Below are 144,179 nucleotides of genomic sequence, written 5' to 3'. Positions count from 1 at the left end.
AAATGATCGTGGTGGTTTTTTTAACATAAAAGCTTTAAAAAGGTTTTTTTTTCGCAAAATGATGCTTTTAAAAGGTTTTTTTAAACAAATTTTTCTAAAATTTACGAGTATAACTTGATTTAGGCCCTATTCTGTTCACCTTAAAAAATAATATTAAGTAAAAATAATTTCAGTTCAGTAAAAATAAGTTCAATGCAGTAAAATTAATTTCAGTTCAGAAAAAATAATGTCAGTTCATTAAAAATAAGTTCAGTAAAATTAATTTCAGTTCAGCAAAAATAATTTCAGTTCAGTGAAAATAACTTAAGTTCAGCAAAAATAATTTCAGTTCAGGAAAAAAATAATTTCAGCAAAATTAAGTAGGATTTTTTTAAAGTAGGATTTTTTATGTAAATTAAATTTTCCATATATTGCAAAATATTGTCATACAAATTTTTTTTATATACTTCACACACACACACATATATATAAAATATATATATATATTTGTCTACACTATTACCATTAATTAGGGAATGAAGACCGCAAGCGATGTATAATTATATTGTACGAGTAGTTTGATACGGAGTAGCATTGTACAAGCATATATATGAAAAAGTTTTTCATATGTAGGTATGTTTTTCGTATTTCATATTGACGTCATTTATTTTATCATCAAATTGGGGAGTATAATAGTCTTCAGGAATCTGTATACCCCTTGACTTCAACCAAAGAAATTTCTGATGATTAGTAGAAAATGCCATGAAAAATTCCCCATTGTGATCTTGAGTTAAGTACTCCAAAACATGGATATAAAAATCATCAGTGTAATCTTTCATTTGAGGAATGTCTTTAAGAGTTGCGGCAAGGAGATTGAATTTTTCTTGTACTGGATTGCTTTGTACCTTTGATGACTGAGCCTGAATAGTTGATTTCACAACCTCCATATACACTTATCAATGTCATTCATCCTCTTTTTATTAATTTTACTAGTTTCCCCCAAACTCTTACGCTTTCCTAGAAGAGGTGATATTGTAGAAGGCTCCTTCTCAAGATTTATATGGTTATCCTCGGGGGTTAAGTTTAAATTTAAATGATTATCTTGCTCATCATCATTGTCTCCTGTGGGTTCTTGATCTTCATAATCAGAAAATAGTGATGCATTTTTTTGCCATTGAGGGGGTGATAGCCAATTTACTGGTTGCAAATGTACCCTGGAAATAAGCATGCAACAGATCTTCATTAGCTAATGGCCTCTTCAAGAATTGTATGGGTCTTTCTTTATGTTACTGTATAACAAAATAATTCCATTAACTAAAATTACTACCATACATCATTAACATAATTTGAATAATAGATGATAAGAAACAAAGTTTAATACCTTAACAAGCGCGGCCCATCTATCATCTTGTTTGATGAAAGGGCAGCCAATCATTGCATCAAAAGCAAGACCTGTCCAAGTCTTCAATTCATACCAAGCTATATATTTTCTTTTCAAATTTGCAAAATGATTTTGCAGTGGTTTCTTAGCAAAATTTTGTCTAGTTTGCGCATTCAAATTACGCACAATTTTTCCCAATCTAGCTTTGAGTTTCCATCGATTTTGTGTTGGAGAAGAATCTCCAAAAAATTTCTAGTAGTGTCATTGGTGAATTTGGTTCTTGAACCCATGATGTTTTGAAGGCTGCGAGCTCAACTTGGATGAACTAGAGTTATGAAAAAGAGGTTTTTATAGGAAGTATAGAATACTTTGACATATAATTTATGATCTTTATTTTTCCAAAAAAAAAATACAATATTGTGAAATCATACACACAATATTCTTACCACATATATATATATATATATATATATATATATATATATATATATATATATATATATATACACACTCATTTATTTCATCATCCATATTAAGGAACAAAATATTAACATTTCTAAATACAAGTACAACTTTGTTATTTTTTGTAAACACTATTTTCTTCTGGTATATACTTTGTCATTCATGTAATTTTACCATATATGTATTTGATGAAAACGTTATATAAGCAAATTTTACAATATATATAACCAAGGTAAATATATTACCCTCATTTTTTTGTTTGTCAATCACATGACTCAAACTCGATTCAACATGCATGGATGGAAGAATGAAGGTTGTGATATGGATAAAGCATGTAGAGAATGGAAAGATAATGTAGATGGTGAGATAAAAAAAATTAGGAATAGAATGTACCCCCAACTCAAATGACCGAAAAAACCGACTCATGCATGAACCTAAGACATGGTCATGGTGACATATATATTATTGGGTGCTTTATTGTGAGTGCAAGTTACATGTTAAGACTCGTGTCATGACCATGTGGCTAGACTATGTGACTAGACTCAAGCAAAAACTAAATTAAGACTTCATGTATATGCATTAAATTGGATAGGCTGTGGTATTTTAGTCATAACTTTTGATCTGTGAGTCTGATTGGGATGAAACCAACGCTAAATTAAAGATACAACTCGGGTCTACCGATCCATAGGTTATAAGACTCGTAGTTCTTCCTAGAAATCCGTATATGTCCAAAACAAGTTAACGTTTGTGCAGTATACGGGAATAAAAATCCGGGTTGACTTAAAGGGACTATGACTCGATTTTAGACATATTTATTAGCTCAAATCAATTAATTAATTAATTAAACAAAGTCCTTTAGTCATTAATCAGTTTATTTAGTCTTAACACAAGTCAAACAAACGGTTAGGAAAAACACATAGAGTATGCACTACCAATAATGCACAATTAGTCAAGTAGGCACGATATGATGCAATGAGTTTGCAACCTAACCATGGCTCTAGTTCTCTAAAGTTCATGATATGGGTTAGTCAATAGAGGGTCCATGGTTAATTGTCCGGATGCACCGCGCGGAAGCCTAACCGTGAAGGGTTGGCGCGAGTGGATGGGACACCGCGAGTTAAGAAAAACTCGCTTCCATGGTTTGGTGAATTCAACATTCTCGGATGTACCCTTTGTTGCTCAGAGCGTTCAATCAGGTAGATGGAGCATGAATTCCCAGGGGGTTATGTCCATATGTAGAACACATATGAGTTTCAGAAAAGTGAGAAAAACTTAATCAGGAAGTAGGATCGAGCAAACAGTGCTAAAAATTGGTCAAAATTAGAACGCATATTTCTGGCTCAGTATTGGAAGAACTTGGCGCCGTCAAACAGAGGCCAGTGCCACAATTTGGCTTTAGCGCCTGGCGACAGTAGTTGTCGCTTGGCGCTAAAGTCAAATAATTAGCGCTAGACTTTGTTCCCTGACGCTAGTTCCTACATGCCTCAGCAGCTTTCTGTGCTCAATAAAATTTTCCAGTTTCGCGTGTTATTATTTTGATCCTAGTTGTGAAAGATATTCCTCAAATTTCCTACGTGTAAAAATCCTATGTTTTAACTCATTACGGATGTTCTTTCCAATGAGATCTTTTTTATGCATATGACAATAATGTTAATCAAAATTACGCACATGAAATACTTAGAACTTTTCGAGTCTCATCCACTCATTCTAAATCATTGCCGAAATAAATTTCAGGAATTAAAATAGAAATCCTCCCCAGTGGAGTCGCCAAAAACTATAGGGAATATTTCAAGCATTATCCCAAACTTGAACCCCACTGTGATCATACACTAAAGTACGGTGGCGTCCAAAGGGAAAGAAGATAGAGCATAAGAGTCGCCAACAAGTTTTAGGAACTTGTAAACCGTTCACGAGGTGAAGGTTACACCCCTTAACGATCCAGGATATTGTCAACTCCAATAGGTCTAGAACCATGACTGGTAGTTTGGGGATGAAGGTACAAATCCAACCTAAAAAAGATTGAACCTGCCCTAATAATATGTCTCTACTTTATTCTGATCGTATTCATGTGCGCTTTCTGACTAACATGCAATCAATAGGTTTACCCTAAACCTGTTTAATCTATGTTGGTTGAATATTAATGCACAACAAAACTATTATTGGCGATCTCTTGAATTAAAATCAAATTAACCCTAAACAATATTATTAATTATTTTATTAAGCGTGATTACAAGTACCAATTCTCTTTAAACATGCATAAAAGGTGTGATCAAGCAATAACAATAAATATATATCAAGCAACATAATAATAAGCATGACAATTATAATAATCATAATAATTATTATAACAATTATAAAAATAATCATAATCATGTTAAAGCATAATAATAGCTAAATCCTAGGCATGATACTAACAAGATTAATAACAAACCCTAATATGTCACTAAACAATAAAAATCAAAGCTTTAACCCTAACATGATACTAACATGCTATGAGGAAAGAAAATAGGAAGCATCATAAAAATCATAATTGATATAAGCAAATCACCCTAAATATCATACTAAAGAAAGCATCCTAACATGATACTAGGAACATCCTTAACATGATACTAGGAATCAATAAAACATCCTAACATGATACTAGGAATCAAAAAAATAACCTCAGCATGATTTCTATATCAAAATATCAATAAAACAATTAAAACACTTACTTGGATGCCTCGTATCTCTTTCTAATAACAAAATATACACGTTAGTAACTTCAAGGAAAATAAAAAATCATACAATTAAATTAAATAATTGAAATAAATATTTGGAACCAAACCCTCATAAATCAAAACTTTTCACGTCTAGGGCGAAGGCAACTTCGAATTAGGCTAGGTGTGTCTAGTGCTAAAGTATGAGGAATTGTGTTTGTAAAAGGCTAGGCTTAGAAAAGAGGGAGAGAGAATCAAGAAATTCTTGATGAGAGTTGATGAGAAGAAAGAATTACTTCCTCCGTTACGCATTATGTGCAACAATTGCCATTTTAGGATTTTACAAGTTATGTGCAACAAAATTAAAGTTTCCTTATATAGTAAATTTTTTTGAGTAAATTTACTAAAAAACCCTTACTTCAATCCAATTAACACATTAACTACATGTTATTAACTTAACTTAATTAACCCTTAATAAAAACACTATAACACATTCTCTCTCCTCCCTCACAATCAGAACCACCACCCACACCACCATATTTTCTCTCTCCTCACCTTCACCTCCACTCTCTTTTCTGTTTTCTTTAACAACCACCACTCCACCACCACCTTATTTTCTCTCTCCTCTATTTCAAGCCACCCTCACCACCAATCTTCTCTCTCTTCTCTCACAACCACCATACCACCACCACCATAGGATCGGGAATAATTCTCTCTTTAAACCTGTGAGGACCTTGAACAATATTCAAGAGAATTACTGGCATGCTACCGCCACGTGTTCAAACGTTAAGGCTTTATCAGAAAATAGCAACGGAAAACCTAACTCAATAATAAATAAGTTTCAAAACCAATAACCAAAACCAAATTAAATGATACAAGCTGGAACCATTAAGGCCCTTTTTCAAATTCCAACAAAAGTAGTAAATAAATAAAACCAGAGTTTAAATAAGATTCAAACTTATGAAAAGAAATAAACTGCGAATAATAACCAACTCTCCACTCAGAATCCCACAACCCTGATGCGAATGCTGCGTGTGTAAGAACCTGTGGTTAATCTGCTCCCCAATATTACAAGTGTAAAAATTGGATCGTCACAGGGTCATTGAAAGGCGAAGGCCATGACCAAAGAAAGACACACAAAGCACGCAATTAGCAAAGCTGAGTACATACAAGCTACAAAACATAAAAGAAATCCCTAACATGCTACTAATAGTCAATCATCATGCATCATTAAATTATAAACTCAACACACGACTCAACTATTTATATTACTAAGACTCCATTAATTAATAATAGGTAAATCATTATTTTTATTCATTGGATTACGCAATAGACAAGGTTGTCCAACCCATGCTCCATTTGGAATATCATTAAAGGAAAACCCCATGCCTCCTTTCGGAAACATCAATAAACATCCAACGACCATGGGCGCGACTCCGTGACCGTAGTTAGTATGAGATCTCACCTAACTCCTAGTTTTAAAAAAATATTTGAAATAGGAGACTCGTAGATCAGACGGCCTCGATAAAAGTACACGGCTAATACCCAGTGTACCCCAACCCCTGATTTTCATTACTCCAAAAGTGCACCAATCCAGAGTTTTATTGCGCATCCATCTTGCATTTTACGTGATTTACAGGTTTAGACTTGGTGATGACTCATATGCAAACAATACGATCAATCCAATATCAATTCAATAATGTAAAACAACTTTCCAATTTCAATTCTTGATTTATTAGTGAAAAGAAACATTTATTATTTATTCCTTTAACTACCTCGGTGTATAAACACCTTGAGTGCATAAGGCACCCCAAAACCTTAACCTCGTCTTATAAGACTTAAATTCTTCCTTTACTCATCCCGCTTGCATAATCATGAATGAGTTATAAATTAATCATTACACCAATCATATACCTTTGCCTCTAAGCGCACCTTGCATAATTAGAGCACAAAAAATACTTGCAATATAAAATAGTTCACGTCATACGAAATTCACAATGTATAACTAAACAATTTAACTCAGTCATTGACAGGATAAAGTCGTATCCCCTAATCAAAAGTAATTACCGAAGTCCTCTAACTAAAGTAGATAGGGAAGTAGGGTCGAATCCACAGGAAAACAAGTCTTTCTACTCCTAATTAATTATTATAATCTAAATTATCAAGGTAACCAATTTTGTTGTAAATAAAGTCTATACTACGAAGAATAAGATCGGAGGAAATAAAGTAGGGAGAAATTAAATATTAAAAGACCTAGGGCATAGGTTCACTAATAAACAATAATCCAGGGCAAATCATAATAAGCAATCATCAAGCATTGATTAATCAGATTATGAAGGGCTTTCGCTACGTATTATAATCACATAGTTAATTTACCTGTATTAAATCTCATCTGTCGAATCTAGACTTAACCATTTATAAATTAGTCCGTCTATTGAAACTAAGCCTAAACATCAATTCTCATCTGTGGAATCTCGAATTAATATTTCTAAACTCGTACAATTAAATCTGGCCAAACCTAATTGCATAGCATTAAATCAATCAATAGGAAATTAACCAAGTATTGATAATCAACAATCACAAATTTACCCCTTCATAATATTTATTAGCCCCATAAACCCTAGAAATAAAACTACTCAAGTAAACATGGGCACGGGCCGTGGCGGTACGGGCCCGGCACGACTCCGGCACGGCACGGTCGCCGGCACGGCGGCCCACTTGTGGGCCGTGGGCCGTGCCGTGAACAATTTTTTGGAAAACGGCACGGGCACGGCACGTGGGCCGGCACGCTGGCACGACCCGTCGGCATGACACAGCAGGACACGAGCCCGCCAGGCACGGCCCGACATGGCTCGGCATGGCACGACCCGTGCCAAATGACCGTTGGAAACTAGCCGTTTTTGGCCGTTTTCCAACAGCTATAAACGGCTAGTTTCCCACCCCATTTCCCACCCAAATTCCCTATAAATACCTCATTTTTTCCTCCAAAATTTTCACAATTCAACAACTCATCTCTTCTCTCTTATTCTCTAATTTTCTTACTCTCTAATTCTCAATTCTCAAATTCCTACAAATCCTACAATCTTGCTCTCTTTTGTGAAAAGAAAAAAAAAATTCTACTCTCTTATAAATTTTACATTTTTACTATTATTACTTTTATTAGTCTACTACCAAAAAAAAATATATTGTTATATTTACATTCGGTAAATTATAAATTCGGGAAATTATAAGTTCGGGATATTATAAATTTGGGAAAGCATTGAAGCGTCATTGTAAGATCTAACTCAACTTTATTTTAATTTGTTATTGTTATTGTTATTGTTAGTTGTTATTGTTATTGTTGTTATTATTATTATTATTATTATTATTATTATTATCTCAAAAACAAAAGTCATACAACCTACAATAAATTAGTGGGAAGTCAAGATACAATCTGGGCCCCCACTCCTCCAGCTATTGCAAATCCTACCCTAGTGAAGATATGAGCTGCAGCACGAGCCCCAATGTCTTGCGTCGTCGAGAACCTCTGAATCCGCTTCAGTAACGCAACAACCTCTTTCTCTGATTCCCCAAGCGAAGAAAAGGAGAAGGGAATGAAACCATATCCAATCGCCTGACATTGAGCTTCATACTTAACCCGCTTCCGATGAGCTGCATCAGCCACAACCCGCCCAGGAATGAAGTCAGATAGCCCTGACCGTGTCAAAGGAGAAGACCCTGTCAAATCAACACAGACATCACGACCACGATCCCATGAATAAAGTAACACATCCGCGGGTCTAAGGGCCTCGTCGTTCCCTCCGGCCAACCCAATGTCAACCTCTTTTCTCGCTGAAATCCCAGAACGATAGCAAACATCAACAAGGGTATCCCGAACAACATTATGCCGATGTTTAATACCCACAATACCAGCACAAGACACCGCGTGATCACCGAAAATATCTCCAGCAAAAACCCTCGAACAAGCAGAGCACAACGTCGAGATAGAGAACAATGGAACACCCAACCGATAGGACAACACACAGCGATAAGTCTTGACGTTCATCGTCTGACCCAACCCTGAAATAGGAGCCGCCCGAAGCCAAGTAGAGGTGTGATCACCCTGCTGTGATTTCCATAATGCTGATTGTCGAGGAGTTAAAGAATAAGCAGATTCTGCAGAAGCGATAACCTTTGTGAAATATATATCTGTCAATTTCTTCATGAGTTTAGGGGCACCGAACTCACTAGGATTAGTCAAAATGTCAGACTCCACTGTTCCATTAAACAGACTCAACGCATCCTCAAAGGCTCGTCCAAGACCAACAATGCCAGCATGCCGAAGAAGTTGTGTCTGCAACCCAGCTGACTGTAACCGAGAAGCAAGAAAATCATAGTGACGAACATCACCTGCAGAATAAACACCAAGCCCTCCAAACGCAAATGGTAAGGTGGCAAGTCACCACTGCCAATCACCAAACCCAGGCCCCGAAGCAATAACAATACGCTCCAAGAAAAATCGAAGAGCAGTATCAAAAGTGCTCTGAGCCACCTCAAAAGTACTAGGAGGAAAAGTACGTAATGCAAAGTAGAGTTTTGAAACTCCAGTACATGCCCTAAGTAACAACAGCTCACACTGAGGATCATCGAGCATAACGACCTTATCCATAAGGGCAATGGTCTTGGTCACCCTCTACATCACAAGCTCACCACCAAAACCAGAATCGGAACTAGCGGGACCTCCAAGCAACCTTACACCACGCAAAGGTCGAGCAATATTAGGTGGAAAGACACCCACCAGCCTGCTTCGAGGGTCTTCTGTGGGCCAAAAAACTTCAGTTTTTTTCCACATTAAAATTATTATTATTATTATTATTATTATTATTATTATTATTATTATTATTATTATTATTATTATTATTATTATTATTATTATTATTATTATTATTATTATTATTATTATTATTATTATTATTATTATTATTATTGTATTCTTGGAACTACTTAATTATATGAAAACTACTTTCTATTTTAATTGTGGGTTATTTGGATTGTTGAAATCTGTCTAAGGCGGGACCTGGGCTCTGGACAACGTCGCTTATAACCTCTCCTACCTGGGATCTCATTGATCCAAGTAATCTACTATTATTATAATTATTTTTAAAAATTTAATTTATATAAAAACTACTTACTAATTCTTATTGTTATTGTTATTATTATTGTTGTTAATTGTTATTATTATTGTTATTGTTACTTTGTTATTGTCATTTGTATTATTATTATTATTGTTATTGTTACTTTTATTGTTATTATTATTAATATTAATCATGGCATCAAACCCGAACTCTTCCTCCTCCTCTAGAAAACAAGTCAAAACGTAGGGAATCACCAAACCCAAACACATCAATGCTTATGCCCCCCTAACATGCCCTTTCCTTCCCCTAACATGCCCTTTCCAAACACTTCCACCCCTTTCTTTCATCCCCAAAACACAGGAGGGCAAGAACAAATGGATGATATGGCTCCTTGGACCCAATTTCAACAAACCCAATTTCAACAACATGAATTTCCTTTTCCTCCTCCTTCCCAAGGTAGCCAAACACAAGCCTCCGGGTCGAGTGAACCATCCACCCAAATGCCCAACACCCAAAATCCTAACATATTAGAGTGGTGTATCGAAGAGGATTTTGCTCAAACCAAACGAAAGAGTGAAGTTTGGTCACATTATCAATTAAGTAAAAATGGACAAAAAGCCAAGTGTCGGACTTGTGGTAAAATTTTCTCGGCCGATACCAAGGGAGGGACGAGACACCTTAGTAGACATTCAAAAAAATGTGGTGGACCATCTAGTGATCCAACCCAACCTAAAATTTCTCAATTCCATCCACAAGGCTTCATTTACAATTACAAGAGAGATAAGGATGAACTTGGGAGAATGATTGTACATGCCGAACAACCTTTTATTTTCGCCGAAAATGATGACTTCAACAATTATATTAACCGAGCACTACAACCAAAACACAAAAAAATCTCCCGAAAAATCGTTCGATCTGCTGCCATGGAGACTTATCTAGAGTACAAATTGAAATTAGTAAATGAATTAGCTAATCTTCCTAGTAGAGTTTCTTTAACCGCCGATGCATGGGATGGTGGATACGGACTTCACTATTTATATGTTACTTGTCATTGGTTAGATAATGAGTGGTTGTTACAAAAACGCATCATTCATTTCAAAATGCTTGAATACCCTCATACCGGTCTTAACATTTCACATCATTTAATGGAAGCCATTGATGCATATAGTCTTAGGGATAAAATCATGTCTATGACTTTCGATAATGCAACTTCTATGACATATAGTGCGAATTTGGTCAAATCCCAATTGACCAATGTTATATTAGACGGAGATGCACTTCATGTTAGATGCATTTGTCATGTTCTTAACTTGTGTGTGAAGGATGGAACACAAGCAATTGGTCCATTTTATCACAAAATAAGGAATGCTATTATGTCTATTAATATCTCTAACTTGAGATATCAAGAATGGAAAGGTTTTTGCAGGCAACAACGGATAAAAACCATAAAAATAGCACCGGATTGTCCAACTAGGTGGAACTTCACCTATGAAATGTTGAGTCGGGCAATCGAGTACAAGGTTCATTTAACACTTTTTTATAATATGAAATTTCCACAATGTGCTTTACTAGAAGATCATTGGGTTAATTGTGAAAAATATATGCAGTTTTTACAATTACTATATGGTATGACACATTGTTTTTCTTCTGTATATAATCCTTGTTCTCATTCTTTTCTTAGCAATGCATGTTTACTTGCACAACTTTTTGCGAAACACCGATCACAACATGTTTATCGTGGATATCTTCCATCCATGGAGGAAAAATGGCGTAAATATTACACCGATATTCCTATATATGATTTATATTTTTGCTTCTATTTTAGATCCTAGGCAAAAATTTGATGACACCTTTTTATTAATTGATATTTATTATAGTAACATGAATTTTGAAGATGATGTTGAAACTTTTAAAAATAAGGTGACTAATGAGTTTTTTTCTTTATATAGAGTTTATGAAAGTAATACGGAACCGTGTCTCGATTTGCCCCTTCTCAAACATCCAAAAATGTAAGTAAACGGGCCAAAGGTTTATTTGCACAAGCTGCTAACATGATGTCCAAGTTTTCAGGTACGGAATCATCATCAAGTAAGAGAACACAAAGCGATGTTTCGGAGTTGCAAATGTACTTAAGTTACGACTTCATGAAAGGCATGGACGATGAAGAGAAGTTTGGCCTCAACATCCTTGATTGGTGGAAATCACAAACCGTGAAACATCCAATTTTGTCGGCAATGGCTCGTGATATTTTTGCTATCCAAGTCTCCTTCGTTGCCTCCGAAAGAGCTTTTAGTGCGTCGGGACGAGTTTTAGACGATAGAAGAACAAGACTAAAACCCGAAACACTTGAAATGTGTGTTTGCTTCAAGGATTGGTTGGATGTCGAAACTCGTTCTCAAGATTACTTATGCACAAAACGACGACGACGATGAAGGAACGTCGACTTCTTTTAGTTCTCATACTTCTCAATCAACTTAATTGGCGGATGAACTTGAACCTCTAGGAGACGAAGACGAAGATGAAGACGAAGCGAAGACGAAGACGACCAATAATAATTTCATGATTACATATTTACATTATACACTATTGTATAATTTTGTATTATCGAACTTCGTATTCCGTATAATAAATGAAGTTATTCAATATTCATACACTATTGTATGATTTTTAATTATCATTACTTATTTTGTATTATTGAATTATCGTACATTCGTACTGGCTACCGTCATATAATAAAATAAGTTATTATTCAATTTTTTGTGTTTTCGGATTATCGCACTCGTATTTTTTTTTATTATATGCATTGTTGTTTTTTGCTAAATTAATAAAATTGTTTTTTGCATTGTTGTTTTTTGCTATAAAAAAAATTAAAAAGGGTGGCACGGTTTGGCCCGCGGCCCGGCACGGCACGGCCCGCAAGGCACGTGGGCCGTGCCGTGGGCTGGGGTCTGCCAATTTCAGGCACGACACGGCACGACACGGCCCCCACCACGACACGACCAAGCACGGCCCGCGGCGGCACGGCACGACACGTTGCCCATGTTTATACTCAAGCATCATCATAACTAAACTAATCAAATAAATAAAGCAAGACATATTCAAAGAAGTAAATAAAATAACTAAAATTAAAAGAGAAGAAATTGTTACCAAAAGAAATCTGGATTAATAAAGTAATTAAGAACAAAGTTGAGAGAGAATTTAAGAGAGAGAAAATATCCTAAGTAGAGAGAGAAAATCTAAAAAAAAAGAAGGTAATCCCAATTTACGTACATAATTCGTACTTAAACCCTCCTAAAACAAAAACTAAAACAAAACTAATCAGCTACTAAGAAAAACACGCGCCCGATCGGGCGAAGGGCCGCCCGATCGGGCCCGCCTTTTTACTCTGCCCTTGCTTGGTATGTTGCGCCCGATCGAGCCTACGCTCACCCGATCGGGCGCGCTTCTTCCTTGAGGTTGCTTTTGCGCGCACCCGCCCGATCGGGTGTATGCTTGTACGATCGGGCCCGGCTTCTTCTTCGAGGCTTGGATTTTGATTGGGCTCGATTCCTCGGCCCAATCTGGATTTCCTCATCGGGTCTTGATTAATTGATCCAATAGCCCCTATATCACATACCGAGCCCTTAATCACCGGCTCTCACCGATCCTGGGCTTCAAGAGTGGTCGTGTCCTTCTAGCTTCCATCGTTGATCCATGAAAACCCGGGAAAACGCTCCAAAAGTGCAATTTCCTGTAAAACTCAACTAAAACTACGAAAACACTAGAAAACACAAATTAGTAACAAAAGTGGCCCTAAAGAGCCAAAAACACTACTAATTATGACCATGGGACGGGGGTAAAACACTATATAAATTAGATATATCAAACTCCCCCAAGCCAAACCTTTGCTTGTCCCTAAGCAAAGAGCTCATCAATGAACATATAAAACATACCTCATCCCAATAAACAAAATCAAGCGCAAACGATTCAAGATAAATCTAATGAACATGCTTCAATGTCAATCAATCTCATTCATCTAATTATCCTTCATCCCCAACAATTGTCAAGTAAAGCAAACCACATGAGCATATAGAATTCAAGACTAGTGCTCACACACTCAACTCTCATTTATGTGGCGAGTAAAAGATGTACTCGATCGCTCTCCAACCAACCCCTTTATTTGTACAATGCCCTCCCATCTTACACTCTAGTGTGTTTAAAACAATGAACGCTCAACCTACTAGTCGACTCGAAATATGTCAAATCATAACTTGCATTGATAAACAACACTTTCACATTCATACAACTCTATGAACAAAAATCGGAAGGTATTTAAAGCTTGTAATGTAAGGCTAGGGTAAAGGGTAGGATAAATTTAGGAAAATTTGAGAGTAAGGCCATGCTTAAGGGAGCCATATCCTAATAAAACCCAAGGTCACAACAAGTGATGACCAAAACATCTCCAATCACAACTCAACTCCACAAAAGTTCACCAAACAATCATATATACAACACAATCCCAATACTTACATATTCACTCACAAAATATGATAATATAAAATAGAGTGAATTAAAACAAACTTTGAACCACTTATTCTTTTTCTTTCTTTTTTTTTTCAAACTTGAACTCTTTTTTTCTTTTGAATTTTTTTCTTTTTTTTTCCTTGAACAACCTTTAAATAGAACATTTAACCATATGAAACAACTTTTTTTTCCTTTGCTCTTTTTTTTTCTTTTTACCTCATATTGGAAATTTTAAAATTTGTAACACAAAACATCAATATTTTCCAATCATAATATCAAAGAACAATCACTCTTCTTTTATTCCCACATTGTGCAAATGATATGCACACCACAACTCCCTCACCTCACCAACTAAAAGCTCCCCCAAGCCAAGCTTGGGACTAGTAACCAATGCGGCTCATATAGGCTTGTAATGTGGTTAAATAAACAATAAAAGGACATAAGCAACAACATGGGTAACAAGAAGGGAACAAATGTATCTAATATCGTCTGAAGGCTTCCTAAGAGAACAAATGCCTTCGTCCTCCTCAATGCGCATAATATTGAGCTATATAAACGTTACTAATAGTTGCAAACCAATACTCAAATTCATTGACATACCAGGAACTAACACACATTCCTAACCAAATCAACTAGTCAAGCACTATATTCACAAATAGTTGGCAAAATTGACGCATGTTTAGGAATCCAAACAATTAAACTTCAAATCATGATCAACAAATTCACAAAGCTCATTATCATATACCAAGAATCAAAATAATATTTTCTAAGTATGGGACACAGGGAAGCATGATTTACAATCCATTGGAACGTATTTTTGATCTTTTTTGTTTTTCAAATTTTTTTGTATTTTTTTCATAAGGAAAAGCAATAAAACTACACTAGGAGAGCAATAAATAGAGAAGAGAGAAAGAAAGTTACCATATATACAAGAAATCTTCCCCCAAGCCAAATCAAGCAATGCCCTCATTAACTTGGGAAGGTAGCTAGGAGAAGCTATTCCTCATCATCATCCATCCTCTCGTACCCTCCTCCATAGCTCGAGACGGCACCACCCTGGCTCGTTCCAGCACCACCATAACCCGAACCACCTGCAAAGTAGTTAGGGTTCACATTTCCCCCCATACCCCCAAAAGGAGCGTCACCCCCATATCCATGGACTGAAGAGTAGTCCACATAAGTACCAAATGCTTCGGGAGTGGAATACCCTCCTTGGGGGGTATTGGAATAAGTCGGGAACTAATGCCTCGGGGGGAATAGCCCCTCGGCGTGCATAGTCATCATACATGGGGTATAGACCTCTCCCAAGGTTCCTCTCTATGTGACCTACCCGACTATCCAAAGTGCTTAACCTAGAATCTAGGTTTTGCACCATGCCCTATACTCTCCCTTACCCCATCTCTATACGGTCCAGTTGGCTCCTAAAAGCCGAAAAGTCATAAGGGGCATTGGGGTCGACATTATAATCGACCGAGGAGGTGGGTATGCCATAGGTGAAGGGAGGAGGTGGTGGGTAGTGTGGTGAATGGTGTTGGGGGGAATGGTCTTGGGGAGATTGGTGGGGTTGTGGTGAAAGGTAAGGTTCTTGAACCTTGCTTTGACCGTTAATCTCAAATGTGTAAGAAGGCTTCCCCTTCTCAAATTTGGTCAAGGCGGGGTTGGGTAAGGTAAAGGCTTGGTCTCTCCTACCCGATTGTCGGTGGACTATCCACCAAGTGTCACCTCCCACGGGTTGCACCCAGTTTAGGCTCCCTAAATAAGCTAGGTCCATGAGGTTTGAGCCCGCTACTTTCCTATGCCCATCCGGGTTCCAACTTAGGTGTTTGATGGCAATATGGGTCACTAACCCCCCAAAATAGATTGGTGCCCTAAACCTACCTGTTTCGGCCGCATTGGCCGCCCTTTGGAAGTGATTGGCAATCCTATGGGGTATGTTTAATTTTTCAGCATTAGGGATTACATAGGATGCCAACAATTCTAATTCATCCCTCCTCACATTTGCCGGTTCATGCCTCCCAAAAATAGTGAGGCCGGCAAACCTTTGCCAAAACTTTGGGACGAGATGTTGAATCCACGTCCCTTTGGCGTGTTGGAGGTTAGCCAAACCCTCCCCAGTGAGTCTCTTGTAGACCACGGCAGTGTGGTCTTGGGAGGGTTCGATAGGTTTATCCGATTTCAATTCAAACAAGTTCCCAAATTCTTTCAGAGTTAATCGCACATCGTTGTTCAATAATCAGAATTGCACATGAGTGATTATAGCATTCATTTTAATAACATTAAAACTAGAGATAAATTCTAATGTTAAATAATCATAAGTATCATGATGCATTTGGAAGAAACCACTCATGCCTATACCCTTAAACAATTTTTTTACATATTTATCAAGACCTAATCTAGATAACGTAGAATGATGAACAAAACGGGTTGTGATTACCTTTCTCTCGATGAGGTTGAGCATCCTTGTCCGTTGTTCCGCCGAGGTGATAACAACCTCCTCCCATCCCGGTATTTGGAGCTCCGGGTCGACCATTGGTTGTTGTTGCCTCGAACTTTCGCCCCTTTGTTGTCTAGAACGTTTTGAAGCCATATGTTGGTGGAAAATTGGGTATTGAAGCTTTCTCTCTCTAAGGGTTAGAAGAAATTATGAGAGAAAGTGGGTGGAAAATGTAGAGGAAGTTGTGAGGATTAAGAATATGTAAAAATTTTAAGGTTTTGATGGGTGAATTTGAGAAGATCTTGGAAAGAAAGTGAATTTGAAGGTTTGAAAATGGAGGTTTTAGAGAGAGAAAGTGTGAAAGAGAAATAAGAAGTAAGAAAGAAAAGAGAAAGGGAGAAGGAGGTTTAAAACCTCCGGATAAATAGGCGCGCCCGATCGGGCAAGTCTCGCCCGATCGGGCAAAGGTAGTTCATGTTGAATTGTAAAGTGCGCGCTTGATCGGGCGACCTCCGCCCGATTGGGCGAGCTTCGCCCGATATTTCTTTTTGTGGCACTCGATTTCTCTAAAATTCCACCCGATCGGGCGGCCTCACCCGATCGGGCGAAGTTTCCCTTTATTTCTTTCCTCACTTGCGCTCCCGATCCTGGAGAGCCTCGCCCGATCGGGCCCGTACCCAATCCTGGAGCTTTTCTTCTTTGCCTTTTTTTTCTCTTGAAACCTCTGTACTTTGTGATCTAAAACCTGTACAAAACACTCATGAAAGTTAAAATTTTACTCTCCTCACCTCTCTAAGAAAAAGTAAAAATAAAAATGACGAAAAATATTAGTCTAGAAAGCAAGAAATACGAGTTGCCTCCCGCAAAGCGCTGGTTTATCTAGGTCCCGCACGACCCTCTTACCACATTGAAAGTCAAAGTGAATCGGAACCGCTTAGGTGAAGTAATTCAACTGCACCAATCGTAGCCCCCTCATGATATAGCTTGAGTCTTTGGCCATTAACCTTGAACTCGTTACCATGTTCATAAAAATCCTCCACAGAACCGAATTTATTGGCCCTTTTTACAATAAAAGGACCCGACCACCTTGACCTTAACTTTCCTGGGAATAGTTTAAGTCGAGAGTTGAACAGTAACACTTTATCGCCCTCCTTGAATTCTCTCGGAAGGATCATCTTGTCGTGCCACCTCTTTGTCTTCTCCTTGCAAACTCGAGCATTATCATAGGCCGTCAACCTGAACTCATTGAGTTGGTTAAGTTGAAGTAACCTCTTTTCTCCCGCTAGTTTGGCATCCAAATTGAGCTCCTTAATAGCCCAATATGCCTTATATTCCAATTCGACCGGGAGATGACATGATTTACCGTACACGAGTCTATACGGAGTAGTACCTGGCCTATAAGGGTCTTAAATGAAGTTCTGTACGCCCAAAGGGTGTCATCCATCTTGTCGCTCCAATCTTTCCTTGACTTTGCCACCACCTTCTCTAGAATGGCCTTGATCTCACGGTTAGAAACTTCAACTTGGCCACTAGTTTGGGGGTGGTAGGCTAAACTTGTCCTATGGTAGACACCATACTTTTTGAGGAGGGTGTCTAACTTCCGTTCATGAAAGTGAGATCCTCCGTCACTTATTATTGCTCTAGGCACGCCAAATCTTAGAAAGATGGTCTTCTTGAAAAGTTTGTGGACCACCTTGGCATCATTGGTAGGAGTGGCGATGGCCTCAACCTACTTGGATACATAGTCGACGGCGACAAGAATATAGCGGTTCCCTTTTGAAGAAGGGAATGGTCCCATGTAATCAACACACCAAACGTCGAAAATTTCAACTTCTAAAATTCCGGTTTGAGGCATCTCATGCCGCCGCGAGATGTTGCCAGTCCTCTGGCAAGAGTCACAAGCCTGCACAAAAATGTTAGCATCTTTAAACATTGTAGGCCAATAAAAACCCGACTCATTAATCTTGGCCACCGTTTTAGTGGGGCCATGATGTCCTCCATATGGTGAGGTGTGGCAACTAGTAAGCACACCGTGGACTTCCCATTTGGGAACACACCTGCAAAACAATCCATCTGCATACTCACGAAACAAAAAAGGATCATCCAAAAAATAATGTTTAACATCAGAAAGGAATTTCTTTTTTTGTTGGTAGGACAAGTCAGGAGGTAGAGTACCACCCACTAAATAATTAGCAAAATCGGCATACCATGGGTGTTGCTCTACAACTGCATATAAGTTGTCATTAAGGAAGGAATCATCTATAGGAAGAGAATCCTTACCCTCATCATACCTGATACGTGACAAGTGGTCTGCCACTACGTTCTCTGCTCCCTTTTTATCTTTTATTTCGATGTTGAAATCTTGGAGCAAGAGAACCCATCGGAGTAGCCTTGGCTTTGATTCCACCTTAGCTATCAAGTACTTCAACGCTGCATGGTCAGTAAAAACAATGACTTTAGAACCAACAAGATATGATCTAAATTTTTCTAAAGCATATATAACAGCAAGAAACTCCTTCTCCGTAGTGGCATAGTTGACTTGGGACTCATATAAAGTTTTTCTTGCATAATAAATAGCATGCAAAACCTTGTTCTTTCTTTGTCCGAGCACGACTCCTAGCGCAAAGTCACTTGCATCACACATGATCTCGAAAGGAAGATTCCAATCGGGAGCACATATGATGGGTGCCGATATCAAAGCCTGCTTAATCCTGTTGAAAGCCTCAAGACACTCATCAGTAAAAATAAAAGGAGCATCCTTGAGCAAAAGCTGAGTCAGTGGTTTAGCAATTTTAGAAAAATCTTTGATAAAGCGGCGATAAAACCCCGCATGACTGAAGAAACTTCTAACTCCCTTTACATTAACTGGGGGAGGTAATTTCTCAATCACTGAAGTCTTAGCTTTGTCTACTTGTATGCACTTATCGGATACAATGTGACCTAGAACTACTCCCTCTGTCACCATAAAGTGACATTTCTCCCAGTTTAGAACTAAATTGCATTCTTCACATCGTTTTAAAATTTTAGCGAGATTAATTAAACATGAATCAAATGAAGAATTAAAATCATCCATAAAGACTTCCATAATAGACTCTATGAAATCAGAAAAGATGCTCATCATACAACGTCGAAAGGTAACGGGTGCATTACATAAACCAAAAGGCATTCTACGATATGCAAAAGTGCCATAAGGGCATGTAAAAGTTGTCTTTTCCTGATCTTCAGGGTGAATCGGAATTTGGAAAAATCCCGAATACCCATCCAAATAGCAAAAGAATTTATGGTTAGCTAACCTCTCAAGCATTTGATCTATAAAGGGAAGTGGGAAGTGGTCCTTTTTAGTGGCGATATTTAGTCTACGATAATCAATACACATACGCCACCCTGCTACAGTTCTAGTGGGAATTAATTCATTTTTTTCATTAGTTATCACAGTCATCACAGGACTTACCCATTTGGAGTAAAAAATAGGATAGATAATACCTGCATCAAGTAGTTTCATAACCTCTTTCTTGACTACTTCCTGCATGTTGGGATTTAATCTTCTTTGGGGTTAAATGCAGGGCTTATAGTTGTCCTCTAGATATATCCTGTGCATACAAAAATCAGGGCTAATACCCTTGAGATCATCAATGCTGTACCCAATAGCTTTCTTATGTGTTTGAAGAACCCCTAGAAGTTGGGAAGTTTGTAGGTCATTAAGTGCAGTACTGATGATCACGGGGCATAGTTCCTGTTCATCTAGAAAAATATATTTTAAATGAGAAGGGAGAGGTTTTAGCTCAGGTTTCTTGACCTTTGCAAGTTTCGATTCCTGAACTAGATTTACTACCTTCATTGTTTCCTTGGGGCTTAACTCTTTTAAGGAAAGAGCTTTTTCAATATCTTGTACCTCATTACCACAAACGCTTGCATTGTCTTTAGATAAATTCCTGCAGAGAACTTTCTCTAGGGGATCCCTTGCAAGAACCTGTGGCAAGCTATCATCACAAATATCATCCATTATATCAATTACATCAATATAACAACAATTTTCCTCTAGCATAGGTCCTTTCAAAACTTTCCCTAGATTAAAAGTAACATTATCGTCACCTACAGAAAGGGTTAGTTTGCCATTTTTAACATCAATAATTGCTCCTGCAGTATGGAGAAAAGGCCTACCTAATATAATGGGTATTTGCGTATCCACTACCATGTCTAACACAACAAAGTCAACAGGAATAAAAAATTTACCAACTCTGACAAGGACGTCCTCTAAAATACCTAAGGGGTATTTTACAGAACGATCTTCCATTTGCAAAGTTATATTAGTAACTTTTAATTCTCCTATATTAATTTTATCACAGACAGACAATGGCATGACACAGAAACTAGCACCCAAATCTCACAAAGCTTTATCAATAAAAACATTCCCTATATGACAAGGGATAGAAAAACTACCGGGATCCTTTAATTTAGGAGGGGATTTGTTTTGCAATAAAGCGCTACACTCCTCTGTGAAAGCTACATTTTCTACTTCATTAAAGGCCCTTTTTCTAGTCAGAATGTCTTTCATAAATTTAGCATAAGCAGGAACTTGAGTGATTAAATCAGTGAAGGGAACTATTACCTGCAGGTTTTTCACCACCTCTAAGAACTTACCAAATTGTTTATCAAACTTACTCTTCATTTGTCTATTAGGGAATGGTAGTTTGATAACCGGGCTCTGCACATCTCCTCCTTTATCCTGAGATTTACCCTGCACAGAAACATTAGTAGAGTTAGTATCTATTTGAAGCCCTGCAGGGTTAGCAGGATTAGCGTTTGGTATAGAGGAATCTAGATCAGGAACTGGTCTATCTTCCTTTGGCATAAGAGGTCCATCATAATGTGAATCACTCCTTAGAGTGATTGCATTGGCATGATCTGTAGGATGGATGGTTTGTGATGGTAGAGCTCCCTGTTGACGGGATTGTAGGGTAGATGAAAGTTGTGCAATTTGATTATCCATGATTTTATTATGGGCTAAAATAGAATCAATTTGCGCATCCCTACTCTCCATATACTTTTGCATATTGGCAAGCATTGCTCTAATTTCTGTCATGGTAGGGTCAGAAGATGAAGAGGGTGATGCTTGGCTTTTCTGGCCGGAATTTGGGTGGTAATATTTTTGTTGTGGTGGGGTTTGCTGCTGTGGTTGTTGTGGAGGTGGAGGGTTTTGTACATTGGTACTCCGGTACGAAAGATATGGATGGTTACGATAACCGGCATTGTAAGAGTTGGAATATGGGTTATTCTGCCTATAGGTTTGAAAGGCATTAACTTGTTCCATAGAGCTCCTACAATCTCGCTCCCAATGCCTTAAAATTCCACAATTTTCACAAAAAGCTTCATTGTTAGCAACAGCAGAAACATTAGCTACAGAGTTAGGAGTAGCAGTATTATTATCTAATTTTTTGCCAAATAGACGTTAATTGAGCTTGCAAAAAGGATACGGAATTGACATTATGTTTTCCTTTATTTGCAAACCCTATTGGATTCCCATATTGGGAATTGTGTATTGCCATGTCTTCGATAACTTGTCCTGCATCGTCCACATTTAAATTCATGAACCTCCCACTGGCTGCAGAATCTAGAACTGATCTAGAAGAATTTCCAAGTCCATTGTAGAATGCTTGGATCAATTGCCATTGTGCAAGATTGTGGTGGGGGCATTCTCTCTGTAGATCCTTGAACCTCTCCCAAGCCTCATATAGCGTTTCGTCGGCCTCTTGAGTGAAGTTCTGAATAGCACTTCTTAATACCGCTGTTCTCTTTGCAGGATAATATTTATTATAGAAATTCAAAGCAAGAGTTTCCCAGTCAGTAATACCAAGTGCAGTTCTATTCAAACCATTAAACCATAATTTAGCTTTGCCACATAATGAAAAAGGAAAAAGAATCTCCCTGATTTGGTCTTGTGTGACCCCGGCTTGTCTAATGGTTTTATAATACTGGCAGAAATCTGCGATGTGAAGATTAGGATCTTCACCCTTATCTCCACTGAATTGATTCCTCTCTATCATAGTGATAAATTGGGGCTTGATTTTAAACTGAACTCCATCTAGCACCGAAGTGGGAGTAAAGTGCGGGAAATCTGTGAGCTTCGGCTGCGAGTAGTCACTGAGTTTCTTCTGGGCCGTCATCTCTGATTCTTAATCTGAAGGAATTTCTGTGTCACTAGAATCAGAGGGAGGATCTCTTCGACTGTTGTCCTACTTTGAACCCGCCAAAATTTGTCTATAGATTTTCCTTTGCCTATGAAAAGAGCGCTCGATCTCAGGATTGAATGGGATGTAACCTGATCTGGAACACCTGGGCATAAACAAGGAACTAAAAGACAAATATGAGAATTGCCTCAAAGAACTAACTTTCTCTGAGACAAAAAGGGATAATCTTGACTACAAAAAATAATCAGAAAATAAAAATAAAATCGTTTCCCCGGCAACGACGCCAAATTTTGACAGGGTAAAGTCGTATCCCCTAATCAAAAGTAATTACCTAAGTCCTCTAACTAAAGTAGATAGGGAAGTAGGGTCGAATCCACAGGAAAACAAGTCTTTCTACTCCTAATTAATTATTATAATCTAAATTATCAAGGTAACCAATTTTGTTGTAAATAAAGTCTATACTACGAAGAATAAGATCGAAGGAAATAAAGTAGGGAGAAATTAAATATTAAAATACCTAGGGCATAGGTTCACTAATAAACAATAATCCAGGGCAAATCATTATAAGCAATCATCAAGCATTGATTAAACAGATTATATAGGGCTTTCGCTATGTATTATAATCACAGAGTTAATTTACCGGTATTAAATCTCATCTGTCGAATCTTGACTTTACCATTTATAAATTAGTCTGCCTATTGAAACTAAGCCTAAACATCAACTCTCATCTGTCGAATCTCGAATTAATATTGCTAAACTCATACAATTAAATCTGGCCAAACCTAATTGCATAGCATTAAATCAATCAATAGGAAATTAACCAAGTATTGATAATCAACAATCACAAATTTACCCCTTCATAATATTTATTAGATCCCCATAAACCCTAGAAATAAAACTACTCAAGAATCATCGTAACTAAACTAATCAGATAAATAAAGCAAGATATAATCAAAGAAGTAAATAAAATAACTAAAATTAAAAGAGAAGAAATTGTTACCAAAAGAAATCTGGATTAATGAAAGTAATTAAGAACAAAGTTGAGAGAGAATTTAAGAGAGAGAAAATATCCTAAGTAGAGAGATAAAATCTAAAAAAAAAGAAGGTAATCCCAATTTACGTACATAATTTGTACTTAAACCCTCCTAAAACAAAAACTAAAACAAAACTAATCAGCTACTAAGAAAAACACGTGCCCGATCGGGCGAAGGGCCGCCCGATTGGGCCCGCCTTTTTACTCTGCCCTTGCTTGGTATGCTGTGCCTGATCGAGCCTACGCTCACTCGATCGGGCGCGCTTCTTCCTTAAGGTTGCTTTTGCGTGCACCCGCCCGATCGGGCGTATGCTTGCCCGATCGAGCCCGACTTCTTCTTCGAGGCTTGGATTTCGATTGGGCTCGATTCCTTGGCCCAATCTGGATTTCCTCTTCGGGTATTGATTAATTGATCTAATAGCCCCGGTATCACATACGAGCCCTTAATCATCGACTCTCACCGATCCTGGGCTTCAAGAGTGGTCGTGTCCTTCTAGCTTCCATAGTTGATCCATGAAAACCCGGGAAAATGCTCTAAAAGTGTAATTTCCTGTAAAACTCAACTAAAACTACGAAAACACTAGAAAAACAAATTAGTAACAAAAGTGGCCCTAAAGAGCCATAATCACTACTAATTATGACCATGGGACGGGGGTAAAACACTATATAAATTAGACATATCAGTCATCCCTTTACATGATACTAAGTTCTTGATCCGTCCTTAAACATGTACCTAAAAGCAAGGTTTCGTAACTCGTACGTACCTTGAGCAAACAAATTGGTATGCCACTTTACTAACAAGAAATCACCTTCAATAAACTCCTCTCCTAAACCAAATAATAACATCTCAATCAATACCCAATCAATCAAATTGACAGCAATACTAACTTACTTTAAAACCTTCAAAATCCAAATCAAACAACACTTTAAAATCTTCCCTTTAGTTAAAATTAAAGGCTTATATATAGTTCTTTAAATTTTCTTCATAAAAACCTTAAAATACACTCTTATACATGAAATTACAGCAAGTTTAAAGTTTAATAAAAATCTTAAAATTATTTTGAAACCCCTAATAATCTCCTTTTTTAATGGGTGATTAAACCCTTTTTATAAAACATCAAAAGTAGTACTTAGAAACTATTTTCAGCACTTAAAACTTCAATAAAAACATATATTTATGCTTAATTAACTTTAAACATAATTAATTTTAGGATTTTTTGTAAATTACCACCCCAAAATGTACCATGTGTTTAAATAACCACCCATATTTTACAAAACCAGTAGGTTTTACCACCCGACTTATATTCCGGCCAGTTTTCCGAGTATGGACCCCACAATATTATTTTCCCGCCTTATTTCTTTTATTCTTGCACGAATTTCCCCCTTATTTAGCACGAGTATTATGTCAGTTCACATTCAATTTCTTCTTCCTCCTCCAAATTAAATCCTTCTACCTTCGTATCATTTATGCACTTACTTCTCTAACTTTCCCCTCTTTTACTCTAGCCCTAAATTACTTAGGTTTCAAAGTCTGTCAGTGTACCATATTCATAAAAAATTTACCTCTTTTTGGAGAAGAAAAGCAAGGAAATCTCGCAAATTTCGTCACATTCAACAGAGGGGACCATTTGTTGGGTTTGAAGCTGACATTGGTGGTGCTCTTAATTAGTGAAAGGTACGAATGTGTTTTAAATATTGTTGGTTGATGTTACTTTTGCAATTTTGTTGACTAGTGGGGTTAATTTGATAATTGTGCATAACCCTAATTTATTTTTAATTGATTAATTCACCTTGATTACAGTTAATTAGTGAATTAGTGTTAGTAATTGTTTATTATTATGTCACTGAAATAGAGATTTGCTAATTTTGTCATTGTTTCTAGCAAATTAGAGTAAATTGGTGAAGGATAAATTGGGGTTTGGTTAATTGTGTGTACTGGTTAAACAATAAACAATTGATTATTGTATAATTATTCTTAAAATTTGAAGTATGCTTGTCCTTTGTTAATAACATATGGTTGTTGATTCTGAGTGAGTTGCTGGTGAAAAAATTAATATTAAAGTAAGGATTGGGGGTAGGTTAATACCAATAAAACGTAACAATCAAACATATTACACTTATGATGGTGGATGGATATACTGGAGGAATGATTGTAAAGTGTCTGAGTTTGATGTCCACTTTTTAAGAGAAGCATGCATATTGGGTTTTGTAAAATTGGATTTACATGTGCCTTTATCTTTTACCATATGGTATAAAGAAAAAGGAAAAGGGTGGTCAAGTGGTAAAAGAGAAATAGTCAATGAGGATGAGGTGAGTGGCTTTTTAGAGACAGTGAACAGTGATGGGTATGTTAAATTGTTTTGTACTAGTCTGCAACCCATTAAAGATCTTGATGAACAGATACCCCCACTACCAAGCCAATCCAGTTAGAACATTGCTAAGAATCCCACTGAAGCCTTACCTAGAAGGAGCCCTAGGGTGAAACAAGTTGCTCAAAAGGGAAAGGGGTTGACAGTAAGTAGCAAAGGCAAAGATAAGGAGGTTGAAGGTGCTTATGAAGCACCTTTTGTCAGGGATACAGTGAAGAAGTGTTGTACAAATGTGAAGAGTAAAGGAAAATTAGGTGAAGGGGAAGGTACATCTACAACTATTGTGAAAGGAAAATGGAAGTAAAAGAAAGCTTGAATTAGAGTCTGATTCTGGATCTGGTTCTGATTTTGAGTCATCAGATTTTAGTGACTTGGACATACATTGGGAGTTCGGAGAAGAAGATGAGGCTGTTGATGATGATGATTTTTTTACGGATGACCAAGCTAAACAAATCTTTCAAGAAGTAACTAGTGACCTGAAAGAGGGGCAAGATACAAATGATAATGAGGATGATGTTGAAAGGGGTTTAACAAAGTGGTCAGGGGATCTTGTAGCTACTGAAGTAAGAGTAATTGAAGAGGGAGATGATGACTCTGATGATCTTTGGAGTTTCCGCAGTTCAGATGAAGATGAGGACAGCTCACCATGGTTTAACGCTGAGACAGATTTCAAGAAACCCATTCAGTTTTTAATTAGGCAGAAGTTCATCAATAGCACTGTACTTAGGAAGGCGTTAAGGGTTCATGCAGTAGAAAACAGGTATGAGTTTTATTTTCTGCACAATGATACTATAAAGATATTTGTACATTGTAAAAGAAGGTGTGGGTGTGTTTGGAATTCAAAAAAAAGTAGGCTTAGGATGTGCACATGTGCTAAGGGTATAAAGTGTCAGTTTAAGGTGAATTGTAGGAGGTTGGGGAATGAAGAAGGGTGGCAAATAAAAAGTTTGGATTTGAAACATAAATGTATGAGGGTGAGGAAAAATTCTATGCTCAAATCTGAATATCTAGCTGAGAGGTATTTAGAAGAATTTAAGCATGATCTATCATGGAATATTAGGAGTTTAAGGCAAAGAGTTTTAGCAGATTTTGGGATTGGTGTTGGTTATTCTAAAGCTTGGATGGAAAGATCTAGGGCTAAGCTTGAGATTTTTGGAGTTGCAGCTGAACAATATGCCAAAGTATGGGATTATGCAAAAGCCATCATTAAACACAATCCAGGTTTAGGTTGTTGTGTAGTTGTTGATGGGATTGAACAACCTGAACCACCAAGGTTTATGAGGATGTATACATGTTTGGTTTCCATTTGAAAGGAGCATACCCAGGACAGATCTTGGTGGCAGTAGGTAAGGATGGTAATAACAACATCTATCCTATATCTTGGGCCACATTTGAGATTGAGAATAAGGACACATGGGTCTGGTTTCTTGAGCTGTTAATGGAAGATGTTGGTGACTCTGACCAGGGATATGGCTTCACCTTTATGTCTGACAGACAAAGGTAATACTTTGTAAAAAAATTTTGTCTTTCAATTCTTAAAGTTATGTATCCTAATATTTGCTTGCATGATTTATTATTTCTTGTTGCCTATTAATGTTTATTGGAAGCTTTCAACATTGTGGTACTAAAAGCTGAAACAAGATACTGTGTACGAACATATGGGCAAACTTTAAGCTCCAATATAGTGGAACAACATTCAAGGAGTTGTTTTGGGCAGCTGCTAGGGCCACCACCTTGGTATTCTGTTTTCTTTTATTTTCCTATATTTTGTTTTCTTAAATATATAGATGCATCCTTTATTTGGTGAGTAAGTGTCAATGTGTACTTATGCTTAGTATGTGTAATTTTTTTCATGGACTAGTATGAGTTTGAGGTGGCTATGGAGTCTATCAAGTTTTTGTCAGAGGATGCCTATGAGTATTTAGATGACATACCTCCTCAACATTGGAGTAGGCATGCTTTTTCAACAAACTGTAAGTCAAATATGTTGCTCAACAACATATGTGAGACTTTCAATGTAGTTATCAAAGAAGCTAGGGACAAGCCTATCTTGACCCAAATGGAGTGGCTTAGGAGATACATGATGAAAAGAAATGCAGAGAAATGGGAGGCTTATGAAAAAAGGGAAGGAAGTGTGGTACCTTATGTGCACAAGGTGTTTGAGGGATTGGAAAAGGTGGCAAGACATTGCATCGTACAAGTGTCAAGGGATGACACTTATGAAGTGCAACTGAATGGGGATCAAGTATCAGTTGACTTGGCTAACAAGACATGCACTTGTTATCATTGGGAGTTGACTGGAATCCCATGTGTACATGCATATGCTTGTATGCTAGATAAAAGAGTGGATCCCACAGAGTATGTAGATGATGCGTATAAAAAGTGTCCTCCCATTTTCTTGCATATAAGAATCCAATTAACCCTATGCCTGGTCCAAGACATTGGGAAAAGGTAAAACTAAGGCAACCCCTTCCACCCAAAATCAAAATTCAACCTGGTAGGCCAAAATCTAAGAAGAGAAAGAAGGAAAAAGGAGAGGGAGAAAAAGATGGTGCTGCGAAGGCCCCAAAAACTCCTAAAACACAGCAACCAGGCCCTAAGAGGAAGTTAAATTGCAAGAATTGTGGACTGCCAGGACATTATGCAAAGACATGTGGTAGAAGCACTAGGATTGTATCTCAACCTGTGCCTTCAGAGAATAAATGAATTCTATTACACAAAACACATTCCAAACATATGCAATTAACGACCAAAAATGAATTTTATTACCCCCAATTTAGTTATCAAGAACCCTCATTTTAAATTCAAGTCAAAATGAATGAATTAAACAACAATTACAACCTTAAATTCCTAATAAAACACATTCCAAACAACAAAAATCATATAACTTGAATTCTATTACACAAAACATTGCAATTAACGACCAAAAAAAAAAATTTAAAAATGCGTTCATCATCTACCTTGCTGAAAAAATTGGTGTGCAAAATTTAAGTGCTTTCTTCAAATGATTTGCTTGACAATTTGCAGAACTAAGTGTAAAATTTGTTAGATTTTGAGGATAAAATGGAGAAATTTAAGTCTTGGAGTACTTTGGGAGTAGTCTGGGAGTACTTAGGGAGTAGTTTGTGAAATACATCGACAAACAGCTTTTATAAATATCAAAAAGAACTAGTATGTGGGGTCCATGCTCGGAAAACTGGCCGGAATATAAGTCGGGTGGTAAAACCTACTGGTTTTGTAAAATATGGATGATTTTTAATTTCAAAAAAAATGGGTGATTATTTCAAAACTTGGTACATTTTGGGGTGGTAATTTACAAAAAATCCTTAATTTTATTAATCAAACTCAAGGATAATATTTTAAGTATAAAAAAACTTTGTTAAAATAAAAAACTGCCCGAAAATCATATTTAGAAGCTGAATTTGGCCACGAGAGGGTGATGCTCACTACCAAAGTTAGCAAGTCTTTCTTAAAACGTTGGTTCCACATGGAAAACACTACTTTTTTGTCGAAATCGGATAAGTTCAGAACCTGATCGGGATTAAAACGGGATTAATATTAATGAACGGAAATCTGAAAATTAAAACACGAATTTACATGTTCAAAATAATATGGAATTAAGTTAAACTAATCATTAGTTATAATCACCAAAATTTCAAAACATCATTATTATAAAAGCCCTAAATCAATTGTTCATAAAAACCTTAAAATCATGATTTTCAATAATTAAAAACCCTAGGTTTAAAATTTACAAAATCTGAAAAATTATGACACTTATAAAATCTGAAATTATAAAAGTTTAATCATCAAAATACAATTTGATACTAATCAAATTAATTTCAAACAATAAAATCAAAACCCATAAATCAATAATTATAATTACACAAATTAATAAAACTAAGGAGAAAGAAAATAAGACTAACCTTTTTGTGTGGGAAATTTTTGGGGACTCATGGGGTATTTATAGGAGAAAATTGTAGGGTAAATAGGAAGATTGAGCCTCATAAAAATAATGGGTCGATTAAGTAAACAAATGGGTTAGGCTTGTGTGATTGGACATAAATTGTAGAATAAAGGTGCATAAAATAATTTGTTCAAATAATTTTCGACCCACATTAATAATTTAAAACTTTTGAAATTAAATTATGAAAAATAACAAATAAATATTATAAATAAAATAAATTTTCATTTATAAACTATTTAAAAATACGGGGGATTACATCGGGTCGTCGCCACTTCCTCCTCCATTTTGAGTCGTCGTCGCCGCCCCTTCCACCTACATTAAAGTCATCGCCGCCACTTCCCCCTCCATTAAAGCTTAAAGTTGAGGTTTTTATGGTCAAAGTTAACCATGAAAACTCTAGATCTAGAGTTTTCATGGTTAAATTGGACCAAATCAACCCCCAAATTAGCAATGACAAGGTAATAATTTCCAAATTTAAGCTTTTTTTTCTTCATAGGTAGGGTGGCTGGTGGTAATTTCGGGGAGAGGGGAGGGAGGTGGGGGTTGCGGGTTTTAGGTTTGGTGGTTGCACTTGGTCGGTTTTGGGTGGTTGTGGGTCTGGTAGATCTTGGGTGGTTGCAGGTTGCTGCATTTCGGGGTTTATGGTGGCAGCAAGGTGGGTTTTTGGTGGTTTCTGGTGATGGTGTTGGTGTTGGTATTCTGGTGATACGGTGTTGGTGGTGAAAGAGTGGTTACGGGATGGGTGATTATGGTGGTGAGAGAGTGGTTACGGGATGGGTGGTTATGGTGGTGAGAGAGTGGTTAAGGTATGGGTGACTAGTGGTTGATTGGTGTTGGTGGCGTACTGGCAGTGTTCTGGTGGTGTTGGTGGCGTACTTGCGGTGTTGGTGGAGAGGATGGCAGTTGGTAGTGGTGGCCCTTAAATAATTAATTATCCCCCTTTCTCTCTCCTATCCTTAATTACACACCCTTCACATTGTTAATCATCATTATCAAATTTTGTCTTGGAAAACGTGCAACAAGGTTTGTTGCACATAATACGTAACGAAGGAAGTAGAAAGAATAAGAATTGATGATTGAAAACAGAATTTTAAGATGCTATTTATAGAGAAAATCAGTCGGATGGATAAAAAAAATGAATCAGAGTTTCAACAAAAATAAAACACGATTAGCGCCAGACGCTGGTCATTAGCACAAGGCGCTGAAGGTTAGCACCAGGCGCTAATGCTTGTCGTCAGGCGCTAATAACCAGTTTCACGCGTTTTTGTTTTTATCATATCTTTTGATCCGGAAGTCCAAATAAGGCATATAATATGTTTTTGGAAATATCTTGAAGTCTAAGTTGCAACCTAATTAGAATCAGATTAAAATATTTTGTAGATAAAAAGATATGGCCGAAATAATAAAGGGTGTTAGTTTTGGATAGAGTTTTGTATCTCATTCATATCTTTTTCGTTATAGCTCGAATTTAATATTATAATATGTCATTGGAAAGATAATTTCAAGATCTATCCAACCATATAAAATTTGGATAAAGATTATGAGGCACGAAAATAATATACGAATATATTCCACTTTGTACAAAACAAGAATTCTAAAAAGGAGTAGTTTTATTCAATTTCAAACTCTTTGAAACATAATTATCAATCCTAACTACATTAGGATTTAAGAGAACCTTCTAGAATATTCTAGAAGACTATAATCAATCCTAATAGCTTTAGGAATGTTAATTAATAATAGACCCTCCTCTAGATCATTGGGCCGCATATAAAAACCAAATCGGGCCCAGTTTAGTATTTTAGCCATAACTTCCTCATTATTCATCAGAATTGGGCTTACAATATATCATTGGAAAGGTCTTTTCAAGCCCCAGCCAACTACACCATTATTGGACCCTTATCATGGACCAATTTAAGCTGAAATTCACGTTTTTCATAAATAAGGTAAGAAAAGAAATATTTTCAAAAACAGAAAGAAGAGATATTTTAACAAAAACATCCTCATCGCTAGACTTTTCACACTTTCGCTTCATTCGATAATCAAATGACATGAAAGGTACTCATCACTGGGTTTTGTTTAGGGGAGACACAAATAGGTGTCCACAGTATGTTATTTAATTTTTATATAAATGCATTTATAAAAGCATAATTTAATAAAAAATAATAATTTATTGGAAAATTTGTGTTGGCTTATTTTTGACAAATTTTCCTAATTTATTTTCATGTGTTAGGATTGTGTTGATGCTTTAGATGGAACTCATATTCATGCAGTTGTGTCCGATGTTGAGGGTCAACCGTTTTGAGGACATAAAGGAACTAAAACTTGGAAAATGTACTAGCCTCATGCTCCTTTAATAGGTTATTCACATTTGTCAATGTTGGATATCAAGAGAGTGCTCATGATATAACGTGTGGAGAAATTGCTTAACTGATCCTAAATTTGGATTTCCACACCCTCCTCTAGGTATGTAGGTCATTCTTTAATATAATTTTCTTTTCGTAGGAAAATTTATTCTAATGAATTTTTTATTTTCTTATCAGGAAAATATTATTTTGTGGATTCAGGTTACCCTAAAACACTCGGTTATTTGAGTCCAATTAAAAACAAGAAGTAAGGTATCATATGCTGGAATTTCACAATGGTCCTCTACCTCAAGGAATGCAGGAACATTACAATTATCGTCATTCTTCATTGCGTACTACAATTGAAAGGTGCTTTGGCAATGTTAAGGGGCAATGGAAAATTTTAAAAAACATTCCACAAATGTCTCAAACATATCAATTATCAATCATCATATCAACGTTTACGCTTCATAATTTTATCTGCTTGTACAAATTAGGGATACCAATTTCAGAAAGAGTTGCAAATGTTGAGACTGGAGCGGAATACTCCATATTTGATGAAGGTAGGAAAGCTCAAATGGATATAGTGAAGAATGAGATAGCAGAGGAAATTTGGCAATCAGTTAGGGACATCGAGGAAGAAGATCATCATATGAACATTGATTAATAAACTCAAATAGTCATATGCAATAAGAAGCAATCCTTGTAACAATTTATGATTATAATAAAGCTATTATTATTATTATTATTATTATTATTATTATTATTATTATTATTATTACTATTATTATTATTATTATTATTATTATTATTATTATTATTATTATTATTATATTAGCTCTATTGGTTTGGTATGTTTGGCAATAAAATTAGGTAACGAAAGGCATTTTAATTACTAAAACCTATGGCCGGCCAATAGGATAGAAAAGATGCATAGACTTTAAATATGTAATATAATACACAAGTATATGTAAATATATCATATATTGAGATTATATATGCCAACTATATAAATTACAAAAATAGATTATTTTACCTAATACATCTATATATTAAATCATTAGATATATTATGTAAATCAGCAAAAATAAATTCAGTTCAGTAAAAATAAGTTCACTTCAGTAAAAATAATTTTAGTTCAGTAAAAATAAGTTCAATTCAATATAAATAAGTTCAGTAAAAATAAGTTCAGTAAAAATAATTTAAGTTCAGTAAAAATAATTTCATTTCAGTAAAATTAAGTTCAGTTCAGTAAAACTAAGTTCAGTTTAGGAAAAATAATTTCAGTTCAGCAAAATTAAGGTGAATCAAACAGGGCCTTAGTGTGCGTTCAATTCACCTTAATTTAACTGTTTTAAACTTATACAAAGTATTATTTTATCTGAACTTATTATAGTTATAATTTGAACTTAAGTATCCTATATCAAAACTTATTTTTTACTTATTTGAACTAATTAGACTTGAAATAAGTGAAAATAAAATGAATAGAATAACTCTTTACGGTATTGTAGGCGTCGTTCGAAGTGCGCCTACGTTAAAGCATGTGTGAATATGCTTGGAACTCATAGGAAGTGATGGGAATTGACATAACGATTAGGGACAAGGAAAGTAGGGAGCCCCCAACAAGTTTTTAAGGAACTTGAAAACTGTTCATGGATCATAAAAGGCAACCACGATTAAGGGACAATGAAATCCAAAAACGATTGACCTGTGAAGGTTACACCCCATTCATAATCCATGAGATTACTAACTCCATATGGTTCGAAACCACAAAAGGAGGATCGGGGATGATGGTACGAAGTGAGTCATGGAATCACATTCGCCCGTATTGGCCTCTACTCGATTCTTATTGTGAAAAGTGATTCCTACGATCTCAAAGGCATACAAACAAAGACTCAATTTGCTCCAAACTATTATTATGATAAATTGGTTGAATATTAATACAACACATAATTCTAAAATATTAGTGATCACTTGATTAAATAACAAGATTATAAAGGAGCCTAAACCGGTTGTCCAAATAATCTTATTAGGCGTGATTTTCAATTACATATTCCTTTTAAACATGCAATATAGTGATCATAATAATAATAGAATAAACATTAATATTGGAAACAATTTAACAATAATAGCGTTAGTCAAATCAAATATAAAATAACCTTAATCATGATACTAACAATATTAAAATAAAATAAGAGTAATTAATTAATTACTCACATTTCGTACGTTCCTTTGAATTGCTACATCATGAATAAACTGTTAGTAACTTCAATAAAAAAAATATAAAGTAAATGAAAATTAAATTAAATTAAATAAAAAGTAGAGTTGGTTTGGTCCAAACCCTCAGTTATTTGAACCTTTCACGCCTTGGTTTAAGGACGGAACCTTGAGTTAAGTATAAACTCCTTGGAGCGCTTAGGGGAATTATTATGGAAGAATAAGGAGGCTAAAAATTAGGTTAAAGAGGGAGAAGAGAATGATTTTTGGTGTAAGGTGAGAGAGTGATTATTGGTTCCCCGAACTGCAGAAATGAGGGTCTTATTTATTGGGAAATTGAGTAGAGGGAACACGCGGAACCCTAAAAAGATAAAAACCCTAAAAATTAACACCGTGACACGGTGGATTTTTGCGTCCAAATTCATAAGCGCGTGGGAATGAAACGCGGAAAAGACACGGGAAAGCACCATGACACGGTGAAAAATCCCGTGTCACGGTACCATACCCCGTGCCACGTCATGATCACCCGTGACGCGGGAAATTTACGCGTTAAAAGAGCGCGGAAATAAGCACAAGAATTCCCATGTAACGGCACCAGGCACCGTGACATGTTGAGAATTCCCGTGTCACGGTACCAGGCCTCGTTCCACGTCACTTTCCCCTGTGACGCGGTGGTTTGGTTGCCTGCGCGACGATTCCAGTTTTTTACGCGTTTTTCAAATTGCGATAACTTTTGATCCGTTGCTCGAAATAAGGCATATAATATATCATTGGAAATATTATCAAGTCAAATTTCCAAAAAAACTTTTAATCAGGTCAAAATAATTTGTAGATTTTAAGATATGGCCTTTTTAGAGGAAGGGTGTCGGTTTTAGGCTGAGTTTAGTGTTTTGCTCATATCTTTTTTGTTATAGCTCGGAATTGGGCTTATGATATATGGTTGGAAATTTTATTTTAGGTTCTATCCAAAAAAATAATAATTGGATCAAAATTACATGCCATAAAATCTGTTTCTCTCGATTTTGCGATGTGGACACGAAAAGTGGATAACAAGTTATGGTTTAGGGTAATGACCTAGGAAATGGATTGGTTTATGAAATGTATTGGATAGAAAATGAATTTAAACACTCCAAATATTAAATACTAAACCCGAGCAATAATGGCGGTGAAAGGTGTTCATCATCGGGTTTGGTTTTAGGGAGACATTTTTAGGTGTCTACAGAAGCCCCCACTTTGACTAAGTTTGTAGAAACGTCAGTTTCGAAAACAATAGTCAAAGTATTCGATAGGGACGGAGAATGTTTTAAGATGTTCTGCGATCTTAAATCACTCTGTATACGCCGATACCTACAGAAAAGTGTTAGTTCCACAGATAAAAGAGTAAAGGGATAGAATGCGTATCTGACACCAGTGTATCGGTGACAAATGAGTTTGGTAGCTTCCTATGATTGAAGTAATCCACCAAATGATGTTTTGTTGAAATACTTTCCATGCCTGAGGAAAGTCGACTGATGAGTTTGGTAGCTTTCTAAGCCTGAAGAAATCTACCGGATGATACTTTCCATGCTTGAGGAAAGTCGACATATGAATTTAGTGGCTTTCTATGGTTGAAGAAATCCACCGGATAATAATTTCCATGCTTGAGGAAAGTCGACATATGAATTTGGCGGGTTTCCATGCTTGAAGAAATCCACCAGATGACACTTTCCATGCTTGAGGAAAGACTTGTCTAATTTTGGCAGGTTCGATTGTCCCCGAACGTGGGTTGTAGTTGGTTCGCTTGTCCCCAAACGTGGGCGGTAGTTGGTTCGCTTGTCCCCGAACGTGGACTTTATATGGTCCGCTTGTCCCCGGACGTGGGCTGTAGATGGTCTGCTTGTCCCCGGACGTGGGATGTAGATGGTCCGCTTGTCCCCGGATGTGGGTTGTAGATGAGTCCTGCAAAATAAAATTTGCCAAGGAACTCGTATATACTGTGATTGACTTGACCAACTGACTTGACCAAGTTTGACTTGACATGACATGACATGTGTATGACTTGTGATTGTGTGTGTCTTGAGTGAATGTGTGCACTGACACAAGCAATTAAAAATTCAAAATCAAAAAGGAAAATTGTCAGCAACTACACGTGTAATAGGTGTATTTGGAAACAACTGCCCGCTTAAAAATTTTATCAAAAAAACTACCCCCCATATTTAAAAAGTTTGAGTTGCACTACCCCTTTCTAATTTTCGGCGAGAAAATCCGGCGTGTGGGGCCCATCTGTTTATTTCCCTCCAAAATTAAAACCTAAAAAGATTATTCTACCCCTATCTTCATTTACTACTCCAACTACCTCTCCTCTGTCACTTCTCTCTCCTTCTCCTTCCCCTGCATTTCTTTCTTGCAGGACCACAATTCATCATCTTTCTTCGTCATCTCTGTCCTTCAATCTCCTGGTTTTGTTAATTTCTCTTCATTTCTCTCTCCTACACAACAAGAGCATTCAATTAGGGCAACTAATTTTTGTCATTGTCAGTGCGATTGGTACAGAAATTTGCTAAAATGGACAAAACCCAGCCGAACGAAAGTGAAAAGGGGAAAGCTACAGAAGATACAGTTAATAAACATGGCAAAAGGGGAAAAACGAGGTACAATTCCTTAAATTTCACTGTGTATGAATTAGTTTTTATATGTGTGTGTGTGTGTGTGTGTGTGTGTGTGGTTGCATGAGTAAACCCTAATATTTTATTCCTCTTTTTCATAACCCTAAATTTTAAATTAATTTTAATTTTGTATAATTGACAGTGGAATAGAACCCCATGTAATTCCCTACTTAAAAGTAATTTATATAGTAATCACTTTGTAATTAAGCAATTAAGTTTGACTGTGAACTGATGTGAATTCCTTGAGTTTTGTAATTGTTATACTTTTGAATCACTGTAGGCCTCCTCCTGAATACGTGGACATGAACATATGGGTTGGTGGGGAGTTTTTATGTGAAAAGGGAAAGACTGAATATAGAGGGGGAGGGATGTTTATGAAAATTCATTGCATGATTCATCTTATGACTTGTAGTACTGTGATAAGGTCAGTGATTCAAGCTTATGATTTAGTGATGAAGAAGGTTCCTATGAACTTTAGTGTTTGGTATAAAATGGCAGGGAAAAGCTTGACAAATGGTAGGAAAAAAATTGAAAAGGAGGAGGACTTGGTGGGCTTGGTACATAATAGGGACTTAAATGACAGGGTTATTATTTGGGCCTTAGTGGAACCAACTATCCCACAAACTATTAGATCCAAATACCAAATTTATATCCCGCTTAGGCCTGCATCTACAACCCAAACTCAGTGTCAGCAGTTAATAGCAAAATCTGAACCAAATCCACAACCTGTTAAACCGAAGCAAGTTAAATTGGAGAAGTTGTCAGTTAGGAGAAGCAGTAGGTTGTCCCCACAGAAGGATGTAGTTGAGGATGATTTAGATGTTGTTTTAGTTACCCCACAGGAGTTTAGAAGACACATGAGGTTAGTGGGAGAAAAAAACAAAAAACACAAACCAAACACCTCTCCCCTGTCACATGTTAGTCCAGATAAAACCCCCCTCAAACATATCCTTCCTTCAACATCTGCAGCTGCAGCTCACTCCACAGATCTACCTCCACCTGAAAACCCTACCTCAGACACTTTCATTCCTTCAGCTAGTAGGGTGAAGCTAGGAAAGGGATGTGGGGCAGAAAAAGGAGTTGAAGAAGAGAAGAAAGTTCAGAAAGGGAAGGGAGGAAATAAAGGGAAGGGGGGAAGAAAGGAAAGGGCTTACAGAAAGGGAAGGGAGTGGACACAGGGAAGGCTGGGAAGAAAGGGATAGCAGGGAAGCAAAAAAAGGTTAAATGGGTGACTAGTTTAGGTGCAGATTCAGATTGCAGTGGGGAAGGGGAGTGGTCTGATTCAGATGATGCTGTGAGTGATGTTAATTTTGAGCAAGATGAAGAAGATATCTCAGCTGAGGAAGGTGGTGAGCTTTATTTAACCTACCTTGAGGAGGGTACAAGCTCAGATTTCAAGGACAAGAAAGAACAAAAGGCTGCATATTCAGAGCAAGTGAGGGAAGAAACTGAAAACTTAGGGAATGTTGAGGAAGTTGACTATGACTCTGAAGATTTGAGGAGCTTGCAAGGATCAAATGAAGAGGTAGACCCTTATCCCTCTTTTAATCCAGATGTTGATTTCAAGACTAAAGTTAGGTTAACTAAAGGCCTAAAATTCCCTAATGTCTATATTGTGAGAAAAGAAATTAGATCACATAGCATTGAGAATTCATATGATTATTATATGTTACATAATAGTAGAAAGAAGGTGTATGTGTATTGCAAAAACAGGTTCAGTAGTTGTCCTTGGGATAGCAAACATGGAAAGTTGAAGGGGGAGTGCATGTGTGAGGATGAGAATAAGTGTAGGTTTAAAATCTGTATAAGGCATATACCAGGAGAAGAAACCATGCAGATTAAGAGCATGAACCTGACTCACACTTGTGGCTTTTATCATGTAAGCAGTAAAGTAACTTCAGAATATTTAGCTGAAAGGTACTTGGATGAGTGGAGATCTGATCCCACTTGGAAGTTAGCTAGATTTGTGGACAGAGTGTATAAGGATTTAGGGGTGCATATAGGGTATTACAAGGCATGGTTTGCAAGGGCTAGGGCAAAATTGATCCTGTATGGTGATTCAACTGAGGAGTATGCTAGGATATTTGATTATAGATTTGCAATTTTGAAGTACAATCCAGGTTCTTCTGCCATAGTTGTCATAGAAGGTATAGAGAGGCCTCCACCATATTTTAAGAGGATATATGTATGTTTAGAGGCTTGCAAAGTTGGTTTCAAAAAGGGTTGCAGGCCTCTAATTGGTGTGGATGGCTGTCACCTTAAGGGTGCCTTTCCTGGGATGATTTTGGTGGCTGTGAGTAAAGATGGGAATAATAACATCTACCCAGTTGCTTGGGCTGCGGTGGAGGCAGAAAACAAGGACAACTGGACTTGGTTTTTGGAATTTCTAATCAAGGACATTGAGTTTGAAGAGGGAGAAGGGCTGACAGTTATTTCAGATAGACAAAAGGTAAGCTAATTTGTGTAATTCTAATGTAAGTTTTCATGTATTAGATCAGTCTAACTCATTTGGTAATTTTTGGCATGTAGGGGCTTCTTGAAGCATTTGAATTAGTTGTGCCCAAAGCAGAGATAAGGTATTGTGCAAGGCACATTTGGGCTAACTTTAAGCTCCAATTTACTGGCTCAATGTTTAAAGAATATTTCTGGAGGGCTGCTAAATCAACAACAAAGGTAACATACTAATTTTACTCATTGTCAGTTTGTGTATTTCAAGTATAGATCATGTCCAAAATTTCTTAAACATATGTCATGTGAACTAGGTGGATTTTGATGCTGAGTTAGCATGCATTAAGGAGTTAGATGAAGATGCTTTTAAGTATTTGGATGCAATCCCAGCAAGACATTGGTCTAGGCATGCATTTAGGACCACATCCAAATCTAATATGCTCCTGAACAATATCTGTGAAACTTTTAATTCTGTTTTGAGGAGTGCAAGAGATAAACCTGTCGTAACATGTTTAGAGTGGATTAGAAGATATGTGATGAAAAGGAATGCTAAGAAATGGGAGGAAGCTCAGAAATATGATGGCAGATTCATGCCTTACATCACAAAGGTGTTCAAATGGGTGGCAGAATCAGCTACTAAATGCACAATTGTGCCAGCAAGGATGGATGTTTGGGAAGTGGATCATTATTCTGACAGGTTTGTTGTGAACCTCAATGACAACACATGCACATGCTTCAAATAGGAGTTGAATGGTATTCCATGTGCCCATGCTTGGGCTTGCATTATAAAGAAGAGGGAAAGACCGGAGGCCTTTGTCCATGAATGCTACACCAAGGCCACTTACTTAGAAGCTTACACACCTAGCATAAAACCTATGCCTGGGATGAAACAGTGGGCAAGGTCTGACATGGTTCAACCACTACCTCCTCTGATGAGAAAGATGCCTGGAAGACCTTCTCTAAAGAAGAGAAAGAAGGAGCATGGTGAAGGTGCTGATTCAGGAGCTGTTAAAAGGCCAAAGAGAGTGTACAAGTGTTCAAAGTGTGGAAATACAGGACACTATGCAAACAAGTGCAAAAATCCTCCAGCCCCACCCAAAGACATAGACTTAGGTGGAAGGCCATACTCAACTGATGCCTGGTCAGTTGCTAGGAGGAACAAGAACAGATATAGAGCACTTAACAAGGTAAAATGCAATTTAAGTTGTACTTTTTATTGTGTTTGTATTTTATGCATATACTCACTGTAATATCCTCTTATTGCAGGAACAAGATGCACAAGTGGTGTCTAGTCTTCAAGCCAATGAGTCTGCCCCACTTACTGCAAGTCAAAGTAGCCAACCATCACAACAACAAGCTGCAACTCAACCATCAACAACCACTCTAGGAAAGGCAGCAGGGAAGTCAAAAGCAGCCCCTAAACCAAAGTTTCCTGCCAAGTCTAAAGGCAAAAAACAACCTCAGTGGAAAGTTTAGTTTAATTAGTTGTTGTAGTTTCTTATTTAACAAACATTTAGTTGTTTTTTCACCTTAGGTACTTAGAAAATTATTTCTTTTTGTCCTGTGTTGACAAACAATGGTTAACAGGGTGATTGAGGGCAAGAGACCCTTTTTTTTTAGCTGTAAATGTAATGCAAAACTAATTTGGTGCAATTAATCAATGAACAACAACCTTTTGGATCAAAATAAAGCTTGCATTTTCATTTCTTTGTTCAAACCATACATAACAAAAGCACACCATGTATGCTAGCCACTATCCATATTTGGTTACAAAACTTGTAGCTAATCATGGAGTTAACATGCATTCTACTACAGTTACATACATAGCCCTAACACAAACTACATTGTATAATTCTTTGCCAAATACATAACAACCAATCCAATTGCAACATAAACAAGCTTTTCCCAAGCTATCTTATTACCACCATTCTTCAAATCCATGGCTTTCACCTTGTATTTCTTCATTAGTTTCTGGTTCTGCTGCACTAGCTTTGCATTTTGATCCTGGAGTAAGCTTACTTCCTGTTTTAAGGTCGCAATTTCACCCTTCATCAGTTTCTTCTCTAGCACTAATTGATTAGTTACTATTCTCTGCCACTCAACAACATCTTCATCAATCCACTCAAAAAATTTGCACCCACGCCTTCCAGTTGTAGCATCATAGAACTTACATGCCACAAACTTCCTTCCAAGATTAGTGCTTGTCCAGGAAGTCACCATTTTTGGAGGAATTCCACAATGGCATTTTCTTGGGTAAGGGTGAGCTGAGTGAAAAGAAGAGTTCGACATTCTACAATAGACAAATTATAACATAATTCACAACCAATAATCCCTAATTAGTAACCCTAGGACAACGAATTTCAATAAAAATCAACAAATTCTCCCAATTGCAAATTATCCCCAATTTATAAGAACCCTAAATTTGTGTAATTGGGAGAATATGTAAACCCTTGTTGCAAAATACATAAATAATGGAGTGAAAGAGACAAATTACCTCTGAATTGTAGACCGATATTCTTTTCCCTTCTTCAATTTGCGATTTGCAAACAAAATTTGATTTTTGGAAGCGCGATTTTCAGAAGCAGGGGAGGTGTGGGTTATAAACACGACTTTTAGGTTTTAATTTTGGAGGGAAATAAACAGATGGGCCCCACACGCCGGATTTTCTCGCCGGAAATTAGAAAGGGGTAGTGCAACTATAACTTTTTAAATATGGGGTAGTTTTTTTGATAAAATTTTTAAGTGGGCAGTTGTTTCCAAATACACCTATTACACGTGTAGTTGCTGACAATTTTTCCAATAAAAAATTTTCCCTCATTTTTGTCATGAGTGGAGGGTACTGACTTTATCTCGAAAAGAAAGACGTGAAAAATGAAGTTTTGCGTTTAAACTTCCCCAAAATAAAAGTCAGGATAAAAAAGGGAAGAAGTTTTGAACTTCCTTGTTGAGCAAGACGAAATGAATCACAAGGATTTTCTTCTTGTCATATTGCACTGATCGTCTTGAGTATAATTGTAGACACCTAAATATGTCTCCCCAAAACCAAACCCGATGATGAACAACCTTTCACCGCCATTATTGGTCGGGTTGAGTATTTAATCTTGGAGTGCTTAAATCCATATTTACATTTCATAAACCAACCCAATTCCTATCCCATTTCCCCAAACCATAACTTATTTTCCTCTTTTCGTGCCTTTAAACCCAAAATAATTCATTTCGTGTCCTTTAAAATCATTCATTTCGTGTCCATTTTATAAAAACGTTTGATCCAGTTTATTTTGGTCCATAATATGGGTCCAATGATTAAGTAGTTGGATGGGGCTTGAAAAGAGCTTTCCAACGATATATTATAAGCCCAAATCCGATTTATAACGAATAAGTTATGGCCAAAATATTAAACCGAGCCCAAACCGAACCTAAGCCCACCGTACCTACGACCCAATGATCGTGTGGAGGGTCCAAATGATTTAATCCCAATCCTAAACCAATTAGGATTAATTAGAAGCTTCTATAAGTTTCTAAAAGATCTTAATTATCCTTTTTGAAAAGATAAGATTAAATAGTTTGAAATTGAATAAAACTCCATTTTTTGAAAATCCTATTTATATCCGAATTGAAAGACGTTCAAAGATAGAAAAATATTATTTTTGTGTCTTATAGTTTTTATCCAAATTTTATATAGTTGGATAGCCCTTGAAATTATCTTTCCAATGATATATTATAATATCAATTTCGAGCTATAACGGAAAAGATATGAATAAAATGTCAAACTCTATCCAAAACTGACACCGCCTCACTATTTCGGCTAAATCTGTTTCTAATTGGGTTAGAAAGTACACTTCAAGATCTTTCCAACGATATCTTATTCATCTTATTCTGATTTCTGGATCAAAAGATATGATAAAAACAAAAACCGCAAAAACTGCTGTCTATCGCAAGAGTTTTATCCGATTCGAATTCTTATCTTTTCTTGATTCGACCCCTCTTTTTTCCTTATAAATAGAGGTCATATCTCCCCTTTTTGATTCATCAACAAGCTTGATCATCAAATCCTTCTCTCTTTCTCTCTTTTACACAAAAAATCATTCTCTTTTCTCTATCTCTCAAATTCTAAGCCTTAAACCTATATTCCTAATTACACCATTCTTCCCTTAATCACTCCAAAGACTCCATACTTAACCCGGGGTTCCGTCCTTAAACCAAGGCGTGAAAGGTATAAATAACTGAGGGTTTGGACCAAATCAACTCTACTTTTTATTTAATTTAATTTAATTTTCATTTACTTTATATTTTTTTATTGAAGTTACTAACAGTTTATTCATGATGTAGCAATTTAAAGGAACGCGCGGAATGTAAGTAATTAATTAAATTAATTACTCTTATTTTATTTTATATTGCTAGTATCATGATTAGGTTATTTTATATTTGATTTTACTAACAATTTACTGTTGAATTGCTTCCAATATTAATGTTTAATCTATTATTATTCATTGATCACTATATTGCATGTTTAAAGGGAATATGTAATTGAAAATCACGCCTAATAAGATAATTTGGACAACTGGTCTAGGTTCCTTTTTAATCTTATTGTTTATTCAAGTGATCACAAATATTTTAGAATAATGTGTTGCATTAATATTAAACCAATTTAGCATAATAATAGTTTGGAGCAAATTGAATATTTTGTTTTTATGCCTTTGAGATCGCAGGAATCACTTTTCACTATAAGAATCGAGTAGAGGCCAATACGGGCGAATGTGACTCCATGACTCACTTTGTACCATCATCCCCGATCCTCCTTTCGTGGTTCCGAACCATATGGAGTTAGTAATCTCATGGATTATGAATGGGGTGTAACCTTCACGGGTCAATCGTTGATGCCTATCGTTGTACCTTTCTCGTGGTTGCCTTTTATGATCCGTGAACGGTTTACAAGTTCCTTAAAAACTTGTTGGCGGCTCCCTACTTTATTTTTCCCTAATCGTTGTCCCTAATCGTAATGTCAATTCCCACTTCCTATGAGTGCCAAGCATATTCACAACATGCTTTTAACGTAAGCGCACTTCAAACGACGCCTACAATAATGTATGCATAATGCATGTTCTTAGGCTAGGATGCTAAGGGAAATTACGTCATGTGACACGATAGGTGAATGAACTTAGGTCATGGAGCTAAGCATCATATATGGTGTAAAGAAGCGATCTTGAACGTCACTTAAGTCTTGAAGCTAAGCACGTATATAGATGAAGTGATTATTGTTCCTTAGGTCAAGGAGCTAAGAACGATATGCTTTGTATGATTACAAATGATTAATATAGAAATGTTACTCAGCACATTCTGCGATGCATGAAACAATGAACATTGCTCAGGTCAAGAAGCTAAGCAAGTATACAATGTTTCTTTTAATGAATGTTGTCTTGAAAGATTATGAAGCATGCAAAGTAGGGAAACAATATTTCACGATAGAGGGTTCCTAGAAGGAAAGGTGATATGGATATGTATATGTGAGTGAAGTGTGTGAGTGTGATACTAAGGCTGGCTGCAAGGGTTATGGTGATGGAAATATATGTGAGAAGAGTCAAAGATGATGACTCTTTAGGCTGGGTAGGCTAAATGATGTGGGTTCAAGCCCCCAAGTCTAGCTCTATATGGGTAGGGGTAAGCATTGGATATTCTTTGACTCGATCATGCATGGATATGAATGTGAATGTGGTCGTACCTCGATGTGAGGTTGCCTACGTATCCGTTAGGAATCAGGCCGAACGTAGCTCTAACCGAACTTTGCACAAGTGTATGTACACCTCAAAGAGGTCTTTCAAGGGTTGTAATGTGGTTAAGCTGATGGTTTAAGGAAGAAAAGGGTAAAAGGCTAAATACCGTGAGAAGCCCCCAAGATGTGTAATTGTGAATTGGACTATGAAAGTTTTATTTTTCATACATAAATATTTTTGTTTTGAATTTCTTTTCTTTTTTTTATTCTTTTGAATCAATGTAGACAATCTCAGATCATGCGGTCCATCACTCACTTAGCATTCATGTTTCTCAGGCACGGTACCAAGTACTCGATGAGAGACGCAATTTGAGAAGTGTTCATATCAAAGACATTGGAACACTTGCCTTTAGACATTGTTTTATTATTGCTTTGCTGATTTTTTTTTATTTTTTTTTTTACTTGCTTTTTGAATGTTATACAATTACACATCATCCAATCCCGGGGTTAAGTGAATGTGGGTTGAAGAAATGAAGTCCAAACGTTAGACGAGGCTCAAAGTGGTTGATGAAGAAATGGAATGTGATTGAACGGGTAACAGGGAATGACAGGGTCGCAAAGGTGCCTCAAATCATTGGTGTATCTTGTGTTTAGTTTGGTAATTGATTTTTTTTAAGGATAAGTGAATGAAAAATGCTATGATCAAGACGTAAAGGATATTGCTCATTTTATTAATGGAATAAAGGTGAACGAAACACATGAAACATATAAAAATTTGAAATGGAAAACCTATGCTAGACATGAATGGGGGAATGGAGATGAATGATAAAAAAAGAAATCATGAAATCTTGCACAAAGGATCTGTTGTGCGCCTTGTGTTCATTACTTCTTGCTGCCTGGAGGGACAGGAAGTTTGTTTGCATCCATCAAGTCTTGAATGACGTCCTTCAAATTCCAACATTGCTCTGTAGTGTGGGCCCTTCTTTAATGGTACTTGCAATGGGCATTGGGATTCCATCTGGCACTCCTTTCTTCAGGTTTTGGCTCTGGAAATGGCCCAATAGGTGTGATCAAGCCTTGACCGTAAAGGCGATCAAAGGCCGCATCATAAGTCATTCCTAAAGAAGTGTAAGTTCTTTTCTTCTTGGGCAATGGAGCATCAAGAGATAACACTTCATTGAGATCAACTTGGCTTATATTGTTGGTAGTATTTTCGTTCTTAGAAGACGAAGAAGAAGGATGGTCGTTCTTTTTGTTTTTCCAAGTGTTATTATTGTTACTACCAGCAGTCTTTATTAGATCATCCTCGATATTGATACCAATGTCATATACAGCTTCAAAAGTGTTCAAAGGAAGAAATTTGAGATGTTGCTTGTATTTGTGAGTCAAATTTTGGATGAAGAGGCGAATCATCTCTTTTTCTTTGGGAGGATCTTCCAAGAGTGCAGCTGTTTCCCTCCGCCTGTTCAGATAAGCGGTGAAGCCTTCATTCTCTTTCTGTTTGAGAATGGAGAGTTCACGTTCACAAGTTTTAGTTTGAATGTTACTTGTAACGATTCATGAAACTGTCGGTGACATCTTGCCAAGTCGCAATACGCTTGGCATCTAGGGAATAAAACCATTGTTGGCAAGCATGCTATAAGGAGAGAGGGAACACTGTAGGGAAGAGTGTTACGTCCAATCCCTTGAGAGCCATGGTTGCAGAGAACGCTTTCAAGTGGAATATTGGATTGTCAGTAGGCTTGAACTTTGGAATATCAGCAGTGGAGAACTTTTTAGGGAGTCTGTCCTTCACATCCAAAGGAGTGGGAGGTCGTTCCACATAGGTGAAATCCTCATAAATCTTGCTCATTTTTTCTTTGATCTTGTCCATTGCAGCCGCAGTAACATTGTTTTGCTCTACTGTGTTGACTCTGGTAGTGAGTGCTTGTAACATGTTAGACATTGTCTCAATGGACTTGTTAATGTTCTCAATATCTTCCTTAGTGGCCATTGGGACAACCCGAAAGTAGTTTGAAGGTGATGAGTGACGTGGAGATGGCAAAGTTCTCTTTAAACGCCTCTTAGGTCTAAGAGGTTGATGTAGTAATGACTCAAACCGTACCAATCTACCCCTGCTCCTTGACCAAGTGCTGTGAAATAAAACAACCGCACTTAATTGTTTGACACATTGCTCAAGATAGGGAAAAAAAAAAGTCATTTGAAAATAGGTGAGAATAACTCCAATCCACTCATCCTTTATCATGACGGAAATGGGGGTGCATGAACCTAGTATACGATCATAAACGACATGGTGTATGACTCGAGTAAAAAAAAATAAAGAAAGTGTGTGGACTATACTTGACTCGTGAGTGATTAATTGATGTTATAAGACTCGTGGTATGATCGTATGGCTAGACATGTGAACAATAACAAAAATGACTGACGCGAGGACCAAATTAACACGGAAGACTAAAAAAAGCTGACTGGACTTATTTCCTAGGCACCGTGACACAGCAAACGGTACAAGCTGCCGTGACACGGTGATATTTCCCGTGGCACGGTGGATGCTAACGTGGCATGACAATTTTTCTTAGTTTGCGCTAATTACTAAGTGAGTACGGTCCATTGGCAATCGTTAGTCATAAAATAATCCACCATAGACAAAGAAAGATCGTTAAGGTTAGGATCAAAACGACCAAACATAAAACACGTAGGCACAATGATGCAAAGAATAGTTCGCAACCTAAGGTCAATTTTTATGTTCGACTATGGTTAGGTTTATTTGGTGTCAATAGGGTACCATGATTAAGAGTTTGGACGCGTTAGCAAGGCAGCCTCCCTTGAGGGTGTATGCCAACGGGCAGCTCCGGGAGTTCGTGATGAAATCGAACTCAACTCCATGGTTTGGGTGGATTTAATAACTCGGATGAACCCTTATTTCCATGAGCGTTTTTGGGTTGATAGAGCTTAAATCCCCCGAGGCTAAGACGCATGTAGAACACATACGTTTTTTCAGAAAAATCGAAGTAAGTTGTATGTGATAAGAGAAAACAAGCCACCAGACTGATTTTAGAACTACCTTGACACGGCAGATAGCACCGTGCCACGGTGCAACCCAACGTCAAACGGTGGACTGCACCGTGACACGGCAGTCAGAAAATCTGAATGGTGCCCTGTTTTCCTTCGTACGCAATCAAGTTATTCAATTTTTCCTACGGGACAAACCTAAATGCGACGTTAAAACGTCTATGCTTATGCAAAAATGCCAAATTAATCACATGAATATTTTTCAAGAATATTTCAATTCTCATCCACTCATCTTAATTAAATACCGATCACTCAAGTCAATAAATAACCAAGAATCCTCCCCAGTGGAGTCGCCAAATTGTAGGCATCGTTCGAAGTGCGCCTAAGTTAAAGAATGTGTGAATATGCTTGGCACTCATAGGAAGCGGGAACTGACATAACGATTAGGGACAAGGAAAGTAGGGAGCCGCCAACAAGTTTTTAAGGAACTTGTAAACCGTTCACGGATCATAAAAGGCAACCACGATTAAGGGACAACGAAAGGCAACAACGATTGACCCGTGAAGGTTACACCCTATTCATAATCCATGAGATTACTAACTCCATATGGTTCGAAACCATGAAAGGAGGATCGGGGATGATGGTACGAAGTGAGTCATGGAATCACATTCGCCCGTATTGGCCTCTACTCGATTCTTATTGTGAAAAGTGATTCCTACGATCTCAAAGGCATACAAACAAAGATTCAATTTGTTCCAAACTATTATTATGATAAATTGGTTGAATATTAATACAACACATAATTCTAAAATATTAGTGATCACTTAATTAAATAACAAGATTATAAAGGAGCCTAAACCGGTTGTCCAAATTATCTTATTAGGCGTGATTTTCAATTACATATTCCCTTTAAACATGCAATATAGTGATCATAATAACAATCGAATAAACATTAATATTGGAAGCAATTTAACAATAATAGTGTTAGTCAAATCAAATATAAAATAACCCTAATCATGATACTAGCAATATTAAAATACAATAAGAGTAATTAATTAATTACTCACATTTCGTACGTTCTTTTGAATTGCTACATCATGAATAAAATGTTAGTAACTTCAATAAAAAAATATAAAGTAAATGAAAATTAAATTAAATTAAATAAAAAGTAGAGTTGATTTGGTCCAAACCCTCAGTTATTTGAACCTTTCACGCCTTGGTTTAAGAACGGAACCTCGGGTTAAGTATAGACTCCTTGGAGCGCTTAGGGAAATTCTTATGGAAGAATAAGGAGGCTAGAAATTAGGGTAAAGAGGGAGAAGAGAATGATTTTTGGTGTAAGGTGAGAGAGAATGATTATTGGTGCCCCGAACTGCAGAAATGAGGGTCTTATTTATAGGGAAATTGAGTAGAGGGAACACGCGGAACCCTAAAAAGATAAAAACGCTAAAAATTAACACCGCGACACGACAGAAATATCGTGACACTGTGCCAGGCACCGTCAGACAGGGAAAAATCCCGTGATGCGGTGGACAACTGGAGTGACACGGGAAATATTTGACCTACGGAAAGTGAAAACACGTGAAGGGTATACGGGAAAAAGACACGAGAAAATTCCGTGTCACGAGGTGTGCACCGTGACACGGGAAGACATACCGTGACACGGTGGATTTTTTGCGTCCAAATTCATAAGCACGTGGGAATGAAACGAGGAAAAGACACGGGAAAGCACCGTGACACGGTGAAAAATCCCGTGTTACGGTACCATACCCCGTGCCATGTCATCATCACCGTGACGCGGGAAATTTACGCGTTAAAAGAGCACGGGAATTCCCGTGTCACGGAACCATGCATCATGACACGTTGAGAATTCCCGTGTCACGGTACCAGGCCCCGTGCCACGTCACTTTCCCTTGTGACGCGGTGGTTTGGTTGCCTGCGCGACGATTCCAGTTTTTTACGCGTTTTTCAAATTGCGTTAACTTTGATCTGTTGCTCGGAATAAGGCATATAATATATCATTGGAAAGCTTATCAAGTCTACTTTCCAACCTAATTTAAATCAGGTAAAAATGATTGTAGATTTTAAGATATGGCCATTTTAGGGGAAGGGTGTCGGTTTTGGGCCGAGTTTAGTGTTTTGCTCATATCTTTTTCGTTATAGATCGGAATTGGGCTTATGATATATGGTTAGAAAGCTTATTTAAAATCCTATCCAACCAAATAATAATTGGATCAAAATTACATAGCCATAAAATCAGTTTCTCTCGGTTTTGCGATGTGGACACGAAAAGTTGATAACAAGTTATGGTTTAGGGAAATGACTTAGGAAACGGATTGGTTTATGAAATGTATTGGATAGAACATGGATTCACTACCACAAATTAGAGAATAAGTAACACACAATACACAACTGTCAAGTTACATAGGCGATCTCTAGAATTATACATATCGCCTATGTAAGATAAGCGTTTTGTATCTTGAAACCTATAGAGCGCATGTTTTAGTTAACCGTTCTATAAGTATTATCCAAAAGTACACCATACAATATAAATCGCCTCTTTTTGTTAATAGTTCTGTAAGTATTAAAAAAAAACAAGCTAATTGAACACGCATATACCCATAACTCCCCTAACCCTAAAACATATCAAATGAGAGTCGCCCCTCCCCATCTTCTTCCCTTTCTCTTTTAGATCAAAACTCCTCTTCTCCCCTGTTCCTCTCTTTCTCTCTCCTCAAATCCCAAAGCACCGTCCTCAAGCTTCACACGCCCACAAGTCCACCGCCTATCTCACAAGCTTTTCACACACACCGTTGAGACACAAGCTGACGAGTGTCAACCACCGAGCCACCTTTCAGCCATGAGTTTCCACCACCAAGCCATGAGATGTCGATTTGAGTATTTAATTACTCAAGATTTTTCAATTTTTGATTTGATTTTAATTTAGGTTATAATATAAATTTAGTTTTTCTTAATTTTTGTTTTTGATTCAAATTCTGATTATAATGAATTTGTTATTACTTAGATCTGATTTTATTTTTTGTTGTTTAGAGATAATTTCTTGTGTTAATTTTTATTTAAATTGGTTAAGTTATAAGTGGTGTGGTGTGGCGTGGCGTATTTTCGTGTGTTGTGGGTGCTGCAGGTGGTGGTGTGGGGTCGTGGGGGCTGATGGGGTAGTGGGAGGTGTAGGTGGTGGTGTGTGTCGTGGGTGTTGCAAGTGGTGTGGGTAGTGTGATGTGTAGGTGGCGGTGTGGGTCGTGGTGTTGGTGGTGGTTTGGTTCGTGGTGGGGCAGTGGGTCGTGGTGTTGGTGGTGGTTTGGATCGCGGTGTTGGTGGTGGATTGGATCGTGGTGATTATACACTGTACTTTTACTTCTTGTTTATGGATCTATTCTTGATTTCTTGTTGCTTATGAATGGATTTTTGTTACATGTTCAAGTTGATTACTTAGTTATTGAGCGTCATTTGGCCAGTTAATATGCATGTTACGTTGTTACATACTATTTGGATTTAAATTATTCTATGATTTGTTCTTGTTGTTAATATGCAAGTAGTTCTTATCATTTGTTGTTTTTCATGTTTTACAGATATTAGAGTGAAATTTTGCTGAACAATCGCAGGCATTGACACAACCTGTATTGATTTCTTCTCTAAACCCGCAAAGCCGCAATTGTTGTTTGTAGTATAAATAATTAATCAGTAGTATTAGAGAACTTGTAATGTATTTTTTTTCCTCAACGAATTCAGTTGTAATTGAAATACATGTATTTTAATTTTTTTGATAAATAAAATGTTATTGTTATGGTATTTTATTTATGCATATTATTATTATTATTATTATTATTATTATTATTATTATTATTATTATAAATTTATAATCAATAATAATAATAACAATATATAATTTTTTTTTTTAAAAAGCAAGGAAAAGAGAGCGCCTATCTGTGGTAGGCGTTCTCTATTTATACAGCTACAGAGCGCCTATCCTTAGATGACGGCTCTCTTTTCCTTGTTGTTTATTTACTTTATACCTAGAATATGAAGTGCCTATATCATATAGGCGATCTGTATTATGTTAGATATAGAACGCCTCAAAGAGGCGTTCTCTAGACTTTATAGGGCACCCCCTCGGAAGAACGCCTCTGAGGCGTTTTATATGGCATGTTTTAGGCGTTCTATATTCATGTTTTTGTAGTAGTGATTTAAACAATCCAAAAATTAAATACTCAACCCGACCAATAATGACGGTGAAAGGTGTTCATCATCGGGTTTGGTTTTGGGGAGACATTTTTAGGTGTCTACAGCTATTAAATTATAGTAACTTATTATATGTGTATAACTTTGTTTGTCCTATTTTTTAAGCTTCTTACAAATATTGGTTATTATGTATTCTTAATTTAAGTTAATTACCCCGTAGGTATTATAATATTAAGGATAAACAGTCTACTTATTGGACGATCATTAGAATTCATTACATTAAGGAAAACAAAGCACTTCCTTTTTTTTTTTTAAATTGTGGCACTTTGATTGGCATGGAGTTTTATGCGCTTAAGTTCATTAAAAGTTGTCCAAGGGAGGGAATGTCCTTCGTCTCAAGCAACGAGGTTGTGAGCTTTAGCCATAATTATGGCTATTGACAGGGTAAAGTCGTATTCCCAAATCAAAAGAATTACCTAAGTCCTCTAAATAATGCAGATAGGGAAGTAGGGTCGAGTCCACAGGGAAACAAGTCTTTCTACTCCTAATTAATTATTATAATCTAAATTATCAGGGTAACCAATGTTGTTGTGATTAAAGATTATACTACGAAGAATATGAGTAAGGAAAATAAAGTAGGGTGAAAACAAATATTAAAAGGCCTAGGGCATAGGTTCACCAATAAATAATATTTCAGGGTAAAACATAATAATCAATCATCAATGTATCAATTAATCAGATCATAAAAGGCTTTCGCTACGTATTACAATCACAGAGTTAATTTACCGGTATTAAATCTCATATCTCGAATCTCGACTTAACCATTTATAAATTAAATTGTCTATTGAAACTAGACCTTAATATTAATTCTCATCTCTCGAATCTCGAATCAATATTGCTAAACTCATACAATTAAACCAGTGACAATCTAATTGCATAACATTAAATCAATCAATAGGAAATCAATCAAATATTAACAATTAACAATAATAAATTACCCCTTCATATTAATCATGGATCCCCAAGAACCCTAGAATTAAACTACTTGTGCATAAATAAAACTAAACTAAATAAAGCAATTAAATAATAGTTAAGAGCTAATAATAAATTATTAACAAACTAATACGAGAGTAATCAAATTAAACTGTGGGCAAAACAAAGAAACAAGCATATAACTATAAGCAATGAAACTACAAAATCAAGAATAATTAAAGACGGAAGAAAACTAAACAGTTTAACTTTGAAAACAAATCTCCAAAGTTGCGTAAATACTGGAAACCAAAAAACTAAAGTCAACTCCTAACAAAAACTATCCAAATCCACTTAAACTAAAACTAAAGAAAAAGCCTACGTACTCCCCCTAACAAACCACTAATTGGGTATTTATAATTCCCCACCAAACATCAACCGACATCAATCAGGTGGGCCTAAACAACGAAGCCCAACCACTCAAAACATTAAACTTCAGCGTTTTAAACAGCGTGAACAAGCTCGCCCTATCGGGCCTTACACCGCCCGATCGGGCTCGGCCTGTTGGGCACCGAATTGGACTTCTCTTGTGGGAATTGGGCTTCGGAGTTGGAACTTGTTAACTTGAGCCCAAAGTACTTGTTAACTTGGTCCGTCATACTTGTTTGAACTCATGGTAGTAACTTGGACCTTCGTATTTAATCGAGCCCTTAATCACCAAGCCAAATTCCTTTAACTCGGCCTTGAGCTTAAAATATTTGGTCATAAAATACAGTCCGACTCTAATGTCTTTGTAGTGGCTCAATAAGCTCGGCAATTATCATAATTCTGCAAATTTCTACAAAATAATACCAACTCTATAAAAACACTAGAAAACGTATATTAGTAATAAAAATAGCTCCGTAGAACTCAAATTAGCACAAATATGACCGTGGGACGGGGAATAAAATATATATAAAATAGACTTATCAGCTATGAGAAAGATTTTGAGTATTGCAGAGTATATCAAATTGGATAAAAATAAAGAAAAATTGAAAAATACCACCATCTATTGTTGTCATTTTGTACAATACTACATCAATTTTTTATTTTTTATTTTGTTGAAAAATACACTTTAATAATCCCAACTATGGGCGATTTACTTCTAGCAATCCCAACTACAGTTTATTTTTTACCATTCCCAACTATGGGGTCAGTTTTCCTCCAACAGTCCCAACCGGTCAACGACGAGTCAATAACCTGTTATAACAGGTGACCATGACATGTGTCAACACGTTATTGGTCCAAAATATTGAAAAAAAAAATGTGAAATTCTCAATGGTACTCTTAAGGTTTTATTTATTCTCAATGGTAAACACTAAAATACAAATTATCAATGGTAATCTTTAATTATTAAAATAATACAGTGGTAACATTAGTTAAGCATTTTAAGAAATTATTAACCATGGTTAATGTTTTAAAAGGAATAATGCCTAAAATACCCCTATTGGAAAATATGCAACACCCACTCACCCCCTCCTTCCCTGCCACCCCCTCCTCCTTGATCCCGACCAGTGCCGCCCGCGACCACCCAGTTACCCTCCCTGGCGCCGGCGCTGGCTAAACTCGCTACCCCTTGTCGTCGAAACCCTTAAACCACCCAATCCCCCTTCTTCACCGGCGCCATATCCTAAACCCTTCTTCTACCTTCTCAACCGCACTTGCATTTCACCGAAAACCCAGCAAATCTAAGCCAAAACCACCCATATTCGAGCAAATCTGAGTCAAATCCACTTTCGAGCAAAAATCGACCCAAAACCCCCTTAATTACCCTAAATCAAGCAAATAATGACTAAAAATTCAAATCAGAAATATAATTTTGCCCCCCATAAACCCTTGAAATTTCAACAAAAAATTGAGGTAGGAGATCAGAGAGAATTGAGGAAGGGGGGAGGTGGGTTGCCATGTCGGGATTTCCGTCGGTGGTTGATGGGATTTGTTGGTGGTGTATTGGTGTAGTTTGATTTAGGTGAGTTGGGAATCGGGGAAGGAGAGTGGGAATACGGGGAAGGATTGGAGATGGTGGTTGGCTGGGAATCGAGGGAAGGAGAGGCTCGCCACGCCGGCGCCAGGAAAAGGGGGGGAGAGGGTCGCCAGCGCCAGGGGAAGCAAGGGAGAGGGTTCTCCGCCGGCGGCTGCTTCTGGCAGAGGAAGGGGGGCTGGCAGTGGGTTGTGGTTGGGGTGGCTGGGGTTTTTTCAATTTTTTTTTAATTAATAAGGTTATATTAGTCATTATGTCTTTAGTTAACTAGGGTTAGGCTAATAATTATGGATTAATGTCATTAATGTTACCACTGAGTTATTTTTACTAATTAAAGATTACCATTGATAATTTGTTTTTTTAGTGTTGAGAATAAATAAAACCTTAAGAGTACCATTGAGAATTTCCCAAAAAAAACCCATAAAAAAATAAAAAAAATAAAAAAATTTAGCCACCCTCTCCTCACCCCTATCAGTCAGTCACCTGCTCCACCGTTCACCACCTTTGCAGTCCACCGCCTAGCTCTTCCCTGCTCACCACACACACTTCTCGCCACCAAACAGCACCAGCATTCCTCCTCCCTCACGCCACCAATTTACACCACCAAGCACCAGCCATCTCTACCTCTCGCCACCAGTTCGTGCAACTCCAGCCACCATTTCTCACAACTTTAGCCACCAATTCGTGCAACCCTAGCCACCGATTCGTGCAACCAGCCACCTCCACCTCTCACCACGAATTTACGCACTCCAACTACGAATTCTCACAACTTTCGCCACGAATTCCCGCAACCTCACCATACGAATTCCCGCAACCAGCCATCTCCAATCCACCGACTTCTCATCACAGCAACAACAGAGCAACGACAGCCGCACTCAGCTTGCAACTCCAGCCGCAAGCCACCATCTTGCCCTGTTATAGCTACTCTTCTCATCACCTCGTAAAAACCTTCAATCAGACCCCAACTTCGATCTAATCTCTTCACGGGCTCAAAGAGGTTAAGGGGATTTTCAAGGTGGTTTTGGGGGTCGAGGAGGGCTAGCTGGGTGGTTATGGGGGTCATAGATAGGTAGTAGAGGTCGGCCGCTGATTTCAGTGGTGAAGGAGTGTTGGCCGACCGATTTCTGACAAGGTTAGGGGATCAGGTTAGGGTTCCGGCAAGGTAGGGGGTGGGGAAATTAAGAGTGGCCGAAACTTTGGTTATTTTTTTTTTTAATTTTTATTTTTAGTTATTTTGTTTTAAATGTTTTTTAAAATTTTAATTTCTGACCATTCACGTGTTGACATGTGGCGATTAAAAAAAAGTAAAAAAAAAAACTTGTTTAGTAGGTCACCTGTAATTGGGACGTTGGAGGAAAATTGACCCCATAGTTGGGATTGTTAAAAAATAAATTGTAGTTGGGATTGTTAGAAGTAAATCGCCCATAGTTGAGATTATTAAAGTGTATTTTCCTTTTTTTTTTTATTGCATTTTACCACCTACTTTCATCAAAAATACTAAAAACTACCACAACTATTGCCCGGCTCCCCTATATGATGTCATAATGGATCCCACTAACCAATTTTCCTACGAATTCCACCTTTCTTCTTCACTAATCATCCTAATTAACCAATTATACCCTTGATTTTGCATTGTTTGGCTGAAAAACAAATTAGCGAATAAAAACCCTAAAAAAGGCCTAATTGATCTACCAATTGATATTAAAATAGTCAAAGAGGAAGACGAAGGAAGAATAGAAGTGAGAACAGTGCCGTCTCGGAAATTTTTGGGGCCCGGAGCAAAAACTAAACAAGGGCCCCTAAATAATCGAGTCGTATTTAATAATAATATATCAACAAAATTATGAGAAAATACAAGTATATTATCTTGATAAATAAATTTTGTTTGTTAATCGGTAAAACTATAAACAAATTAAATCAACAACTTTTTTATAAATACAGGGAGCACAATTATTGATATAAATAAGAAAATGTCATGTTGACTCCAAATACTTTTGTTTGTTTATGAATGTGATAAATTGGGGCTTCCACCATAAACTTTATGTTAAAAAGTTTGTCAAAATAACGAATGCATGATAGTCATTTAAGATTTTGCTAACTCTTCTTTCTATTTTTTTCTTTTTAACAATAATGATTTTAACAACTTGCCTAACCTTTACTCTAATATATAGAGCATAATTTTACTTTATTGGAAAAAAAAATTACGAAATTTAAGTAAAGAGTTTTAATAACATAATTATAAAATTGGGAAGCTAATAAAATGCTTGAATTAGAGAAAAAGCCTGAGGTACCTCTTAAAATGAATATTGTGTATAATTTTCAGTCTTTGACTTGTTTTCATTTTTTTAAAAAAATATTTTTTATAAACTATTTTTTCTAAAATAAAAAAAAAGATGTGGGCCCCTTAAAGTGGGGGCCTGAGCGATTGCTCAAAGAGCTCATGCTATTGACCGGCCCTGGGTGAGAATCGAGGGAAAAGAGAGGAACAATTGGTAGTGGGACCCACCGTGACATCATATAAGGGAGTTGGACAAAAGTGGTGGTAGTTTTTAGTGTTTTTGATAAAACTAGGTGGTAAAATACAATTAAAAAAAAACTTGAGGTGGTATAGTACACAATTACTACAATAGATAGTGTTATTTTTCAAATTTTCCTAAAAATAATGGAGTTTCGTGAAGGAGTAAATTGTTGAGAAGTTCAAAAGAAAGGGGGTGTTTGTAAACCAGCTTTTCAGCTGGCTTTTGGCTTTTGGCTTCTTCAAGTTGGTCAAACAGCCAAAAAACATGTTTGGTTAGTGGCTTTTTTAATTGGTTGAAAAGCTGGCTTTTAAGCCAAAAGCCAAAAGCTAATTGGAGCAACTTTTGGCTTGTTGACATAATTAACTTTTGATTAATTAATAATTAATAATTAATATTTTTTTTAATAAGAATTAATAATTACTAATTAATAATAATTAATAATTAATAATTTATAATTAATAATTAATATTTTTTGAAACATAAATTATAAGTATTTAATAATTAGTTTTTAATAATTAGTATTTAATAATTAATAATTAATTATTATCATTCAATAATTATTTTTTAATAATTAGTATTAAAATGGAGTAATATACAATTATTAGTAATTTATAACCAATAATTAATTAATTTAAATTATAACTAATTATTATTAACTTATTGTAAATAATTAATACTTCATTTATAATTATAATTACCAATAATTTATTATTTTAATTAATATTAAAGTATTATACTAGTTCATTAGTGTTGATATAATTTAACAACAGCTAGCACCCAACAACCAATTTACCAAACACTACAACTCTAGTCAAACAGCTAACTCAAAAGCCAATCTAAACATCCAACTAAAACAACCAACAACCAACAACGAATTGCCAAATAGGGCCAAAGAGTCCAAGAACCATGTGATGTCTTGAATGATATATCGAACAACTACTTGTGGATTTAAAAAATCAACTCCGCCTACACGATGTAAGGTGTATGTTGACGCACAACTAATATAACAAAGTCTCTTTTGCATAAAAAATAATAAATAAATAAATAAATAAAATATAAATAATTATAATAAGTATACGAATGTTGTAGAAACCAAATTATACAAACTAGTTTAACTCAAGCCTACAAACTAGTTTAACTCAAGCCTTTCATAGATCAATAGATTATGTTAATTATCACTAGTTATATATATAAGCATGGTTGCTTCTTCACCTGAGGCAGCAATAATTATGTTGGTTGGTTGTGCACCTACCTTGTTTAAACATCATAGTAGTAGCTTTTACTCTTTCCCAACAAACTGAGCATCATAACGTTGGTCTAGCATGTTGAATTGATTTGTCCCATACGAAGTATTTAATTATCACAGTTAGAACAATTTTCGTGTGTTAATGTGTTATCCTATTCTTTTGTTGGCTAATTTGACTGTTAAATACTTATGCCATGATTGCCATCTTAAAACCATTAAATTTCACCATCTTGTGTTTGCTCGTCTTTACACTTCTCTGTCGTAGGATCAATCATACAAGCTTGTCCAATAATGAACAAGGGGCGTTACTTCCATAGGGAATGGGGGGTTATTCGTATAATTTAAGAAACAAGTTGAATCGGATAGACAAGAATGAAGAGGCAGTATTTACTAAAAGTAATAAGCTAAATCGACTACTAATACAATCTCATACAACATAAGTCTCACCCCAGAAAGAAGATAAACTAACCCTCAAAAATCTCACAAAATAAAAAAATGAATCCACCTGATCGAATGTATAAATCCAAAATACAAGAGAGCGGGAACAAAATGACATATCCAATATTACATAAATGAAATTAATATCGCGACAACATATCCCAGGGAAAAACCAAAAGCAGCTGATTCTCTTAAAATAGCAAGGCAAGGATAGCACATCCAGAAACTAAGCTTCCAATCAACTTTGAAACGGACCACATCTTTTCTACTCCACTCTGCATTACAGTATCAAACATACCATTAACATCAGCTTCTAGTGAGTATATGTAATAATGGCAATACTTCATAAAATCTGATGTCAATTTATGAACATATAACAGTATATTTACTATTAAAAGAGTACTACTCACATTAAATATATGAATGAATTGAGAAAAAATGTCAAAAAATGAATATGGTTGACAATGGTATTTAAGAAACATTTGACTTTTCTGTATATGATCACTAGATTGTGGGCCTTGTCTCTTTTTACAGGCAACAGCCAACTAAAGATAGTATGTTTCTCCAACAATCACGAGTTGTATCTTGTTACATTGAATGTCATATATACTTGTATGAATGTATGCAATTACATACAGATATGTCAGCAAGAAACGTCTGAGTTGAGAATAGAGACTGCCAGAGGCAATTGCATGACATGGAAATTGGTCGCAAATAATCATTTGTAACCACTAAATGGTTTTGTAAGTGGCGAAGTTAGGTAGGTACTAATGCTATTAAGGAAAGGTGATTAAGATGCCTTTAAAGCAAAGACAACCCCACTGTTAACCTGAATGAATCATTCTGAAATGAGATCATAACTAACTTCATTTCATAATGTTCATGAATCATGACTCTGATTTTGATACGATGCCAAAAAGTAGTATCCAAGGTCAGCTGATAGGCCCAAAGACTATTATGTCCGTCCCTCATTATCATTTAGCTACTATTTAATCACATAATTGCTACCTAACATATTTTCTCAAAGTACTGTTATTGTACATCATACATGGAATGGACCAACCAATAAATTCACTAAATCACCCAAATAATCAAGTCATAGATTGGTAGTAATAGTATCTAATTAATGAATCTTAAGATCCAACAAATTTAGGAATCAATCTTCATTTGAAATGATTACTTCTTGGAATATAATCCATCTATTTTATCCTTCTACGCCACTAATGTGTCAATATCATAAAAAAAAAGTCGGACCCTACACCTCTCGATCAAAAGATCCAATAAACACTACTCATATCGAGTCATCAATCCTCATCAACAGCCATGCAATGCACCAATTGTTTCTCAAGATTAGAGGATAGATTACACATCAAGAAAATGATGAAGTGAAAACATAACCCAAAGTCACTTTCATGCAAGCTAGTAAGATGTAGGACCTTATAATAAAAGAAAACAAGCATATGTTAATGCAAAAAAAAAAAAAAAAAAAAAGCAATAAGATGATGTTGTACCAACAAAATCATGTCAATAGCACATGGTTAATTCATCACAAATCTAAACCAATCATCCGATTTTCGTGGGCCCACTTGTGATTCCCTTAAAAGCTAAGCAAAGTTCTCTTAATCTAGGGATCTTCAATGTGGCAGCTAACAACTGGAATGATTATTAATTAAGCGATACTAAAGGCTTTACCATGCTTCATAAGATGATAAAAGTTTATTTATATGGGTGATTAAAAAGGTATCTTATGCTGCTAATTAAAGCAATTATAGTTTAGTATATCTATAATTAGCAAGCTCAATAACATTCATTTCGCGTCTCAAGTTATTGACAACAACATTTTACAAACTCGTGAAGCTAAACCAAGAAAAGCAAAAACTAGATCACTTCTACCAATCCAATTTCCTTATAATTTCGACACTTAACATTTTCTTATGATTATCTCCTTCATATAGATTAAGTTTTTGTGATTTGAAATGGCAAACGCAGTCATAAAGTAAGATAATGTCAATTAAATTAGAAAATCCGTACAATTAAAGTTCAATGACACTAAGCCAGCATCATAATTAATTTCAGTCAACCAGCTTTACATTTTTTTTAGTAAAGGCTAAGTTTTATGGAAACAAACATGATTAATGCACTAATTATATAATTGTACTATTAATGCAAAATTTTGGATAAACATTGAATGACAGTAAATTGGCAAATTTTGTTGCAACATCTACATTGCCACAAATCAAACCTGTGTCACACAACTTTAGAATGGTAATGGAGCCATGGATCTTATTCCCTAATGATGCAATATTTTTTTAACCCAGGCCAATTTTCATACACCAAACATCACCATAATATCGGACGCTTAATACAATTTATGAAGAAATTGAATGGGTCGATAACTAGAATTTACTCTTGTTTTCCTGATCTCAAGTCATTCCTGATGTCTCATTAAGTTATTGTACATCCGTCTCATATAAGATTTTGAAGAACAAATGGTGTGACAATCATAATCATTCCCAACCATATTTCTCAATATAATCAATATTAATTACAAGACCAATGAAGACACAGAACTAGTCCCAGAGTACTGATCTCTCAGATTTAAGTACGTATTTGACTACATTTTATTATGTCGGTGTACATTTGACTTCAGCAAATCCCCACCACCCCCTTCCACAATATTTGATTAAAATAAGTAATACTCCGTATATTGCCAATTAATTTTCTGAATTGTTACCCCGTCTATCTCTAAAAGTTATTCCCGGAAGCCGAGGTACTGAGGTAGTATTAATAAAACAATGCACAACAAAATCACGCGAAATAATGTGATAATGTAGAGTATAGAGGCAAGTGATTTATGTTAGGATCAAGGAAGGACAAATAAAGATACCCGACAAGAATGCAGCACGATAAGCAACAACACTCAGATCAACAAAGTGATCTGATCAAATACAAACCAAAAGTAACACCAGATCTAACACTTAGATCTGAACAGCAGTACACTAACAGCACTACACAACAATACAAATTAAATAATCCACATCCAACCTCCCTCAGATCTTTGATTGTCCGCACCATTTATGTGATTTTTAATTAATATATTTAATCATGTATTAGTAAAAATTATAAAATCTACCTATTTTTGAAAAAACATGTTCAAACAAATTTAACAAGATTTTTCGTGATTATAAATTATAATTAACTCCGAACATGAAAATGAAGCAAAAAAAATGAAAATGTACCTGATCATCGGTATCGGACGAGGCAGGACCCAAAGCAGGTCCAGGAGATAGAGCACCTCCCATACTAGGTCCAGGTGCTTCAGAAGGAGGAGATGGAGGAGAAGAAAGCGATGGAGATGGCGCAGCGGCAACCGGTGACTTAGCTGGTGCAGCCACTGGTGTAACAGCGGGTGGGGTGGCTACTGGTGGTGGGGTAGCCACTGGTGGTGGAGTAGCCGGTGGTGGTGGAGTAGCCGGTGGTGGGGTAGCCACTGGAGGTGGGGTGGCTGGTGGTGGGGTACCCACTGGTGGTGGGGTACCCACTGGTGGTGGGGACTGCTGAGGGGCTTGAGCCACTGGTGGGGGTGATTGGGTGGTGGATGGTGGTGGTGCGTTGGTGGGTGGTTGGGTGGCTGGTGGTGGTTGGGTAGCTTGAGGAGGCTGGCTAGCTTGAGGTGGTTGGGTGGCTGGGGGAGGCTGGCTAGCTTGAGGTGGTTGAGTAGCGGGTGGTGGCTGGCTAGCTTGAGGTGGTTGAGTGTTAGCCGGTGGTGGTTGGGTGGCGGTGGGTGGTGATTGGGTGGGTGATGCAGCGGGTGATTGACCAGTTGCGACGGCAATGGTAATGCAGATGAGGCCAAGCAATAGCGTGGCCTTGAGATCCATTGTTTTGAACCGAACTCTAAAAAAGTTGATCAAAAATTAGTAAGAGTAATAAAGTAAAGTAGTAATGTTAAGAGTGAGAGTGAGAGAGTGAAGAGAGAGCGGCGGAGAAGAAGTAAAGGAGGAGAAGGCTAATAAATAGTGAAATGAGAAACGGAAAGAAGAGGAAAAGAAGAGGGGTAGCGTAAGGAAGATTCGAGTGCAGCTGAATACACTTGATCACATGGCACTAGTAGTAATTAAAGAATACCAACCAAAACCAAAACAAAAACCAAAACAAGTATTTTTGAGAGGTGGGCCTGGTATTGGTGGCCCAGGTTGGGATGTCTCATCTTAAATCTAAAGCCATACGTATATACTATACATACACACATAATGTTATACAATAATATACTCTCAACAATTATACTTGTAACATGTGTATCGTTTTTATTAGGGTGTTTGGGGTTTTCAATTGATTATTACTTCTATTATTACTTTTGTATGTAGATGGATATGCATATGCCCATATTTTGGGTGCATAGGATCCGATTTTACAAATTAATAATGATAAAACTATATTGTTGTTTTATATTTGAGGATTTTGGGTGTGAAAATTTACAGTAATTTATAAAAGAAGCTTATATGTAATGGGTGTATTGTGTACAATGATCATAATTATCATAATTTTTATAGTTACTTTTTTATGGCTATAGTGGGTTGTTCACATTTACTAAATTGGGCTAAACTGAACTGAACTGATTGGAGCTGAGTCGAACTGAACTGATTAGAGTTGTGATAGGTTGTCGTACACCTGTCAAAAATAAATTCATAACAAACCAACTAACAATGTAGTAGGGTAAGTAGGGTCGAATCCACAGAGAGATGACTATTTAATATAGCTTTCAAGGTATGGAGAAACTAAACTATGTCACGAAATTGGGATAGAAAAATAGTCTAAATTAAAATAGAAATAAAACAATTAATAAAAAGACATAGGGTTATGGTTCACCATGTTTATAACTCTAAATCTATCAAATATCAATAACAATTCAATCAATCAATTATCTAGAGCAATTGCTAAGCCTACGGTCGGGTCTTAACGCTCTCAATTCAACATATGCAGTACGATCGCTAACATAATCAGAATTGCTAATTGTAGAGAAGCCTCTAAAAGTAAGATCTTTCGATTCATACTCTTATTAACAATAATTAATCAAACAATTGATCAGGTTGCAAGATTAACAACAAAACACTATCAATTAGAGAAATCAATAATCAAAATATTAAAATTATCAATCAAGATTCATCATATAAACATGGATTCCCAAACCCTAGAAATAAACTACTCAAACATGGAAGAAATAATTAAAACTAGATCTAAGGAATAAAACATAATTAAAAACAAGAAATAGAAATAAAATACCTCAATGAATTGAAATAATAAACCCAAGAATCATCCATGGAAGAATCCATGGAGATGCCATGAGAAACTACGGTTTGAGAGAAAACTGAAAAGAACGTAAAATAATAAAAAGCATAAAAAAGGCATAAGGGAAAAATAATATCCCTTGAGTATTTATAATATTCTAAAACTAATCTAAAGATAATTAAAATAAAATAAAATCAGAAAAATAGCAATTACAATAGTTGTGATATGATTGGTCGATTGAAAGAGTTATAATCGATGTAGGATTTCTCGTGGCTTGCGCGCAAACCCCACCCATCGGGCGATGAGTGGCCGATGGTCGGAACGAAACTCGGCCATCGGGCGATGGAAAACCATCGCCCCAACCAGCAGCTCACGCTTGAGCGTACATCACGTCCATCGCTCGATGACTGGGTGATGGGTTGGCAGCTTCGCAGGATTGACTTCAAAGGGCTTTATCTCGCGTTCTAGGAATCGTATAGGGGCGTGTGGCCTATCAATGTAAAGCTCTTTCAATCTTGTTTCCAACGCAGTTTGAATTACCTCAATCCGATCTGTAAAACTCAAGTTATGATCAAAAGAGTGAATAAGAGTCAGTTTTACCACTTTTTAAAACATCGTTTAACTTCGTTTCTAACTCATATTCAATTCCGAAAAGTGCGTAACGATCATTGTGGATTCTATTTTCATTTCTCATGCATAAAATCCTCATAGTCAACATCCACAAACATGAGATCTTCGATTAATAAGCTCAATTCATCGACTTTTCATCTAAATATCATCTGAATCAACTCCAAACACTTCGAAAGCGTCCAAATGACTATAAAATCACCTGAAACATCAAGACAAACACAAACGGAGCGTAATAGAGCACAAAACAAACAACTTATGCATTTGCGTCCTAAAAAGCAAGAAAAGACCTAAAAAGCTACTATAAACTTAGCATAAACGTGCTTATAAACTCTATATAAATATGATTTACCAAGTTGAAATGAATATTTTATGAGAGAAGGAAATTAGGAGCTGAACTAAACTGAATTGATTGGAGCTAAAGTGAAATGAAATGATTAGAGTTGAACTGAACTGAAATTAAGATGAAGTGAACAAATGTGATTAGAGTTGACTTAATCTTTTATTTATTGTACATTCTAATATAAGTGTGTTTTTTCCCCTTAAGGCCTAAAGCTAAAATAAATTGTTTATAAGAGAAGGAAATTAAGAACTGAACTAACTGATTGAAGCTGAACTGAATGAAACTGAACTGATTGAAACTGAACTAAATGGAACTGAACTGAATTGAACTACACTGAGCTTAACGTATGCGGAACAAAATAGGCCCTGAGAGGGCCACACTTTTAGAAACAAAGAAATTAAGTGCTACCCTATACGACCTCCGTTTTTATTTAGTTGACACCATTCTATTATCACACTTAGCTTTTCAACTACTTTTTTAACAATTAATATCTCCAAGTTTCGACATTGTAAAATCATAAAAAGTGGATATTAATAAAATATACATAGAGTTGATTCAAACAAAATCCCATTTGACTATTTTTATCACATCTATAAATTAAATCATAAAAGCTAGTTAAAAGTGTAAATTGTGAATAGTGTAAACGTCATAAGGTATCAACTAAAAAAGAACAGAGGAATTATATTTTTAATTGTTTCCTTTCCTTTTTTTTTTAATTGTTCCACTTTGAATGTGCATGTTTCTCAATGCACATTGATCTTTGACCATTAATATTATGAATTTCCAAATTCCAATTTGTAAAATTTGTCCAAATTTAGTAATTAGAAACTATTTGTTGAGCTTAATCTAATAGTAAGATCCAATGTGATTATATATAGCAATTATGATAAAAGTTAATTATGTTATCGGTGGCAAAAATCATATTGTACAAGTAATATAAAGTGAATTGCTAAACACTGCCTACAAAAATGATCATCACCGCTAACATTCAGTGTTAATGGACAATCGTACCCTTATTACTTCACCACCCCTTATCCCTCTAGCGACCCACAACTCCTTCTGATCGGCGATGACCACCACCACCCTGATCGGCGACCCACCATACCCTCATCTATGACAACCCACCACCTTCCCTCGCCGGCGGGAAGGTGGTGGTTTAATATATTTTTTAAAATTTCAGGCAACCGCGGTAACCAAAGCCCAAAACCGGTTACCGTGCACAATAATCGGAGCCCAGAACCGGTTATCGTGCACGGTAACCATTTTGGGCTTCGGTTACCGCGCACGGTAACCGGTTTTGGGCTCCGGTTACCGTGCACCTTAATCAATTCCATGGTAACCGGAGCCCAAAACCAGTTATCGTGCCCGGTAACCGGTTTTGAGCTCCGGTTGGTACGGTTGTCAAAAAAAAAACCACCACCTTTCCGCCAAAGAGGGAAGGTGGTGGGTCATCTTTGAAGGGGATGTGGTAGGTCGCTGGTCAGGGTGGTTGTGGTGGTGGTCGTCGTCGCCGGTTAGTGTGGTGGTGGTGTTAGTTATCAATTGGGGTGGTGGTGTCAAGGTGTTAGTGATTGGTGGCAAGAGGGAAGATAGTGGTGAAGTACTAAGGGTATGGTTGTCAATTCACATTTAATGTTGACGGTTTTGATCATTTTAGATGGCAGTATATAACACGCCCAATATAAATGGAGGAAGTAGATATGATATAAATGGATATATGCTCGGCTTAATTTGACTTATTTTGTCTGAAAAATTGCCTTAGCTTATCTTAATTTAATTGTATGAACTTATTGTACGCTATTCAAGACTACATAAGATAATATACTTTGAAGCAATAATACTCAATTCATATAGATTTTTTTTTTTTGAAATATACTCATTCATATAGATTAACATAATAACATGTAGTCTTGTAGAATCACATGTACTTGTTAAACTCATATAAGCTCTACACCATAGAAGAAGTACTAGAGTATTTTTTATTTTATATACGGTATAAATTAACAACGACTTGTACTAATGTAGAAATTCTATTTAAAGAATGCTTTAAGGATTACAATTTCTTTTTCAAAGAAAGAATCTCTCCTAAAATAAAATAGATTTAACGATTGCTTTCTTTAAGAAAGGGAGTAATTAAATTAACTTCGGTAAATAAATTGTAATTGAGGCATCTAATTGCGCCATCTTGTGGGACCAGTGCTTGGGTGGATGGATCATAATAAGATGCCCCCATAATAATATAAATCATTATCACAAAGGCACGTAAATAATGCACCGATTTAATTAGGTGTTATGTCTGTCTATGTTTGGTACTTATGTGATGTTTTCTGCCCAACATACGGTTATTAGTTAGGAACTAGTTTTCATAGGGTACTTGTATACTCTTCAAACACGAGCTGTGTACTACATGTTCCAATGGTTCCATTCAAAGAAGTGTACACACGTGAACTCTTTGTGGGTACGCCATGGCTTAACTAGGGGTGTCAAATCGAGCGGGTGGGTTGGATTTGGTTTGATCGATCATAATAACTTGAATCAAAACAAGTTAATTTTATCGACTTGAGTTGAATCATGTCCAGATCAATTTAATTCGAGTAAGACTGGATTATTTTTGAGTTCAGCTGATTTTGAGTTAGGTCTATTTTAGTTGAAGGTACTTTTTATGTTTAGGTTGTACTCACATTCTAAATAAATTAATTACAGTATTAAATTAATATCTGGTTATTTTCACTATTTGAAGTATATTTGCTCAATTCATTTTGTGTTAACTGAGGTTATGAATTCTTCTTATATAGTGGCAAATTCAATGACAAAGAGCGATGATCAATGTCGAAAAAATTAATGTAATTTGCAAAACAAAATATTGTTGAGGATTTGATTTTTAATTGTGTATTGTTTTATTGAATGATTTATGAGATATCTATTATTGTACCTGTAATAATAATTCTATTTAGAAAAAATTGTAAATAACCACCTCTTAATTCACCTAAAATTGATTTTACCACCTTGTTTTTTTGTTTATTTTAAATAAGCATTTTTTTTATTGTAAAAAAATAAATAAATAAATAAAATTCATTTTTTTAGAAATAAAAACATTGATTTTCATGCCAAAACTTGGTCATTATAGTTTTTGGGATCACTCTAGTCCTTTGGATCAATGTGAGGTCATAATTGAAATTTATTTCATTTGAAATGTCTCACATTTTGAAAATTACCTTAATTTGTATAAAACTCTCAAAATGAGGCATTTTAGATACTTTCTTGGGTGTTTTGACCTAATCGGATCTAAATGACCAAACTGACCCCCAAAATCTTAGTAGACCAAGTCTCGGCACAAAATCAAAAACTTTTAGTTAAGAGCTAGTGATTTCTATTTATTTTTTAGTTTCTATTTTTACTTTGGGGGTGTGATTATTTAAAATAAAAAAGGGGTGGTAAAATCAATTACAATTTTTCACTCTATTTCATTGTATTATACATCGTACGATTATAATATAATATGAGTGGATATTTTAGCAAACTAGTTGCATATGAAACTTAGTCACATAGTTTTAGGTCAAGTTAAGAATAAGTCTATACAGAGTAACAAGTTGATAAAAAACAAGTCAAATACAAATGGGTCACAAGTCATAGTTATTCTTATCACATATGTTATTATATTAATTGTGTTGAACATATTCAGGTTGATTTAGAGTTAAGTCTATTATGAGTCAGATTATATTTTAGGCCAGTGAAAATCAAGTTTGGGTAGACTTCAGGTCAAGCCAATTCAAGTCGAATAATATGTCGGTAGATTTTAGGTTAGTATCAAAGCCAATTGGATGGCACCAATGGTTGAGTCATTTTTTGATAGCTTGAGGCTTGATCCTTGAGTTATAGGTTCAACAAAGTAACTAAAATATATGATTCGTCCCTAATATTCCTATTACTAACTTACTAAGCATGGCACTTGGGTCATGTTGATCCATGGCCTTATCACGACTTTACGAGGGTCACTAGCAAAATCCCAATCTAATATCATATAACTAATATATAAAGCTAAACTTTTAGCCAGGTGACGAGACAACGACACTTGGCGTTCCAATTTTTTGCCAAGTGTCGTGCCAGATATAGTTATATAAAATTCAATTTGTAGCATAAAAAAGTTAGTTTAATTAGAATTTTATTTTCAATCAACTTTGGATAATTTTAGGATAAAATTGTTAATTTAGAGTTTTATTTTTGATAAAGTACCAATATTTCATATGTACAAATTGAATTATAATTTATTCAAAAAATAATTAGATTATAACTCTGATAAATTATCATATAAATTTATTTTTTGTATCATAATATTTTTTTTGGAGCGAAGGAATTAGTTCAAACTGTACCATATCCATGGTTTATAATATATTCTAATCAATTAAAATAATTTACTTCAGAATCTAATATAATTTTATTACTGTGTGTAGACCTGTTAATCAGGTCGGGTCACGAGCCATTTCAGACAGGGTCAAGAAATGTTTTTCACTAATATTATTATTATTATTAGTCATTACATGTCTACAAGTTTAAATCGTTACAAAAATACGTCAATTCCTAACTAATTTTGTGTCAATGATATATTTTAAAATTTGACATATAGATTAAAATATATCTTAAAATTTAATAAACAACCCGGACATCGCACGGGTACAAAACTAGTATATATATAAAGGGGAGTTTTTTCCCGAGTTTTTAGAGAGCCACGTAAGATCTAATTTTCTCAGCGCGCCATGTAGGATTATAAAACTTAGTAGCAGCCAATTAAATAAGAGATTATTAATTTCTTTTAGAATTAAATAATTTAAATGCCATGTAAGCAAAATTGGCGAATGAGATTTTTAAGTTTAAATTAATTAAATATTATATTTTAATATTAGGAATTTTATCTAAATATATAACAAATTTTAGGCTCATAAATACAAAAAAAAACATTATTTTAAAAAAATCAAACAAACCGTGCATCGCACGAATTCATCTAGTATATGTTATAATTGGATACTCTATATTGTCCCGCTTTACAACTTAATTTCAATTCTTTAATGTAGTTTGGTTAAATAACGACAATGATAATTTGTTAATTGAATAACATCCTTAACAAATTTTGATTAATTTTCATTATCATTAGTGTTTGAATTTCGTGCACAATGCTCATCAAAAAGATAGCGAGTGTATTTCAATAATAACACTCTATCAAACGACACTAAGGTAACAAATCATTAATTGATTTTCTTGCCTTCATCGTATGGTAGATGGTACGGCAATGACTATGACAAGTTGGTGGCTCAAATTAAGTCAAAATCGATATTGTACTTTTCAAAGAGAATTACCATGAAAGGGAAGATTAAGAAAGGGTAGAGTGTGTTGTTCCATGATAAAGGATGCAAACTTAATTTAGAGGAAAGAGTCTAAATCAAGATGCTGAATTGTGTTTAGCAACATGGCGTAGATGTTGTGATGGTGACAATTAGGAATTTAGGATGCACGAGCTCGGGAATGTATATAATACAAAACGAATACAATATAAGTTAGTATAGACTATAGAATTAAGAAGAGATATGGGTACGATGCATTAGAGCAACTCCAGTGGTTGCTTTTAGGAACTAGCTTGCAATTTTAATAATTTTCAAGCTAATAGCCAAACCATTGGAGAGTAGTTTAATAATTAGCTTGGCCAAGCTAATGCCTAGCAAATTAGCTTAGCTAAGCTAATTAGCTTAGAAATTAATTGTCTCTAACAAAAAACTAATTATTTAAAAAATAAAGCTGAAAAATCTAAATGCTAATTAGCTTAACCATTGTGGCATAAATTAGCTAGAAGGAAGAATAACTTTGCAATCCTAGGTGGCATGACAAGCTAATTTGGCAATTAGCTTGCCGTTGAAGTTGCTCTTATAAACATAAATTATACTGTATTATATAAAATAAGGAAATTTAATAGTTGATAATTAACTTTACAAATCATTAAAAATAGTATTAAAAAAACGTAAATATAGGCAAATAATATACAACCTCCGTTATAGGTTATGTGTAACGATTAGACATTTTTCCTCTCTGCTTTATGTTAAATCGTTGCACATAACCTTTAACGGAGGTAGTATGTTCAATATACATCGTTGGTGCGAAGAGGCAATGTAAGGAGGATACCAATAAGCTAGTGATGAGAGAGGAATAGAGATCCGTTAGTAAAAAGAATAAACAAAAAAAAAAAGAGGTATAAAGTCTTCAAAAAAAGTGTAAATCCTATCTCCGTTATATATTATTCGTAACGACTTGACATATAGTAGAGAAGAAAAATATCTAATCATTGCAAATAATATATACTAGTAATAGAGGTAGTACAAGAAATTTTATACAGTATATGTGTAACGTGGTGTATCCAATAATAAATAAAACGCATTAAGGTAAGACAAATTTTGTGTTCATGTGTCAGAATATGTTAAAAGACTGGACAATGTTTTTTTCGTGTGTCTGACACATATTTAAGTGTGTCTCTTGCATGTCGTTGTTAGAAAATGTTAATGTAGTCAAATACAACAGTTGGATGATGTGTCTGTATTTTATAAGTGACATCGGGAGGGCAAGACAATGAACAAGTCATCCTAAGAGCTTGTTTGGTTGCAATGGGCCCATGGTAATTTGCAAATCATGGGAAATTATTTCCCTCTTCAAATTCCTATTGTTTGGTTGGCATTAATAAGAAAATTACATTTCTTAGGAAATTTAATCACCTAGAGAGGTGGATAAATGAATCCCATATTATGTAGTCGGAAATTTGAAATTCCTAAAAAATTCTATTTCTTCCACTTTGCACTTTTGTTGGTTAACCAAACAAGTGAAACAACACTCCAAAATTACATTCTTTAGGAATTTTGAGTAAATACATAAATTTGGTGCAATTAAAAAAGGGCTAAGATTCCTAACGCTTGCTCAAAACTGAGGCTCTATTGCTTGATATTGGGTTACTAATTTAAGTAATCTTAGTAGATCCACTTTTATGTGGATTCTAAAATCTTCCTCTTTGGAGCTGTTTGCAAGGTTTGGGCCACAAATAAGGATACTAGGCAAGTAAAACATCTAAAATCCTCAAACAACGGCCCAAATAGTATGTTTTTTTGGTATTCTACCCGGTTCACCCTTTGGGCTAATCCGGATTCGGGGATCAGTTCTGGGTGGTTAGGTTCCAGTCCCCTCCCAATTGTTGTTGCGGGGGATCGAACACGAGTCCTCCCTACCAAGTGTAGTCCCAATCACCACTACACCAACAACCAATTGGTACAACCCAAATAGTATGTTAATCATCTACAGACGTTATGAACTTTTGAGGTTTAGGAGGTTCATAGTCCGACCTATGTTAAGTCTTTAATCAATCCCTTAGCAAGTACTTTCGTACTTCCTCTGTTCTATTAATATTGCAACAATGGACATTTTCTACACAATTATAGATATTTAGCATATAAAATGTGTTTTGGGATGCGTAATTTTCTCCTTGTTGCAATATTAACAGAGCGGAGGAAGTATTAGACATTTATAATCGCTGGAGAAGCAAATTGAATGTAGAGCAACTTCCCCGCGATTTAATGGCCCGATAAACACGCTGATGACCCCTTATGAATACTGTAGTGCTGAAAGGACAAGCCGAAAAGTCAAATCAAGTGAAGTAAAAATAGTTGGTGTCACCCTTTTTAGACATTTTTTTTTCTCACACACGAAACAGGGCCCCTAAAAATCTGGGGGCCATAATTTAAAAAAATAAAAATTATAACCTTATATACTCACCTTCTTCCTTGTAAAAGACTACCATTTTTAAAGTAAAACCTAAAATTCATCTTTGATTATGAATATATAATTGAGGATTTTGCTTCAAAAAATATTAGAAGGATGACACTTTTTAAATAAAAAGTTTTTGTTTGATGTTTTAGTGAATTACTATTAAACTTATACTTATAGTATGAATATTTTAGCTCTATCATAATTTGTAGTACTGTACTTGAAAATAAAAAAAGCATTTTATAATAATAATATTTTGGGAAATTCTCTTTGGTAGACCTCTAATAATAAACATTCTTAGTGGTAAAATGCAAAAAAAGTTAATATCCTTGGTAAACTATGTTTTAAAAAGTTAAGTCAATGGTAACATTTAGCAAGATAATTAGCATTTTAAGCATAACTATGGTTAACCATGGTTAAGAACCACCTCCCCACCACCCCGCCACCACCACCTCTATCCCTCCCCTGCACGCAACCCCCCTCCCCCACCGCCTGAAAACCGCTGGCGTCCCTTTCCCCCTAACCAACCGGCGCACAACCTCCTCCCCTACCGCCGACTTCATCCCCCTCCCCTTTCCCCTACCCTCGACACCGCCAGCCCCCACCCACACCCTTTCCCGAAACCCTAAATCCCCACCGGCGACACCTTTTGCTTCAACAAACATCAAATTAATTTCAATTACCTGTAATTCACATAATTTCTTATTCAGTTGTGAGGAATTAGGATTTCGATTACTAGAAATTCACAAATTTAGTTCGATTTTTTTCATCGTTTTCAATGGTGGTGAGGTGCAAGAAAGGAGAGAAGATGGGGAAGGGTGGTCGAAGGGGTTGGGTACTTGGGGTGTCGGGGTGGGGGTTGGGTAATCGGGGTTGGGTGTCGGGGTTGGGTACTTGGGGTGTCAGGGTAGGGGATAAAGGTTGCCGGCGGGAATGGGAAAGTTAGGGAATAGGGGCTGGGGGAGGGGAGCTGCGACCAGAGGAGGGGGAGAGGGAATGGTGGCAGGATGGTGGGGAAGGTGGTGGCAGGGTGGTGATTTTTATTTTTTATTTTTTAAATTAATTTTAGAATGGGGGTATTTTAGGCATCACAACTTTTTTTTACTTAGAATGGTTAACCATGGTTAAGAAATGCCTAATTACATTGATTAAGGTTACCATTGACTTAACTTTTTAAAACATAGTTTACCAAGGATATTAACTTTTTTTGCATTTTACCACTGAGAATGTTTATTATTAGAGGTTTACCAAAGAGAATTTCCCTAATATTTTTAACCTTATAAAATAGTCCTCTAAAAATTAAAGGGTCCAATTTTAATAGTTAGAACAGGGCCACCAAATTGTCGGAGACGGCCCTGATTGGTATTTCCTTGACATCTTCCAACAAAAGAGTAACCAGATTGTAAGAAAATGTAAAAACTGCATGTGAGTGATTGAATACCTAGATTCAAAAACCGTCATAACTCGTACATACAGCCATAGCCTTAGTATGTGATGCCTATCATAATGTTTTGTTTACTAAGTTAGCAAATTATCATAGGTTAACTCTGCAAAGAACCACGGAGAATATAAAAAAGACTATATAATGTTGCTTGAAGAAAAAAAAATGTTGATATATTTACAAAAATGCCATTAGATAAACAAGTTATCATGAAGATGAATGGAGGCTTCCTCAAAAGAAAAAGAAAAAAAAAAAAACTATAATGTTACTTTCAAAAAAATAAATGTAATGACTAAAATATTATACTCTCTTACCATATGATGTTATTACTAGTTTAAAATCAAATTTGAAAAATCATATCAAATCAAAACAAACCATTAAAATTCACATTAGATTATACCAACATACCAGATCTTATCAAACTCGAAAACTAAAATAAAATAAAATTAGATTATAGATCATAGCCTAAATCTAAATATATATGGTCTGACTTTAACAAAGGGGTTTTTGATACATAAAAGTTCAAACTTGAGACATGGTACAAAAAGAAGACTAGTCTTTGTACTCTAAATTGCAAAAAAATAATAAAAATGATTAAAAAATAAAATAAAATAAAGATGTGCCATTAACGTGTGATTTGATGATTATCAAAGAGAGTGGGATTCCATTATCATAAATGATCTGGTCTATGGCTGGCTTTTGGCTAAGTTGAGGGCACAACCTAACTTGTAGACCAATTCATAGTTGACGCATCAAAACAATTCCACTGAATTCAAATGACAATCTGCTTCAGCTACCATTAGCAGCAGCAGCAGCAGCAGCAGCAACAACCTAGCAGATTAAGGAATTATCTTGTACTTTCTTGTCATGTAGATCCAAAAACGAAATGAATCTGCAGTGTTTCTGGAACCCCCAAATCCGAACTTCCTGCTTTTCTCCATACCCCGATTAATATAATCGTCTGATACAGTCTGACATCTGAGGACAGAATCGACATACCACCAAGTCCCAACCTCCTCGAATCTAGTAGGAAGCAGATCCTTCTCTTGTACAATCTGATCCCATACAGGACCTTTCTCCCTCATCATTTCTTCAAGAGTAGTAGAATCTTCTTCAAATTCCACGGTTTCTAATTCAAATTCGTCAGCCAAAATCTTCCACAGATCTTTCCACTTGAACACATCCCCGTTGCTACAGTTGAATGCTTGCCTCTTGCCTTCGAGATGAAGTGACGCCCATATTTGCTGCTCAGCCACTAAATCCGCATCTGCAGCCTCTGAGTAACCATCCCAGGCTGCCTGGTTGCCTGGAAACTTTAAGGGTTGTCCTTCATGCTTGCATATAGTGGCATAAATACAGAGCGAACCAATTATGTTCCTAGTACTGTAAGGAGAAAACCCATGCATAACAGCAGGTCGATGGACTGACCACGTCAGATTCTCCTTTGCCTGCACCTCCTCAGCCAATATATCCTCCATAGCATAATAACTATCGGTAGTATCTTCCCTGGGCAACTCCTCAACAAATTGAGGTTCATTTTGAATTTCAGCCGATGAGTCCAAAGAAGGTAGGGCATATTTCTGACCTGTTTGAAGACAGATATGCTGCAAATTTGGCGCATTAGGTATGACCGCATTAAGAACATTACGCAGCATTCTGCCGTTCTCTTCGTAAGTTTCCTCTTCAGTGGATTTGGTAACCCATCCAACGTAGAATACATGAGTTACATCACTCAGATGTGAAAGTTTAGCTTGGGTAGCTTCAGGATCAACCATATCACATTGGATATATTGAACATGGTTGTGGTGAAACTGCCATTCAGGTTGACGCCTTCGCCCAACACCATAGACCTTCCACCGGCCACCGGGTGTACTAGATAGCTGAAGGATATCTGCAAGACTATTACCAGAGATGCCAGTCACGCCAACTACAAGTGCTACATTATGGTATTTTGATGGAATATCTCCACTCTCTATTCTCTGCAAAGACCAGACAAACACAAATAAAAGATTTAGAGGTGCAACATAAAGCAAACATGTACTAAAATGAATTGAAATTTTAAACAAACACTGAAAAGATCGAAAATAAGGCGACATACGTGTAAAGCGGAACCAATAGCTCCTAGCCACCACCAATTCATGGAGCAAATTCAATAGCAGAAAACCCTGAAATTATATGAGAGAACACGGAGACAGAGAATAAGACAATGAAGGAAAAAAAAGCAAAGAGAGGCATATAAAACGGGTCCTGAGGCAGCTGTTGACTAGGTGTATTATCATAAACAAAATTAAAAAAAAAATCCATATACAACCCTTCACGGCTCTGTTTCATAATAGTCAGCATTCATGTCATAAGTATTAGAAAAATTACTTGAACCAGTTCATACTTAAAACTAACAAGCTAAAGAATATCATACAGAAGGCAAACCCTCATCAAGAGATTTAATGACAAAATGAACTGCACATCTCTGTTACTTGGACTCGGATGAAGTGTCCAATTAGACACGGGTGTCCAAGTATCGGACTCGCCCATTTTCTTGAAAAAAATTGTGTTTTAGTTAAAAATGAACTGTCCAAGTGTCGGTGTCGGTGTCCGGCACGAGTCGTGTCGACACGGACACGTGAGGTAGGTAAATGAAAGAGTCCGAGTAACATAGCTGCACATTGTTATATTACTTCGTACTTCATATCCAACAATTTAGCTACACAACACCCTATTGATATGATTATAGCTGCAAATTAAAAGTCCGTATGTAATATCCTGTGTTTATAATACCCATTCCATACCAAATTATTCGCATCATCATAACTTTTATCGCTATTCACATATACTATTTTGACCATAATATTTATGTTAATACAAATACATACTAGTAAGTATTTATTATAATACGTGAGGAGTAGAATGTAAGATACTTTTGAATTCTTCATAACACTATTCACAATTAAATAATTAACGGCCAAAGTAATGCATTTGTAGATAAACATGTCTAATCAAAATGATACAAATAATTTGGAATAAAGTTGTTGTATCTTAATTAAAATCTTGAAGAATTCAACCAGAAGGTATTTCCAAATGGTAGAAAGAGAATTTTAGACTGAAAATTCCCCAATCTATGACATTATATATCCCCCTTTTTCTTTTTTACTGGGTACGTAATTAAATTAATAAAGAGGAAGGAATATTATACTACCATTTGACATTCCATTTTCAGCTATTTATGTTACCAGCAAATTAGAAGCAGTGAAGCAATGTATACGTTTCGTTTCAAGACATGAATGTCAACTCACAATAATTAGTGAAGACAAAGCATGTGATTACTTGTTCAATTCATTTTATTCCCCTAATTAAAGAATATTCACAACTAGGGAAAGATAATCACACTTTATCATTCAGCCATGTTAGAACATTTTTAAAATTATTATTAGACATCCCTTATAATTTAAATATAAATAATAGAAAAAACCGATTTAAAATGCAGATTATACCAGAGAAACACATCCATCAGTGAAGAATGGTTAATCCTTCTCCCATTATGAAGAAATAGGGGGCATTATAAAGCTGTTTTAATAAACAGTATTAAAGAAAAGTACTAAGAGAAACAGCAAAATGTCTTCAAAAGTGAATAAGGTAAACATTTATATGTGAAAAGAACATTAAATCCAATGGAAAAAAGCCTTAAAATGCATGGCCATCATAGTTAGTCTCCGAATCCGGATTCTCTAATTCTTTGATCCATCTTAGCAGAATTAGTTTATATAACAGACCTCAGCTCTTTTCCCCATGTATCAGCCACCTTAATGCTCCTTGCTAACTAAACTGCACAACATGCTGCTTGAAGCCCCCTTTGCTACACTTGAATCGAAAAAAAATCCAGACTCTAATCTTAACTAAGCAAAGATATCGGTTCCCCCTCAAATGCCAAAGTAAGATAAAATCAAATCTGTTGCCAAATTAAAGTCTGAGGCAGGACAAGAGCATGCGTATCAACTTAAATTTAATATAGAGAACCACATCCTCAACAAAGATATTGACATTTTTATTAGGCATACAGACAATGAGCCTGAGCATAGACTTCCCCACGAGCAAACTTTTGTCATCAACTTCAGAACTTAAAATCCATCATGAGACAGCTTAGCAGATTTTTTGACAAATACTTGTTCAAACTTCAAACCTTGCCGACTTGGCCACCTTGGTGAAACTCCCATCAGCATTCTTAAATTGAACAAAGAGATTGCATTAAGCCCATCACCTCTGCAACAGAATCCTATAATATTCCTAAACCTCAATAGGCGAATGCCTGATAGCTAGGATGAATTGTACTAATTTCATTGACACTACCATCTTCAATGACAGAGTACAGGATTCACTTCAAAGTCATACTTGCTTTAGCGAATTTAAAAAAGATTAATTAAGGTGATGTCTGAGGAAAGATGTTCAAGATATGGACATTAAATTCAAAAGAGTGAGAATTCCAGAGAGTATGGAGAGTTCTGGAGGTGACACATATTCTTTGCCATTTGATTGATCAGGCCTGGCTTGTCTAGGTCAAAGCAGGTTAGGCTCCATAGATATTTCCCCATTGTAGCACAATATCTGGCTTGTTTCCCCAGCTCTTCATCACTGAGCCCTAGAGATCCAAAAGATCTTTCTCTCATACCACTAAACTCTGCTAATTCATCAAAAGGCTCGATGTGACTTTGAGGTCACAATATTATTTCTCAGTTGCAATTCTGGCCTTAATTAACATCCTTTAGGGAAAGAGGCAACCACAAGGACCTTGAAAATTGACACTGATCATATTAGACTCACATTGGGGTCTTGTCTAATTTCTTGGCATGACAAATGACCATAGACTATTTTTTGGTCCTAGATGATCCACCTATGATGCCAAAAAAGAAAAAGAAAATGCCAAATAATCTTACAAAATAGTTAGGGAGATACTTGACACTAGCTTATCTACCATGAATCGATATCAAAATTTGGTTAGCATGATTATCAAAGCTGTGTAGATCACTTTATTTTATTATTTTAGGGTTTATAATATTGTTACTTGCATGGCTATTTGATTACTAAACTTTGTCAATAAGTGAATCAATCACAAGTAAGGGCATGTCAGTGCACGTCATATCAAATCTATGCAACTGCCCTTGAATAAAAGATTGTATTTCAATCACAGCTATGGCCTTGGAGTCATCCCTAAGAGATCAAGGGGAAAATAATAGCTTGGATGGGTCCTTAATTGTCCCTTTGGTGTCCCTAAATTATTATCCCCTTATGGTATAAATAATAATAGGCTCTTTGTGCTTCTCTATGAATCCAATTTGGTTCCCATCTACATCTCTTTTGTTTCATAACTTCATTCTCCTTACAAACAAGCTTACCATAGCCTAATAATAAGGGGAGCTTTAGCTCGTGGTAGATTGGAATGCTTATATAAACAATGCTAACTTCTTTACAAACTTAGGTCCAATGAAACTGACAAAAGTTAAATTTGTTGATACCTATTCCCTGATAAGAAATAACCATGGAAAGAGGAACATATCAACTAACAACAACTTCAATGCAACAACACAAGATAAGCCTATCTCAAAAATCACTAAAATCTATAAAATAAGGGTTCTTAAGCAAAGCCAACACCAAGTAAAACTAGGATTAAGATGTAGCCACAAAGATTACAAAGTAGCAATCACAAAGATATCGAATAATCACCAAGGTTAAGGAGAGAGAAAATCTCATTGATTTCAAAATTAAGCAAAATATTATTCAAAACAACAAGCTTAACCCTATATATAGGGCAATACAAACAAACCTAGAGTTCCTAAATTGCATCCTTTGGATTACAAAATGAATGGCCAAGATTAAAGCTAGCTAAATAAGGAAATAATTTCATCCGCCCGATATAGGGGGTTGGAGCGGCCGCTCCTTGCGTATGCCAAAAACTTGAACCGACGACCAAAGGAACAGGCAATCCATTTGGAGGAGTGGGCGCTCCAAGCAACTGGCTGAACAACTCAAATTCAAACAATCATAACTTCTTTTTTCTTATTAAAATTGGGCGTATGACCTGTCGTTGGAAAGCTCTTGGATTCTACTTTAATCTCCAATTTGAATTGCTTGAAAATTCCTAGTAGTTAAGAAGATATGGCTAATTGAATTTAAGTTATCCATTTTTGATCAAGTACAAGCATTTTCTTTTCATCCTTGTTTCCATGCTTACATCTTCAACCATCAATTGTAAAATTAAGACACAAGGATCACTTTTATTAACACCTAAGCCACAATATAAGATAGAGAATCTATCCAAAAAGTAGATTGGAGCCTTAAATGCCACTAATGGGTCATATAGTCGTACCTCATACTATCCGTAGGTTTCAACGATACTCTTGCATCATTCCCTGTTTTTCGTTGGGTTCCTTTTCTGAAGTTAGGATGTTGTGTTTGATATGGCAAAGGCCTAAGGGTACCTGAGATAAGATTTTGGTTCTCACCCATGCAGTATTACTTTGAAAGAATCTCACATAATAATGTAGAAAGTGGGAAAAAAAAATGGATATAATGATTGGATGTGTTATATGGAGAGAATAACGTGTGTTCTATGTAAGTACATTCTCTTGTAAAAGCTTTTAAGTAGCTCAACACAGTCTTGCATCGTGCACAGTTCTGCAGCGAATTACATGTTTATGTTTTATTATTTTTCACATATAACAGCATTGGCACAAGAATTTCAAATGGGAATAGATGATGAACATACATACCAGGTTAGAAGGCACATATGCAGAGCTGCAGTCCAAGAATTCCACTCTAGATCATAGAAAGAGTAACAAAAGGTCTCTTAAATTGACTTTTGCATCCACCTGAAATACTAGTGTTCAGATTCACTAAAAAAAAAAATATAACAAGCCTGTATAAAATAGCATATACTAGAAGAGGATACCTTAGGAACGGCAGAAGCTAAAATTTTTATCTGCAGTCCAATGAAAAAAGTCAGCCTCTTGTCCAACTGATCTTATGACTAGCGCCAAAACTTACAAACATTTAAGCCTCTCAAACACCAGGACATCAGAAGGTTGACGAGCTTATTTATAATATCTACCCCTTATTCGATCCAATAACCTTAATTCTTCATCCCTTGAAAGATAAGGATCAAGTTTGCGAAGGTTATTTACGAACATAGCAGCCTCATCTGGACGATTAAACTTACAGAAAAAATCGACTACAGAATTGTATGTGTTTGAGTTAGGTCTACAATTATGGTTGATCATACAGCGAATCATATCAATGGCCTCCAGAAACATATCATTTGCAGCATAATATGCAATGAAAATATTGTAAGTAATTACATCAGGAATAATCCCAGAGCTCCTCATCTCAGAATAAATTCTAGAAGCATCTCTCAATCGACCATTTTTGCAATAAGCATATATAACAGTATTATATGAAATGATATCAGGCTGCAGTCCATTACTAGCAATTTCTTTCAGAATTTCTTCTGCTCTAAGAAACGATCCAGACCGGCTATACATGTACATCAGAGAATTATACGTTATCAAGCTAGGAGTAAACTGACTCTCCTTCATGAAATCCAAAATTTCATTTACTTTTTTGACCATCTGTCGGCGGCCATATATAGATACCAGGGAATTCAAAGTTGTTATATCCATAGAATAGCCTCTCCTCCTCAACTCCTGAAAAGCACGTTCCGTTTCCACTAAAAGGCCAGTTTTGCTATTGACAAGAACTAACGTTTTCAGTAGCACAGGATGAAGTGTAATTTCCCCAGAATACACCTCTTCTGCAAGAGTGCACATACGTTTAGTTTGCTTTCCATTAGCATAAGCATGAAGCAAACAAGAGTAGCTTAGCTCATTAGGCTTACACTGACCACTTTTCATTTCAGTAAGGACATTTTCAGATTCTTCCCAAAGACCACCTCGAGCTAATGCTGCCAAAATAGCATTGTAGGTTGAAAGATCTGGCATGACACCAGTTTCCAGCATCATCTTATAAACAGACAACGATTGTTTAAAGGAGCCACATCGACTGTAAGCACTTATTAAGGTGTTGAAAGTATCCCGCTCTGGTATAATACCTGCCTTCTTCATCTCACTGAACAGACTAGAGACTTCAGTATCCATTCCATTCTGTCCAAATACGGCCAAAAGAGAGTTCCAAGTGACAATATCAGGGGAACAATTGCAATTCTTCATGTCCTCAAATGTCCGCATCATTTCCGAAAACCTCTTGCGATTACCATGCATTTTAATTAGGGCGTTAAAGGTGCAAATATTGGGTTTGCAACCTGCATTTCTCATCTCCTCGAAGACCTTCATTGCACATTCATCTTTACCAGCCTTCTCAAAACCAGAAAAGAGAGTAGTGTAAGTAAAAACATCAGGTTTTATCCCTTTCTTAACCATCTGAGCTTTAATCACCATAGCCTCTTTCAATAAACCACCCCTCACATAAGCAGAAATCAAGGAATTAAAAGTCACATCACTCGGTGCATATCCACAAATCTCCATCTCCCGCAAAACCCCCATTGCTTCTTCAGGACGCCGAGACTTTCCATAAACATCCAGCAAGACATTGTAAGTGACATTATCAGGCACAAAACCAGCTAACTTCATCTCCTCAAAAACTTCAGCTGCCTCCTCATACAAAGACCCACGACGACAACAACTTATAAGTGTATTATAAGTATACAAATCAGGAGCGATTCCATCACGCTTCATATTGTCTATAACTTTAGCAACTGTAATCCAAGGCATACCCATCTTTCCATAAACATTCAAAATCACATTATAAGTAACCAAAGTAGGTTTACACCCAGCATCCTCCATTTTCTTAAAAATGGTCACTGCCTCCCTATATCGTCCATTACTAGCATACGTGCTTACCATTGCAGTATAAGCATAAACATCAATGTCAAAACCATCCTTATCTAGCTCATTAAACAAGCAAGCCGCAATCGATACACGGCCTTCCTTACCAAGAATACTAATCATAGCAGCAACAACAGGCCCATCTAACAAATTTTGATAATCATTCCTACTACGAACCCAATTAAACACCCTGAAAGCCAAATCACACTTACCCAAAAACCCTAAACCCTTAATTATCCCCAAAATGTCAGCATTCACAGACCCCAAACCAAGAATACCCACTTCCTGATTTTCACTAATTCCTTGATTTTCAAACAATCTATTCAAAATACAGCCTAAATTAGATGAATGTAAATCAGTACCGATAAGAATTTGAAAAATTTGCTGACCTTGAGGGGATAGACCATGATGAGTCCAGGGTTTACCCTTGTTAGGGTCCCGGTGTTTACCGAGGCGGCGATGCCGTCTAGGAAGACGAAGAAGAGATGGGTTTAAGGCACTGCTATTGCGATGACGGGTGTTCACAAAGTTTGAGTCTTGGGGTTGTTTAATGATGGGTTTAAGGGGAACAGAGGATGGTGATTGTGGCAGAACTGATGGTGGGGGTGGTGTTGAGGAGAGAGAAAGGTGGCGGTAGTTGGGTGTATTAGGAAAAGGAGCAGCTGGAAGAAGTGGTATAGCTAGTTTTTCTGCCATGGTTGGAGGAGAGAGAGAGAGAGATAGGGAGGGAGAGAAGGCGGGAAGAGAGAGTGTTGCAGGATAAGTAGAGGTGTTAGACTGTTAGACTTGTCTTGGAGACTTGGACCGTTTATAATTTAGATAAGTTGTAAATCATTATCGTAAGTTTTAGAGGAGTAAAGTATAAGATTAGTCATTTATGTTACAGGTTTTAGAGTGACTAGATGATTTCATAAGCCGATTTTTGAAATTAATGGTAGTTGAAATGAAAACTTTTGTATACACTAAGGGCTATTCTCACATGATTATTTTCAATTCAATTCAGTTCATTTCACCTCTAATAAGTTCAGTTCCATTCAGTTCATTTTAGTTCAGTTCCGTTCAGTTCATTTTAGTTCAGTTCAGTTCAGCTCTAATAAGTTCAGTTCAGTTAAGTTAAGTTTAGTTCAGCTCCTAATTTCCTTCTTTTATAAAATATTCATTCCATTTCAGTTCAGCTCATTCACTCAATGCGAATAGGCCCTCAATCTATTTTAAGGAAAAGGGAAGTTCATTGCTTAATTAATAATAATCCAACAGTACAAGTTCAAACATAATCCTACTAACCAAACAATAACACAAGTTTGTCCTCCATACCCAAACTACGAGGAAATACAAGTTCATCAGGCTAAGAGATAAACTCATCCAATCAGGGGTTATTTTAGTCTTTTCAACTATTTAGTTGGGGGTAAATTTGTAACTATAGCGAGATATTCCTCAAACGGCTGAATGACATGGCAAAATGTTAATTAACGTTGGAGTTGGTCAATAACGTAACCTCCATTTGTATTTCGTGAATCACTTTCCCTTTTCAAACCCTAAATTGGAGAAATTCCTCAAATTCAATATTCAACAAGCAATATCCAAATTTGAACTCAAGTAAAAGTCAAAATTCAATTCCTCCCAGCAATTCACATAAGTTATACTGCCTCGAAATTCAATTCCTTTGAGCAATTCAAATAAGTCGAACAACACTCGTAATTGAGTTGCTCTGAGCAATCCCCATGTAAGTTCTGTCTAACTTGTGTCTTTAATGGTTATCATGGAGAATGGGTAATTGAAACGAATGCGTTTTTATTGAAGTTGTTGTGGTTGTTACTGTATATGCCGTCCGATTTTTATTTTCTTAGAGGATCATCTTCTTCTCTAGAATATGCTATGTGTTACGATGAAGATCTAGATGAGAATTCAGGAGTAAGATAATTTTTTTTCTAATTTTTAAGGAATAAAATTTGGGCAACTACGTTACTTACCTCCGTCTCAAATATCCAAAGTCATGTCATGTCGGTAGTTTCTCACATTTGAAGTCTGTACTTTGCATTATTATAAAATTTATCCTAATCGACCATGGCCCACAAAAGTGGACTAATTTACAAATATTTGTCAATTAGCCTGATCCACATAAGTAATTAGGTTATCATTCAAGCTTTGACAGGGAACACCAAGCACAAGAACAAATTCAGGTGTTGCGGCTATCAATGATGTTGTTCTCATAGACATTCCTAGCACAGTTTGGGACAGATAACTCCCCCTCCCCCCGCTCCAGCTATTCTAGTACTCCTCCAAGCCCCGTCCACATTCAGCTTTATTAAGCCATTTGTTGTTGGTTTTTTTTTTCTTGTACCTTGAAAGGCATTTAAAGTCGCAACCAATTCCACCATAAAGTTGTTAAAATGAGTAATAGGATGGAGCAAAGAAAGCTGAAAAATAGCCTGGTTCCTCACTCTCCAAATATGCCACAATGCTACTACAAAAATAGTTTTCAGTTACCACTCAAACGTAGATTATAGTTGATCCAATCAACCCAATCTATATTGTATAAAGTGTTATAAAGGATTCTATATCCAACTTATTCCCTTGCAAAATTCTCAAGCACAAATTTTTTGAGTTAATGCAATCACAATAAATATGGAGATGGCTTTCATTAGAGAGATTGCATCTTGTACAAATAGGCTAGGGTTGAAATTGGAGATACTTAAGTTAAGAATAAAGGCAATAGGTAAGATTTGGTGGATAGCATTCCAAAGCAACATTTTATTATTATAGGGGGCTTTGATACTCCAGATTTTTTTTCAACTTACATTAGGAAAAGAAGGGTGAGAGTGAAAATTGGAGCATATATGATAGGCAGATTTGATCGAAAATTGGTTGTTTAATTCTTTCCCCTAACGAATCGAATCCTTAACACAAGCAATAGTAGAGAGAGGAATGTTCTCAATTTGGGAGCATAGAAAATCAGAAATAATGTGTTTGATTCAGATAAGGTCCCACCTACCATTTCTTATAATTTTGTTGGCTTGCCAATAGCAATAAAATCTGGAATAGTTTGTCAATTACAGATCATTAGGCTTTTCCCCAACCTAATGATGATATCAAAGACAAATTTCCTCCCCATTGCCCAGTCTATAAGAAAGACCTTGTAAAAGTAAGTCCTTTTCTTTAAGAATACCTTTCCAAAGAGGAGAGTCCGAAGGATTGGGAAAACAATTGAGAAATGATTTTTTTTTTTAATTTTTTTATATAAATATCGCGGGTTCTAAAAATTCTAACCAAAAGCTTAGAGGGATCATTAATGATCTTCCATCCCAACTTTGCCATGAATGCGATATTCTAATTCCTCAAATTACGAATATGCTACTCAAACCTCCTTACCCCAAGGGAAGGCACACTTATCCCAACTTGTTCTAGCTAGATAATGGGACTGTAGACACCAAATTTTGATCCCTTATTTTCCATACTTTTCTTTTTACTTTCAATTAACTAATAAATTTTGTATAATTCCATAATTATAATAACAACTTTAATTTTACTAAACAACAACCACAATAAATTGGACATAAGAGACAAATTCAAGTAGTGTTTTTTTATAATTTTGGAGTATACAAAACCCTTACAATTTGTACCCCTAATTTACGAACAAAACACGAGGTTAATTTGTAACACAATTCGAACCTTGTACACTCCGTGCCGAAAACTTCAAGTCGTCATTTATTCATGATTATGAAAATCATTAACGCCATTAGTAGTACCACTAACGCCATAAACAAAGCTAGATATAAATTTAGCACTCGAAAATGCTCGTCGAAAGGAGATGGAGCTTGACGGTTTTGGTTGCTGGGAGCCATGGAAACCGAAGAGGAAAAGGCTAGGGTTGTGTTTTTTTGAGTAAAGGGTGATTTTGGATAAGGGAAATCTCCCTTTTATAGGGGATAAATCTTATCCGCATTTTTATCGTATCTCAATCGTGTAATCGTTTACTCTAATAATAGTAGTAAGTGTATCTTTTAAAAATAAAATGAAATAAAAACAATGTTGTTACCACTAACATATGTAACAATTATTCCGTTTGACATATCCTGATCGAGAGTATCAAATAATGACCCTTTAATCTGTACAATTTTAAAACCGTCACCGTTTCTATAGTATCACTTTCTAACCCCTGATAAAAGTTTAGTAATACTGATTTTATGTATCCTATTGTTATTATTATTATTCTAATATTTTCAATCATCTTAAAAAAAAAAAAAAATAAAAAAAACAAATCACCAAAGACAAATGGGCACACTTTGATAATGCAAAAACATGCATTAACATCAAAGCATGCATGTAATGGATGCAGACTAATCTAATACCAATGCAAAAGTCACAACTACTTCCCCCAATTTGTATACTTTTTTTTTTTTTTTTTTGTCTTTGTTTAACTTTCTTAATTCAACTTGTTAAAATCCCACCATTTTGCTTTGTTAATAACGTACTACTATTCCATTTTTCATCTTCTTCCTTCCTCACCAAAACACCATTATAGCTATAATGTCATGACTCACATCTTTTCTCTGTTTCATACACTCAGAAATAACAAGTGTAAGTATGCATGTTATTTCTCTTCCGGGTTATTGCAATGAAGGCAACATTTGACAATGAAAGAGTGGCTCTAAGCAAAGATACCTCCGTTATTACCACTCATTTGATATGTCAAATCCCTACAGAAAAATAAAATGGTAAGCCATGGTTGTAATCTAGCAACGAAAATCAGAAAATAGTGTGATATGACAATACGTTGTATCACTGAGCTGTGTTTCTTCCTAAACGGAAAGGTGATATGACCATCATCCACAATCATTGGAAAACAACATTTTTCTCCTTGTTATTTTGTAATAGTCTTGTTTAACTATGGTAAGTTTGAAATACGAAGAGTAAATACACTCTTCGAAAGAAGGTAGTAATTAACAATTGTATAAAAATTATATTAGTACTTTTAATTATTTTTAGTCATTAATAATATTGTCATTTGTTCAGTTAAATTAGTAATTAAGTTTTGCATGAAGTAGTAGGCCAATTCTATTTGTCCTCTACCTCATTAAGACGAAATTTGGGTACAATTTCTACCTAACTCTTGAATTCGTACGTATTTATTTCGTAGTAGAGTATATTCTTTGTATTTTGTATTTTATCTTCCATTTGCTCCAATATATATACCTCCCACTCTTCACGAGAAGAAGGACGAAAAAAAAAATCGAAGAAAGCAGCTAAAAAAAAAACTCATAAAAGAAGTCTAAATTATTTCAGCACTATAATTAGATATAAAAAAAAGTAATCAAAATTTTTATTTTCAGTAAAAAAAAATATATAAAAAAATATTGTAGAAAGACATGGTCTAAAATTTAAATCGATCATTTTTTGACACTACTTTTACTAACTCCTCAAGATAGCTACTCTAAGAGTCCATAGATCTGGCCCATACTATCTTTTTGAATGCTCGAATAGAGACGACCAAGAAGGGCTCATTCGAGTCAGCACTGCTATAATAGATGGCAGAATCATCAACTTTAGAAGGCACCAGGCTGATTTTGTGCCGCATCAGATGAGCTTTTCCATGACCAGGATGTGGGTAAGAGTCTACGGCTTGCCCCTAGCTTACCTCACTCCTGGGTGGGCTCGTCAAATTTTCGGACATGTGGGCTATATAGAGGAAATTGACCACAACAACGGGAACCTCCCTCTCCAAGCTGAACTCCGGGCTAGGATGTTGATTGACATCTCCCTACCTCTCATTCCTGGTTGCTTTATCCCCTTGGAAGGAGATATGGTTATTTGGGTGTATTTGCGCTATGAAGGGGTATTCAAGTTCCGTAAGCTTTGCGGCTGTGCTGGCCACTCCACGGCTAGATGTACGCTTCACCCAACGATAGCTAGGAGGAGAGTGCGAAGCAGGCTTGATGAAGTCCAAGCTGACGGCATACGGGTATTGTATGGCCCCTCTGAATATCCGTATTATACTAATTATATTTGTGGTTTGCCGGATACTTACAGGTTCCGCAACACTAGCGCAGATCTAAGGCGCCTAGAGGAACCAAAAGACAATATCATCTATCACAGAGTCCCTCATGAGAATATGGATTATGATGATGGTAGATTTCATGAAAATCCCCCTTACTCTCCAGATAGTGACAATAGTGAACATTTTCACACCGGAGAGGAGGAATTATCTGATGAATCTGAGCTTGCAAACAGTGATTTGTTGCCAATGCAGGTCGATCTAACTTTGTCTCCAGGGAGAAGATTCGGATTAGGTGATGATCCTTATGCGGAGTTTACTCAAACTAAGCAATCTTCTCATTCAAGTGACGAGTACATTCCTCCCCTTCCTCGCCCTATTTTTCGGGGATCTACTTACGAGGTGGGCAAACCCTCTGCTGCGCAACAACGGGCTAATGCTGCAAGATCCACCTTCGAAGTGGATGAACCATCTGCTGCCCAACAGAGACCTATGGTCGAAAGATCCACTTTCGAAGTAGGTGAATATTCAGCATAGCAAAGAAGGCCGCAACTTGGTGGGGGACCAGGCTCTCTCTTTCACACATTAGGCATCTCTGATTGGGCTTGCTCCCCTGTTGAGTTTGGCTTCAATAACTCCAGTTTTCTGGGAAACAGAGTTTAGGCTCCTGCTCCTTCCTCGCTGCCACAACCGGGTTTTCTCAGCCCCTCTATTATGGCAACTACCAGAGTTGAATCTCCGCACTTAACTGATGAAGAGTATGCGCGTATGATTGAAGCAAGCACTATCCTCTCTCTGGGTATTAACAATGCCAGAAACACCGATCCCCGCAGAATTTTCCCCCTCACTCAAGCCTCTACTGCGCCATTCCTAAGGCTCACCATCGCTGAAATTGCGGGGCTACCGAACCTCCCTCTCACGGAGTTCGACCCCCCTAACTCACCGGTATCCCCTTTTAGCTCTTTTAACTTTACTGAGTTATTTAATTATGATGATAGTGCTAACTCAAGACAGAGAATCATTGAAGCAACAAAACATAACCCACACTCTTGTGATGGGGATTCAGTGAGACTACATGAAGATGCTCACAATTGGGGCGAAGAAGCAGACTTAAACGCTTGCACAGATGGTCGGAAAAGGGAGGGTTCACTATATGGTTAAAGGATAAAAAAGGAAAAAAGAAATTTGCCTCGAAGGCCATCTCTGACCCGAGTATGGCTATGGATTTTGGTGTCGAAATTGATGAGGATCTGATGCGAAGGGCGAAATTAAAAAGGCCACAAGAACTGTCTTCTTCTTCTGCTGAGTCGTGCAAAAGGCACAAGAGTGAGGAGGTTACCTCACACCTTAGGATAACGCAAGATGATATGGATATTGACTTACAGGTGACCATTTTGGAATCGGTAAAGGGTTCATTGATGGGTGAGGTGGCTGCACCGTTCCAGCCCCCGAGTGCTCCATGAATATTGTAGCATGGAATTGTAGGGGATTAAACGATCCACATTCCCTTGCAATCCCCTATCTTGTGTGGATCTACCAAAACAAATTTCCTATGTTTATGTTTATTTCGGAAACAAAAACGGCCTATAGTAATGCCGCTTCTAAGTTAGATTGCTTAAGACCAACCGCAATTTTTGGGTTTGATTCGGAAGGTAGTAGTGGTGGTCTCTTAGTTTTAAGTTGGTGCAGTGAAGTTGTTGAATGTTTGTACTCGTCAAAAAATATTATCCTATGTAAAATTTCTGAAATTAATGGAAATTTTAAGTATGTGATTTTCTTTTATGGGGAACCTCTAGTAGAAAATAGAAGAGTCATTTGGGAATTTTTGCAACTACTTCTGGATGAGTACAAAAATGTGCTTATAATTGGTGACTTTAATCAAGTTGAGAGTGGGTTTGATGAATTGGGTGGAGCAAGCAATATTAGGGGACGTGATGCCTTCTTAGATTGGAGACTAAGCAGTGATGTCACGGAGGTTCCGTTCTCGGGGCCGCGTTTTACTTGGAGTAATAAACGGGAACAACACGAACTCATTCTAGAAAGACTGGATAGAGCGTACATTACCGGAGAATGGTTTAATCATACTCCGGAGGGAAGAATAATTCATGAGCCGATTATATGTTCGGATCTTGCAGTTATCACTTATTACTCCAATCCGATCACAAGAAAGTCGAACCGTCCTTACCAAATTGAAAATTGGTGCCTACAAATTCCGGAGGTAAATACAATTGTTCATGATTCTTGGAAAATTGATATGAATGGATCTTGTATGTTTAGGCTCTCGAAAAAATTAAGTATTGTGAGATATAATCTTCAAAATTGGCGTTTGATGAATAAGAAGAGCTGGGGTGTTAATTGGAGGAACATTTCGAAAGAGTTAGGTAGTGTGGGGGATAATATTGATTCGATCCAGAAAGGGGAACACTACATCAATCAAATAAATTCAATTATTCCAGAATGCAAGCTTAATTTTGAGTACTGGAGACAACGAATGAAATCCAATTGGATTAAATATGGAGACTGCCCAACCACTTTGATGTACAGGAGGGTGAAGAAAAAACAACTACAAAAGGAAATTCTTACCCTTAAAAATGATGAAGATACATGGGTGGAAGGGCATGATGAAGTGGAGCAATTGGTCCTCAATTCGGTTAAGGAAATTTTTAGCCCAACTCTTGATAATAATCATGGGGAAGACATAGACTTACTTCTTCGACAACTGCACATTCCTTCTATCAGTATGGAGGATCGAGAATGGCTTGATATGCCTTTCTCTCACCAGGAAATAAAGAAATCAATGTTTGATATGCACGGGTCTAAATCTCCGGGCCCGGATGGTTTCACTGCGGACTTCTTCCACCTGTACTGGAAGGAGGTAGGTCAACTTGTCATTGATAGCGTGCAACAATTTCTCAGGTCTGGCAATATGCTAAAGGAATGGAATCAATCACTCCTTGTTCTCATCCCGAAAGTGAAGGTACTGGAAAGTGCTAACCATTTCAGACCTATTAGCCTCTGCAATACTATATATAAATGCATCTCTAAGTGTCTGGTAAATAGGATGAAGTTGGTGCTCCCTTGTATAATTTCGGATTATCAACACGCCTTCATCCCTGGTAGATATATGGAAGACAATATCCTCATGAGTCATGAGCTTATGCATCTTATCAACTCAAAAAAGAACTCGAACCTCGCTGCAGTAAAAATAGATATGTCTAAGGCCTATGACAGGGTAGATTGGCTCTTCCTCACCAAGATTCTTAACAAATATGGATTCTCTAATCACTGGATAAGGATGATATCATAGTGTGTATCTACAGTAAGCTATAAAACTGTCATCAACAGGCACACCTCTAGGCCCTTTGCCCCAAAGTGCGGATTGAGGCAAGGGGATCCTCTATCCCCTTATCTTTTTCTCTTCTGTATGGATATCCTATCAAGAATGCTGACTCTGACTGAAGATATAAACCAGATAAAGGGTTTAAAGGTCTCCAGGAGATCACCTGCTATCTCCCACCTTTTCTTTGCAGATGATGCTATGCTCTTTTTCAGGGCAACTGAGGACTCTTGTCAGTGTGTTCGGGATATTCTCCATCGGTTTGGGAAGGCTTCAGGACAGAGGTTAAACCTTTAGAAGTCTCTTGTGAAATTTTCCACAGGTATGCCAGAAGATGTTAAAGTTTCTCTAAAAAGAATTCTGTCTATGTCTGATATCACAAATGTGGGCGTGCATTTGGGTGCTCCAATTGATATACAGGGAAAGAAAAAACTATCTTTCCAATATCTGGTGGACAAAGTAACGGAGAAAATTGTCTCCTGGGCTTCCTTACGTCTTTCACAGGCTGCAAAATTAATTCTTATCAACACGGTACTGGTGAGTATCTCGGCTCATGTCATGAAGTGCCTAAAACTTCCCCAAAGCATTGTCAATAAAATTGATTCCGTCATTACAAAATTTTGGTGGTCGAACAACGGGAATAAGGGTATACACTGGGTGAAAAGGGAGGTAGTCCAACTCCCGAAAAGTATGGTGGGCTTAGGTGTCCAAGGCATTTCAAATCTCAATGATGCCCTGCTGTTCAAAGAAGCCTCTAGAATGCACCTCAACCCTCAGCTTCTTATATCAAAGGTGCATACTAGTTTCCAACCTTGTGGTATTTGTAACATCATGACACCGTTAAGGAGGACAGGGAATCCATCTATGGGAAGATCAGGATTACAAAAGGTGGTTTCTTCTTTCAAGGAAGGTTTCGCTTGGAAGGTTGGCAACGGGGAAAATATAAAGACCATTAGCACTCCTTGGGTGAAAGGGCGAATTCCAATTGCAAACTCTAACCAAACGCTCGGAGCCTCCATGGGGTGGATGGTAAGTGACTTCATTGACAGGAATCATGCTTCTTGGAATCCGGGTAAGATTAGACAATGTTTTGATTGGAATAGTGCCAAAGAAATCCTTTCTATGGAACTCCCGTCTGAGCCAAAAGATGACTATCTGTACTGGAAATACCACCCCTCTGGCAAATACAGTGTCAAAACTGGCTACTACTTTCTCTCGAGAAACCAAGAGATCAACAGTTTCTCTTTCTCCACCAAAGATGAAGAGTTTGCAAAGCTAATTTGGAGGTTGAACATTCAACCAAAATGGAAAATCTTCATGTGGAAACTCCTTCATAATGGTATAGCGGTAAAGGTAAACTTGGCCAACCGGGGCATACAAGTTAATGCAATGTGTGAGTTGTGTAGCACGGACTTGGAAGATAGCCAACATTTGTTCCGATTATGTTCTCTAGCAAAAGCAGTTTGGGAGACCTACCCTACTGTTCTTTGCTCTGATTTCACTGGTGTCCAATCTTTAAGAAATTGGATCCAACACTGTATCCTGCTCTTTTACGGGAAGGATGGTAGGCGTAGCAACCGGATCACCACATTTATTGCTGTTTTGTGGGGTCTTTGGAAGTCTAGGAATGCAAGAGTCTTCAAGGGAATCGACGTAACCATCACAACGGTTACAGAAATGGTTAATATTGCTACCCAAGAGCGTGAGATCTTCTCTAAGAGAATAGGGGGCAAGACACAAATGGGTTTGAAGAGAATGGAAATACGACTGGTTTGCCACCGGGTTTTAACCATGTCCATCTAGGAGAAGATAAATCTGGGTTTGCTAATTTTATTCTGCAGATTGATGGCTCCTGGGAGAAGGCGTCTCTAAAGGCAGGTATAGGATGGGCTATCACGGGTCCAGATCAATCCTACACCTTCGATGGTGGAGGCAAACACGGGACTGCCTCCTCAGCTTTACAATGTGAAGCATGGGCCTGCATAGAGGCTCTTAAGTGGAGCAAATCTCAAGGATTTGAGGAAGTCCTAATACTTTCAGACTCGATCCTTTTGCTGGAAAATTTGAAGGACTCTCGAGGTAAGGACATCTCCATTGCTTGGATGGTGGACGAAATCAGAAAGGTAGGAAATCGGTTTAGGAAATGTGCTATTATCAAGGTTAAAAGAGAACAAGTGCAGCGTGCTAATGATATAGCCAAATCATGTCGTTGTTCTACTTCTAACTTAGACCTCTAGTTTGTACGTAATTCCTTTGCTATTGTCAAAAAAAAAAAAAAAGATAGCTACTCAAAGTCAAAGGTAATATTTTGTTTCTTTTTATTTGTGATTTCATATTAATTTTTACATACATTTACTAACTTTTTTACTTTTGTGTGTTCCATAACCTCCTAGGGCACTATACGTGCCAATTTTCTAATTTGGAAACCAAGTAGAATTTGACCGATCGCGAGCAAGTTTGAGAGTGAGTATACATGGTTTGTTTGATTTTTTTTCTTGTATGTATCAACATTATGAAATGGAAGCAATGATAAGCTTTAAAGAATGAACGAAGGAATTCTAGCAAAATACCACAATCGACCATTTTTTTATATGTAAAAAAATCGTTTTTCATGATAAAATTAAGAAATAAAATTTCCACAATAATATTATGTATTTAGGAGGGTATGAGACTAGGAATTTTATAAACATAAATTTTAACCAACCCACAAAAAATCAGACATTAAGGCTTAGTAATACCATAAATTTCTTACTACAGGTCTGTCTATTCTCTAATTTCGACTAACATTCTTTTTTAATAATAAAATTTGAATTGACTACCTAGAAAGTAGATTCCTTGTGTCAAAAAAAAAAGAAAGTAGATTCCTTAAGCTTTGTAAATTGGGGTCACACGTTCTCATAGGATGAATACTCTATTTTTTATGATTTTTACAAAGCAAGGTATTAAAATGTTAAACTGATTTGAGGCTGTTTTTCCCAACCAAAAACACTTTTTTTATTTAATATATCAAATGACTCCTAAAAATGGTGAATTTTCTACAGAGCATCTATATGTTTGTCTTTAATATACCATTAAAAGGAGCATGCCAATTTAGAAGTATTTTGCCATTATCACCCAATTCCCTATGAACGTTCCAAACTGGAGTGATTTCAAAAAAAATTCATTATCTTTTAATTCAACCGTTGGATGAATCCAAATTTTTGATATGTTATAGAAGACTTGTAAATATTTCCAAAGATCTATCATATGCTAAAATCCGACCGTTACAACAGAAGTTATATTGTCCGAAAGATTAGGATTGTTTTTAAGCCCTTAAGAACTTTAAGGAAGAAGAGAATGAACATTATTATATAATTTGTGTTACCCTATTATATATACCTCTGGTATTTTTTTTTGAAAGAAATATTTTAAATTAAATTATTTGAGAAAGATATGAATTACTCATGTCTCAAATTAATATTAATCTCACATATATAATAAAGTGACACATATGTATCACTTCAAAACTAACACTCTTTATTTTTATTTTTTTTTTAAAAAAAGTCTTCTTCATATCCTATGGAGATATAAAAGTAGCATGGTAAATAATTTATTTATGAACAAAATGCCTTACTTTTTAAAGAACCTTTGTTTAAGTTTTAATTCCATCCCCGTTCGGAAGAGCAAAATTTCCTTATGCATTTCTTGATAAAGAGACAACTGACTTTAAACTAAGTAAAATATGGCTTTGTATGTTTGTATCATTTTATTAAAAAATAAATCTTTCGAGTTATGGTTTATGGCTTATATTTAAATAAGAGGGTAAAATTGAATATTCAATCATGACAGGTTACAAGATGATCTATTTGCCACAAAGAATTATACTTTTAAAGTATTATTATTCCGATAGATCGCTTACGTAATCCAACATGATTAAGGTTTTCAATTAATTATATATCATTTAGATTTAAGCCATATGGAATGTCCATTTTGCATAAGTCAATTTCATACAATCCATATACATTTCCTTTGTTTTCTTCTAAATTCATACCAAATAAAATGCCCTTTTTATCACACTCAAATAAGCCCATACAATCTCTTTCTGGAAGTTATAAAGTCGTTAATTCAAACACATTTTACAAACAAAAATCATTATCCTCAAAGAAACTCCTATGGTGTCGCTGATTCTAGTGACTTCCTCAACCTTGATAAATTGACCTCCATCTTGAAAGCAAGATTACTTAGCCTCATTCCAATAATAATAAACCTTCTCGAAACCTCGTATGAAAATTTTGACCATGTATAAATAGATGTTTGTAAGAACTACATAGGGTTTTGATCTGGGAGTGGATTCAAATCCCACAATGAACGGTACGTAGGGCAACTTTAATGCTCAAACCCACCATATATCGTAAGGTTTATTCACTTTTATTTTAAATTTGAGTGTGATTGACAATGTGGAAACTTTCGTGTTCTTATGAATTAGTTTAAGGAAAAGTACGTGAATAACTATAACCAATTAACAACGTACTAGTAAGAGCCTGTTCGTTAGAACAGAGGAAGAGACGAGTTCCAAGTGTTCGATCTTCCTAACTTATACCCCGTACCTAGATCTCTTATTTTCCTAAAACCATACTTATATAGTGCCTCATGTAATGGAATCAATGTCGTTTTCTATTTGAAAACGATCATAAACAAAAAGACCGTCTCTATTCGGCCAAAAATAGAGTGGCGACTCTAATTTTTTTTAGTCAAATTATTGACTTACGTAGGATTTTGACTTCTAATTTTAATTAGTCAAAAAAATGTATACTACAGGGACCTATTGCAGACACCTAAAAGTGTCTCCCCAAAACCAAACCCGATGATGAACAACTTTTCACCGCCATTATTGGTTGGGTTAAGTTTTTAATCCCGAGAGTGCTTAAAAAATCGTGTTTAATTAAATTCAATTTTTGAATAGTCCATAGATCAATCTTGATGTTTAGTCAAAGCATAGTTCATTTTTAATTTCAGCCCAAACCTTTTTATTTTATTTTATTATTTTGGACCAAACCTTTTATTTTATTATTTATTTATTTATTTTAGCCCAATTAATAATAATATAAATCAGAAATGGCCCGAAATTATCAATTGACACTTAAAAATGTTAAACGAAATTAGGGTTAAAAATGAATTTAGACGGAAAAACGGACTGCAGGCTCCCGCGTCACGACAGTTGTCCACCGTGTCACGGGAAACAGTGCCGCGCCACGGTGGGATTCCCCGTGACATGGTGCCTCTACTGTGACACGGAGCAATTCCGTGTCCTTTCTGCGTAAACCTTTCACGTGTTTTATTCCCCGTACCCTAAACATTTCCCACGTCACACAGCTGTCCACCGTGTCACGGGAATTTTCCCCGTCTGACGGTGCCCTCTGCCATGTCGTGGTGCATTTTTTTAGGGTTTTTATCTTTTTAGGGTTCCGTGTGTTCCCTCAGCTCTTTTTTTTCTATAAATACCTCCTCATTTAATTTCTGATGTACGAGGCATAAATTAATTCTCTCTTTTCTCTCTTCTATGCTCTAGCCTAAACACTAGCCTACCTTTCTTCTTTTAAAATTCCCTCTTCAAGCACTCCAAGAAGTCCATACTTTACTCGTGGTTCTGTCCTTAAACCAAGGCGTGAAAGGTAGAATTGTTTGAGGATTTGGCCCCAAATCAATTCTATTTAATTTAATTTAAGTAAAGTTAATTATTGTTTTATTATATTTTTCTTGAAGTTACTAACTCGTTTATTATTTTATAGTTGCAAGCAAACAGAATCAAAGTAAGAATTATGTTCCTTTATTTCTATTATTTTTCTAACGATTTTATATTGTTGGATTTATTTGTAAATTTCTTCTAATATTAATGTTGATTCTGTTATTTTTTATTGATCACCATATTGCATGTTTAAAGGGAACATGTAATTGAAAATCACGCCTAATAAGATAATTTGGATGACCGGTTTAGGTTCCTTTTTAATCTTGTTATTAATTCAAGTGATCAGAATATTTTAGAATTATTTGTTGCATTAATATTCAACCAATTTAGCTTAATAATAGTTTGGAGCGAATTGAATCTTTGTTTGTATGCCTTTGAGAACAGGAATGCTTTTCACTATAAGAATTGAGTAGAGGCCAATATGGGCGAATGTGACTCCATGACTCACTTCGTACCATCATCCCCGATCCTCCTTTCGTGGTTCCGAACAATATGGAGTTAGTAATCTCATGGATTATGAATAGGGTGTAACCTTCACGGGTCAATCGTTGTTGCCTATCGTTGTCTCTTTATCGTGGTTGCCTTAAATGATCCGTGAACGGTTTACAAGTTCCTTAAAAAATTGTTGGCGGCTCCCTACTTTCCTTGTCCCTTATCGTATGTCAATTCCCACTTCCTATGAGTGCCAAGAATATTCACAACATGCTTAACGTAGGCGCACTTCAAACGACGCCTATAATTTGCCGACTCCACTGGGGAGGATTCTTGGTTATTTATCGATTTGAGTGCTCGGTATTTAATTAAGATGAGTGGATGAGACTTGAAAGATTCTTGAAAAATATTCCTGTGATTATTTGGCATTTTTTCTTAAGCATAGACGTTTTAACGTCGCATTTAGGTCTGTCCCGTATGAAAAATTGAATAACTTGATTGCGTACGAAGGAAAACAGGGCAGCAATCGGATTTTCTGAGTGTCGCGCCACGGCAGAATATGCCGTGTCACGGTGCAGTATACCATTTGACGGTGTGCAACATTGTGACACGGTGCTCTCTGCCGTATCATGGCAGGCCTTAAATCAGTCCGGTGGCTTATTTTCTCTCTCACAGTCAACTTCCTTCAGTTTTTCTGAAAAAACTTGTGTGTTCTACATGCGTCTTAGCCCCGGGGGATTTAAGCTCTATCAACCCAAAAACGTTCATGGCAATAAGGGTTCATCCGAGTCATCAAATCCACTCAAACCATGGATTCGAGTTTGATTTCATCACAAACTCGCGGAGCCGCCCGTTGGCATACACCCTTAAGGGAGGCTGCCTTGCTAACGCGTCCAAACTCTTAACCATGGTACCCTTTTTGATACCCAAAGCTTGACCAATATTTGAACATAGATCTTGACGTTAGGTTGCGTACTCTTTTTACATCATCATGACTAAATGCTATGTGGTTTATTTGGTGCTAACCCTCATGTGTTTGCTCTTTTTGTTTAACGTATGATCGAGGGTTTTTATTTCCACATAGTAATTAGTACGGACTTAAAATTGATTAAAGCCTGGAAATTATGCAAATTTAGGCCTGGAATTGCGCACCGTGTCACGGCAGGTCTGCCGCGCCACGGTGTGCGATGCCGTGACACGATGCATTGTCCCGTCTGACGGTGCACTGTACCGTGTCACGACAGTCAGCACCGTGACACGGTGCCCAGGAGAATTGTCCAGTCAATTTATTTTGGTCTTTGTGCATGCTTATGTGGTTCGTGTGTCTGGTTTGATGTCTTGTCTAGCTGTACGATCATAACACGTGTCCATAACCCTCACTTAATCACTCACATGTCGTGTTCACACACTTTTCTGTTAGTCGTGCACCATTTATTGACCGTACTTTAGGGTGGTCTTGTGTCTTTTTTTTTTTTCATTTTTTTTTTCGGAGTAAGTCGGATGGTATCCTCCCATACTTTTTTTTTAAAAAAAATAATAAAAAAAATAAAGCAAATTTCAAAAAAACAAAAAAAATTTATTTCTGGATGGGTCAAGGTTAAGTTTGGTCATTAAAGGTGTGTTTGTTTTGGTGTCACAGCACTTGGTCGAGAAGCAGGGGTAGATTGTTACGGTTCGAGTCAATACCTCAACAACCTCTTATACCAAAGAGGCGTACAAGGAAATCACCACAATCATCTCCACAAAGTCCGTCTCCGGTTTACTTTCAACCAATGGCTACTAAGGAGGATATCGAGAGCATTAACAAGACCATTGAGATGTTGTCCAACATGATGCAAACACTCACCACTAGAGTCAACACGGTAGAGCAAGACAATCAAAACAATGTCACTGTCGCTGCAATGACAAGATTAAAGAACAAATGAGTAAGATCTCTAAAGAATTCACTTATGTGGAGCAACCTGCCACCTCTTCGTCCATAAGGGACAAACTTCTTGAGAAGTTTTCCACTGCTGACATTCCCAAGTTCAAGCCTACTGATAATCTGCTGTTTCACTTGAAGGCCTTTTCTGCGACCATGGCTCTTAAGGGATTAGATGTGACACTCTTCCCTACTGTGTTCCATTTTTCCTTGGAGCATGCCTGTCAATAGTGGTTCTACTCTCTGGAATCCAAACATGTTGCGACCTGGGAGGATGTTACTGAAAGCTTTATGAACCGTTACAAGTGTAACATCCAAGCCAAGACTTCTGAACGTGAACTCTCCATTCTCAAACAGAAGGAGAATGAAGGCTTTACTACTTACCTAAGCAGGTGGAGAGAAATAGCTGCGCTCTTAGTGGATCCTCCCAAGGGGAAAGAGATGGTTCGCATGTTTATTGCAAATCTAACTCATAAGTATAAGCAACACTAGAAGTTTCTGCCTTTGAATACCTTTGAAGCTATGTACGATATTGGAATCAATATCGAAGATGAACTGATGAAGACTGCTGGTAGAAACAATAATAACAACACTTGGAAAAACAAGAAGAATGACACTCCTTCTTCGTCTTCCAAGCCCAATAATGCTACCAACAATGTCAATGTCAATGATGTGCTAGCTCTTAATGCTTGCCCTCAGAGATTCCAAAGGCAAAGGAGGGTTTACACGCCTTTGGGAATGACTTATGATGCTGCTTTTGACCACTTGCATAGTCCAGAACCTCGGCCAGAGAACAGAACTGCTAGCTATGACCCCAATGCTCATTGCAAGTTTCATCAAGGCAAGGGTCATACTACAGAGAAGTGTTGGAGTTGAAGGATGCGATCCAAGACCTGATTGATGCTAATCAAATTCCTGTCCCTCCAGGGGGCAAGAAGCCTAATATTCAAACAGGTCCTCTTTCTGATGCTTTGGCTATCATGGGAGATGAAGTCTCCTTTGATCCGTCAATACTAATTCAAACTGGAATGAACCTCTGTCGGAAGTTGTATTTGTCTCAAACTATGAAGAAGTAAATGGAATTTGGGATAGTGACAATGAAGACGTCTATCTCAAAGATATAGCCCGTTCGTCTCTTGGCACAAGTGAAGATGTCTAGGGAGACCTTGAGGTCAAAGTTCTCACCAGAAGTGGACGGTTGCAACAACCTAGTCAACCTACACCTCCACCGCAATCACAACCAATAGTTGATCCCATCGACCCTGTGAACAATGATGTGGTCAAACAATTACAAATGACCAAGGTAGAAATGAATGTATGGAAGCTTTTGGCCACATCTCACGAGCATCGAAAGGCTGTGATGAATGCTTTGGTGAAAATAGGAGTTGATAATGATATGACTCCTCAAGGACTGGTCAACTTTCTCACTACTGAAGCCAAGTACCAGCAATCTGATTTCTTTCTCTGACAAGGATCTGCCCCTGGAAGGGGACCAACATAACAAGGCCTTACACCTCACTATGGTGTGAAGACAGATGAACGTCCCTATGAGCCTGGTTAATAATGGTTCTGCAATCAATGTATGCCCACTCCGCACTGCAAAGAAGTTGGGCATAAAAAATGAAGAATTGACTCCCTCTACTCAAGGGATTCGTGCTTACGATAATACTTGCCGTCAAGTCGTGGGTACTATCATGCTAAACATAACTACTGGATCCATTGAACGTCGCACCAAGTTTCAGGTGGTGGACATTAAGGCTTCTTTCAATCTTCTGTTAGGTCGTCCTTGGCTTCATGAACTAAAGGTGATCCCATTGTCGTTGCACCAAAAGGTGAAAGCTATAGTTGGAGGGGTTCCAATTACCATTGATTCCTCCCCTATACGCATTCAAGTTATCGATACTCCCATTGTCCATGTCGAACATGACGAGGAAGATAAAGATCTCTGGGGATTTTCGTTGGATGATGTTCTCATGATCGAAGAAGAGGAGAAGTGTCGCCTCGACTTTGATCCTTATTCAAACACCAATGTAAATGCCATTATGAAGAAGCAAGGGCATTTCCCCGGAATGACCCTCGGACTCAAAAAGAAAATGGCTGAACTTTGGGGCCATCCTGGTGCACTTAAGATGGATACCTTTGGCTTGGGATTCAAGCCAACAAAAGAAGATGTGAAACAAGCTCTCATGAAAATGAAGGCTCGCAATAATGCTCGAACCATGAAGAAGGAAATGGCCATGGACCCATATCCCTTCACTCTCAATGGCCAGTACATCAAAGAAGGGGAAAACTTCCCTTGCTATGAATTCCCTGAGCCTTTCGTCCACAATGGGAAGCGTGAGCCAGGTTTCAAGATGTTCCTTGATTGCGACTTCGTCAATGAAGGCGATGAGTTCTTCACAACTGAGAAACCAGCTAGTCCAAGGTCTGATGATATGAACATTAATCTTCTTTTTGGACTAGAAAATAATGAATCCAAGCCTGTCTACAATGATGATTCTGAACTCATTCAAGCTGTCATATCAAGCAAAGATTTTGACCCCTCTGAATTAATCGTACCGGCTGATAACGTGTCAAAAGGATGGCGCAAGATAGTGAAGATCACTACGCCAAGTGGAGAGAAGTTGGAAGTGACCGCTGGCGAAGGTCCTATGTTTAATGAATCTGAGTTGTCTGGGTCCGAGTTCGAGTATGAGTGTAAGTCTGTAGACGAGTCTTTAAATTAGGATTTGAGGCCGAACCCCTTTCTGCTATAGAGTCTAGTGCTGAGTCTCTTGTTGAGTCTCCTCTTTCTATCCCAAATAATTCTGGCGAGTTCGCAACTGACCTTGCCCTCCTTGGTGTAATGACCAATGAATTTAATGAGATGAGTACCTTTGCTTACGATGCGTGTCATTCCCCTAACCCTAATCAATATTGCTTTGCTAATGATAAATCTGACAAAGAAATAATAAAAGCAATGGAAGAACATAAAAATAAAACAGTAATTATTGAAGATACATAAACAGTTAATATTTCCAATGATACGACTATCAAAGAAGTAAAAATTGGATTAACACTAAGTCAAGACGAACACAAAGAGCTAATTAACTTGCCTAGTGAATTTGTTGATGTATTTGCTTGGTCATACCAAGATATGCCAGGAATTGACAAGGATATAGCTCAGCATACAATACCACTCATTCCAGGTATGAAGCCTGTCAAACAAAATCTGTGTCGTATGAAACCGGATGTGGCTCTCAAAATCAAGGAAGAAATTAGAAAGCAATTGGCCGCAGGTTTCATCAAAGTTTCCAAGTATCCAAAATGGATAGCTGTAGGGAATATTTCAAGCATTACCCCAAACTTGAACCCCACTGTGATCATACACTAAAGTACGGTGGCGTCCAAAGGGAAAAAAGATAGAGCAAAAGAGTCGCCAACAAGTTTTAGGAACTTGTAAACCGTTTACGAGGTGAAGGTTACACCCCTTAACGATCCAAGAGATTGTCAACTCCAATAGGTCTGGAACCATGACTGGTAGTTCGGGGATGAAGGTACAAATCCAACCTAAAAGAGATTGAACCTGCCCTAGTAATAGGCCTCTACTTTATTCTGATCGTATTCATGTGCGCTTTCTGACTAACATGCAATCAATAAGTTTACCCTAATTAAACCTGTTTATCTATGTTGGATAAATATTAATGCACAAATAAATCTATTATTGGCGATCACTTGAATTATAATCAAATTAACCCTAAACAAGATTATTAATTATCTTATTAAGCGTGATTACAAGTACCAATTCCCTTTAAACATGCATAAAAGGCATGATCAAGCAATAACAATATATAAACATCAAGCAACATAATCATGATAATAAAATTATAATCATAAATGAAACAACAATCATAATAATTAAAATCATCATGTTAAAGCATAATAATATTAATAGCAAGATCCTAAGCATGATACTAACAAGATTAATAACAAACCCTAGTATGTCACTAAACAATAAAGATCAAATATATAGCCCTTACATGATACTAACAAACACGGATATTAGGAAAGAACATAAAAGACATTATACTTTTAATCATACTTGATATTAGGATTTTTTAGTTGTTACCCTAAACATGATACCAGGAAGATCAAAATACCCTAACATGACGCTAGGAATCATAATAACAATCTAAGCATGATTTCTATATCATAATATCAATAAAAACCATTAAAGCACTTACTTGGATGCCTCGTACCTCTTTCTAATAACAAAATACACGCGTTAGTAACTTCAAGGAAAATATAAAACAAAAAATTAAATTAAGTAATTGAAATAGAGATTAGGGACCAAACCCTCAGAAATTAAAACCTTTCACGTCTAGGGCGAAGGCAACTTCGAACTTGGCTAGGTGTTTCTTGGTCTTGTGAATGCGGAATTTTGTGTATAAAATTAGAGAGAAAAGAACTTTAGCTTAGAGAGAGAAGAGAATTAGAGAATTCTTGAGAATTGGTGATGAAAAACGGAGTTTTTAGGAGGCTTTTTATAGAGAAAATCTGCCAAAGATAAAAAACAAATAAGAGTTTCGACGAGGAAAAAACAAATTAGCACGAGGCGCTAATGCTAGCGCTAGGCGCCAGGCGCTAAAGTCTGGCGTTAGGCGCTTATTAATTTCTTCACGCGTTTTCTAAATTCAGATAGAATTTAGCCGTACAGAAGGGCAAAATCGTATTTTCCTTAAAAACACTCTTTTATTCTGATTAAAACTCCAAAAAGTCAACAAAAGTCAATTTTATCAATGCTAATTGAATTAAGAATGAAAAGAACCTTCTAGAAGAATCTAGAAAACTAAAACCATTCCTAATTGCATTAGGAATGATAAATCCATATTAGGCCCTCCTCTAGATCATTGGGCCGCATATAAGGTTCAAACCGGGCCCAGTTTAGTAATTTGGCCATAACTTCCTCATTACTCATCGGAATTGGGCTTATAATATATCGTTGGAAAGCTCTTTTCAGGCGCCATCCAACTACACCATTATTGGGCCCATAATATGGACCAAACAAACTGGATTGGCTGTTTTCTTAAAATAAGTTTTCAAAAACAGAGTGAAAAGAAATTAAAACTATCCGCAACACTAGAATTTCCACACTTTCACTTCATTCGATTATGATTCGATGTGAAAGGTACTCATCACTGGGTTTGGTTTTTGGGAGACACAAATGGGTCTACAGAATCCCCCACTTTGATTGAGTTTGGAGAAACGCAAGTTTTGAAAACAAAAGTCAAAGTATCGATAGGGACGAAGAATGATTCAGAACATTCTGCAATCCTATGTCACTCTTGTAACGCCAATACCTGCAAACTAGCATTAGTTAAACAGATAAAAGAGTTAAGAAACGTGTATCTTGCACCGTCGAGCACACGTCTCTGAAGGTAACCGATTTGCTGCTGCATTGTTGTATTTCTGTATTTTTGACGACCTTCTACAAGCTAGAGAATGCCGCCTGAAGACTGTTACGCTTGTAACGGCCTCCAATTCCACCATGATAGACTTTTGCAAGCTAGAGAAACCCCATTAAAGATTTCTTCGCATGAAACCACCTTCTAGCACTTTGTAACCATCTTCCGTAAGCTAGGGAACACGATCGAAGACAACTTCGCTTGAAATCAACTTCAATTGTTTGTGACAACTCTTCGCAAGCTAGCGAACGCAGTCGAAGATATCCTCGCTTGAAGCTATCTTCATTTGTTGCGATAATATTCCGAGGAAAATTACCGAAGACCCACGCTTGTCGATCTTGAAAAGCTCGCTTGAACTTTGCTTCCTCTATGCCTGTACGTCGGCGCTTTTGCCGCTTTTGAACCTGTATGTCGGTGCCTTTGCTGCTTTTTGAACCTGTATGTCGGTGCCTTTTGCTGAATGAACCAGTATGTCGGTGCCTTGCGATGAGCCAATGCTTAGGCGCTTTAAGCTAAGTGAGGCGATCATTCATCAGGTCGATCACTTTATGTAATTGTAATCGAGTAGATTACTAAATCATGTCAAATTTCTTAGAGGGGCTAATTGGCGTACCAAGGAACCCAAAATATATTACAAGAAGTTGGAATAACCGCACCAAGTGGCTGGACAGTCTGTCGCCGTTGATATAATGCTAGCGCCGCATATATGGCTCTAGCGCCAGACGCTAGGACTAGCGCCAGGAGCTAAGCTTTAACGTCTGGCGCCAAGGCCTGTCGCTTGGAGCTAGAGTCGGGTTTTCCATAAATACCCCTTTCTTCTTCATTTCCACTGCTGCTGCTCATTTTTTTGCTCGAGGATTCGCTCAGAACTTCAATTCACTCGTTCTTGCTCGTTTCTCAACCGAATTCGCTCTAATTTGTTGCAAATCAAATTTTATTCCATCCATTTTCCCGATCTATGTAAGTTTTCTTCAAACTCATTCCGGTTCCCATGAATTTCACATATGTTTATTCACGAATTTCTTGAAAATTCGAAACTTGATTTGCTTAATTCACTTTGTTTGTCAAATTTTACGCCATGAAATTGCTTAATTATGTTTATATGTTGCCTTGGGAGTAATTTGAGACTTGTTTGACTCAATTTGGTGAAGAAACAAACAAATCACCATTGTTGAACCCCTTAAGGTCGAGAAGACTATGTGGCTTGTTCTTGATGTTTTTGTTAGCAATTCTTGTCCAATTTGTCACAATAATTATTATAGTATTGCAAGAAATTGTTTGAATTCTCGAAAAATGCCGTATATTCTCAATCTGAATTTGTGCTCCGTTTTAGTACTACGTACTCTATTTTTTGCGAACATAGTATCATGCGGCTAGGCGAACCTTAGATACTATAGAACCTTAATTTATGATAATTTTGCACAATGTAGCATGGATAGACAGCGAGGTTCGGGTTCACGGTCTTGAGACGTTCGACGGGAGCACGAGCCCGTAGAGGACGACGCCGACTCGTCCACTTCTCTCGGCCCTCTCCCAAATTGGGATGAGCGGACTCTGTACTTCTCCCCCGTCCACCACATTTCTGAGAGGGTGCGACGTGGGATCACGGTCGGTAGAACGTGCTGCCATGGTTCAGGTTGCGACACTTTGGGCGACCTGTACAAGATGTATTTCGGCAATGATGGAGGGGTGAGACTTCTCTGGGAGTCTTGTGGACTGACTGCCTCTAGCAGGGGTCATCACGTGGTTCGTGCTCTGGTGGAGTTCTTTTGGGACACCACCAATACTTTCCACTTTCCTTGGGGTGAGATGATGGTCACCCCGACCGACTTCAGTCTTATCACGGGACTGGAGTTTAGCTCTGTTGCGCTGCCATTTGACAACGAGATCAGTGTCTATTCCCCTAAGGTCGAGGAGCTGTTGGTTCCGATTGCTGTTTGGGCTCGTGCTGAGGTGGAGTCGACTCAGTTCAGCGCGAAGGGATTTGCCGTTCGAATCTAGGAGCGGCTTTTGATGACGATGCGACCACCCGAGAGCAGCGGGTGCGCATCTTTGTGCTCATCATGCTGCCAGGGACGTTCTCCCCTGACAAGGGTAGTAGAGTGCTGCTTTACTACCTACCTGCAGTCCGTGATCTACATTTGATCGGGACTTATGACTGGGTCAGCTTGGCCTATGCTGACTTCATTCGAGCGTTGTGAGACTCGTGTCGACACCGGTCCTTCACGGGGAGCGTCGCTCTATCCGGCTTTAAGAGGGTCGTAGAGGTATACTTTATCTCCCTTTAAAGTTTAGCTCTAAGATTTGATTAGGACTTGCTGATAATTTTTGCCTTTTGTAGATTTGGTTCTACGAGTACTTTCCCTCGGTTGCGCCGGCGAGACCGTCGCCGCGCAGGTTTCTTGTGAGTGCCTCCTGGGAAAGCCATCGTGCTGGGATGTCTACAGCTTATGTCCGAGATTGGATCATCTCGGTATGGTTCTTTTATATATTTGAACACTTTGCATTACCTTCGATGGATTCTTATCTGATTGACATTCTTTGCAGGAGCCTTACGTGCTGTACCGGCCGTGGGTTGGCGTGGTTGTCCCTGGGTTAGCCGCGCAGTATACTGCTAAGCGTTGCTACTTCTTGGGGACATATGGAGCGATTGCATACCTTGGAGAGAGGGTTGCTATTTAGCATTCCTCGGACACTTTTGTCATTCCTGCTCCTCCACCGCGTCACATGTTCAACGCCACGAGGTTGGTGAGCATGTCAGAGAGAGCTGGTATCCCTTGGCGATCTTATACGATCCCTGGGCGGTGCTATGAGGAGGAGCTACTGCCATTGTTAGCTCCAGTCCCTGTACCGGTTGAGGAGGTGGCAGTATGATTTTCAGCTTTTACCTTCCGTTAAGTAGCCCCCAAATAAGGTTTTACTGACTTTGATTTGCCTTTGTCAGGCTAGACCTACTGAGTTCGTGCCACCTCGTATGTCCATCCATTATCAGGGGACATAAGCTTTATTTATTTACAACTTTTGTCTATATGTTATGCATCATTTCTTTGATAGTTCTCGCGCGAGGTGGTCACGGCGATGGCACGGTGTATAGGTGCCTTCCGGAGCCAGCTCGTTTGGATGAGGAACGTGGCTACATGTCGTCGCGACGACGCCGTTCAGGAGGTAGTTTCCCATCTTATTTTTGCATTACTGCTTCTATTTTGCTTGTTTATGATTTAATGTCTTTTGCAGGGTCACCCCATTCCTTCTCGTACCCGTACGAGACTTGAGGTGCGGAGGGAGCCGACGAGGTCTAGCTCGAGACATCGCCGCACGGGTTCTGGCGATCGGGGTTGTCGTTCTGAGGCTTCCTGCACCGAGGCGGTGGAGGGCTCAAGCTCTTCATCAGAGGGCGCGCATGCTGCGCCGGTAGGCCAGGGAGAGGCAACCTCGGCTCTTAGAGGTGGTGGGATGTATGAAGTCGGCTCGTCATCGCAGCACCCTCCGCAGCCTCAGCTTTAGGTTGATCTTGGGTGGACGGGTCTTGAGCTGAGTTTTCCACCTCCCGAGGAGACCGGAGCTGGAGCTGGAGCTGGTGGAGAGGTTACTCCTAGTACAGCGCAGTTTTATGAGATGATGGGTGTACGTCCCCCGGCGCCGTAGTTTATTCCTGTGCTTTTTTTATTATTTTTTTTTATTTTTTATTCTTTATTTTGACTTTGTATAGAACTTTGCCTTTATTTAGACTCATTATTTAGACATATTTGCATATATATGCTATTATGAGTTTATTCAATATTTACTTTTATTATTTATCTTTTTTTAATTTTTATGTGGATGTTTGTGTGTGCAAAGAATTGTGATAATTAATTTTGCGCAAAAATTCCGTCATTTTTATTATTGATGGAGGGTATCCGACTTTCTCCCCAAAAGAAAAAATGAAAAAAAGGAAAGTAAAAATATTGGACTTATAAAAACTTAAAAGTTAAGTCTAGATAGAATCCAAAAAATAATATAATTAATATGATTGATATATTAATTAAGGAGAAGGAAATAATATAATTAGAAAAAGGATATAAAAATTATAATAGACCGTAAAGTCATTGGTCAGACTCGAATCAGGCCAAAAAACGCGGTTTTGAAAAGCGCATATGATAATATACGTCAGCCAGCCGATTTTCTTCATAATTTCAGCAGATTAAATATATCCTTAGCTTTTGAAAAAATAATAATCATGTCTCTAGTCTCTAAAAGTTTTACCAACTTCACTCATGAATGGTGTCGGTCTCTAACTGCCAAGGATAGAAAAGAGTTAGATGTTTTTCATATGGGGGGTATTTATGGTGTCAAGGGGGTAGATCTTGATGTAGACTTTATTCATACCGCCTTAGAATATTGGGATGTGGACACTCATTGTTTTAGATTAGGGTATGAAGAAATTAGCCCTTTGCCGGAAGAATTCGGTGCTATCTTAGGCTTCCCTGCATTAGATCTTGTAGTAATCCCTAGAATAAATGAATATTATTATAAGGATTTTGAGCACTTCTTTAATTTAAAAGACAAAGATCTAACGAATATAGTAGATGGTAGCATAGTTAATTTGAAAGAGTTTGCTTGCCATTATTTTAATAGACCTTATTCTGAGTCTTTTCATGATTATAGAAGAAGGGCTTTTTCTTTTTTCCATGCTTAATCAATATCTTCTCACTAGTGGTAGAACTAATGAGGGTCAAGCAATCATATCAACTGTTTTGGAGGAGATTGAATCTGGGAGAAATCCAATGCCATTAATTTTTGGAGAGACTATGCTTAGTCTTGATGAATTAAAGAAGAATCCAAAAGCACCTTTTCGGGGCTCTCCAACTTTATTACAGGTAGAAAAATAATATTTTTAATTACATAAATCAAAAACATATTTTTGTATAGTAATAATAAGTTATTTGCATTGAATTTTTTTTACAGATGTGGCTAATGGAAAGACTAGAATTAATTAGTCCTCCAGAAAACATTAAAAAGTACACTCCAAACTGCTTTGTGAGAAGGAAGAAACTCTTCTCTAAGATGGGGCACCATGAATGGTAGAAGGTCTTCGAGTCTTGCAATTTTTCCATCAAGTGGGTCATCCCTTGGTGGAAAATAGAAAAGATGGTTGGTGTCAACAAGCAACCTTTCTGCCGTCTTCCAAGCTTATCCAGAATGACTTTTTATTATCCCTGCAGGGTAAAAAGACAGTACGACCTACTTCAAACAATTCCTTCAGGGGATCTTCATCGTCCCTATGAATTTCCTGTCTCTCAGGAAGTAGACAAATTTGATGCTTATTGGAGCTGTAGGGAGTATATTTCAAGCGTTAACCCCTTGCTTGAACCCCACTGTGATCATACACTAAAGTACGGTGGCGTCCAAAAGGGAAGAAGATAGAGCAAAAGAGTCGCCAACAAGTTTTAGGAACTTGTAAACCGTTCACAGGGTGAAGGTTACACCCCTTAACGATCCAAGAGATCGTCAACTCCATAAGGTCTAGAACCAAATAAGGGTTCGGGGATGAAGGTACAAATCCAACCTAAAAGAGATTGAACCTGCCCTAATAATATGCCTCTACTTTATTCTGATCGTATTCATGTGCGCTTTCTAATTAACATACAATCAATTGGATTAACCCTAAACCTGTTTATCTATGTTGGTTGAATATTAATGCACAAATAAATCTATTATTGGCGATAACTTGAAATATAATCATATTAACCCTAAGAAGATTATTAAATATCTTATTAAGCGTGATTACAAATACAAAATTCCCTTTAAACATGCATAAAAGGCGTGATCAAGCAACAACAATAAATAATATCAAGCAACATAATAAATAATAATAATGATCAAGACAATAAAATTTTAATCATCAAAACAATAATCATAAAGAATAATAATCATAATAATAATCATCATAAATAAAATAATAATCATCAAAATAATAATAATAATAATAATAATAATAATAATCATCATCATCATAAATTACAATCATTATAATTATAATCATGTTCATGTTAATATTAAAGCATAATAATAGCAAGATCCTAGGCATGATACTAACAAGATTAATAACAAATCCTACCATGTCACTAAGCAATAAAAATCAAATATTTATCCCTAACATGATACTAACATGAATAAATATTAGGAAGAGAATAAGAAGTATCGTAACAATCATATTTAATATTAAAGTTACCCTAGACATGATACTAGGAATAACATAATAACAATTTAAACATGATATCTACATAATAACATCAATAAAAACCATTAAAGTACTTACTTTGATGCCTCGTACCTCTTTCTAATAACAAAATACACGCGTTAGTAACTACAAGGAAAATAAAAAACAACAATTAAATTAAAAAATTGAAAGAGAGATTTGGGACCAAACCCTCAAAAATTAAACCTTTCACGTCTAGGGCGAAGGCAATTTCGAATATTGCTAGGTGTATCTAGATCTTGTGAATGCGGAATTTTGTATGTAAAAAGCAAGGTTTAGAAAAAGAGATGGAGAGAGATGAATGAAGGATTAAGGAAATCTTGATGAGAATTAGCGAATGATTAAAGAGAATGAAAGAGAATTGAAAACTGGTTGTAGGTGAATATGGATGAAAACTGGTTGTTGGTGAATGTATAAGAATGTTGATGAGAATTGGTGAATGAAAACGGAGTTTTTAATACGTTATTTATAGAGAAATTAGCCAAAAAGATAAAATTACAAAACAGAGCATCTGACGCACGCAAAACGAGATTGGCGCCAGGAATTGGCCATTGGTGCCAGGCGCCAATGCCTGGCGTTAGGCGCGAATCCTGTTTTTGACGCGTTTTCTAAAATCAGATAAATTCTGCCGTACAGGAGGATAAAATCGTATCTTTTCCTCAAAAATGTTCTTTGATTTTAATTAAAACTCTGAAAAGTCAACAAAAGTCAATTTATCAATGCTAATTGAATTAGGAATGAAAAGAACCTTCTAGAACAATCTAGATGACTAAAACAATTCCTAATTGCATTAGGAATGATAAATCATATTAGGCCCTCCTCTAGATCATTGGGCCGCATATAAGGCTTACACCGGGTCTAGTTTAGTAAATTGGCCATAACTTCCTCAATATTCATCGGAATTGGGCTTAAAATATATCGTTGGAAAGGTCTTGTCAAGCCCCATCCAACTATACTACTATTGAACCCATATCATGGACCAACCAAACTTTATTGACTGTTTTCTTAAAATAAGTTTTCAAAAACAGAGAGAAGAGAAAAGAAAATAAAACTTTCCGCAACACTAAGCTTTCCACACTTTCACTTCATTCGATTATGATTCAGCGTGAAAGGCACTCATCACTGGGTTTGGTTTTGGGGAGACACAAATGGGTGTCTACAGAAGCCCCCACTTTGACTGAGTTTGGAGAAACGCAAGTTTCGAAAACAAAAGTCAAAGTAGCGATAGGGACGGAGAATGATTCAGAACGTTTTGCGATCCTAAACCACTCTTGTAACGCCGATACCTGCAAAACTAGCATTAGTTAAACAGATAAAAGAGTTAAGAAACGCGTATCTTGCACCGTCGAGCACACGTCTCTGAAAGTGACCGATTGTTGCTGTATCCTTGTTGTTTTGATGACCTCCTATAAGCTAGAGAATGCCATCCCGCTTGAAAACCGCTACGCCCGTAACTGCTTCCAATATAGAAGATTGCTTTGCCTTAAACAATCCTCCTCCGCTTTGATAATATTCCGCGTCTAAGGGAATACCATCGAAGATTGCTTCTCTTGAAACAATCCTCATCCGCATTGATAATATTCCACGTCCAAGGGAATACTATCGAAGATTATTTCTCTTGAAACAATCTTTAGTTGTTTGTGACAACTCTCCAAAATCTATGGAATGTCATCTTGCTGCTTGTTTTGACGATCTTCCGCGATCTAGGGAACGCCGTCGATCAATGTTGCTACATCTCGAGCCTTTTCTTGAATCATAGTGACAACCTTTCCAATCATAGCAAAAGTCGTCGAAGACCGCCCATCTCATGAACCGCCCTTCTCATATCTTGGTGACAACCTCCACAATCTTAGCGAACGCCGTCGAAGACCTCCCATCTCATGCTATCTTCTGAAATCTTGGGTGACAACCTCCACAATCTTAGCGAATGCCATAGAAGACCGCCCATCTCGTACTATCTTCTCAAATCTTTGGTGACAACTTCCACAATCTTAGCGAATGCCGTCAAAGACTGCCCATCTCGTGCTATCTTCTCAAATCTTTGGTGACAACTTCCACAATCTTAGCGAACGCTGTCGAAGACCGCCCATCTCGTGCTATCTTTTCAAATCTTTAGTGACAACCTCCACAATCTTAGCGAATGCTGTCAGAAATAACTTTACTTGAAGTCATCCTCAGTTGTTGCGATAATATTCCGAAGAAAAATACCGAAGACCAACACTTGTCGATCTTTAAAGCTCGCTTGAACTTTGCTTCTGCTAAAACCAGTATGTCGGTGTCTCCGTGATGAGCCAATTCTTAGGCGCTTTAAGCTAAGTGAGACGATCTTTCATCAGGTCGACCACTTATTTGCGGTTGTAATCAAATCGATTACTGAATCATGTCAAATTGCTTATAGGGGCTAACTAGCGTATCAAGGAACCCGAAATTGCTGTATGAGGTCGAAATCACCTTTCTGAGAGGCTTCGAGCTCTGTCGCTGCTGAAATATCTCTGGAGTAGGGTCTTCCCTTTTCTGCTGCACCTGTATTTATTTTTGACTATAGAACTTTGCTAATCTCTTTAATTATCTTAGGGTTTACCTAAGGTTTAGCATTGCTTGACTCATTGACTTGACACGACTCAAGGCATAAACTTGACTCGCGGTGATCGACTGACTCGAGGTTGACTCGACTCGAAGTGAAAAGACACGTGTGACTCATGACCCGTGTGTGCATTGTAATGCGATCGTGCGACTCTAAAATGCAAAAAAACAAAAAATTTCCGTCATTTTTATGGAGGGTACCGACTTTCTCCCAAAAAAGAAAGACGCGAAAAAAGAATCGAAAGTTTTGCATATTGAATGAGCTTAGTCAAATGTCATTTGATACTATCTCTCAAGGTTCAAGGATTAATCCATCCTAGGATATCTCAACTGTTGACTCCATGATGAAAGTATTTGGGTAACTTAAGCACGGAGGCTAAGCACTTCATACTTTGTGATGCAATGACAATTATGATTGATGAGCGATGAGCGATGTGACAAGGCATGCTTTATGTTAAGATTCCATGACAAAGGGTTCCTAAGGGAAGTAAATTTGGTCATGTATCTGTGCAGTGTGTGAAAGTGACACTAAAGTTAGGTCGCAAGGGCTAAGTGTGTGGGAAAATATATTGAAAAGAGTCAAATGGTGGTGACTCTTGGGCTAGGTAAGCTAATGATGTAGGGATCAAGCCCCCAAGTCTAGCTCTAAGTGAAAAGGGATGAGCATAGGAAATCCCTTGATATGATCATGGTGTAAGTGTGTGAATGTGAATATGAATGCATTTTTATTACGGCTGCACCTCGATGTGAGGTTGCCTACGTATCCGTTAGGAATCAGGCCGAACGTAGCTCTAGCCGAACCTCGCACAAGTGTGTGTATACCTCAAAAAGGTCTTTTTAAGGGTTGTAACGTGGTTAGGCTAAAGGTTGAAGAAGAAGGGGATAAAGGCCCAAGACCCTAGATAAGCCCCCAAGGTGTGCAACCTTGCTTTTGAATCTTTGTATTTTTATACTTGAGTTCCTACTCTTTTTTAGCTCGTTTTGCTTTAGCATTTATTTTATTTTTATAAGTGTGGGCAATCCCGATCATGCGGTTTATCACTCACTTGGCATTCATGTTTCTCTGGCACGGTACCGAGCACTCGATAAGAGACGCAATCTGAGACGTGTTCTTATCGAAGATATTTTCATATCAAATACATTGGAACACTTACCCAGTTACCCTTTTGTACACTTGTTTTCATTTTTTTTTTATTTTTTTCTTATTTTTTGCTATTTCTTTCTTTTGAATTTGCTCAAGATTTCTTTATAATTGCATAAGTTGCACACTGTCCCATCCCAAGGTTAGATAGATGTAGGTTGAAAAAATAAAGGTCTATCGTTAGACGAGGCACAAAGTGTTTTATGAAGAAAGGATGTATAATTGAAGGGTGAAAGGAGATATGATGTGGCTACAAGGGGTGCCTCAAATCATTAGTATACCTTGTGCTTAATTCGACATTTTTTTAAAATTTTTTTTTAAATTTTTTTTAAATTTTTTTAATGCAATATAATGAAATGATCATATATAAGGAAATAAATGCTCATTTTATTAAAAAAGAAAATATATAATGATCCTACAAAATAAATCTAAGGAGAATAAAAAGGTGCCTATGCTAGACTTATTAGGGAAAAGGGTAAATAAAAAAGAAATAGAAAAAATAGGTCGCGAAATCTTGTCGTTGAAGCTCTCCTCTTGTCTTTTGTTGTTTCCTTTATCATCACTCGCTCTTCTTGTTAACTGGAGGCATGGGAAACTTTTTATTATCAATCAAATGTTGGATAGCATCCTTTAGCATCCAACAGCTCTCAGTAGTATGACCCCTACCTTGATGGTACTTGCAGTGTATGTCTGAATTCCAACTAGGCAATCTCTTTTCAAGTGCGGGATCTTGAATAGGTCCAATGGGAGTAATGAGTCCTTTGGCATGGAGTCGATCGAAGGCAGTATCGTAGCTCATCCCAATGGGGGTGAAGTCTTTCCTTAGTTTCTTCTTAGATCCTTGGTTATTCATGGCTAAAACTTCACTGAGATCAAAGGTACTAACATTGTTACTAGAGTGGACGTTTTCGGAAGAAGAAGGATTGTCGTTCTTCTTTCCTTTCCAGCCACCGTGGTTACTATTGTTAGTAGCTTTTTGCATTGCGAGGTCATCTTTGATTTCAATTCCGATATCATAAACGGCCTTGAAAGTATTCAGATTGTGTTGATATTTTAAATGATTTGAATACTTCTCTTGGAGATTCTTGATAAACATTCTCACAGAATCCTTTTTGGTGGGGACCTCAATCATCTTAGCGGAAGTTTCCCTCCATTTATTAAAGAAAGAAGTAAAGCCTTCATTCTCTTTTTGTCTTAGCATCTCAAGTTGTCTATGATCAGTTTCAACTTGAATATTGCACTTGTACCTATCAATGAAAGCGTTTACTATCGATTCCCAGGTAGAGGTTTTCTCTTTGTCAAGGGAGAATTACCATTGTTGGAAAACAGTTTCAAGAGATAGAGAGAACAGAGAGGGGAAAACCTTCTTATCGATACCCTTAATGTTCATTATAGTTTCAAAAGTTCTTAGATGAAAGTAAGGGTTATCTGTTGCCTTGAATTTAGGGATGTCAGTGGCGTTGAACTTATGTGGAAGAAGTTCCTTGTCCAGCGAGACCCCTTGTGAACTCATGCCCTGAAATTTATAGTCACTAGATAACTTGCTTAGACTCTCTTGCATGAGGTCCATTTGTTGTTGCTTCACAGGATCATCGATCTTGAGTTTGAGTAGCTTTAGTGTCTCAGTCACGGTAACCAATTGGTTCCTAAGCTCATTGACTTCTTTTTGACTTGCCATTATCTTCTTAGCCTTCCTCTTTTGACGAATCGGTTTATCAAAAAGCGAGACTTGAATAAAGAGGTTGTCCTTGATTAATCGCCCTTCTCTCCTCGACCAAGTACTGTGGAAAAGGAATTTGGGGATATCTATTGTTAATTTATTGACTCAAACTTTATTCAACATGCAATGGATGGAGGAAGTGAAGAAAGATTGGAATAGAATGTGAAGGAAGATGATGTAGATGAAGGGATATGAATAATTAGGAATAGAATGTACCCCAACTCAAATGACGGAAAAGACCGACTCATGCATGAACCTAAGACATGGTCATGGTGACGTATACTCAAAGTGTGTGCTAATACTAGTGAGTGTAGGTGACATGTTAAGACTCGTGTCATGACCATGTGGCTAGACCATGTGACTTGACTCACTTAATGACTCGACAAGGTGTTATTGACAGCGAAATTTAACCGAATTAATTAGCAAATTGATTAATTAGACACTACGTGATGACTCGACCAATAATCTGAACTGTCGGCCAAGCGACAAGACTGGCTTCACACTGTGCATCTTGGCGCCAGACGACAGAGTTGTCGCCAGGCGCCATACTCCACAGTGTGGCGCTACAGCTCAGAATTTGGCGCCAATAGTGGAGCTTCAATCTGAGACTGTTTTCGGTGTTATTAATCAACTGGGGTATGCCTAAAGTCGTACTAGGTCAATTCTGATTAAAATATTAGACTTTATTTACTTATATTAATTAATTAATTAATTAGGAAAAGTTCTTTAATTCATTAATTTATTTAAGCTCAACACAAGTCAAACAAACGGTTAAGAGAAACATAGAATATATGCACAACAAATAATGCTCAATTAGTCAAGTAGGCACAATATGATGCAATGAGTTCGCAACCTAACCATGGCTCTAGTTCTCTAAAGTTCGGGATACGGTTTAGTCAGTAGAGGGTCCATGGTTAATTGTCCGGATGCATCGCGCGGAAGCCTAACCGTGAAGGGTTGGCGCGAGTTGATGGGACACCGCGAGTTTTAGAAAAAACTCGCTTCCATAGTTTGGTGAATTCAACATCTCGGATGTGCCCTTTGTTGCACAGAGCGTTCAATCAGGTAGATGGAGCATGAATTCCTAGAGGGTTATGTCCATATGTAGAACACATATGGGTTTCAGAAAAGTGAGAAAAAATTCAATCAGGAAGTAGGATCGAGCAAACAATACGAAAAACCGGTCGAAATTAGAACGCATATTTCTGGCTCGGTATTCAGGGAGGTTGGCGCCATCAATCAGAGAATGGCGCCAGTTTTTAACTGTAGCGCCTGGCGCCAATGATGGCGTCTGGCGCCAAGCTCTGGCCCCTGGCGCTACTTCCCACATGCCTCAGCAGCTTTCTGTGCTCGATAAAATTTTTCAGCTTTGCGCGGTGTTATTTCGGTCTTATTTGTGAAAGATATTTCTCAAATTTCCTACGTGTAAAATCCTATGTTTTAACTCATTACGGATGGTCTTTCCAATGAGATCTTTTTTTATGCATATGACATTAATGTTAATCAAAATTACGCACATGACATACTTAGAATGTTTCGAGTCTCATCCACTCATTCTAAATCATTGCCGAAACAAATTCAGGAATTAAAATAGAAATCCTCCCCAGTGGAGTCGCCAAAAGACTGTAGGGAATATATTTCAAGCGTTAACCCCTTGCTTGAACCCCAATGTGATCATACACTAAAGTACGGTGGCGTCCAAAAGGGAAGAAGATAGAGCAAAAGAGTCGCCAACAAGTTTTAGGAACTTGTAAACCGTTCACAGGGTGAAGGTTACACCCCTTAACGATCCAAGAGATCGTCAACTCCATAAGGTCTAGAACTAAATAAGGGTTCGGGGATGAAGGTACAAATCCAACCTAAAAGAGATTGAACCTGCCCTAATAATAGGCCTCTACTTTATTCTGATCGTATTCATGTGCGCTTTCTAATTAACATACAATCAATAGGATTAACCCTAAACCTGTTTATCTATGTTGGTTGAATATTAATGCACAAATAAATCTATTATTGGCGATCACTTGAAATATAATCATATTAACCCTAAGAAGATTATTAAATATCTTATTAAGCGTGATTACAAGTACAAAATTCCCTTTAAACATGCATAAAAGGCGTGATCAAGCAACAACAATAAATAATATCAAGCAACATAATAAATAATAATAATGATCATGACAATAAAATTATAATCATCAAAACAATAATCATAAAGAATAATAATCATAATAATAATCATCATAAATAAAATAATAATCATCAAAATAATAATAATAATAATAATAATAATAATAATAATAATAATCATAATCATCATAATTACAATCATTATAATCATAATCATGTTCATGTTAATATTAAAGCATAATAAAAGCAAGATCCTAGGCATGATACTAACAAGATTAATAACAAATCCTAGCATGTCACTAAGCAATAAAAATCAAATATTTATCCCTAACATGATACTAACATGAATAAATATTAGGAAGAGAATAAGAAGAATCGTAACAATCATATTTAATATTAAAGTTACCCTAGACATGATACTAGGAATAACATAATAACAATTTAAACATGATATCTACATAATAACATCAATAAAAACCATTAAAATACTTACTTTGATGCCTCGTACCTCTTTCTAATAACAAAATACACGCGTTAGTAACTTCAAGGAAAATAATAAACAACAATTAAATTAAATAATTGAAAGAGAGATTTGGGACCAAGCCCTCAGAAATTAAACCTTTCATGTCTAGGGCGAAGGCAACTTCGAATATGGCTAGGTGTATCTAGATCTTGCGAATGCGAAATTTTGTATGTAAAAAGAAAGGTTTAGAAAAAGAGATGGAGAGAGATGAATGAAGGATTAAGGAAATCTTGATGAGAATTAGCGAATGATTAAAGAGAATGAAAGAGAATTGAAAACTGGTTGTAGGTGAATATGGATGAAAACTGGTTGTTGGTGAATGTATAAGAATGTTGATGAGAATTGGTGAATGAAAACGGAGTTTTTAATACGTTACTTATAGAGAAATCAGCCAAAAAGATAAAATTACAAAACAGAGCATCTGGCGCACGCAAAACGAGATTGGCGCCAGGAATTGGCCATTGGCGCCATGCGCCAATGCCTGGCGTTAGGCGCCAATCCTGTTTTTGACGCGTTTTCTAAAATCAGAGAAATTTTGCTGTACAGGAGGATAAAATCGTATCTTTTGTTAAAAAATGTTCTTTGATTTTAAATAAAACTCTGAAAAGTCAACAAAAGTCAATTTATCAATGCTAATTGAATTATGAATGAAAAGAATCTTCTAGAAGAATCTAGAAGACTAAAACCATTCCTAATTGCATTAGGATTGATAAATCATATTAGGCCCTCCTCTAGATCATTGGGCCGCATATAAGGCTCAAACCGGGTCTAGTTTAGTAAATTGGCCATAACTTCCTTAATATTCATCGGAATTGGGCTTAAAATATATCGTTGGAAAGGTCTTGTCAAGCCACATTCAACTACACTATTATTGGACCCATATCATTGACCAACCAAACTAGATTGACTGTTTTCTTAAAATAAGTTTTCAAAAACAGAGAGAAGAGAAAAGAAAATAAAACTTTCCGCAACACTAAGCTTTCCACACTTTCACTTCATTGGATTATGATTCAGCGTGAAAGGCACTCATCACTGGGTTTGGTTTTGGGGAGACACAAATGAGTGTCTACAGGAGCGCTAGACCTTTATGGGAAGTAATCACCCAAAAGGTTCCTCCTTCCTTGCCCAATGATGTGAAGAAGTGACTTCTGAGGAAACCTTTAAAGGACATGAAGAAAAATCAGAGTAAAACTGATGTGAAGAGTTGTCTAGGTGACAAAGTGATTCCTGTTAAGGAACGCTTGGTTGAAAGAGTTGAGTTCAAAACTCCTACAATGCATAAGGAGAAAAGCTCTACGAAGGATAAGGGAAAAAGAAAAGCTGACACTACAGAGAAGAAGGCTTGGATAGAGAAGAAACATGGGGTCCTAGCTAAGGGAGAAACTATTTACTCCAAAATTGAATGTAGGTCCTCTAAAGGATGCCTACTAGCTAAAGTTATGGATGAAGAAGAGGACGCGAATAAAAATTGGAAGAAGGCAAAGAAAGAGAAAAAAGATTAAAGCATTGCTTAACTTACAATTATTAGACTTAGTTTTAAATTCAAAGTTAATTTATCTAAACTTTATTTAAATTCCATCAATAATGTAATTGTTAGTTTATTTTATTAATGAAATTGCAGCTTTTTAATTAAATTATCTCCTTTAAATTCAATTTATTAAAGCAATGAAAACTGAAAATTTAATTTTTTCAGAAATTTTTTCGAGTATGGAAGGCGAAATTTTTTCGAAAAACACCGAAATATTCCCAGGTACTGTCCAGAAAATTGGCGTCGCGATTTTACGACTGGGGCCAGCTGCGGCAGTCTGGCGTCAGGCGACAGTGGTTGTCGTCTGGCGCTAAGGTTTATCGTCTGGCGCCAGGATTTTTTTCTGTGACGCTTATATTCCGTCGATTTTCCGTCAAATTTTTTATTAAGTCTGAGATGCGAGGTTTTAAAAAATAAAGTGGCCGCACCTGTAAAGGGTTGCCTACGTATCCTTTCTCAAGGAATTAGGCCAAACGTAGCTCTCTTGAGCGTCCTACTCAAGTTATTATGGGTAGTACTTTTTAAGTTGGTAAAGATTTGTCATGTTTGAGAACTCATTGCCATCCATATCAGTTAATTTTGCTGCACCTCCTGACAAGATTGTTTGACAATGTAGGGTCCAGACCAATTAGGCCTAAATTTTCCCCTTGGATCTAAAACATTTTTCCTTAATGCTTTTAACACCAAATATCCTATTTTGATGCTTCTTGTCTTGATCTTCTTATTAAAATGCCTAGCCATACGAGTTTGATAGCATTGAGTATGATGTAGAGCTTCTAGTCGCTTTTCATCAAGTAGAATTAGCTCCTTATATCTTGCGCTAGTCCATTCAACTTCATCGAGTTTGCTTTCTAATGCAGTGCGTAGAGATGGTATCTGTAGCTCTACTGGTTGTACGACATCCATTCCATAAACCAAGGAAAATGGCGTATTTCCTGTTGATGTGCGAATTGGCGTGCGATAACCCCACAATGCGAAGTGGAGTTTGTCAGGCCAATCCTTGTAATTTTCCGTCATTTTCTCGATGATAGTCTTTAAATTTTTATTAGCTGCTTCGACTGCTTCATTTTCCTAAGGTCTATAAGGAGAAGAATGATGATGTTGAATGCCATATTTTTGTAGCAATTCTTCACACTCAGCTTGAAAGTGGATTCCATTGTCACTTATCATTTCATGTGGGACTCCATATCGACAAATAATATTTCTTTCGATAAAGAGTGCTACATGTTTTGCATTGAGTTTAGCGTATGATTGTGCTTTGACCCACTTTGTAAAGTAATCAATTGCCACTAAGATATATTCATGACCTCCTGTTCCTGGGGGAGTGATTTTGCCAATGATGTCAATTCCCCATGTAGAGAATGGCCATGGTGAAGTGTAGGTATAGAGTAGAGATGGAGGAACATGTTGTAAATTAGCGTAGATTTGGCACTTAGGGAATCTTTTTACGTATAGATGGTAGTCCAATAGTATCCTTCTCGCATTATCTTTTGGACTAGCATTTTGCCATTTACGTGAGTTCCACAAATTCCTTAGTGGACTATCCTCATTGCTCTTTGAGCATCATTTTTTCCTACACATAAGAGAGCTCGACCCTTAGGTACCCTTTTGTGTAACTCGTTGTCTATGAGTACGTATCGGGAAGCCAAGAGCCTTAATGCTTGTTTTGCTCTTTTGTCAGCATGGGGAGGGTATTCTCCTTTGGTGACATAGTTGAGTATATCCATATACCACGGTTCTTCTTCCTCTTCTTCTTCGTCTTGGATCACTTAATCATCTTCTATAGCTTGAATGTAAGCCGGATTATGCCTTTTTTCTATAGTTAGAGGCATTTGCTCGATTTCATAGGAATCCTAACAATTGAGGCTAGTCTTGCCAAGGCATCAGCAAATTGATTTTCTTCTCTAACTTATTAGTGAGAGTTTCCTGATAAGTTTGGTAATCGATTAGGATTTCGCTCCTTACTTTCCATCTTTTAGATATTTGATTGATAATCAATGAAGAGCCTCCGAATATCCGTAATTTTTTCACTCCCAATGCCAAAGCTGTTTCAAGGCCTACCACGCATGCTTCATATTCAGCAGCGTTGTTGGTAACGTCGAAATCAAGCTTTATGGAGATTGGAATATGCTCTTCTTTAGGTGATACTAGTAATACTCCAACGCCACATCCCTTTTGGTTTGAGGCTCCTTCGAAGTATAAGGTCCAAGTATCGTCTTCGGTGACCATCAAGTCTTCGTCTGGAAATTCATTATCGTGTATTGGCGTCGAATCTTCTATTGGAAAGTCTGCTAGAAAATCCGAAACCACATATCCTTTGATAGCTTTTTGGGGCATGAATCTTACGTCAAATTGGGCTAAGTTGACTATCCATCTTGATATGCGCCCATTGAGTGTAGATTTCTCGAATAAATACTTGAGTGGATCTAATCGGGAAACTACAAAGACTGTATGCACGAGCATGTAATGTCTTAACTTGGTTATAGTCCACACCAATGCGAGGCACAATTTCTTAAGCGGTGTATAGCATATTTCATACTAAAGCATCTTTTTGCTTAGATAGTAGATCGCGTTTTCTTTGCCTTCTACTTCTTGCGCTAACATGGCCCCCATTGTTTCTTTGGTGATTGTTAAGTACAACCTAAGAGGTATTCCCGAAAGTGCTGGTGCTAAAACGGGAGTATTTGCGAGATAGGCTTTGATCTTTTCAAAGGCTTTTTGACACTCGTCATCCCATATTACTGGTACATTCTTTTTTAGCTTTTTGAAGATTGATTTACATATTGTTGTCAATTTTGATATGAACCTGCTTATGTATTGCAACCGGCCAATAAATCCTCGAATTTGCTTCTCGGTTTTGGGCGGTGGCATTGACATGATTGCCTTGATCTTGGTTGGGTCTATCTCTATTCCTCTAGCGCTTATGAAATAACCCAAAAGCTTGCCTGAGGTGACTCCAAAAGCACACTTGGATGGATTCAACCTCATATTGTATTTTCTTAGCCTTGCAAAGAATTTTCTCAAGGCTATTTGATGGCCTGGGCGATCTATTGATTTTATAATCATATCGCCCACATATACTTCAACTTCTTTATTCATCATGTCATGCAGCAAGGCAGTCGCTGCTCGTTGGTAAGTAGCACCTGCGTTTTTCAACTCGAATGGCATTACCGTGTAGCAGTAAGTACCCCATGGTGTTATGAAGGTTGTTTTCTCCATGTCTTCTTCTGCGATGAGAATCTGATTATACACCGCGTATCCGTCCATGAACGAGAGAAGTGCATGATTCGCTGTGTTATCTACCAGAATATCGATGTGTGGTAAAGGGAAGTCGTCCTTTGGACTTGCCTTATTTAGATCTCGATAGTCAACACACATTCTTACCCTTCCATCCTTCTTTGGAACTGGGACGACGTTGGCGACCCATTCAGGGTATTTGGATACCTTGATAAAACTTGCAGTTATTTGTTTTTGAACTTCTTCTTTTATTTTAAGAGCTACGTTGGGTTTCATTTGACGTAACTTTTGTTTTACATGTTTCATTCCTAGGATTAGCGGTATGGTGTGTTGAGCTATTTCTCTATTAATGCTTGGCATATCTTCATATGACCAAGTGAATACATAGATGAATTCTTTAAGCAAGTTAATTAAATCGGTTCTTTCTTGTTCATTAAGTGTTAATCTGATTTTAACTTCTCTTTTATTGGTTGAATCATTTGAGATATCAACCGTCTCAATTTCCTCAATTATCGGTGTTTTCTTTTCAAGTGTTTCCATTGCTTTAATAAGTTCTTTGTCATTTTCGTTGTTAGTTAAGCAATGCTCGTCATCTTGGGTTAAAGAAGAACACAAGGAGTAAGGAGAAGAAGACATGTTATTAAATTCAGAAATCATTACATCAAAGAGGGATATGTCCTCAGGGACTTGATCGCTAACTATCCCAGGGGAAGAGATAGAAGGAGGGGGCGCTACAACTAAGGACTTAGATGACTCTATAGGGAGAGACTCTGACTCTGAATCTGACTCAGACGACTCTTCAAACATCAGTCCTTGCCCCGTTGTGATGGAGATTTTCCTTCCGCTTGGAGTAGTCACCTTGACGGTATTGCACCACCCTTGTAGTGATCCTTCCGCTGGAGTGATGAGCTTTGAGGGGTCAAAACTTTCGCTTTGTAGGACTGTTTGGATGAGCGAGGAGTTATCCTCTTTGTATGTTGGCTCATCTCTTTCTCGCCCAAATAGTAATCCCATGACATTAAAGTCAAAGCATGGGGGTGCTTTCTCCTTGTGGACAGGAGTTGGGATTTTGTCTATGAAGTAGCAATCTAGGAAAATCTCGAATCCCGGTTGCCTTGTGCCATTTACAACAAACGGTTCGGGAAATTCGTAGCATGGATAGTCCTCTCCTTCTTTTATGAATTGTCCATTGAGGGTAAGAGGATACTGATCCATTAGGATTGCTTTCTTTTGGATGCGAGCGTCCTTACGTACCTTTGACTTTTCCTGGGCTCGCTTGAGATCTTCCCGAGTCGGTTCGAAACCAAGTCCGAAAGTGTCTATTATAGGGAGGCCAGATGATTCCAACGGTTTTGCTATTCCTTTTTTCTTTCCTAGGGTCATCCCAGGAAAATGTCCTTGCTTCTTCAGAATAGCGTTCACTATCATATTGGAGTGGGGGGTCATGGCAGAGAGGGGTTCTTTCATCCTCCTCGATTAAGGAGATCTCTTCATTAAAGCCCCACAAATCTTCATCATCTTCATCGTGCTCCACATTAATTATTGGATTCTCTATAGCTATAATCCTCATGGGTGAAGCATCGATTGTAATGGGAATTCCTCTAACTATGGCCTTTACCTGTTGGTGGAGAGATGAAGGGACGACCTTTAGGTCATAAAGCCAAGGGCATCCCAACAATAGATTGAACAAAGCCTTAGTATCTACTACTTGGAATGTAGTAGTGTGTTCTATTGCTCCCGCCGTTATATTCATAGTAATCTTACCAAGAGCTTGACGACGAGTGTTGTTGTAAGCTCTTATTCCTTACGTTGAAGGGGTTAGGTCTTCATCTCTTATGCCTAGCATCCTCGCAGTTCTGAGTGGACAGAAATTAATGCCCGATCCATTGTCTACAAAAGTCATAGGGACATTCATTCTCTTGCAAACCACTGTGAGGTTTAATGCTTTATAATGCTTGTCACCTTCTGGAGGTAAGTCCTTGTTGGAAAAGGTGATCAAGTTGATAGGACTAGGGAGATCACTCGTAAGGAAGTTAGCTAACCCCTCATGAGTGGTGTCAGAATCTATCCCTATCTTATCCAAGGCATTCATTACTGCCAACCTATGCTCTCGAGATGTTGCCAGAAGCTTCCATACATTCATTTCAACCTTGGTTTTCTTGAACTGTTTGACAATGTCATTGTCTTCTATGATAGGTATGGGAACTTGCTGTGTGGTTAGCATAGGTTGTGTTGAAATAGGAGGTTGCATTCTCCGGATCTTGTGAGGACGTCTAGTGATGAATCTTCTTCAACCCAGAAGTCATCCATGGCATATGACACCGAAGGTGGAGGTCCTACCATGTCTTTTAAGTAAACTTCTTCTTCGTCGATGTCCCAAACTCCATTAATACTTATGTCTTCCTCTTGTGGAATTTGGACTAGCCTTTTATCATCAATCATCTTCTGAATTAAATCCATAAATTTAAAACAGTTTTCAATAGTGTGACCCCCTGATTGATGATATTGCCAATAAAACCTATCTGTTCTTTTCAATGATTCAAACGGTCTCGGTTCGAGAGGTTTGACCCCGCCACTCTCGGAGAGCATTTTGAACATTTGATAATTTGGAATCCCAATTGGAGTATAGAGTCTATTACTCTTCCTGGGTTTATCAATTACTTGCAGAGAAAAGTGTTTCTTTGTTTTCTCGCTAGCTAGAGGCAATGGGATCTTGATTGCTTCCATGAGATCTTGAATGAGGTTTCGAAACCTGTAACATTCATTTGTGGTATGACCGTTCCCTCGATGGTACTTGCAATAGGAATTGGGATCCCATCTTGAAGATCGTTTTTCTGGTGTTGGATCCTCGGTAGGGCCAATAGGTTTGATTAATCCTTGATCATAGAGATGATCAAAAGTAGCATCATAGGTCATTCCCATGGGTGTGAACTCTCTCCTGGGTTTTTTTTCGTGGGTGGAACCTCATCATACTCTGAAGTTTCTTCGCAACTTTGAGAGCTTCACGTAGCAAGTTCGATCCCTCCAACATGGATAATGTAAGCAACCATATATCCTCTTTACTTGCTAATTCTGGAAAATCATCCATGGCATCGAAAAATATCTCCTCATCTTCTTCAATAGCATGGATTTCTTTGATAGGTTTGATGAGAGATGGGGGATCAACCTTATTTTCCTCATCAGAGATGGCTAAGGAGTGAGCGAGAGGCGCACTATAAATGCTCGGCTTCTTACTGACAGGGGGCAATGGCAGTTTGTTGTTGTCGATTAAATCTTGGATAGCTTCCTTAAGCTTCCAACAATTCTCGGTAAGATGACCCCTACCTTGGTGATACTTGCAATGTGCATTGAGGTTCCAATTAGCTATCCTCTTCTCAACTGGTGGGTCCCCAAATGGTCCAATAGGAGTTATAAGACCTTTTGCATTTAATCGGTCAAATGTGGTGTCATAACTCATACCAATAGGAGTAAAGTTCCTCCGAAATGGTTTCTTTTGTCCTTGATTATTCATAGCAAGGACTTCACTTAAGTTAAAGGTGCTAACGTTGTTCGAGTGGGTGGTTTTGGAAGAAGAAGGATTGTCGTTCTTCTTGCCTTTCCAGCCACTGTTGGAGTTATTGTTAGCAGCTCACGTTTGCTTAGATATGGGTGATCGGGAGAGTATGGATTTTAGAGCAAACTCGCTCCATACCCGCCCCCCCCCCCCGTACCCACCCTATACCCGTCCCATATTTCCCTTAGAAAAGTTTAGAATTTATGAAATTAAACTTGATACCCCTTTCGGCCCAATCTGCTCACACAGTAAGAGTCTCAAATTTTTTAACCAAATTTGATATAATTGTCATTAATGTGATACAATACAACATCATGAAAGTGGGTTTGGAATGGTTTGGGGTAGCTGCTGTTATCCAAGTGAGTGATGGGGCGGGGATGGATCCTATCTTGTACTTGGGGAGGGTATGGATATGGATACTGTATCCACCACGGGAGGTGGGGCGGGGATGGGTATAAGATTTTTAGGTGGGTATGGGTATGGAGGTACCATCATCCGCATCCGACCCGCCCCATTGCCATCAAGGGATTAGAGAAGTTTGCATGGCATGAAGAGGATAGGAATTTAACACGGATTTTATCAAAGTATTCCTCGTCATATTAAGAAGTTTAGCTTGCCATCCCTTAATTTTATCCTTAGTTTTAACAAGAAAGTCATTGTAATCGGCTTCTTTTTGTCTATTGGGGATAACAATGTTGACACCAAGATACTTGCCAAACAAGGGGGCTCCCTTTTAGAAGTGTTGAGAATTGCAAGCTTGAGAGTGAGACTCATTTTTGGAGGAAAGATAAGCTTAGATTTGGTTAGACTGAATAAAGAGGCCGCAGTTGGTACCAAATTCCAAGAGAGAAACTCTAATGTCATTAACATTTTCAATTGTGGTTTTTCCGAAAAAGGAAAACAACATCCACATAAAATAAATGTGAAACATTAACCTCATCATCAATTTTAATTGGCTTCCAAAGGCTTTGCCCTACTTTTTCCTCATCAATAAAGAAAGTCTTCCAAAGACAAAGAACAAATATATATGAGGATAAATGATCATCTTGTCTAATTCCTCTTGAAGGAGCAAAACTTTTCGTTATTTCACCATTCCATAAGATGAAAATGGTAGGAGACGTAATGCAATAGTTCAAGATGAGTTTGACAAGGTCCTCGGGGAAAATAAATCCTAAGACCATCTTCACTCATGGTATAAAAATTTATACCATCCATCTCTCTCTACCACTTTCTCACTCCTCCACATCATCTATACCATAAAACAATATACTTTCTCCAAAAAGTATTCCATTCATGGTATAGAAAAAGTATACCATTCCCCCTTCTCTCATACTTTTTACTATACCCCACAACACTTTCTCTCTCCTATATATATATTACATCTTACTTCTATATAATTATTAAAAAACTTATTTAATCAATCTAATTACAATTAAGATATTTACAAAAATTATTAAAATAAAAGGTCAAACTAATCATAATTACCAACAAAAAATTTATTACATTTTTAAAAGGATTAAAGTTGTTTTTATTCATTGATATAAAATTATCATTTTTAATATCATTTTTAACGGATTGCAATAGATAATTAATGGTACATGATTACAAGCTTAACATTCAACAACACATTGATGACTAGAAATTAAACAACATTACATCAAGCAAAATACATAATTAAAATATGTGAAAGTATATCAATATGGGTATCGTTTTAAAGAGATTGAAAAATTATTAACGTTGGTAAATTTTATTTATTTATTTATTTTGTCAAATTTTGTAAAATAACCGTTGAAATTTTAAAGTTACTAATTTAACAGCAATAAATCTCCTCCTGACCTAGGCACTATGTTACTAGCTCATTTGTTTAACCACTCAACTTGCATGCATTCTCACGTGACTATCTACTTTAAGCATTTATACTAGCAAAACACATCATTCTAGCATTTATACCACCAAAACGCATCATTTCATATATGATGTATGTAAAAAAAAAAATTGTAGCAGCCAATGTGTCCCACTACACACGGTTCAATGCAAATTTTGTACCAAGTGGCAGTATATACCATTTCATGGTATAATTTTACACCACCATTGTAGTAAAAATTATCACATTTTGGATGGATATTTACAACAGGGTATAAAATTATACCACGAGTGGTTATGCTCTAAGATAGTTTCACAATTAAAACCCCACTCATTACTATCATAAGCCTTCGAAATATCAATTTTAAAAGCAATGTTTTCATCAATCGTTCTTCCTTCAATGAAACTAGATTATTGCACGAGGCTAATAAGCTTATCCAAAGTAGGTTTAATTCGGTTAGCAATAATTTTGGTAATAAGCTTATAAATAGTATTAAAAAGCACTATGGGTCGAAAATCATTCATAGAGGTAGGATGGGGAATTTTCGGGATTAAAGAAATGTAAGACTTGTTAATATCATGAGGGATTTTAGCACTCATGAAATGGGAATAAATCAAATTAGTGATTAAAATCTTAACAATGTCCCAATATGTTTGGAAAAAAATGGGTTGAATCCCGTCCGGGCCGAAACTTTTCATCGGAGCCTTAGAGTTCAATTTACATTTTATTTCCAACATATACATCCATTGGGCTACATCAAATGTCAAATTCAATTCGATATCATTAATGATATAATTTAGACAAAAATTCACTAATCTCGGTTGAGCAGAATGTTTAACGGAGAAAATAACCTTAAAATATTTAACACAAATGTTGTTAAGGGTAGGCTGATCATGTATCCAAGCATTGTCCTCACACTTAAAACAAAGAAATTTTCCTCTACTATTTTTAACTTTGGCTAAAATATGAAAAAAAAATTTGTACTAATTTCCATATTTTCTCCAATCTTGTAAGGAATATTTCAAGCATCCACACTTGAGCCCCACTGTGATCATACACTTAAGTATGGTGGCGTTCAAAAGGAAGGAAAGTAGAGTAAAAGAGTCGCCAACAAGTTTTAGGAACTTATAAACTGTTCACAGGGTGAAGGTTACACCCCTTCACGATCCATGAGATCGGTAACTCTATAGTGGTCCTGAACCATGACTGGATATTCAGGGATGAAGGTACAAATCCAACCCAAAACAGATTGAACTGCCTAAAAATAGGCATCTACTTTATTCTTCTCATATTCATGTGCGCTTTCTGACAAACATACAATCATTAGGTTAACCCTAAACCTGTTTAATCTATATTAGTTGAATATTAATGCATAAAAAACCTATTATTGGCGATCACTTGAATTATAATCATATTAGCCTAAACAAGATTATTAATTATCTTAATAAGCATGATTACAAGTACAAATTCCCTTTAAACCTGTAAGAGAGGGCGTAATCAAGCAATAACAATAATAATATCAAGCAACATAATAATAACAGTCATCATCATCATCAATAATCTCAATAAAGCATAATAATATTAGCAAGATCCTAGGCATGATACTAACATAATTAATAACAAACCCTAGCATGTCACTAAACATTAAAAATCAAATCTTTATCTCTAACATGATAGAAGAAATAGGAAGCAACCTAAGCATGATACTAGAAACATACATGATATTAGAAATATTAGTTATTACCCTAAACATGATACTAGTAATCATAAATACATCATAACATGATACTAGGAACTAAAATAATCTAAGCATGCTTTCTACAGATATAGAGCAACAAAAATACTTGCTTTGTTGCCTCGTATCTCTTTCTAATAACAAAGTACACGCGTTAGTAACTTCAATGAAAATATTAAACAGTAAATATAACCAAAGAATTGAAATAAGATTTGGGACCAAACCCTCAGAAATTATCAACCTTTCACGTCTAAAGCGAAGACAACTTCGAACTTGGCTAGGTGTGTCTAGAACTTGTGAATGAGGTATGATGTATTTTGAAAAGGGCAAGCCTTAGAAAAAGAATAGAGAGAGAAGAGAGATGATTGGTGATCAAGATTGTTGATTAAAAACGGGGAAATACAACCCTATTTATAGAAAAAAGAGGGTCTAAGAAATAGAAAACAATCCAAATTTGAATTGTAACAAAACTCGACAGTCATCAGTTTTTGTTTTTATCATAACTTTTCATCCATAAGTCCAAATAAGACATATAATATGTCGTTGGAAAGCTCTTGAATTATACTTTCCATGTTCCAACCCAATTAAAATCATAATAAAATCATTTTTAGAATGAAAGATATGGCCGAAATAGGGGGACGGTGTCAGTTTTAGATAGAGTTTCATATTTCTTTCATATTTTTTCATTATAGCTCGGAATTAATATTATAATATATCATTGGAAAGATAATTTCAAGATCTATTCAACCATTTAAGATCTGTATAAATATTTTGAGGCACGAAAATAAAATATGATCATCTTTGAACGTCTTTCATTTCGAATAGAATTAGGACTTTAAAAAGGAAAGTTTTATCCAATTTTAAACTCTTTGATCTTATCTTTTTAAAGTAATTAAGATCTTTTAGAAAATTATAAAAGCTTCTAATTAATCCTAATTAGTTTAGGAATGGGTTTAAACCTTTGGACCCTCCACATGATCATTGGATCGTAGGTAAAATCCAGTGTGGGCCTAGTTTAGTATTTTAGCTATAACTTCCTCATTATTCATCAGAATTAGGCTTATAATATATTGTTTGAAAGGTATTTTCAAATCCCATTTAACTGCACCGTTATTGGACCCTTATCATGGACCAAACTAAAATGGACTGGACATTTTATAAATAGAGTTCATTTTGAAAACAGAAAGAAGGATATTTTTTTATTAAAACAACTGCATCACAAGACTTTTCACACTTTCACCTCATTCAATAATCAATGACGTGAAAGATATTCATCACTGGGTTTGGTTTTTAAGGAGACATAATAAGGTGTCTACAGAAGCCCCCAATTTGACTGAGTTTGTAGAAATGCATGTTTTGAAAACAAAAGTCAAAGTAGTGATAGGGACGGAGAATGATTCATAATGTTATGTGATATTGAACCATTCTTGTTACGCCGATGCCTGAAAACTATCATTAGTTAAACAAATAGAAGAGTTAAGAAACGCGTAGCTTACAACATCGAGTACACATCTCTAGAGTAACCGATTTTGTTGTTGTATTTTTGTTGTGACGACCTCCACAAGCTAGGGAACACCATCTTGTTATTTTTGATGTTCACTCGTCTCAGAACAAAAGATCTTCTTTTTGGAATGTCCACGCGTCTCTCAACAAAGAGCTTAATAGGATGCCCATGCGTCTCTTAGCAAAAGAGCTTGAAAGGAATGTCCACACGTCACTGAACAAAAGAGCTTTGATAGGATGCTCACGCATCTCTACGTAAAAGAGCTTTGAAAGGAATATCCATGCGTCTCTGAACAAAAGAGATTTGATAGGATGCCCACGCGTCTATGAGCAAAAGAGGTTGAAAAGAATGTCCACGCATCACTGAACAAAAGAGCTTTGAATGCCTGAATGTTTGTTGAGATCGTTTAGTTGGCCGCGAACAGGAGCTTTACTGAATGGTTGTATTTTGTAAAATCAAAAGATTGCCAAAAGACTTTGCTGGTGTTTTTCTTAGGGTTAACCTAATGTTTGATGTGATTGAATTTGTGATTTCTTTGACTTGAGGTTGACTCAAGGTGATTGACTGATTTAAGGTTGACTCAATGTGTGTGTACACTGAACTCGATGTGATGTGACATGACATGATTTAATGTGCTTGACTCGTGTGTGCAATGTATTGATATGTGTTTGACTCAAAATGCAGAAAAGCAAAAATGCAAAAATTTCAAAAAAAATTCGTCATTTTTGTGGAGGGTACCGACTTTCTCCTGAAACAGTAAAACACAAAAAAGAATCAAAGCGAGTTTGTTTGAGTGTTTGTGGTGTATGTTGAATGAGCTTAATCAAGTGTATGCGTTTGATGTTGTATCTCATGGTGCAAGGATTAATTCATCCTAGGCTATCTCAATTGTTGACTCGATGATGAAAGTATTTAGGTAACTTAGGCGCGGAGGCTAAGTACTTCATACTTTGTGATGCAATGATGTTTATGATGATGACAAGGCATGCATGCTTCAATGTTGTCTTAATATTTCATGACAAAGGGTTCCTATGGGAGGATTATTTAGTCATGTATGTTTGATGTGTGTGAAAGTGACACTAAAATTAGGCCGCAAGAGTGTGTGGAAAAGTATTTTGAAAAAGAGTCAAATGATGGTGACTCTTAGGCTGGGAAGGCTAATGATGTAGGGATCAAGCCCCCAAGTCTAGCTCTAACTGGATAGGGATGAACATTGGAAATCCCTTGAAATGAATGCATTTTTATTACGGTCGTACCTCAATGTGAGGTTGCCTACATATTCATTAGGGATCAGGCCGAACGTAGCTCTATCTGATCCTCGCACGAGTGTGCATATACCTCAAAGAGGTCTTTGATGGGTTGTAATGTGGTTAGGCTAAAGGTTGAATAAGAATGGGATAAAGGCTCAAGATCCTAGATAAGCTCCCAAGGTTTACAACCTTGCTTTTGAAATCTTTATATTTCTATGCTTGAGGTTTCTCACTTTGAACTTTTTTTTTTGCTCTCTCTTTTTTACTTCATCAATTTTTTTATAAGTGTGGGCAATCCCAATCATGCGGTCTATCACTCACTTGGAATTCATGTTTCTCAGGCACGGTACAGAGCACTCGATAAGAGACGCAATCTGAGACGTGTTCATGTCAAAGACATGTTTATGTCAAAGACATTGGAACACTTGCCTTTTGCACACTTATGTTATTTTTTGCTTTTTGAAATTTTTGTAAAATCACTCAAGCTTTTGAAGTTGCATAAGTTGCACGCCATCCCAATCCCATCCCATCCCAAAGTTAGGTAGATGTGGGATGAAAAATTATAGGTTTATCGTTAGACGAGGCTCAAAGTGTTTTATCAAGAAAGGATTTATATTTGGAAAGTGAAGATCATATGATATGGCTACAAGAGGTTCCTCAAATCATTAGTATACCTTGTGCTTAGCTCGGAAATTTTTTTTTTTACTTTTTCTAATGCAATGCAATGATCATATGCAAAGAAAAAGAAATGCTCGTTTTATTAAAAGGAAAAAGAAAAAAAACCTACAAAATAAAATCTAAGGAAAATAAGAGGTGCCTATGCTAGACTTATTGAGGAAAGGAGGAAAAAAAATAGAAAAAGAAGGTCACGAAATGTCGTCGTTGAAGCTCGCCTTGTGTCTTGTGCTTTGTCATCACTCGGTCTTCTTGCCATCTGGAGGTATAGGAAGCTTGTTATTATCGATCAATATTGGATGACTTCCTTTAGCTTCCAAAAACTCTCGGTAGTATGCCCTTTACCTTGATGGTATTTGCAATGTGCATTTGGGTTCCAACTAGGCAATCTCTTTTCAGGTGCGGGATCTTGAATAGGTCCAATGGGAGTAATGAGTCCCTTGGCATGAAGTCGAACAAAGGCAGTATCATAGCTCATCCCAATAGGAGTGAACTCTTTCCTTAGTTGCTTTTTTGGTCCTTGATTACCCACGGCTAAGACTTTATTGAGGTCAAAGGTACTAGCATTGTTACTAGAGTGGGTATTTTCGGAAGAAGAAGGATTGTTGTTCTTCTTTCCTTTTCAACCACTGTTGTTACAGTTATTAGTAGCTTTTTGCTTTGCAAGGTCATCTTCGATTTCAATACCCATGTCATAGACGGCCTTGAAAGTATTCAAATTGTGTGGATATTTCAAATGATTTAAATACTTTTCTTCGAGGTTCTTGATGAATATCCTTACAAATTCTTTCTCACTAGGCACCTCAACAATTTTAGCAGAAGTTTCCCTCCACTTATTAAAGAAAGAAGTAAAACCCTCATTCTCTTTTTGCTTTAACATCTCAAGTTCACTACGGTCAGTTTCTACTTGAATGTTACATTTGTATATATCAATGAAAGCGTATACTATTCCATCCTAAGTAGATATCTTATCTTTATCAAGAGAAAAGAACCATTGTTGACAAACGGTTTCAAGAGATAGTAAAGACAAAGAATGAAACACTTTCCTATCAATCCCCTTAATGTTCATTATGGTTTCAAAAGCCCTTAAGTGGAAATAAGGATTGTCAGTTGGTTTGAACATAGGGATGTCATTGGCATTGAAATTCTGCAGAAGAATTTCCTTGTCCACCGAGACCCCTTATGAGCTAATCCCCTGAAACATGTGCTCATTGGAGAGTTTGCTCAAGCTTTCCTCCATTCGCTCCATCCCTTGTTGTTTCGCAGAGTCATTAATTTGAAGAGCCATATATAGTCTTCATCATTTCAGTTAAATTGGCCAAGTTTTGTCTAAGTTCATTGAATTCTTCTTGAGTTCCCATTATCTTCTTAGCTTTTCTCTTTTAACGAATCGGTTTATCAAAAAGTAAGACTTGAACCAAAGTGTTATCCTTAATTAGTCGCCCTTCCTTTCTTGACCAAGTGCTGTAGAAAGGGAAGTCTTGGATCGATGTTTATTATTAATTATTTGATTTAAACTTGACTCAACATAGATATGAAAGAGTATGGAATAATGAGGTGAATGATATGTATGGAGCAAGCATGTGGAGAGTAGAAAAATGATGTAGGTAGAGAGATGTGAAGGAACTTAAGAATAAAGTGGACCCCTAATTCAAATGGCTGAAAGATCGACTCATGCATGTACCTAAGTGTAGGGAATATTTCAAGTATTACCCCAAACTTGAACCCCACTGTGATCATACACTTAAGCATGGTGGCATCCAAAGGGAAGGAAGTTAGAGCAAAAGAGTCGCCAACAAGTTTTAGGAACTTGTAAACCATTCACAGGGTGGAGGTTACACTCCTTAACGATCCAGGAGATCGTTAACTCCAATAGGTCTGGAACCAAAACTAGAAGTTCGGCGATGAAGGTACAAATCCAACCTAAAAGAGATTGAACCTGCTCTAATAATAGACCTCTACTTTATTCTTCTCGTATTCATGTGTGCTTTCTGACTAACATGCAATCAATAGGTTTACCCTAAACATGTTTATCTATGTTGGTTGAATATTAATGCACAAACAAAACTATTATTGGTGATCACTTGAATTATAATCATATTGACCCTAAACAAGATTATTAATTATCTTATTAAGCGTGATTACCAGTACCAATTCCCTTTAAAAATGCATAAAATGCGTGATCAAGCAATAACAATAAATATATAAATCAAGCAACATAATATTAATCATAAAAATAATTATAATAATAATCATATCAACGCTAAAGTATAATAATAGCAAGACCCTAGGCATGATACAGATAAGATTAATAACAAACCCTAGCATGTCACTAAAAAAAAAAAATCAAAGTTTTAGCCCTAACATGATACTAACATGAGTATTAAGAAAAAGAATAGGAAGTATCGCAGGAATCATAATAAGCATATTTGATATTATAACCTTTTCCCTAAACATGATATTAGGAATCATTGTTGTAATTCAAAACATCAAACATCCTAACATGATACTAGGAATCATAATAACAACTTAATTAGACATGATTTCTATATTATAATATCAATGCAAACAATCAAAGAACTTACTTGGATGCCTCGTATCTCTTTCTAATAACAAAATACATACGTTAGTAACTTCAAGGAAAATATAAAACAAACAATAAATTAAATATTGGAAATAGAGATTTGGGACCAAACCCTCAGAAATTAAAACCTTTAATGTCTAGGGCGAAGGCAACTTCAAACTTGGCTAGGTGTGTCTAGATCTTGTGAATGCAGAATTTTATATAAGAAAAGGTTATTTTATAAAAAGAGAGAGAGAGAGAGTAATAAAGAATTTCTTGATGAGAATTGGTGATTAAAAACGGAGGTTTTAGGAAGCTATTTATAAAGAATATTAGCCGGATATGATAAAAAAGAATCATAGTTTGAAGAGGAATAAAACACGATGCTGTTGCCAACAATATGACCTGTCGCCAAGCGACAGGCCTGTCGTCCGGCGACAGACTTGTCGTCCGGCGACAGACTTGTCGTCCGGCGACAGACTTGTCGTCCGGCTTGCAAGACAGTTTTTTGCGGATTTTGTTTTTATCATATCTTTTGATCTAGAAGCCCAAATAAGTCATATAATATATCGTTGGAAAGCTCTTGAAGTCTACTTTCTAACCCAATTGAAATAAGATTAAAATATTTTGTGGATAAAAGATATGGACTAAAGAGTGGAAGGGTGTCAGTTTTGAATAGAGTTTCATATTCCATTCATATCTTTTTCGTTATAGCTCGAAATTAATATTATAATATATCATTGAAAAGTTATTTCAAGATCTATCCGACCATATAAAATTTGGATAATTATTATGAGGCACAAAAATAATATTTGAATACATTCCACTTCGTACAAAACAAGGATTCTTAAAAGGAGTAGTTTTATTCAATTTCAAACTCTTTGAAACATAATTATCAATCCTAACTCCATTAGGATTTAAGAGAACCTTCTAGAATATTCTAGAAGACTATAATCAATCCTAATAGCTTTAGGAATTATAATTAATAATAGGCCCTCTTCTAAATCAATGGGCCGTATGTAAGAATCAAAACGGGCCCAGTTTAGTATTTTGGCCATAACTTCCTCATTATTCATCGGAATTGGGCTTATAATATATCGTTGGAAAGCTCTTTTTGAGCCCTATCCAACTACTTTATTACTTGACCCTTATCATGGACCAAACTAAACTAGAATGCACGTTTTTCATAAATAGGGTAAGAAAAGAAATATTTTTAAAAACAGAAAGAAGAGATATTTTAATAAAAACATCCTCATCACTAGACTTTTCACAATTTTTCTTTATTCGATAATCAAATGACGTAAAAGGTATTCATCATTGGGTTTGGTTTTGGGGAGACACAAATGGGTGTCTACAGAAGCCCCCACTTTGATTGAGTTTGGAGAAACGCAAGTATCGAAAACAAAAGTCAAAGTATCGATAAGGACGGAAAATGATTCAAAACGTTCTGCGACCCTAAATCATTCTTGTAACGCCGGTACCTGCAAAATAGCGTTAGTTAAATAGATAATAGGGTTAAGAAACGCGTATCTTGCACCGTCAAACACACGTCTCTGTAGTAACCAATTTGTTGTGTTTGCTGTTATGACAACTTTCCACAAGCTAGGGAACGCCATCTTGCTGTTTTGCTGTTCACTCGTCTCTAAACAATGGAGCTTTTTTTGGATATGTTCACGCGTCTCTGAACAAAGAGCTTCTTTTTAATATGTCCACACGTCTCTGAACCAAGAGCTTCTGAATTATACGCCCACGCATTTCTGAGCAAAAGAGCTTTGATGATATGTCCATGCGTCTCTAAAAAAAGAGCTTTTGAATGATATGCCCACGCGTCTCTGAGAAAAAGAGCTTTGATGATATGTCCACACGTCTCTAAACAAAGAGCTTTTGAATGATATGCCCACGTGTCTCTAAGCAAAAGAGGTTTTTTTTATATGTCCACGCATCTCTGAACAAAGGAGCTTGAAAGTATTGTACACGCGTCTATGAACAATAGAGCTTTGATACTTGAATGTTTTTTATGATCGTTCGGTTGGCTGCGAACAAGAGCTTTGCTGAATAGTTGTATCTTGTAAAAATAAAAGATTGCCAAAATACTTTGCTAGTGCTTTTCTTAGGGTTGACCCAAGGCTTGATGTTTTTTCTTAGGGTTGACCTAAGGTGATTGACTGACTTGAGGTTGACTCAACGTGACTGACTGACTTGAGGTTGACCTAAGGCGAATTGGCACGTGTGACTCATGACTCGTGTGTGCATTGTATTGTGATAGTGCGACTCGAAAATGCAAAAAAGCAAAAATTTTCCATCATTTTTGTGGAGGGTACCGACTTTCTCCCGAAAAAGAAAGACGCAAAAAAGAAAGAAGCAAAGTTTTTGAAGGTTCATGTTAAATGAGCTTAATCCGTTAATGTTGTCTCTCATAGTACAAGGATTGTAACATATTAGACTATCCTAGTTGACTCGATAATGAAAGTATTTAGGTAACTTAGGCGCGGAGGCTAAGTACTTCATACTTTGTGATGCAATGATGATTGATGTTGATATGAGAAGGCATGCTTCAGCGTTGTGTTAAGATTTCATGACAAAGGGTTCCTAAGGGAAGTATATTTAGTCATGTATCTGTGATGTGTGTGATGATGATACTAAAGTTAGGCCGCAAGGGCTAAGTGTGTGGAAAAAGATATTATTTCAAGAAGAGTCAAATGATGATGACTCTTAGGCTAGGTAAGCTAATGATGTAGGGATCAAGCCCCCAAGTCTAGCTCTAAATGGATAGTGATAAGGCTTGGAAATTCGTAAATATGATCAATTATGAACGTAAATATGAATGCATTTTTATTACGGCCACACCTCGATGTGAGGTTCCCTACGTATCCGTTAGGAATCAGGTCGAACGTAGCTCTAGCCAAACCTCGCACAAGTGTGTGTATACCTCAAAAAGGTCTTTTTAAGGGTTGTAACGTGGTTAGGCTAAAGGTTGAAGAAGAAAGGGATAAAAGGCTCAAGACCCTAGATAAGCCCCCAAGGTTTGCAACTTTGCTTTTGAATATTTGTTTTTTCATGCTTGAGGTTTCTCACTCTTTTTTTAGCTCTTTTTTTTTTGCTTTATTTATTTTATTTTTATAAGTGTGGGAAATCCCGATCATGCGATCCATCAATCACTTTTCATTCATGTTTCTCAGGCACGGTACCGAGCACTCGATAAGAAACGCAAGCCGAGACGTGTTCTTATCAAAGAAATTTTCATATCAAAGACATTGGAACATTTGCCCTTTTGTACACTTTTATTTTTTTGGCTTATTTTTTGCTATTTTAATCTTTTGAAGTTACTCAAGCTTCTTATGAAATTGAAAATTGCATAAGTTGCACACCATCCCATCCCAAAGTTAGGTAGATATGGATTGAAAAATGAAGGGTCTATCGTTAGACGAGGCTCAAAGTGGTTTACCAAAAAAGGATTGCATATTTGAAGGGTGAAAGGTGATATGATGTGGCTACAAGGGGTGCCTCAAATCATTGGTATACCTTGTGCTTAGTTTGACATGGATATTTCTTTTTTAACGATGTAATGAAATGATCATATGCAAGAAAGTAAATGCTCATTTTATTAGAAGGGAAAAAGAAAAAATCTACAAAGTAAATCTAAGAAAAAAATAGAAGGTGCCTATGCTAAACTTATTGGGGAAAGGAAGAATAAAAAAGAAATAGAAAAAGAGGTCATGAAATCTTGTCGTTGATGCTCGCCTCTTGTCTTGTGTTGTTTGCTTCATCATCACCCAGTCTTCTCGCTAGCTAAAGGCAATGGGATCTTGTTTGCTTCTATGAGATCTTGAATGAGATTTTGAAACATGTAGCATTCATCGGTGGTATGACCATTTCCTTGATGGTACTTGCAATAGGAATTGGGATTCCATCTTGAAGATCGCTTTTCTGGCGCTGGATCCTCGGTAGGGCCAATAGGTTTGATTAATCCTTGATCATAGAGGCGATCGAAAGCAACATCATAGGCCATTCCAATGGGTGTGAATTCTCTTTTGGATTTATTTTTAGATCTTTGATTATCCATGGCTAAGACTTCATTTTGATCAAAGGTACTAACATTGTTACTAGAGTGGGCGTTTTCAAAAGAAGAAGGATTGTCGTTCTTCTTTCCTTTCCAGCCACTGTTGCTATTGTTACTAGCCTTGGCCTTTTTGTCGAGCAGAGGAAAAACATGAAGGTGATTTGAATCAATGAGGTCTTGAACACGATCTTTGAGGGTGAGACATACTTTGGTGGTGTGACCACGACCTCTATGGTATCGGAAATAAGATTTTGGGTCCCAATTGGGATACCGTTTTTCAGGTGGAGGGTCTTGATTGGGACCAATGGGGTGAATAAGACCTTGATCGTGAAGACAGTAAAAAGCTTAATTGTAAGTCATTCCTATTGGTGTGTATTCCTATCGGAAATAAGATTTTGGGTCCCAATTGGGATACCGTTTTTCCCGTAGCTTAGGAGCATTGAGTTTTTCATTAAATCCTTGGTGAGAATTTAGTTCGATAACCATCACCCGATTTTCTAGTCCTTCTACCATATTCAAGAGCATGGCAATGACATCTTGCAGTTTTCGAACGTCCTCTTTTAGACTTAACAAGTTTTCCCTGGTATTATCTAAGAAAATACTTTCATCCTCCTCAATCATGGCCACTTCATCAAGAGAGGTTATATAAGTTGTCTCAATCATGGGCTCACCTACAGGTGTGATAAGGAGTGAAGGATCGAAGGATGTTTGATCTTCTGCGATGGCTAGAATCTCGGAAGTTTTATTATCATCGATCAGATCTTG

At 36.8% G+C, this 144,179-nt stretch overlaps 5 protein-coding genes and 1 long non-coding RNA gene across 7 annotated transcripts; 3 read left to right on the top strand and 3 right to left on the bottom strand.

The window, feature by feature from the left end:
• Window positions 1–51,082: 51,082 nt before the first annotated feature.
• On the top strand, window positions 51,083–52,309 carry LOC110716707. The gene is made up of 2 exons (XR_002510563.1): window positions 51,083–51,441; window positions 52,085–52,309. It is a non-coding gene; the product is annotated as an uncharacterized LOC110716707 (long non-coding RNA).
• Window positions 52,310–59,811: 7,502 nt separating this feature from the next.
• Window positions 59,812–64,001, bottom strand: LOC110716582 (classical arabinogalactan protein 9-like). Its single transcript, XM_021895210.1, has 2 exons — window positions 63,126–64,001; window positions 59,812–60,161 (listed from the first exon to the last, which is right to left on the bottom strand). The coding sequence occupies exons 1-2, from the start codon at window positions 63,765–63,767 to the stop codon at window positions 60,078–60,080; spliced, it is 726 nt and encodes a 241-aa protein (XP_021750902.1). The 5' UTR covers window positions 63,768–64,001; the 3' UTR covers window positions 59,812–60,077.
• Window positions 64,002–75,813: 11,812 nt separating this feature from the next.
• Window positions 75,814–80,429, bottom strand: LOC110716584 (3-oxo-Delta(4,5)-steroid 5-beta-reductase-like). The gene is made up of 2 exons (XM_021895214.1): window positions 77,476–80,429; window positions 75,814–77,356 (listed from the first exon to the last, which is right to left on the bottom strand). Exons 1-2 carry the CDS (start codon window positions 77,515–77,517, stop codon window positions 76,217–76,219), a joined length of 1,182 nt encoding a protein of 393 aa, XP_021750906.1. The 5' UTR covers window positions 77,518–80,429; the 3' UTR covers window positions 75,814–76,216.
• Window positions 80,430–80,930: 501 nt separating this feature from the next.
• On the bottom strand, window positions 80,931–85,123 carry LOC110716583 (pentatricopeptide repeat-containing protein At5g02860-like). 2 transcript variants are annotated; one of them, XM_021895211.1, is made up of 3 exons: window positions 82,315–85,123; window positions 82,136–82,234; window positions 80,931–82,040 (listed from the first exon to the last, which is right to left on the bottom strand). In XM_021895211.1, exon 1 carries the CDS (start codon window positions 84,956–84,958, stop codon window positions 82,457–82,459), a length of 2,502 nt encoding a protein of 833 aa, XP_021750903.1. In that variant the 5' UTR covers window positions 84,959–85,123; the 3' UTR covers window positions 80,931–82,040; window positions 82,136–82,234; window positions 82,315–82,456. The 2 variants fall into 2 exon arrangements, with proteins under 2 accessions (XP_021750903.1, XP_021750904.1); XM_021895212.1 differs by having other exon boundaries at window positions 80,931–81,844.
• Window positions 85,124–91,713: 6,590 nt separating this feature from the next.
• On the top strand, window positions 91,714–93,561 carry LOC110716669. The gene has a single exon (XM_021895316.1). It carries the CDS (start codon window positions 91,714–91,716, stop codon window positions 93,559–93,561), a length of 1,848 nt encoding a protein of 615 aa, XP_021751008.1.
• Window positions 93,562–93,696: 135 nt separating this feature from the next.
• On the top strand, window positions 93,697–109,795 carry LOC110716668. Its single transcript, XM_021895314.1, has 6 exons — window positions 93,697–93,823; window positions 93,914–95,361; window positions 95,433–95,670; window positions 103,449–103,699; window positions 104,006–104,224; window positions 109,661–109,795. Exons 1-6 carry the CDS (start codon window positions 93,697–93,699, stop codon window positions 109,793–109,795), a joined length of 2,418 nt encoding a protein of 805 aa, XP_021751006.1.
• The last annotated feature ends 34,384 nt before the right edge of the window (window positions 109,796–144,179 follow it).

Source organism: Chenopodium quinoa, unplaced genomic scaffold (assembly GCF_001683475.1).
Source record: "Chenopodium quinoa cultivar QQ74 unplaced genomic scaffold, ASM168347v1, whole genome shotgun sequence".
NCBI lineage: Eukaryota > Viridiplantae > Streptophyta > Magnoliopsida > Caryophyllales > Amaranthaceae > Chenopodium > Chenopodium quinoa.
This window is presented reverse-complemented; position numbering and strand designations above follow the sequence as displayed.

Excerpts from the sequence above, each read along its gene's own strand:
- LOC110716582 (XM_021895210.1), bottom strand. The coding sequence starts at position 63,767 with ATGGATCTCAAGGCCACGCTATTGCTTGGCCTCATCTGCATTACCATT. Across the intron at positions 60,162-63,125 it reads CGTCCGATACCGATGATCAG|AGTGGAGTAGAAAAGATGTG; the intron begins GTACATTTTCAT and ends ACTGTAATGCAG.
- LOC110716584 (XM_021895214.1), bottom strand. The coding sequence starts at position 77,517 with ATGAATTGGTGGTGGCTAGGAGCTATTGGTTCCGCTTTACAC. Across the intron at positions 77,357-77,475 it reads CTATTGGTTCCGCTTTACAC|AGAATAGAGAGTGGAGATAT; the intron begins GTATGTCGCCTT and ends TGGTCTTTGCAG.
- LOC110716583 (XM_021895211.1), bottom strand. The coding sequence starts at position 84,958 with ATGGCAGAAAAACTAGCTATACCACTTCTTCCAGCTGCTCCTTTTCCT.
- LOC110716669 (XM_021895316.1), top strand. The coding sequence starts at position 91,714 with ATGAATATTGTAGCATGGAATTGTAGGGGATTAAACGATCCACATTCC.
- LOC110716668 (XM_021895314.1), top strand. The coding sequence starts at position 93,697 with ATGCTGACTCTGACTGAAGATATAAACCAGATAAAGGGTTTAAAGGTC. Across the intron at positions 93,824-93,913 it reads CAGGGCAACTGAGGACTCTT|GTATGCCAGAAGATGTTAAA; the intron begins GTCAGTGTGTTC and ends AATTTTCCACAG. Across the intron at positions 104,225-109,660 it reads TTGACCCCTCTGAATTAATC|GAGCCTTACGTGCTGTACCG; the intron begins GTACCGGCTGAT and ends CATTCTTTGCAG.